General features: G+C 34.3%; 1 protein-coding gene across 1 annotated transcript; it reads left to right on the top strand.

Annotated features, from left to right (window-relative positions):
• The first annotated feature begins 120,757 nt into the window (after positions 1-120,757).
• LOC135156187 (uncharacterized) lies at positions 120,758-122,014 on the top strand. Its single transcript, XM_064107832.1, has one exon. The coding sequence runs from the start codon at positions 120,758-120,760 to the stop codon at positions 122,012-122,014; it is 1,257 nt and encodes a 418-aa protein (XP_063963902.1).
• The last annotated feature ends 22,165 nt before the right edge of the window (positions 122,015-144,179 follow it).

Here is a 144,179-nt window from a genome sequence, read left to right as displayed (position 1 = left end):
ATCACCACCCACCCCTCATTCAAGTCCTGCACACCCCCTTAGTATTACATTATTAATTGTATGGCAAAATAATGACAACATCAACCACCATTACGCATTTCACATACCCACCACAACGCCTACAAAATCAAACAGCCTTGATTTCGAATGGAGCTGACAGTGGTATAATGACCTTTTCTGCTAAGTACCAATTTAAATCACATTCGTGCATAGATCTCTCCTTTGAGAGTGTACTTGTCCACAAACTACATTCACATCTGCATGAGATCATAAAAACATACATGTAAATCTACAGTGGCAGAAAACAAAAATGCTGATGTAAAAAACAAAAAAAAACTATTAATGGTACAAAAATTATGCTGCTATCTCAATGAGCACAATTTTGTGACCAGGAAATGCCAAATTGATTTGAAATAGCTATAAAATGTAGTTTCTTTTAAAATTGTGTTGCGATTTAGTCATTAAAAAAATATATCTTTGAACAGGTCATGAAAATTTGTTATATTTATCTCCCTCTCTAACAATAATCAGGATGTATTTCTTTTGATCAGCATAACAATAGAAAAGGAGCAAATTAGATTATTTCAGAAAGAGGAAAAGCCTAAATAAAAACCAATCATACATGTATGCTGCAAGCAAGTCAATATGCCCCACCACAGGAGATGAACTGATAAGCTGCGGACAGAGCAAACAGTCAATATCTATGACTGCAATGGATCAAGCAATCATGAAAGTCATGTGACATTCATTGAACTTTGACTTCAGAAAATGATCAACATGGTGATTACATTACAATAAGTTTCTTCTTTCCCCTCTCTCTCTCTCTCTCACACACTCATGGTAACACAACCTGATGAAAATTTTGCAATGTACCGCTACAACTTATTAACATTCAGATACACGTTCAGACGAGGCTGAAGAGTGAAAACAGAAATATCAAGCATGCCACTTTAGAGAGATATAGGGGTTACCTTGGCCGAGCGTTGCCAGAAATGCTCCCATGATGCCGTGCTTGCTCACTACATGGAGGAAACTGGCCGTCGGCGGTTCGGTTCCGGCCCCTTGCCCGCTGTCCACAATGACCGTTACAGACAAACAACCCACGAAAAACAAACATACGAGCCCCCTCTGGTATAGGCTGGCTCCTCCGTCCCCTAGTCAACTCTTTGAAGTGAAGACGAAGAAAAGACAAAAAGCTGTGTTCTTTAGATCCTCAGTCAGGTGGTTTCATCAATAAAACTCATATAGGTTAAATCCTCGGCCTTATAGCATCTCGTAGGAGAATCATTCACTATCGCATGATGCATCAAACCAAAGTGACTCGTGTCTTTCTTAATCTTCTTAAATCATACGGTTCTAATATTTTGGCTACAGCGATCAAGCAAAGGCTCATGAGGAAACAAGAAAAAGATGTACTAATATGATTTACAATTGGATGCATACAGCTATTATCCCGATCTCTTCTCCATCACTCAGTAGTGTATCTGTGTGTATTGTCTGTGTATTAGTAGTGTGTACATCCATATATTGCCCATCTTGCTTGGTTCCACTGGCCCTTTCAAAACAGGCACACACCAGTACATACACAATCGCAATCTCACAAATCTGCTCTACCTAAATGCACATAAACACATGTGCGATGGGTGGCAAAACGTAGATGTAATATTCAACTCCTCGACCACCACCAACATTTCTCCTTTTCCCTTCTTTTTCCCCACATTTTCTACATGCAAATATATTCTTTTTCTTTTCAAATGCTCACTGTTTTTGTCACTACAGAAGGGAAAAATCTGCCACTTTGTTTTTCTGCTTCGTTCATGATTTTACCACAGCGTTTTCAACGTATTGCGGTTTTGAATTCCTGTCACATCTTTATCACATTTTGTCTCTCACATATTGAATACTGTTTTTAATCCTTAACATGCTAATAACGCCTGTTTTTACCCCAATACACTTAGCTATCTCATTCTCCCCTTCCTCACTCTTTCTTCTCTCTGCTCTCCTGTCCTGTCTACACTTTCATCTTTTCGATGTACCTCCTAGCTCTGCCATTTTTCTTAATTCTATTTCTTAAACTTCTGCCCTCTACACTTTCTTCTCTCCTATTCTCTTTGCTTACATGATGTATATATTCTAATGTATCTTTGCACTGTATATATGTTTTACAGGTGATCTATGTCTTACAAGCTGTGCTTTTTAATAGATCACCTCAGTTCTGCATTTTAATTATTGTAATTCATTGTATATTTTGTAGATTTGAAATAAACTTGAACTTGGACTAATCCCATATATCTGCACTTTTTCTGTTACCTTTAAAGTTAAGTGGCCTTTTTTTTAATTCAAAAAGACCTTCGCAGGAAGTTAGCAGAAAGGGAGCATCCTGAAACATCAAGCAATTAACCGCACCCCTAGTCCTTAACCTTATAAAAAATATAAATCAGTAAATCTTACATTTAAAATGCAAAACACTGAAAATGATTGAAACATATGTATTGAACTCTGAAGATAATCTTCTCTCCCTCACATTCTCATCGGATAAATGAGTTTCCTGGGATATTGTTTTCTATTAAAGGGATCAAATGATCAAAGTATTGTTGTAATAATGATAATAAAGGCAATAGTGTGTTTCTCAATGGGAAAACAGTCAATTTACAAACCACAATAGTCCCTACAATAAGCATTACTTCCGATAACATTACTATGTTCCCTAACCATTCTGGTCATAGTCTACAAGGAATAACTCTCATTTCATTTACCTAACCACATTTGACGTGAAGAAAAACCTCAATATAAAGACAAACAATGAGAAACCATGGTAACAGAAATTGGTTAGCTTGTATTTAAACCCCATTGGCCATCATTTTGAGTAGCAGGTGTTCATACACCTAATCAAATGTTGAAAATATAACAGAAAATACACGTTTCAATCATTTACTTATTATTCTATTCTAACTTTGTTCAATCAACCACAAAGTAATTTCATTTCCATAGGTCAACACTTTTTTCCAGGAAAAGTATATTTTATATCAAAAGGTAATTTAGATGAAAAATTCTGACAAAAATTGTAATATCCCATCTTACTTTGCCATATCTTGAAATTCTTTAAATCATTATCATCGATTTTGTGAACATATTTTTAAAGAATCTTTAGAATTAATTTTGTTTTACAAATATGAACATGTGTTCATTTTTCCTTAAAAAAAAACACAAAGTGAAAATCAATTTTCATACTTGATTATACTTGATCTATGCCCCATACAAGTATATGCAGTTGATCACTAATTAAATTAAATGAATTATATACCATGCACAATTGCAAATAAAGTTTCAAAATTCCCCCAAAACAACCTACCGTATCAATATCTAACATGGATCACAAAGTCTGATGAAAATCAATAAAAAACAATTAGGTTGCATGTCAGGGCACATGTGCTTTGAATGAATAATGTAGGATTAGCATTCAATGCTACATACACTATTTTTACATACTTCAAATACATTTAAAGAAAATTTTGACCCCTTTCAAGGATAAAAACAATCTCAAGATATGGAACCAGTTATTATAATTCAACGCCATTGACGAGGGCAAGATTAAGTGAGAGCAATCCTATGACCGTATAGTTCTTTAGTGTGTATGTTTATCAGATTAGTACAGTCCCTATAGCAACTGCTTCTCCTCACCATTAAGGAGATGGATTTAAGATGCATTCAAACAATCTTTTGCAGTCATGATCATAAGCATGAATTACAGATTAAAATACGGTATAGAGCATGGTTACCTAGACTAAACCTGCCAGAAAGAGCATGCATGTTTACAGTATTTTTGCAGTATTTTCCAGTTCATTTGTGTTTTCACAACATGTTCACAGTATTTTCACAGTATGTTCAGTGTATTTGCAGTAAGTTCACAGTGTGTCCTACAGCATGTTCACAGTGTTTCCTGTGTTTCACAGAGCATTCACATTGTGATCAGTGTTTTCACAAAACTAGAAAGACAAGGAAATTCAATGACTATATTTTCACACCGTGATCACACCCACACTGTGAGTGTTCACAAGCTGGACACTGTGAATATGAGATACAAATTGAATTAAATTTGATAATTTTAACAGTAAGATCCGCACTGTGGAAAAAAACGTTTATTTCCAGCAAGGAATATTCTAGTAATGTTTTTTTAACACTTGTTCTCTTTTGATATGAAATCCTGTCACTGTGCTTCATACTGTACAGTGTGACCAAAGCATAACAGACTGACTTAAAGAAAATGAATGTCCAAACCATGGCAATATTGATGCTAAGGAACCATGAATGAATCTATAAATGTTTTAAATGACATATCTGTGCTAAACTGCACTCTAGATGCTTTCTGAAAAAACCTTTTAATGACCGAGTGCATGGTTTGCTCAAAACTTAAATATTTTGTTTTAAATCTTGGACACTAGGATGAGAGATATTCGCTTGACACAAACTTAGATGGAAAGTGTAGTTCTAAACCCACTGCCTCCAGAAATCTTATATTATTTCATTGAGCCTACGGAAATGGGAGGGTTTAGGAGCAATCAGGTTAAAACCCGTCTTCTGATTGGTTAGTGGAATATTCACCATAAAAGATAGCATCTTACAGGTGTTTATGCAGGATATAGGATGTCAATTTAGGAGAGCTTTGCTCAAGGCACACACCTGTAATAGCATCTTATATCACATCACTTAGATGTCTCTCTTCGGGGTCATGCATTTCGAGGATATCTTAGATGTGAGAGTGTAACAAAGAAAAATATGGAGGATTTGGAAAGATGGATCCATAAATGTTGATTTAAACAGATTTTCTTATATATCTGTGAATCTATTTATATAAAGAAATGTGATAAATAGTGAACGCCGACAAAGGCACGCTGACGCAAATGTCCTAGAAATTTAAATTTTCCGGAGGAAAGAATACACAGCTTGTTTATTACAAAATTATTTTAAGTCAAATCTTAATCTAAATACAACATTTTTTGTATTTGCAGTAAAGAGAATTATTGTTATTGCTAGAATGATATTAAGTTTCTTTGAGTTATTAGAACAGTCAACAAGTTTCTACTACAAAACTGATTTATTGAATTGTTTTATACAAATGCATAAACTTAAACTAATATTAAAATTAAATGATCAATATTTGAGTTTCACAGCATGGCACCATCATACATAATATTTCCAATTATAAACTATTTAAATTTGTGATTTTATTTAAGTCTCTATTTCAAAATAAAGTGGGAAGACATCAACACTCACCAGTGGAATTAATGAACATTAAAAATCAATGGTCTATGTATCAAAGTGATAAAAATATTCTTTTTAATGACTTTTCTGACAAATACCGTAAACTTAAGTAGTTAATATAAATCCGATAGTTTACCTTCAAGAAAAAAAAGGATGTGTGTTTCCTCATGATTAAAATGTTCTGGTTTTGCCTGAGAACATTTTAATCTTTCTGAAACAAAATATTTTTCTGTTTCTTATCCTATTGGTTCAATACTGGAAGCATCCGTTGGTGTATATACGCAGGCATATCATTTGTCAGGATGTGGCGTCTTATTAAATATGAAAGATGAGTAGTAGTATAGAGAAGCCAATGACCGATGGAAAGAGAGCCTTAAGAGGATTATTGATTGGACTTTAGTGCATCAAGTGCAGTTCACACACATGTGAAAGTAAGCAACAACAAACAAGAAAAAAAAGAAAACAAATATGTTATTTTCATACTAATGTCTCAAAAGATAATTGCATTTGTGTGAAAAGATAGGAAAGAAATTCAATACATTTTATCATAAACTTATTATAAACCCTTTGCATCTTATAACAGTTTAAATTGAAATTGTTTCATATAAAGTATGCAATTTGGAGAGAAGTGAGTAATATATTGAAATTACATTTATAAGTTTAACATGTGCATTGTTAGGTATAAAAATATCATATACAACATAGAATTGGTAGGGGAAACATACAAACATGATGCAAAATTTGTACACTTTTATTTCCTCTTTGGATGCATTTCATAGAATAATCTTGTATGAACAATTCATACTAAACAAAAATTGTGTCAACTGATTCACTCTGTATCCACCAAAGAGTAGATACCAGACAATTAAATGCTCTATGCTCACAGCCAGAAAGTTCTTTTTGAATGAATAATTGTAAATAATGTGATATTTTACTATGTATTGGTAGTTATGCTCATGTAAATTTTTTTATTTCATTTTGAATAACAGCTCTTTGAAACGTTTGTTCAAAGCAGTATATAAATTTCAATTACTACTATGATTCATTTTTGCTCTATTCAAACTTTGAAATTGCTTAAAGCAGAAAACTACAAAGTTCACTTGCAGCTGGTTATAAACTCCTCACTCTTTTTTTGGAGATCTGACTTTGATCGATAATCCCTCCTCGGTTTTAGTGAATATTAATGTGTGATTGATATCAATGAATAGATCATTTACTTCTCTTTAAAATGATACCCTACATGATATGATTATGGTTCACATGGAGGTGCAGTGCGTTGAAATGTGGGGCAAGGTCAAATTTCAAAAGTTGCAAAATGACACAATATTGACAGTCACTGTTCTTTTTTTCGCGGTGATGAGTGAGTTTCTCAGCGGTTTCTTTTGTTTTTATTTACCTTAACATCAACATTAACATGGAATCAAACACACCTCTGCACAAGCAAACACAAACAAACAAAGGAACATGCATGGGTATTTCAAACCATGTTATCTCACAGAACCATCACTACATAAACAACAACAAAACATAAGAAATGAAGCATGGGCTTGATTTGAATGGATTTTCATCTCTATCGACACAGACAAATGAATCATGTTCTTTGTTGACCCTTCATTACTTTTTCTGCTCGTTTTGCAGCTTTTCAATTAAGACCTCATCCAACACTTTTTTTAATCCTGCTCTTTTTGTAATGACATGATCATAACATGCATGGTATCATTTTAAAGAGAATTAAATGATCTTTTGAATGATACAAATATGCATTGTGTAAAATTGGGAGTTGGGAGAAATTAATGGCCAAACTCAGATTTCCAAACTTTTTTGAGGGGTATATTTTGCATGAGGAGGTACAATTACTTCAATCTGGAATACAATAATGAAACTAATAAAATCAAATCCTGCAGGTTAGTAAGTACCCGCTCTTCTAGATGATGAATAATGTGGATTAAATGTTGAATAGTTTTGTCTGAAGATATTTGAATATCACAAATTATTAAGTTGAATGCAAACATTAGAACAATTAAAAATCACATATTCCCACATATTTACAAAAAATAGATCAGAAATCTGATGCTATGCCTACATATTGGAGCATTTTGAACTTTAAAACCAAACTCAATTTAAAATGACCTTTCCTTGGGAGAATAAGAGCTGTTAAAAATGCAGAATTTAATTATAGTATTCCTTACTGCTTATATTAGAGACAGATTTTACTTCACGGAATGCACTCCCAAGACTTGGCAAAGAGATCTGCGTCCAATTAAAATGGAAATGGCAAAGAATTATGACCTGTATAAAACTCAAAATCTAGGAAAAGGAGAAGGATATCATAAATAGAGATAGACAAACAGAGATATGCAAGAAAATATGTAGGAAAGGAGGTAGAAGATTGCAATTTGGTATATGCATGAACCTTACCATATGGTGCAGAGATGATAATGAGTGTTGATATGGTTTACATTCAACAAGTCTTGCCAAGAGAGGGAGGTATTTAAGATAACAGTGGGCCCCACAAAGAGGTCAGCTTTGATCTATTATTGAAAAGAGAGCCTTTATAATGGCTACAAGAATCAAATAACTCTCATGATCATGAATGTCATTATGGCGGAGATGTGAGAACTGTATTTGAAATATAACAAATGTGGTTTCTATTTCTCACTGAAAGAAATTTACACACACACAAAGGGAAGAAATAAATGCGTAGACTTTTGGTTACAGCGACTCTTGATACAATAGAAAGATATGAAATGTAATCTATAAAATATAAGTGGGTGTCAAGAAGTAAGAGAAAATGAGATAGGAAAGAGAAAATATATGAAATTGAAAGACTTATGACATGTCTTGTAGCCTTTAGTTTCTCCATGACAGAGACATGATCAGGTAGACAGATGGAAAGAGAAAAGAAAAGTGCCACAAAGAGACTCGGGAAGCAACAGAGAAAGGGGGTTAAGAACAGGAGAAAGATGAGAAGAGTAAGTGCTCAATTATATATCACAATATCACAATTTTATTTTCTTGTTTAAAGCTCCTGGATGATGTTACCTGTGAATTATCTCCATACGTTTACCCCCCCATCCTCCTCCTGCTCCTCAGAATGAGTCTCCTCCAAATGCAAGGAACCCTAACACATTCAGGTCAGAATGAGAAGGAAAACGTGAGGGTGCATCTAAATTGAATCTTGAAACCAGTCTGCCGATTAGTCTCAAGCAGGTGTCTGAAATACTTAGAAAGCCACCGGCATAATAATATACCACTCAAGCTACTGATGAAGACCCCCCCCCCCTCTGTCACTCTCCTTGCTTACATCTTCATGTCAATAGCAACTAGTGGGATGAATATAAGGAGTCTGCATTGCATCTTATGAGGGTGCTGAAGTAATTACAGTTAATCCAGCTGTCATTATAATATTTTTTTCGGTTTGATTTTGCTTCCATTTTCTTTTTATTATGCAATATCTATAGAGATGAATGATGCATGAAGATAATGGAGATTTAGTGTAAATCTTATCCTTTCTATAAACCCAGCTGTTTTGTTTGTATTCTTTATAAATGTATACCAGAAGGATTCATCAAAAGAGTTGGTTTCAGACAGTGGGGAAGTTCACACTACAAACCAACAAAATGACTCCAAACCAACTGCTGATAAGTCATAGGGAACAACATACTGTATTAGATTTGGTCGGTCTGGAGTCGGTTATGTGACTTTGACAAAAAGCTTTTCTCATCCTAGCTGGTATATCCAAGTATATAACCAAACAGTGTCATGCTTTATCTCTAAAATTCTAAGATAACACCAATCTATCTTTCCTGTCAATGACATATTTATAAATAAACTTGATTCATTGTTTGTCTATCACTTGAGATGATGTTCTTGAAACTATAATATATGTTATCATAACAAATGACACATTGATAATCTTTGCCAACCTTGTCAAAAAATTGGAAATTAATGTCTGACAAGTGATAACTTTTTAAGTCTTTAGAACAAACTTCTCACTCCAATGCAATCACTCACCTTGCTCTGAATAATATTTGAATCATCCCTTGTCTGTCTCAAACCCTATTCCCATCTATTTTCCCATCTATTTTAGTTAAGTGGTAACCAGTTTAGAGGAATCATTGAAGTTTGATTGACTGTTGAACATTGTAACCATGGTATTTATCACTGGAGGGCAACCATTGGCAATCATGTCTCCTTATTTCAAAATAATTCATAAAAAATCATCTTCATGAGAAAATTAGGATCCTGATTACATTAATTGCCTGGACAGAAAATTAGTTCAGTTTTCCACTTAAAAAGGTTTGCTTCAATCTCTTTAGATTATGCCAATAAGACTGCATATATTTTCCCCCTATTTTTTTACAACTGCAAGTAATATTATTTCAGCTCAAGTACAATTAGATAAAAAGAGATCTATCAACCTCTCTCCAATCTATCTTCATTTCCAGTCAGGTGATTTGACAAGTTGAGAAAATTTCCAAGAAATCGAATAATCAGCAACAAACATTACTTGCTAATTCTCCCATCTTTGTTTTTTCAACCCTCTAAAATCAAATCACCTTGATTTTTCTCTTCTTTGCTTATCTCAGGTTCTGTGCTGTTCATCGTTTTATTCTATGTGACTCATTATCCCTCCCTTGCTGGTGTTTCTTTAGAGCCTGTCAAATATGTTTTAGGGCCACCTTCATTGGACTTTGCACTGATGCTTATCCAATATAACACCAGGTGAAGTTGATGGAGTAGCCACTCATGCTTGCGCCCTCGTTTGTTCCGACGGTGTCATCGCATCATTAATGGAGGTAGGGTTGGGATGTGGGCACTTGGGAAATAGTGAGTGAAGCGGGATGACTTAAATTGGAAAACAGGTCGTTACTTGTTGCGTAGCAGTGAAAGGTGGACTCGCTTGAGACATGACATGTGTAAGGTGTCTTTGCACAAAAAGAATACATCAATGGATATAAGCAGGTCAGTGAATTAAGAACTGATTAAAAGATAAGAGAAAATACCTTATCAAAAGTAGAATGTGTTCATATCTAATATACAGAACAATGTAGTGGAACCGAAATATATATATAATAGACAAAAAAATCACAAGAAACATATTTTGAAATGTGTCATTATATTTCAATTTATATTTTTTAAACCCCTAAATTGGCAATGCAATGAAATTTTTTTTAATGCTGTTTTTTTACAAATTTTTTGACTCATTAAAACTTTGTTACCTATCAATCATGAATTCTAATGCACACCATTTAACAAGTGGAATGCCTCTGGCGGTCTCACCAGCATCGCGCGATTCAATATAGCAGCAGTGCTGATTTTGAAAAGTACTATGAAATAATTATTCACAAAAAACACCATTCATATAATGATACAATACTACGTTCATTGACAATAAATGACATTTGACCTTGATCATGCGACCTAAGACTTGTCAGTGATACTTGATTATCCCTATATCCACATTTTATAAACTATATCTATAAACTTTGAAAGTTATGACAGCAATCTAATTATTACCTCCAAAATGGCCACAGTTCAATTACCTTTGACTTTGGTCATGTGATCTGAAACTCTCACAGGATGTTCAATGATACTTGATTACTCTTATGTTCAGGTTTCATGAATCAGATCCATAAACTTTCAAAGTTATGATGGTAATTCAACAGATACCCCCAACTTGGCCAAAGTTCATTGACCCAAAATGACCTTTGACCTTGGTCATGTGACTTGAAACTCAGGCAGGATGTTCAGTAATACTTGATTAACCTTATGTCTAAGTTTCATGAACTAGGTCTATATATTTTTAAGTTATGACATTTTAAAAACTTAACCTTAGGTTAAGATTTTGATGTTGATTCCCCCAACATGGTCTGAGTTCACTGACCCTAAATGACCCCTGATCTTGGTCACGAGACCCAAGACTCAGGCAGGATATTCAGTAATACTTGATTAACCTTATGGCCAAGTTTCATGAACTAGGTCCATATACTTTCTAAGTTATGGTGTCATTTCAAAAACTTAACCTTCGGTTAAGATTTGGTGTTGACGCCGCAGTTGCTGCCGCCGTCGGAAAAGCGGCGCCTATATAGTCTTACTCTGCATCGCAGGTGAGACAAAAATGAAACAAAAACAACATTGATCAAATTATGCTACATGATTCATCATTCTGAATGGGTGCAGAAAAAAATGTGTTCATATCTACTCTTGATTCAGTGTTAAAGGTTCATGAAGCATTTTGTGAGTGATTTTCACCGACAATTCTGCACTGAGCCAATCAGATGCAAGGATTTCAGTAGCTTATAAAAGCTGTAAGATAAAATCACTGACCACAGTTCATGAAATATTCAGAAGGGAGCAAAACGCAAACATAAGAGAGTGGCAAGATAATGGGAGAGATCAGAAGGGCAATAGATTATACAGATGAGAGTAGGTGATGGGCAATATGAAGTCTAAGTGGCTTACAGGTGTAGGATGACCTAGTGAAGTGTACATATTTGCTTGAAAGAGTTGATGCAAAATCAACTTTAAGAGGATGGAAGACAGACAAAAGTTTAAGACTTGAAGACAAAAATACAGAAATAAATAAAGATACAATAGAGGATAAAGGGTTAAGAGAAGTTAAGACTTAAGGGATTGAAAGAGAGAAGGGGGGGGGGGGTGAAATAATGCAGCTGATTTTAAGCAGTTATTAACATATAAAACTGAGCATGACACATGGGTCACAAACCTTAGAGGCAATACATTTCTAAAAAAAAACCTTTTCCGTTCCTCCAAACTCTTTAAAAGATTGAGGAATACTTGATAGAGTATCAGAAGGAGAAGAGAAGAAAGCGTAAACCAAAGCTAAATAGCTGGAATGGGAAGATTCTATCCAATGAAACGGTGACATTTCAACATGGATAGTCTACATGGCCAAGGGGTATGCACGAACCAACTTGTGAAATAAGAATGATGCATTCATTCTATCTCATTCAAACTATGTTACTTTTCATGTTTTCTTACAATTGTGTCCACACAACCTAACTTTATAGGAATTAAGCAATGAAATGAGAACAAGAGATTAATTCTTTATACTACCCATACTCTTACTAGCAATTGCCACACAACTTCATAAAGCAAGGAATTAGATTAGAATGAAAGAACACTTATTGCTATTTTTGCCTCCAACACCTCGGATTCAGAATAGAGTTTTTCTATTAAAAAAAAAAAATATATGAAATAAGGATAATAAAATTTCATGCTGTCCAAAGAACAAAAAAAGGCTTTATTATAGATACTGTATTTTGCTTTGTAAACTCTAAATCGTCTGTTAACCACATTCACTCAATATGTCTCATAGTTTGTAAAAATTATATTGATGGGCCAAAATGTACATACATGGCATTTTACCTATTTTAATCAATATATGCTTTTTGGTAATAAAATGGAAAACACTTATTTCCTGATGCCCTACAGGATAGAATAAAGAAAATTATTGGAAAAGAGAAAAAAGTAATCAATGAAAGTAGTTTATATTTTCTGCTTGCTATTCAATTCCACTGGTTTTATCCCATTAGCTTCTGTTGACATATGATCCAGAATCTAACATATCATATTAAAATTATCTCATATAGGCCTATAGATGAATTAAACATACCAAAATGATTCACACACAAGTATACTTAGTTTGATTAAAAAAATGGTATTTCATAAATATCCCATTTCTGATGGAAGAAAAAGGTTAATGGATATTGCAAGAATATTGGAGGGAAACCTGAAGAGGATGCAAGGGTACAAATGCATTTATTCCATTGAGTAATAGCTTGTTCTCACTGTCATGTGATGCGTTACGATTGGCCTGTCGTAGCTGTTTGCAATAATTTTTGAGCCGTCCAAAATTTATTTTACAATCACAACAATTCCCAAGACCAACCTCAAGATCTGATGAGATCTGACATGATCACTATGGTTACTTTTTGGTTTAGATCATGGTTACCATGGTGGTGCAGGTCATGACAGTGGGAACTGGGTCTAAGAGGTCTCAACAAATGCCTATAACCCTGTGGCATTCAATCATGGCTTTCATTGATGAGGCCACAAGGAGGTAGAGGATGGTGATCTTTAACGAGGTCGAAGCATCCAGGGGAAGCCCATCTAGGTTTGTTTCTTGTGAAAATATAAACATTTACACTATCCTTAGATACTATGAGGAGATAGGAAAAATGGACTTGTTGCTGACTTATATCTGACTTCAGATTTTAGGGTGAAATTAGCAGGTCAAAATAATATGTTGTTGCAGAGAATTTGTTATGGTATCTTGAAAACAGGACAAGTTAATGAGAAAGGATACCTTACAGATAAACACACCTTTTCTTTTATTCTTCAAAGGTCTTTCAAGTGAAAACATAGAAACTGATTTCACCGAACAAAATTAGAAATTGACAATATAATGTAATGTATGGCAACAGTGTAGCATAAGGCTATAGATTCCCTTTATGAGAAAGAATATGGCATTTTTTAGGCCATGCAAAAATGAAAACAATTATTTTTTTTGTTCTATTAAATCAATTCCATTTACAGCTTGAAGAAAAAAAAGTTCACGCCATTGGCATTTACTCACCAAGCATTAAGATTTTTTACCCATTTAAAACATACAAAGAGACTGATATGATATAGGACTTTTCTTCTAAATCTATAAAAGAATTTGTTATTGAATCTGAAAATTTTAAAACATACAAAGAGACTGATATAATATAGGACTTTTCTTCTAAATCTATAAAAGTATTTGTTATTGAATCTGAAATAGCACAAGAATTTGTTTTAAAGCCCCTGCCTGTCATCATATAAAGTAACCATATCTGTAACACCACATTTCATCAATTGCTTTCATCTTTATGTCATCATCAAACGTTCATATTATCTATCCTAGCATTTCACCGCCTGATGCGAATACACCCCATTGCTTCGTTTGGGGTCGATTTCTCACAAACGTGACTGTCTGGCTGGAACAATTCGCATCTCGGGCGTCACTGTTTGCTGCTAATTCCTGCCAAACATTTCAACGTGATATCACAAACGTGGGCCGAGCTGGAACATGAGCTGGAGATGGCTTAAGAGGAATTGTTTCTTGTGATACACAGTGGAATTCCTACAAGTGGATTCCTGTTTGAGAACCTTTCCTCCCTTGACACCATGATAAAGGGTTTCTTTCAATAGCAAGTTGCTGGATCTATGCATTTCTCCTAGCAGGTAATACCCCTTTCATAAACCTATCCTCCAATTAGCCGCCTAATAGTAATGCTGATAATTCAATAAAAATTGCGTTCAGAAACTTCGAAAATTATCCGCATTATTTTTACGAGCGCCCGTCCTGAAAAAGGTGGATAATCGTCATGACAACTAGACACGTCCCCTCCGATGCGGTTGTGTTGGAAAAGGGTGACCTTGTGACCGCACCATGGCAATTATCCGCATTATTTGGAAATACGTTCATAAACTCAAAATCTTGTCCCGATGCTGCTATTATGCGGATAATTGCAGCATCAAAATAATGTGGATAACTCTGGTCCTCCTCCGATTTTACGACCAAATTATGCTGCTATTAGCCGCATAATTGGGTTTATGAAAGGGGTATTAGACAGTATTGACTGCATAATAATAATTTGTGCAACAAAGGACTACTTAGAATGCAGTCACCTTCATGTGTATATAAAGTGCATTAGAATCTGTATATCATTTAAAGCAATTAATAACAAAGATAATATAAATATATACAAATAGACCTTCCATAAGTCAAATATTGGCCCAAGTCAAAGCACCTATATTTTTATATCAGATTATGTAAATTATGTATTATACACCTCTTCTAAGTAAAACAGGTTTCTGGGGACTCAAGAGATTTGATTTAAGCAGAGTTACATGTATAGGGGAAGGCGGGGTAAGTTGTGACACTTTTTGCATTTTGCATGTTAGAATTGATATGACTAATAATATTGTAAAAATAAGTACCTTGCCTTTAAATTTGATTCTTGGGAAATATTTTTCACCTGTATATAACTTTCTACCCCCACACTGAAATTCATTGTGACCTTTGAAAAAATTGATGTCAAATGGCTCAACTTGCCCCATATGTGGGGTAAGTTGTGCCACCTTCTGGGGTAAGTTGAGCCAAAAAAACTATGTACAAAATGTATGCGGGAAGAAACAGCATATCAATTTTTAATTTCAAATCTTTTCACTTGCTAATTCTCTATAAATACTAACATCCTCTAAAAGTAAAAGTAACTGTCATGTGAATTTACACCTTTCTGCCTGCATATCAATGGCTTTTCAAGTTTTTTTTTATTTTTCATTCTTATTACCATCAGAATTACCATGGCTCAACTTGCCCCATGTTGGCTGGCTCAAAGTACCCCAGTCCGAACTTAATGCGATATTTTCACATCCACACATTTCTTATGCATCCATCATTTAATAGACTATGACAAAAATGAAGATCCATACCTGGACTAACAATATTGTTCTTATTTCTTAATTATATTTAAAGACGTGTGTGGGTAAAAAGCACTCTTCTATTTTACACCCCTTTTTACTTTTTTGGCTGAAATGTCTATTTTTCCGTCTAAAAAGTACTTTTTGTTTCAAAGTCGAAAACAATATGGTTGGGTAAAGGGTTATGTAATGGGTCATCAATACATGACACCACCACAATGTCCGACTCATTCATTATTGGCCTGGGGGTGGTGGCTCAACTTGCCCCTATGCTCAACTTACCCCGCCTTCCCCTATGGGTAGATATCCTTGCTCTCAACAGGCATATTAATGCTGCATTGAGTGTTTTAAATTGGAAACTACCTGGACGTTGAGGTGGAAAAGTTAAACTGTTATTGTTTGAACTTGAAGTTTGAAAATTTTCTTTAATTCATCACTGAAAGGCTTAATGCCTGCACTTTTCAGTTACAAAATCAGTACAATCTCTGACTTATAAATCATTTTGTAGTAGAGATGACAACAAATTCCAATAACCCTTTTCTTTGTAAAAGATTTATTAAAATAGCCTGTCATACATTTCTATCCCATCTCAAAGATGGAAAATAGTGCGCATTTGTCAACTTTTCGCTAATACAGACTTGGGATTAAAAAATTGTCACCATAAAAATGCTTATTTTTCCTCAAAGGAGATGTTTCAATGCATATAATTGTTCATCTGAAATATCGGCATCATATAAGTGCTAATTTTGATGTTACTCCCCCACTTTTACATCTGATCCTTCTTATACAAGTTGGCATTGTCTCTTTCCTTTCTCAGGAAATTATTTAGTCTGATACATTAATAAAAAGCTAGTTTTAAGTTTAAAGCAAAATGATATGAATACTATACCATCAATCATTCTGACTTTATGCTCAGTTCCTACAATGTAATCTTATCTGCGAATGAATCACCTTTTTGCTGAATATGAATATTATTTTACATGCTGAAATGAATAAAGAAACGATGCTGATTATACTAAAATTTTCGAAGTGGGCATTTTCATAAGTCTGTGTGTGGATGAATGGGAAAACAATGGCAGGGAAAAAGTAATATAGAAAAATTGTTTGTCTTTGGTTTTCATCATTTCCACCACCAAAAGGCATTGCAGGAGAAATGCTACATTTATTTTCGAATTGGATAAAGTCCATGTTTATTTTGAAAATTCAATGGAAGTTTCACTCCAGCAATGAAGCAAGTACTATAAAAGCAAGAACTTATAATATTACAACTCACTGATTCCATTAATCATGATTTGCTCTGGTGACGTAAATATGCGGAATGAATTAGCAAGCACAATACATCAAATTCTTCAAACATGAAAACTAAAAACAAGCTATTCACCACACTCTACAATATCCAAAATGATACATAATCACAAGAACGAAGCAACGTGATACATCATAATTGTAACATGCATCAAAAGGCATGCCGCTAGATTAATTTGTTTCATTTGTCCTTCATAAGCAACTATAATCTGCTTGAGAAAGGGTAGATATGCATTTTTTAAGGGAAAAAAAGCAGCCAAAATAGAACGCTTTACGACCTCATATTCCCAGTTTCTCAGAAAAATGGAAACTGTATATTTTACTAAAGCTTCCTGTATCCTTGGTGATCATTAGCTACATAATGCTGTGTACATTAACATGAATAGAGCACCCAATGTGATGGTTATTAACACAGATTTTGTGAGTCATAGATTTTAAAATAGTGACAGATTATGTGAGCTTTTTGGAATAACTTATGTGCTACACTCTCATGAAGCATGCAAGATGTAAATATCAATTGAATTCAGAGAGAGAGGGAGGGTGGGTGTAACTTCTATGAATATAAAGTGTTTTTAATGACAGAAAAAGCTGGTTAACTCTTTGCACGCTGAATTCATTTTGGGGAATGATAATGACAATTGTTTCCATGTTATTTTCTTTAATTCAGTGTTTCCATATTGCACCATTGATACGTATTATCATTATATAGATGTTATTCAAATACTATTGCCTTTTATTAGCTTATTTAATTTGAGGCTAGGGGAGAAAATTATTACAATTGTTGGATTTAATTGTACGAATGTGCAAGATTCCAACATCAGCGCGCAAAGGGTTAAATAAAATTTGAGCAAATATAAAGAAATTGAAATATGAGGAAGAAATGGAAGGGAATAGAGGGGGATAATCCACATTTTACAGTTCTCTCAAACATGTTATATCAATCCTATCTCCATAGCTCTCATTAAACATTTATTATATGCATGTTCATATTCATTATAAAGCAATATCCAGCAAGGTGCATTAAGAGGGACACATAAAAGAAACAAAGAAATTAAGAGTCAATGTAATTTTACTGAGTTTAATGGCAGGGAGATTGTTCTATGGAATACATTACTGATTATTACTTCAAAGGTTCACAGCTTTTTAATTTTCAAATAAAATTCAATGCAGCTGAATTTCAGAAAAGATTGTCCCTTTCATGACGCAGAAAATGTTTCAGGATTTATTTTTATTACTTTCTCGAAACAAACATCATGTGAAAGACCTTTACTTCTAACATCCTGAAACTCCTCCAGGTAAGCATATTATGGTATCTTTCATGTTGAAAACAGAAATGGAACCCCTGGACCCCTCCTCCCTGCAATCTACAGATCAAAATCATATAGTGTCTCAATTTATAATAATATGAGGAGGAAAACATACAAAAAAATAAAAATCAAGCATTACAGGCCAAAAAATGACAACACAAGACAATATTGAACAATAACAGATCGTCCTTTAACATATCAGAACAAACGAGTGGAGCGCCTCGCCTGCATTACGCGATTCGATATAGCAGCAGTTCTGACTTTGAAAACTGCTATTAAATAATTATTCACAAAAGAAAACACTAATATGATAATAAAATACTATATCCATTGACCCAACATGATCTTTGACCATGATCATGTGACCCAAGACATGTGTAAAACAATCATTCATACTTGATTACCCTTATGTCTACAACGCTGCCGTCGGAAAAGCGGAGCCTATAGTCTCGCTCTGCTATGCAGGCGAGACAAAAATGTTGAATCCTTTGATAAAATGAAAAAATAATATAAGATATTGATTGACTCACCCGCTATCAGTGAAGAATGTGATATGAGTAAACAACCCCATCATGATGGTAACAGGGAAGAAAGAGAAAAAGAGAAAAAATAACATTGGTCAGCATTAGGCATTCATACAAGTTCAAATCATATTATTTTCTGAAAACCTGATAATGATCAATTTTCATTTTAATTAAAATTATAATTCTTATATACCCCCTGTAGCCACTTCAGCTGTTATGAACTGTTCTCCCAACAGTTCCTGCGTAGCACAATATTATTACTACCCTTCACTAATAATATGTTGAGCACCTGTGAATAAGTCAGAGGGTCCAATTTCTTTAAGGGTTTACTACTACTCAGCCGGGGATTGGACCCATGACCTCCTGTTCACAAAGCAGGCATTCTACCCCTGGGCCATGATGTCCAGTATCATTGGCTTGCATATTTAATTATCACTTCATATCACGAGACAAAATATATCAATCTGAACAAAAACAATTAGAAATTTTGTGGTACAGTAAGATAAAACAAAACATATAACAAGTGATAAAAACTGACAATATTGAGTAATTGACTACTGATTGAAATATGTTAAACATGATCACTTTGTAATATTCAGGATTGACTTTCCAAAATATTACTGTCATCTCTGCACAATCTAACACTAATTACTCTTCGAATCATATTGACATAAACCTCAAACAGGCTACTATCAAAGGGATAAGCTATTTTTTTTTCAAAACAGAATCAATAAGTGTTTGGCATTTAAATACAGAGAAAAAAACAAGTATTAGAATTGAGCCCCTTCAAAATATTGTCTGTCAATAAGACTTCTGACAGTGGTGGCTCCTCTAATTCAGATAGTTCACCAAATTAAGAGTTTATTTGTTTTCTTGTTACTTTACCCATCCTGAAAATGGAACCTGAGGCACAGGCCCCTCACCCCTACAAACAACAATGCATTTTGTTGGATAGTATGCTGGATCAAACCGGTGAGCTATGATGGCATTCTCTGAAAGCAATAACTTGCCTGGCATGTCGCTGCCTATAAAGCTATATGATTAATGGTTAAGGAATGATGTTATCATTTGATAAGATTGCTTGAACATCATATTTTCCTTTTTTCTTTTTATTGAGGGTTATTTTACTTTGCAGATGGAACAGGGGTGATGTATTTATGACTACAGGTAAACCTTTCTCCTCCATTACTTGTGAAGATGAATCATTCAAAAGGCAAAAGTTAAACAAATTCAATTTTAAAGTTGATATTTTCAGAGATAAGAAGAGATCATATAGTTTTAAAGGATGGGGTGACTAAACGATGGAAATATAAATGAAAGAGGATGGAATGAGAGTGAGTGAGATAAGCATCCATAAGGTTCCATTAGTATAAAAGAAAGGGAGATAAAGAGATGTAGAAGAGAGAGAGGGGGGGGGGAGTGGGTAGTTGGAGTCAAGAGAGAGAGAGGGGGCAAGCACTTTGGGTAAGCACTTAGGGCAAAAGAGAGACAAGTTAACTAATTTATTAAAGGATCCAGCTACATGGATACTCTAATGAATGAAGCTTTTTTTATCTCTGCACTAATAAAACCCGAGTCAAATCTAAATCCAAAGGAACTGATGTTTTACAGCTCAAACTTGCCTTTCCATCAGCATTATATTATTAGGTCACACCTCCCAAACATATTGGCTCAATTGAATTCCCTATGCTTGTGGAACCACAGTAATGAAATCTTAAGTGGCAATAAAAACACCCCCTCCTGAAAAACTATTATGAGATTTCAGTTCCCAATAGCCATAAGAAAACATGGACCTGTTCAGTGGCGTACCTGGCATATTTATATTATTATTTTATATTATATACCAGGGGGGGGGGGGCAGGCGACAAGGATGAGCAAGGTGGGGGGTAGTAGGCATGGACGTATAGGCACAATTTTTTCAAGGGGGGTTGATAATCATTGCCCAAATATTAACTTCACAGTTTTAAAATAATATAAAAATAATAATTTCGAGCGCGAAGCGCGAGCTAATTTTTTTTCTAGAAATTTAGACCAAAAACGCTACATTTTGTGCACTTAATTATGAATAGGATGGGTATCTTCCTTGATAAATTATGCGAGCGCGGAGCGCAAGCTATTCTGGACACTAGACATTCTAAGCAGTTTTACAGGATGGGTATCTAAACAGTCGTGCGAGCGTGAAGCGCGAGCTAAAGCTTTTGATATTCCTACTTAAAAACTGGATATTCTAAACACTTTTAGTAACCATGAACAAATTGTTTCTAACTGAATAATTAATTGGTGCGAGCGCAAAGAGCGAGCTGAAAATTTTAGATATTCCCCCCTGAAAAGTGGACATTCTAAGCACCTTTTTTTAAAAAACTATGAACAAGATAGTTGTTAAAGACAATTAATAGGTGTGAGCGCGAAGCACTAGCTGAAAATCTTTGATATTTTCGACCTGAAAACTTTACATTCTAAGCACTTCATTTAATTATGAACCGGATGGAATTTTATGCGAGTGCGAAGCTCGAGCTTATATTTTTAATATTACGACCTAAGAACTTGATATAAAGCAATTTTTGTAACCGTGAACAAATTGGTTTCTAATGGTATATTTTTGATATTTTTTTTAATATTCCGACCTAAGAACCGGACATTCTAAGCACTTCATTTAACTATTAACAGGATGGATATACCTAGACAGTTATATGTGAGCGCAAAGCGCGAGTTGAAATTGTTGATATTCCGGCCTAAGAACTGGATATTATAAGCACGTTTTGTAACCGTGAACAAATTGGTTTCTAATTATTCAATTGATGCGAGCTGAAAATTTTTGATATTTCAACCTGAAAACTAGACATTTATCTTAGGTATCCAACTAAAAAATTGATGCGAGCGCGTAATTATATTACCTAAAAGTTGTTCTCTACCTTTTTCCTGTCCTTGGTCAGCCCAGTTCGTCCTCATTATCGATACAGAGAGCTCTAAAAGTCGCATTGCGTAAGAATCACAATTTACTGATAAAAGTGTACAGTTTAATTGACATTTACCGACAAAGATGGTGGAACTAAAAAACCGAATCAGTTAGAACAGCCCCGTGTGCACGACAGTTTATCATTTTTCCGACAGTCTGCAGTCCAGTTTTTGTTTTCCCCTTTCTCTTAAACTCTTTCTTCTTTTTCCCCTCCCCCCTTTTTTCTCTTTTCTTTTTCTTTCCCTTTTTCGCTTCCTTTTTTTTTGCTTGTGACTCGTCAGGAGGGGCAGTCTGCCCCCCTGCCCCCCCCTTAGGTACGCTAGTGGTCCTGTTAACATGAAGGTTAGCAATTAATCATACGCATGATTTTCATTATTAATTGTACATTGTAGTCAATGCAATCAATTGTAAAAAAAGTTCTGATTGGTAAGTTTTGTATTATGGGCCCCTGATGTGTGTACTTGTACTCAACAGCTTATCAGGAAAAAAAAATGATTTCACATCATATCTTACTTTAATTCTTGGGCTCTATAAGAACAGTGAAAAGTGAGTGGCCAATTGAATTATGGATTTAATTTGAATCTGAAAGATTTATTCTTAAATGTCAAAGGATTCAAATTCAACTCTTAAAGCTTAAAAATCATTGCAATTTAGAGTTTACTACCTCATCTCAGACTGTTAATTATTAGTAAATATGGCTTCTACTGATCTTTCCAATCAATTATGTATTTTCACATGGCAGCAGAAACTTTGAACCTAGAATTTGTGATTAAAAATTCTGGATTGTAGTTGTATAATACAGATGGTTGTTCTAGCATTTGCATACGTACAAAAGCAGTTTAATTTAAATGAAACCTTAAGGAAATATTCCTGGTATATTTTGGAGTAATCTGTGCTTTGGAGTTCATGACTTACAAAATACTGGACCTAGATTATGATCTTAAAGAGCTAATTTTTTCTATACCAGTGACTCAAACCACTTACCCTTGAACTTTCTAACAAGTATTTCAAAATGTCTTGTGTTTCAAGTGGATTAAATCTCAAGCAAGAAATAACAACCATGTGACAGCTTTGCAAAGGACAGCTCAAATTCAAGCGATGATGCATTTCATTTTATTTCTTCCTAGCAAACAACAACTAAGATTGAACAATGTAAGGCCTCATTTCTGTGATATTCAATCCGACTAAGATAAATCTACTTTTGATTCTAGGCAATAGCGGAATACATTTACATTTTCCTGGTTGGTAACACATACTATGATAAAAGATATGCCGAGCTGCCATTCATTTCTGATGCAGTCCTTATATAGTTCAATTCTACAAGATTTGCTGATAATGTAATAAACAATTCAACATAGACAGATTGTACTGGTGAATTGAATGAATACTGATGATATCGTCGCTGAATCCATGAAGTGGCAAAAACAACGTCCCAAAATCAAGTGAAAAGTCAATTTTTAGTTTCTTTCAGTTTTAGTATTCTCTAGTCATGGTCTATTATTTCACTGAAATTTAGAACCCAATTCTCTCTAATTAATGAGATAATTAAAGTGAAAAAGCAACACAAGCCTTAAAATCCTTTGTAAAAAAAATCCACTAAGTGGCACACAGGTGCGCGCCGTTTCTACGCACAAAATGACACTTGTGTTTGAATCACTGCTACGTCAAGATTTGATGTTCATTCGATACATTTTTAACATGGAATGCAGCAGTAGATACCTGGCTCTTGGTATGTGCATTCTTCATTCTGTTAAACTTCATAATCATATAGCAATGGGCAGTTGAAAATGTGAAAATCTTTCTTCACGTTTATCTAGAATAGTGATTACGCGCATCAACTATCGCGTGTGCCACTTCGTGGATTCTGTGACATCGCTGAATCCACGAAGTGGCACAACGTCCAAAAATCATGTGAAAAGTAAATTTTGAGTATCTTTCTGTTTTAGTATTCAATTTCAAGTATCTTTCAGCTTTAGTATGCCTTGGCTATGGTCTATCATTTCACCGAAATTTTAGAACCAGATTCTCTGTAATTAATGAGATAATTAAAGTGAAAAAAAAACAACACTAGCCTAAAAAACCGTTGTAAAATAATCCACGAAATGGCACGCACGTGCGCGCCGTTTCTACGCACGCTGAAGTAATATTTTCCACAAAACGACACTTGTCATGCTTGTGTTTGAATCACTGCTATGTCAAGATTTGATGTTAATTCGATAAAATTTTTACATGGGAAGCAGGAGTAAATACCTGGCTAGTGGTATGTGCATTCTTTATTCTGTTAAACTTCACAATCCTATAGCAACTGGCAATTGAAAATGTAAAAATCTTTAATCGCGTTTATCTCGAAAAGAGATTTCGCGCATCAACGGTCGCGTGTGCCACTTCGTGGATTCGGCGACGATATGGTGAGACAAGTGAACTGGAAAAGTTTCAGGCATTTCAAATCAAGTATTATATACAGATCTGCCAACCTCTGGGAATGAAAAACTGTATTCTGTGATTAAAAAAACTGTATTTTCCCCCCAAAAAAAGTGTATTTCATAACAAAATGTTTGGCGCACTCGCTCATCGCGGCGCTCAAGCTGCATGCAAGCTAAAATGCGCACTGCTCTTGCATATGAAAAAAAACCATTAAAACATGTGTATATCTTCACCCTGGTTTTAACAAAATGATTGAAAAAAAAACAAGTTACCTGAAATTACATTGATCTAATAACCATATTTGTGTATGTTTTATTTATTTATTAATTTTTTTACAAAAAACGTATTTTTCAAAGAAAAAACGTACTGCCGTATTTTGGTTGCAAAAACGTACTAAATACGGCTAAAACGTACTGGTTGGCAGGTCTGTATATAGATGTACAAGACTCTACTTTCTATTCATCATAAGCTTACATTCTGATTAATTGACGAGTTCTATTCATATAATAAATTGAGGGAATTGCAGAGTATTTAAAAACTTGATCCAACACTAACATCACAGGCCTGGGCTATGACAAAGTTGTTGAGTTAGGGCACACAGTAAAATAAGATACTGTTTGGAGAAAAAAACTCATTCTAAATTTAGTAAAGTTATTTAGTTTTATAGACATGGATTTGTGAATGATCTACGGTATGTATTTCACTGATACCAAGAATGATGACATACAGAGATGATGAGCAGAATACAAAAATGACATGGTATCTGGTCATGGAGATTGGGATTTACTTAATTACAATATTCCAAGTCAATAGACTTCCTGCCCAATTAAAATTTCTGAAATGTGTCCCCAATGCACTTGCTCATCTCTTTAATCTACTACATTAATGGCAATTCAGGTAATTATAAACCAGATTATGGGTTCATCATTTCACATCTTAAAAACCCCCAAAGGAGAAAATCCCTGGATAGCAGACTCTTCTTGCATATTCTATAAAGCTACTTAACTCTCATTTTGTGCTATATTGCAAGCCGAAATCTATAAGAAAAGGGCATCTTTTCTGAGAATCTAGACAACTTGTTTATGGTTTAAGAGTGTAGATCATGGCATTTTCTAGAAGATGACACCTCTTCTCAAATTATACCCACGAGCTCGTCCTTATCCAAGAAGGCCTCTGGGCTTGTTGCTCTGTGATGTGACTTCCAACATTTAATAAAATGTCAACAATATTTGATTTGGAGTCTGTCGCTCCAGGAATCACCAAGATATCTTCAAGGAAATTTGTATGTTGTGCATGCAAACTTTTCACCTCGTAAACGAAATTTTCATCCAGTAAAAGACTTAATCGAATGAAATAGAGAACTAAAACTCAGATAAATATAAAAAAGAGTGTTATTTTTGCTACATTGCTTCATAGTGTAATAATCAATTTTAAACATGATTGGTGTTCATGAATTTTGCATACATATTCTACAAAAATATGAATAAAGCTTGGCTTCAGCGGTAAATATTCCCTTACAGTCCTCAACTGGTCAATATATGAAACTATTTCATGACATTGATGGCAATGAGGGAAATTAGCTCACTTCCTCTTGGGGCATTTAATATGAGTTTTACAGGTATGTCTTGTGGTAATTTAATCCAGATTGGCCACATCACTAGAACGTAATATACCACAAGAATTAATTCGTGAGAACGAGTGTCCTCCCCCCTCAGACTGTCTTCCTTCTCTCTGGACATAAAGCAGAAAGACTGAGACAGACTAAATACATAGTTCAAGATGTTATGTAATCAGTCTTGTTCTGATGATGTCAACCTTGGTAGATATTATTGGTTTATTGTAATCAAGACTGAAACAGGCCACTCAGAACATTAGTTAGTGATTAATGACCTTCAATAGCATCATTAGAAAGGAGACATCTTAACTTCATTAAAGACATCCTGCACACATCTGCATATGGGGAGTTCATTTTCAGAAGGGACTAAATCCAATTCAGATGGAAACTGATTTAATGATATAAGAATATGATCTTTTGAATTGCAGTATATCAACCTTCACACTGAGAATAATTATGGAAATTCAATAACGAATTTAAATTTTAATAAATCTTGAAAACGGATACATTTTCATCTGAAGTTGCAAAATGTACACTTAGGTCCTTTTGGAATGGAACCATTCTTATACAGGCTAAATGTTGCTAGAATATCATATTAATGACCACACTTCCCCTAAATAAGACATCTCTACTGACATCTTTTCTTCGAATTTAAGGTATCTTAATATATCACCAATGTACATAAATGACAGAATAAAAAATGTAATCTAATTGAGATGTAAACATATTCTTGATCAAGATACAGGTCATCAAATGTGGTTAGGTTACAATCATTCTAGTCTGGAATTTCTGGTTCAGTTTATAATAGGGTTGAGGATGGGATTTGGATTAGGATTCAAGCTTGGCTTAAGGTTTATACTGAAGCAATGTCGGAGAGTAAATAGTGACAATATCTGCATATGAAAATGCTTGGTTCAAATATTGACTACAAAGCCCTTCTGCACCTGGACAATAAATAGGCCAAGGTGCAAACATAGAAGATTCCAGAATAAGAAAAAAGAGAGATATCATAAAATGATGATTTAGGGTCTGTATCAAAGTTTGATAGAGCCTAGGATTTTTTTTTCTTCATATTCTTCCTTTTAGGGATAATAATCTTGATGAAATTTCCTCAAAAACAGGTGCGCTCATGTCCCAGAATAATAACCTCATGACAGAAAGTTTTGTATTGTATTGATAGCTAAGGGCAATAAAGACATTAACCCTATGGTGAAGAGTGCAACTATAGGAAATTCTTATTCTAAAAGGCTGAAGCTGTGGTAATAAACTCACAATTCATATCTATGCCTTCCAAACAAGGTTTATTGGATCATGTCAAAACTTGCTGTATAACCCAGGTTCTATCAGTAGGCCTAGGGTAATTTAATTTGAATGAGGTCTAAAAGGACATTAATGTGAATATACCCAAAACTTTGAATAAATACAGGGGCTACATCAATTTAAGGATAATGCTGTGTATTTATACAGCAAACTCAGACTATTCTTACTCTCAGTCACTGGATAAAATGAATGAAAATTCATCTTTTTTTACTTATCAAGACATTATAACTGCAGGTCTATGTTCTCAATCAACCAGGTCGATTAAAAAACAACAAAGTGCCTCCTAAGGTCATTAGGCCTAATGAAGAATTCTGGATGGGACTTGAAAAGTGGCAATAAAAATGGAGAACGATCCTTTGCCCATGCTGCCCCTTCATTTTGGAATACCATCCCATCATATGTAAAGAACTCTTCTCCACCCAAGCTTAAATCCACTTTGAAAACACACTTATTAAAAAAGACTTTTAAATGAGTTAGTGCCACGATTGCCAGCAAATTTCTCATTTTTCTTTGCCCTTAAATTTCTGTCTCCTTCTAAAGTGCATAGGGAGGCATTTGGCAGTGATATGTGCTATATAAACATGTTGGTATTATCATTTATTAATAAATAATGCAAGTAAATCAAGTTAAAAAGTTTTTACACTTATATCATAATAATTGTAACAATATATCTTCTATATCTATTCAACACTATACTGTTAGTTAGAACAAATAAATTACGATGCAAATTTTAAATACTGAGTTGTCTGAATTAGACAGATGGAAGTTATTGTAGCTGGTATTTGTGTGTCCTTTCATGTCCTTAAACATGAAATTTTATCCAGTGGACTATGAATAGTAAAATACCAAATTGACTACCAGTAGAAGAAATATATCCTAAAATATAAGCAAGGTAATGAGAGTACCATGCTCTGTAAACAAAAATATATCGTAAGAAGCATACTCATGAAACTGGTCTGAATTTACATAGTTTTAGATCTATTGTCCAAAACTATGATTGATGCAGATTAAATGCTTTAACTGCAATTAATTCATCATTTAAAACTTTGATTGGTTAATTCATTTTATACAGTTTCTATGATATTGGAGGTCACATGTTTCCATTTCATAATATTGTGTACCATTGTTGAACAATTTTTTTATGATGAAAGTTATTAAAAATATGTATTAACTGGTGCCACCTGTCAAGAATTATATTTATAATACACTTTGTTGTTATGTGATGGGTTTGTATGGCTAAAAGTGTTTATAACTTTGGATATAAAGCTATTACATTATCCCCACCATTAATTTGAGGATTACTTGAATTATAATTGAACAATACTATCAATAATTTATTTTTTCCCTACTTTTTACATTTACTTTATATCATCAAGGTGTATCTTACAAACTCAATAAAGTTTTTGCAAGAAACCCCCCTGGTGTTTGTTTCCTTTTGATTGCTATCTTTTGAAAAAAAATGTATTGCCTTCATAAACCTTTGTATATCATTGTTGTATTTGTTATTGGAATTTGATGAATATTGAATTGTAATGAAAAAAAAAACCCTGCAGAAGAAGGGATTTAAAAAGTAAATTAAAAACACTCTTTTTACTGACATTACACAATAGTATAAAGCAGGGCTTTACATCATCAGCACGATTTCCCTTAACTATTAATGACTAGATATTGTCTGCAACAAAGAAGAAATAAAATCACACAACATGTATTAAGATTTATATATGTTTTGAAATCCTATTCAAAGTGAGAAATCCAGATTAGCAATGATTTTCTAATATGTCATTTTCATCTTACTTTTCAAAGAAGGATGACTTTTACTTATATGACTACATTTGTATATGGCCTCAAATAGTATGTCAACAGGTTAATAAGATTTGATATTCATAGGGTGTCTCTTGAAAGACTAACATGTCTCAGATCTATGAATTTATCACAGGGTTTTGATTGTGACAATATGATAATACATTGCAAGCTAGAATGCTCTTAATGCATTGTGCTCTTGAGGTATAACCTATCCAGTTCTATAATTCACATCCATACAATAACCTAATATCATTCTACTGCTCAAGATTTTTTATAATGGTAGTTTCTTTCAAAAAAGGAAAATGATTACAAGGATTCTGCAGCATTCTGTTTTGAAGAATTCTAAGAAGTATAGAATAAAGAAGTTGGAATTACAAAACTTAAACATAGTGCACATTGGTGCGGTAAGGTAGTAAGAGTTTTGTATAAGTATTTGTAGTATTAGTGGTAGTGGTAGTGGTAGTAGTAGTAGAAGTCGTAGTAGAAGTCGTAGTAGTAGTAGTAGTAGTAGAAGTAGTAGAAGTACTAGAAGTAGTAGAAGTAGTAGAAGAAGTAGTAGAAGTAGTAGAAGTAGTAGAAGTAGTAGAAGTAGTAGAAGTAGTAGAAGTAGTAGAAGTAGTAGAAGTAGTAGAAGTAGTAGAAGTAGTAGAAGTAGTAGAAGTAGTAGAAGTAGTAGAAGTAGTAGAAGTAGTAGAAGTCGTAGAATTCGTAGAAGTCGTAGAAGTCGTAGTAGTCGTAGTAGTCGTAGTAGTCGTAGTAGTCGTAGTAGTCGTAGAAGTCGTAGAAGTCGTAGTAGTCGTAGTAGTCGTAGTAGTCGTAGAAGTCGTAGAAGTCGTAGAAGTCGTAGAAGTCGTAGAAGTCGTAGAAGTCGTAGAAGTCGTAGACGTAGTAGACGTAGTAGAAGTAGTAGAAGTAGTAGAAGTAGTAGAAGTAGTAGAAGTAGTAGTAGTAGTAGTAGTAGTAGTAGTAGCAGCAGCAGCTGCAGTAATAGTAGAAAATTAGAGGAAGCAGCAATATATACTGTATTTTCATCAACCATCTTAAAAAGTCTTAAAGAGTTAATACTCATCTAGTGAAATGCAATTTACAAATTACAAATGACTAAGAAAGATAAGAGTAGCATTAGGGGTAGCATATGGTGATCAAAAGCTTCATTACATTAAAAATCAACCATTAAATTTTGTGCACCTGAGGTCCGCGATGTCCATTAAGAAAAGAGACTTGGTAAGTTTTGTAGCAAAAAGGACCATCTGACTACTTGTATTGCTTCTTCTTACCGCTTAGCAAGTGGTGTGAGATACTGATGGTATAGTCACACTGCCAAAAATTGACCCCATATTGACCAAAGCTATTTCATTATTTGTAATGGTCAGTTTGGAATCAGATTTATTGATGTGACTGTACCTGCACTGACCTACATGAACTTTAAACTGAATCTAGATGTTCTCATCTAGACATTGCTTGAGAACAAGCTTCCATTCCCATCATTTACATCACAGTTGTTCAAAATAAGGTGAGTTTCAAAACAAGCCTCTCAAAACAGCAATTCAAGTTACAATCCGATCTCCCATGTTATTGTATAATCACACTAACAAAGGTTATAAATGCTAAAATAAAACATCTGCAGAAACCTTTACTTGATTATTTGTAAAAACATACAAAGAAAACAAATATTTCATTTAAGATTTTATATAGAGAGTACACGAATATGAAAAGATATTATGCATTAAATTTATCCTTTAAATTGGCAAGCTCCCATAATTGTGTATAATAATAATCTATAGAATAATTACAAATAATTAATCATGCTCAAAAGAGTGTTTTGATATCAAAACATTCACAAATATCAATGAATTTATTTTTCTTACTCAATTACGCAAGTTAGTACGAAGATAGAATCACATAGCAAGTTTATATGTAACATAGTTTGCAACTTACTGTGAAACTTGCAACACCATCTGAATAGGAACATTATGACGAGAGGCTGCCCTCCTACCAGCCTGAAATCATGTGCACACATGCAGTATCTGATCACCCCCTCTGGGGAGCTGCGAATAAAGTCTGCGCTAACTTCAGCAAACAAACAGAAAACTGCACTAATGGAAGAATAAACAGCGGTAGATTTAATAGGTGGAAAAGCAGATATCTCCTTCAGCAAGGGTGGATATTCCTGAAATTATCCGTATAAAGAGTAAAAATGGAAGATCCTCTGTAAGCACAATACAAACTGTTAGATGGGAAATATCATTGATTGCAGATCTAGAGGTTTAACTTCTCAATGCATGAACAATATACTCCTTTGTGTTTATCAAGAGGAGAGTATTGTCAAAATGACAAATCAACTCTGAAAGAATAGTTTATATTCTACCATAATCAAGGTTTCACATTATTAAAGAGTCCTCCTTAATCATCCTAAATCTCAAGATCTGTTACTTGTAAACTGCTCCGTGAAATGTGATAATCGGGTAATCATTTATATTCCAAATTAATCCAAGAAATGAGGGCTAACACTAGACATTTCACAAATGTAAAGCTACACGTACAAGGACGAGGTCCATACGTCAGGGCTTTGACGGGGCGACAGCTATTGGACCTGGTGCTCCGTAAAAGACACTACCAGTAAAATCACCGGGCAGGGATAAAGTGTCCTGATTCCCTGGAAGACCTCCATCAACTGTCAATATTAAACAAATTTGTTGGAGCAAAAACAAGACGAGTGTCATACTGCTCACACCTTGCAATGGGAAGAAGATCCGACCTGTGATGGCTGATGATGAATAGTAGTAGTGTTCACCCACACGTTGGTTTTTACTAGACACTAATTTCTGTTACAGTTTTCTTCTCACTCTTGAGACAATCAAATCGGAGGAAGTCCGAACAGTAGGAGAGTATATCTCCATAAAATGGTGACGATAATGGAGCTTTAGGTGGAAGGACATGGGGGAGGGGAGTCTAACTGGAGAAAAGGTTATGCAAGGTAGAAATATAGAGAGAGACGGGGACGGAAGCTCGCTTAGGTTCTAAACAAAACCGTCATTACCGTTTGGTGAGGAGGTATCAGATTTGGCAAGAGTGAAGCGGGGAGAGAGACAGCATGAAGGAAGAAATGGAGATTGCGACTAGTCTGTTACAGCGGTTGAATTAATACAGAGAGAACATGGGGAGTGGTATAATTGTCTGCTGGCGGTTACCCTGGCAGTTTTAACTAGTGAGTAATGATGGGAGGCACACAGATTGTTACAAGGAGGAGTGTCTATGATGATGATGAGGGTGGTTGATATACACAAAGTTCACACATGCAATATGTCAGGTTACCCTGAGGAGGTGTGGCTAATGTAAACACAGTCTTCTTCTGATTATGATTATCATTACCAATCTTCAGCTAGCCTCCTATCTATCATTAATCAGTTTCTACTTCACTCTCTTCCCTTCTTAATCTCGTCTTTCCCATTCTCCCTCAATCGTCTTATACCTCCCTTATTAATCTTAAATTTCCTCTTGTCCTTCATGCTCTTTGCTTTCCAAGGTTTTATGACCAGAATTGCACCCTCTTATATGGTTTGATTATTCCCTTAATGGATAGACTGCTATTATCCAGTTATCATTCTCTTTCTTCTCTCTCTTAAGTCTTTAGCTACTCCTTCTATTATCTCTGTCTCCACGTCTGTCTTTCTGACTCTCAGCCCCTCTGTATATTGTTATATATTTCTCACTCATCTTTCAGTTTTTCATGGTATATGTAATGAAGTATTTAATTGTGCCATTTTCATTCTTATATTGTCAATAATCCAATTGTCATGGTTGCAATGAATAAATAATTAAATAATTGAATAGATAAATAAATTAATTAATACATAATTAAATAAATAAATAAATGAATAGATAAATAAATATTAAATCACTCTCGCTCTTCTCTCTCGGAGATTTTAGCTCTTCCCTCCCCCTCTCTCTCTTTGAGCCCATCTTTCTACTAAAGATACCCCAAATGGATCTACTGCTATTATCCAATAATCCATCTCTTTATTCTCTGAATATGTAGTTCCTCTCTCTGAGCCCTTCTTTCTATTTTTCTAATAAAGATGTCTTGAATGGATCTATTGATATTAGCCAATCATCAATCTTTTTCTTCTCTAAGTCTTCAGTTCCCTCTCTCTCTCTATGAACCACACTTCCCATCTTTCTACTAAAGATGCCTTAATATATATTCTGCTATTCTCTAATCATCATGCATTCCCCCCCCCCCTAAAGTCTTCAGCCCCCCTTGTCTCTCTCTATGAGCCTGTCATTCTATCTGTCTACTGCTATACCCCAATCACACTTCTTTTCTTCTCAGTCTTCAGTTCCTCCCCTTCTCTGAGCCCCTACTATCAAACTACTACTTAAACTTTTATAAGCCAAGTCATTTCCAGTTAAGTGTACTTTCCACTTATTTTCTTCTCTACATCTTTCAAAGAAAACCCTTCCTAACCATTCTTCCAACCTTCTCCCAACTTTTCTATAAATCAAACTTCTATCATATTTTATCTGAAATTTAATTTCTTCATTTACCATATACCATTTAAGGACTTAAGAAGATTATCCTTTGTATGCTTGAGAATTATGGACTTGATGTTCAAAATATTTGTTTTCAATATTGTTATTTGTACTAATTTATTCATATATCAATTAATCAAGCAATTTATCATCTTCTTATCTATTGATTTCTTTATCTTTCTATCGAATAATAAATTAAGGTTTTTATTTGTTATTCCATCCAATAATAATCAATAATCAAATCCATGCAACACTGATCCATCCATTTATTTACTTATTGATTTATTTCACTTATTCACTTATTCACTTATTATTTTTGTAGGAGTATTCATGTAATAATTTTCAGGCTTTGTTCCTTTATTTCCCATGAATATGAAATCTCTTCTATATCAAATCAATTTGCAAATTACTGGCAATTATATATTAAGCAATTTTGTAAAATTTCATTCTCAAGAGGAAGAGTAAGTAATAAATAAGTGTATATTATTCTTAGAATTATGAGACATTTTTGTCAAATTTCTGTATAACATTTCAGGTAACAAATCATCAGTTGGTAGGCTATCAAATTGGCAATGCGAAATCATTCTTCTACGCTCTAATTGCTACACAGCAACAATATGTAAATAACGATGATTAATTGATATCCGCACGGCACTCGCTAATTAGAAAAAAAGAGAGAAATGTTTGCCACATTATAGCAGCAATTATTAAAAACCATCTGTGAATTACTTGGGTAAACAGAGCTTTACATTGTCGGGTCATTACTGTAATAAAAAGCATTCTGGTTTGTAAAAGACCAATTTATTTTCTAGGACATCATTGTGATTGTTTGGTCTTCTCATGCATTAAAAATAGGCATTTTAATTCACACAAGTAAAAATATCTCTGAGAAGGTATCAGGTTGAGCTACTTTCAAATTCTGTTTAGAAATATATATCAAAACAAAAAAAAGAAATGTATTGATTGTAAGCACTGCTTCATAAAGATTTGTTGTGAACATATACCATCCCGTTATAAACTATTTTTGACACTTCACACACTTTTACTTCCTGGTGAACTGATATGTAGGCTACACAACCATTCATATTCTATCCTTCCTCTATTATCAATAAACCAATATCTGCCTTCCCAGAGACACACTAATATCCTGTGTTTGACAGATAGATAGCTTTCAAGTTTATTCAAATGTGATTTTCTTTATGACATGAAATTCTCTTCATACCCCAAGGGGACAATAACAAAATGTTATGCAATGATAGTGAAACCTTCATGAAAGCTCCCTTGAGAAATACCCATACATACAGAATACATGTTGTTGTTGCTTGACAATCTACAATATGAAATAATGCCTGGCATAGCAACATAAACACTGATCCAAATCCTAGGGAGGTACTGAATGCACTTTGCCACCTGCATTTTTTTTGTACAGGAAAATGAACTCCATTAGTGGTATTAACCTCATTTTTCATTGCTTGACATTTTTTGTAGGAAATAGTGAAGCCTCCCCCCTGTAAAATCCCGGATCTGAAAATCCCGGATCTGCGACTGCATATAGAGGACGGATATTGTAATTCATACCTTATGGACTCTGCAGACTGTATGAGGCACAGATGAATGGAATTAAGTCATAAATAATTGAATATCTAAAAATTGATTTAGATAATTCTCTACCACTGACATCTATTTGAATTGACTCATTTTTAGAACATGGTCTTTGATTGGTTGAATATGAGAAATAAAAACAATAAAATTAAAAATCTTCTTACAAAAGTTCTTATTTATCCTAACATCTCAGTAAAAATGATTCATCAAGGAGTAATATTGGTGGTATACTTCACAACAAAAATAGTTGACACTGACAACGAGTGTAAACTTTGACTACATAATTATGTTTTTAGAACTTTAGCTTTACGGGAATTCACCCTCAACCGTGTATAACTCACCCTTATCTTGCCCCATTATATAGAACTGTGTATGCATGAATTTCTTTTCAACGTACTGTTCATGAGGCATGAAAAGGGTACTTTGTATAACACTACAAGTCACTGCACGGTATTAAGGTGTTATCCATGTCCCTGAAATGAATAGTACATCAATTTATGCATTACCTCTTTACATAGTGAGAGTATCATGTCAAAGTACATAAATGTCATGTTTATCAGTAAACACAATGAACACCCTGCTGATGTCATTAAGCCCAACCCAGCATATTAAAGACACATTGGATGCTGTTCAAACAAGGATTGCTGTGCACATGTGTATTTTTTGTGCATGAAGTACTAAGTCGATACCTCATTCCTATTATTGTTAAACTGTTTTTGTTATAGTGATTCAAAGTTTTAAAACAAATCTGTATTATGTGTACCACTAGTATCCCAATCAATTTGATTTGATTTGATTTATATATTTTTTAAAATTTGCCAAACTGTCAAGTGCAGCTTTATACATCAATATGCACTCTATCCCACACTCTACATATTGCAGGCTGGATGACCATATGGAGTCTCAGCCCCCTCCTCTTATAGAGGAGACAGAAAATCAATAATGACCTTTCCTCTGTAACTATTTCTTCCATAAAAGATGTTGAAATGTGAGAGGATGTTTTTTTCTTCTTTCACACACTTTTCACTTTTAGATGGATGGCCTGGGAGACTTGTAATTTCCAGGATTATTCATTAAATTCTTAAAGCTAACGGTCAAAGATAGTGTACATCTTTACCTTTAATGGCAAGGAATTGACTTTTTACATATTAACAATGGAAATATGCACAAATTAAAGGACCAAGTGTTAATATCTGTAATGACTATATTTGAAGGAAAGCATGGATAATATGACATCTTTTTTTTTTTTTAGAAATCAGACACTGGAGCTTGTTTTGGAGCCCAGTATTTATACCCTTATTTTAAAACAAACCATTTACAGCTCCACGAGGCACACTCTCACTTTGTCTACAATCACTTGATCTAACTAGCCAAACTTATACCTTCTGGGGCCTGTTGCAGAAAAAGTTGCAATCAAACGCAACTCAAATAAAAATCTAGCGCAACTTGATTTTCAGTCAATGAAGCACCCGTATTCGGGACTTGCGCTTGATAGTTTGACTTGCGTTTAAAGCTAAATGATAGTAGTTGCAGTAAACACTGATTTCGTGAGAAAGTCTGTAAAACCAAGGTTAAATATTACTATATCATCGTGGATCTAGATCTGGTACAGTTACATAAACTGAACTCTGTGAAATCATAAAATCTAAGCTGAAAAACGATCACACTGAAGATCGCCAACACAGATAGGCACACGTGGGACAGTATATTATTATTGCTGGAATAAAGACCCGACGGAAGTGCCCGAATCCGCGCTTATTTTGCTTATTTCTCAGCAATTACACAATTTCTTCCAGAATCCTTTGGCACATATTTTTTATTCATACAGACACTTGGGTGGTCATTATATTGGATTCTGTAAAAAGTCATTTTGAGATCGTTACCAAAACTGGCATTTACCTTTAAACGCAACTCTTTCTGCAACAAGCCCCTGGTATATACTTAGCCCAGTGCCAGCTAGACAAATACTGTTTTCAGTAGCTCATGATTTTTTTGTCTGCACCAGGCCGCACTAAAAATAGTCCACAGCACACAATGAATATTGCCTTCAGTAACTGTAGCAGAGCCACGCTTCTTCTACAAACACCCATTAAAAATCTCAGGCACACGGGACTGGCGCTGATAAGAACAGCACCAAAATAGCTCGGGCCTGGCGCGGGCTAAACCAGCCTGTATCATTTATAAACAAAAAATTACTGAAAGCGGTAAAAATGAAACAACAAGTGGAATGCCTCTGGCGGTCTCACCTGCATCACGCGATTCAATATAGCAGCAGTGCTGACTTTGAAACCTACTATAACTCGCACAAGATGTTCAGTGATACTTGGTTACTCTTATGTCCGGCACGTTTTATGAACTAGACCAATACACTTACAGAGATATGATGGTAATTCAACAAATACCCCCAATTTGGCCAAAGTTCATTGACCTTATATGACCTTTGACCTTGATCATGTGACCTGAAACTCGCACAGGATGTGCAGTGATACTTGACTACTCTTATGTCCAAGTTTCATGAATCAGATCCATAAACATTCAAAGTTATGATGGTAATTCAACAGATACAACCATTCGGCCAAAGTTCATTGACCTTTGACCTTGGTCATGTGACCTGAAATGCGCACAGGATGTTCAGTGATACTTGATTAACCTTATGTCCAAGTTTCATGAACTAGGTTCATACATTTTCTAAGTTATGATGACATTTCAAAAACTTAACCTTAGGTTAAGATTTTGATGTTGATTCCCCCAACATGGTCTAAGTTCATTGACCCTAAATGACCTTTGACCTTGGTCATTTGACGTGAAACTCATGCAAGATGTTCAGTGATACTTGATTAACCTTATGTCCAAGTTTCATGAACTACGTTCATACATTTTCTAAGTTATGACATTTCAAAAACTTAACCTTAGGTTAAGATTTTGATGTTGATTCCCCCAACATGGTCTAAGTTCATTGACCCTAAATGACCTTTGACCTTGGTCATGTGACATGAATCTCAGGCAGGATGTTCAGTAATACTTGATTAACCTTATGGCCAAGTTTCATGAACTAGGTCCATATACTTTCTAAGTTATGCTGTCATGTCAAAAACTTAACCTTAGGTTAAGATTTGGTGTTGACGCCGCCGCCGCCGTCGGAAAAGCGGCGCCTATAGTCTCACACTGCTATGCAGGTGAGACAAAAACTACAATGGTTTAGCCCTAATGAAGATAACCCCTTTACAAATTAGACTCAAGTGCTTTTAGAATGAGTGGTTCAATGAACCTGTATATAAAGACAATCCAAGGGAAACAAGGTCTTTATAGGCAGGCTCTGGTAAAAGTGACGTATTTCAATAGAGGGATATCTCTTCATGGGAAATATTAATCAAATTGGTGGTCTTAATGAACAGGTGGCCCTTCCATAGAGGTGGTCCCTAATAAGCAAGTTGACTATACTTACTTTCGATTAGTGGAACATTCTTGTAGCAAATAAACATGTAAATTCGATCCAAAGTCTGCCCAAAGGTCTGACCCATGATGGTATTGCTTCAAACTCTCTGAAATAATCCACTTAATTTCCAAATCAGAGCTATATTTAAGAGTTTCTAGTTATACCAAACATTTTCAAGGCTATTACGTAATGTAGTCCAGCTAACAGGCTGGCCAATATCTCTTCATAATAGTAGAATATTTAGCCTTTCTGATAGAATATCCAATATTTCCAAAGATAATCTCTCATGTATCTTTACATGTTCATGCAGAAGACTACATCCAAGAACTTAATTCAAGATCATGTAACAAGCTTTGCAGGTGAAATGAAGTACTCAGTAAAGTTTGCTGTGACGAGACTCAACAGCTTAGACTGGTCCTTCAAATGTGTCCATTCCTCCTGTGGTGACACAAGGGTATCTAACAAGCGATCACCTCCAAACTTTGTTGATACAAATTCTCAAGATTGTTGATAGAAATTCCAACACAAATCAAGTCCATGTACTGAAGGCAATACTTCACAGATCATCACAATATTCCATGGTAGATCAGCATCAAGACAAGTTCATGTATTCAAACCCATGTACACGGTCTTTGATACAATTCAGTTCATGTATTCAAGGAATTTTACCGATTCATAATAGCTTTTGAAGGTAGGTAGACAAGAGTCATTCAACCACATTATAATGAATGAAAATCGCTTGTATTGTATTACTCCTATCTATACACAAATCAAAGCTGGATTTATTCTCCACAAGTTTGCATTATGGGGAGTCTAATACCAACAGTCCAATGAGCACATACAATGGTCAGATCAGAGGAGGAAAAAACATATTTAATACAAAAAACCTGACCTTGTAACTTTGCAAACAAATCTGCAACTCCCCAAACTCACATATTTCTACACAGATACAGTCTATATAATGCACTAAAATCTTCTTTACCGGTCGAAGGAATTCAGACTGAAATAATTAGCATGACAAAGGGATTTGTCCCATGAAAACCTCAGACACAATCCTGACAATTCATATATGCTATAATTACTCTAAGTTTAGTCATCAACTTAGATCCACAGCTCAGCTTTGATATGTGATGACCTAAAAGTGTCAATATCCATAGCAGGGCAAATCTTAGCTAAATAGCTAACAGGCATGTTTACTTAGTGATTCAAATTTATGGAAGTTATTTTTCCCTGAAGTTCAATAAAGTCTTGGATTGAATTACAAAGCAGACAGAGTCTTTTGTAGAAACTCTATGTATGGGCTGCATACAAGGGCATTTTCAGGATCTAACACACAGAGAAAGGGTCTACTAAAAAAAAAAGACAAGCAATATAAAATTATAAAAATAGTAAGGGGGAGGGGAAATGCCCGCTCAGTTCTCCCTAGCTGGATCTGCTCCTGGCTATATACATGTATATCAGCATTGTGGAAGGGGAAGGGGTCCAAACCCTACTTTATCTAACTTGATAAAAGAGAAAATACATAATACAATTTGCCTGTAAACTACCTTACAATATAGGGAGGAAAAAGATATGTCAATCATATGAAATAAAGGAACATGGGTACTAAGCCCCCCCCCCAAAAAAAAAGAACAAGAAATCAAGAGAAAAGGAAAAGGAGATTAAAAAATACTATTATGCTCCTTCTGTTTTTGAAAAATTTTGTGATATTTAGACTGGATAATATGTTAGTCAAACACAATTCTTAAGCACCAAAATTTCCCCCTTTTTACCTTTAAAGAAACAAGTATAAATGTGGGAAAAGAACCCTATTAAAATAGTAATAACTCCTTAGAAGCTCAGTCCATCTATGTCATTATAAGAAGGTGATTTATTGATGCACAAGGGGATTCAAAGCAATTTACAAAATGGCAAGATTCATCAAAGATTTTCTCACCCCAGGTACCAAACCTTAAACAACATGGTAAAAAAAGAAATGGCAGGCAAAATAATTATTTTTTCTCTCTCAAATATCGGTCTGCATTGGTTCATCATTTTATCTGCATATTTATGAAAATTATAAAGATTAAGATCTAGTGCAAATAAATTATGGTTACTGACATGTTTTTTTTCACTTATGAAAATACATTTGTCTACCTTGACTGACATAGCAACAGACATATTTTTTAGCAAGGTCAATCCATCGCAAATTACTAGCTCAATAAAAATACTAGTATTATACGTCATAAATTTTAACTAGAAATAGCACTGATCAATCTTTTTTTTATAATAACATAATATGAATTTACATTATCTCTCTGTATCCTATCCCCAATCCTTTAACAGGAAAGGATGAGAATATAAAATTTGAAGGGCTTAATACATTCTCTGCCTGATGAATAAATCTAATCCGCAAGTGTATCCAGGGTAAAATGGGGAGGCTATTCCAGTTTTTAAAACACTCATAGATTGAATGATTGTGATACTCTTAGACAGCTTACCTCATTAACAATGAACGGGACTACATACTATAAGATTCATTCTGGAGATGCAGCAGGGATAGCTTTTCAAAACATTCTAAACATATTCAGTTCCGTTTGCAAGCCAGCTATCCTTTTTTTTACAAATTGAAATAAACAAAATGAGACAAGAGAGGGTAAGTATTGATAGTGGACTGCTGCATATGATGTTAACTGATCAGTGAATCACACTACAAAGACCATTTTCACAGTAAAATATAAAATCAAATCAAAATAATTGATTCTACCCCAACACCCCCCCCCCTCCCTAAAAAAAAACAAAAAAAAACTTATGTACTCTAGCACTTAAAATGGGTTTTGAAATAAGGTTCTCAGTGGTGGAACAACTTACAAGTATTCTGAAAAGAAAAAGAACAGCTAAAAGAAATAAAAAATAAAATGGTCCTTTGGATTTGATAGGGGTTAGGGCAACATGCCCTCCGTCCCCTCATCTAGTTCTTCCATTGGTCTCCTTGGTGACATTTTAAACCATTTCTTTAAAATATTGCATTTGAAATTCTTCAGTACCTTTAAACTAATGGTATATACCCAACACTTATTGGGAAGTAAGTGTTGATCGAGGGGACAAGCATTCTGAATCAATTGACATTTCAGCAGAGTGCCCCTAGATTGCAGCGATACTTCTAGAAAAAAGAGAATCTAGGGTTGAGGAAAGTAGACAGAATTTTCAGATATGATATTTATTAAAAAGTCCATACAACATACAAAAGCCAATACGACATAAAGGAGGAAAGTACTTTCAAAGAAGTTAAGTAAAAAGATTAAAACTCAGGATCAACTATATAGGGGAAGGCGGGGTAAATTGAGCATAAGGGCAAGTTGAGCCACCACCCCCGGCCAATAATGAATGAGTCAGACATTGTGATGGTGTCATGCATTGATGACCCATTACATAACCCTTGACCTCACCACATTGTTTTCAACTTTGAAACAAAAAGTAATTTTTAGAGGGAAAAATACAAATTTCAGCCAAAAAAGTAAAAAAGGGTGTGAAATAGATCAGTGCTTTTTACTCACACACGTCTTTAAATATAATAAAGAAATAAGTACAATATTGTTAGTAAAGGTATGGATTCTCATTCTTGTCATAGTCTTTTACATGATGGATGCATAAGAAATGTGTGGATGTGAAAATATCGCATTAAGTTCGGACTGGGGTAATTTGTGCCAGCCAAAATGGGCCAAGTTGAGCCATGGTAATTCTTATGGTAATGTATAATAAAAAAAAAAAACTTAAAAAGCCATTGATATGCAGGCAGAACAGAGCAAATTCACATGACAGTTCTTTTACTTTTAGAGGATGTTAGTATTTATAGAGAATTAGCAAGTGAAAAGACTTTAAATAAAAAATTGTCATGCCTGTTCTTCCCGCATACATTTTGTACATAGTTTTTGGGCCTCAACTTACCCCAGAATGTGGCACAACTTACCCCATAGATGGGGCAAGTTGAGCCATTTGACATTCAGTGTGGGGGTAGAAAGTTATATACAGGTGAAAAATATTTCCCAAGAATCAAATTTAAAGGCAAGGTACTTAATACTTCAATATTATCCATTCTAACATGCAAAATGCAAAAAGCATCACAACTTACCCCGCTTTCCCCTACTGATCATACTGATTGTGATGTGAACAAAATCTAGTTTTGGGCGGCTTCATACAGTCTTGACAGTCAAAGTGAAAACAACATTTGTTGAAAGCCACCAAAACATACTTTATGACACAAGATAGAGAAATGATAAGTGAAAGGAGGGTTGGGGAGGGTCAGGAAGGGGTCCCAAAGAACTTTAAGAAATCCTGTGAGTCCACAAGTCTTACATTGAGTCTAGCAAGGTTGGTGCTATAGGGGGCAGAGGGGAAGCTGCTCACAATGAATTTTTTTTCAAGTATAGTAAAAAAAAAAAATAATAATAAAACAGCAGGAAGAGGGAGAGAAAAGAAAAAGCTATAAAAACAGAAAAGCATGGATTGTATAAAATGATATCATGACAGGATATATTTTTATCCCTAATAAAATACCCTAGTGTCTTCTCTGAAGTCTTGTGTGTTGGTTTGTCAGAGCAATGGAAAGTAGATATACTTTAAAACATCTCCTTGAATTAAGCTAACATATAAGATAGAAGTAGCACTAAATCTACTGAGTCTCTATAATGTAGGTCGATGCCCCAAGTTCGTATCTTCATGTGATGAAACATATAATGCACAGATCCCATTTAGCATCTCAAACATGAATTCTAAAACCGAATGAATAATGGTAATTGCAGTTTCTTAAAGTTCAAGCCATTAAGTTGATGGAACGGAAATTGTCATTTTTCTTTAGGATGATGTAATTTGATGGTTGAATAATTCATAATCTGGTTTGAATAATTTAGAAAGAAAAAAATTTAAGTTTTTTAAAGATTGATGGATCTTGATTCGGGAGCAGGATGAGGGGGAGAATGAACCATATTTTTCTTCTTTCCAGCATGAAAATATTGAATTCTTAAAATGATTACTTGAATTATGCAAAGTCTTTAATTTTTGTTAAAGGTAAAGGTTTCAGAATGAGCTTTTAGCTATCAGTCTGCCTGGAGTTTATAAACAGCAAATAAATGCTCACATGATTTCAAAATTTCAAGATTTTTTAAAGGGAAAACATGCTTTTTGCATAGAAATATTGCAATATCTGAATTGATTTCAAAATTTGTGCCTGAAAGAATATCATAGTGAAAGGAAAAACCCTAATAACATGAACAGGGTGACTCAGTAATAAAATAATTGTTGTACGTCTCCTTGCCAAATCATATTTCAAATATTGTATTTAAAATTCACAGAATTTACTGGAAAAGGGTAATAAGGCATTTCTTCCTGTCAAATTAATTGTTCTTATTCTAAAGAAAAGGAAAAGAATAAACAATCGGGAGTTGACCATACAAATATGGGAAGAGCCCAAACAAACACTTGTTATTGTTTAAGTTGTAAGTTTGAGGTCAAATCGAGCTGTTTGTGTCTACTCAAATAGCAGCATTTCAAGTTTTCTACCAAAGGGGCAATTCCATCAAAAGCAACCTAATTATAATACCTCTTCTGGCTATCAATTTTATAATGGAGAAAAAATGCCTTTTCCAAACTTTAAATTGAATCTTGATTTGATATGTGGTAGCTAAAAACATTCCACCGGAAATTTGTCTGTTAGGAAATAAGTAGGTATGCCAGGTCTTTTGATATGTTTATGATGAACTTTTGTTATTATCACCCAGAAAATAAGAAGAGGTCATAGATGCTATTGGGACTAAAATCAATGTTATACCAGTTCTCATACACAGGTGTATCTAATCTTATTTTTGATAATTAAAATATCTGTGTGTCTTATACAGGTTTCACACCAAGGTAGGGTCACAGAGACTGTACCCATGCAGCAACCGATGAAATCATGATGTGAAAGCATTTCAATCGTACTCAGTGACCAATCGTTTTAGGTAAAAAATGATCGGTCGTTGAGTACAGCCTGAGAGGTAATTCAGCGACTGATGCAAGCTTGATGTGAAAGCACATCGTACTCAGAGACCGATCAAAATGCAATGACCCCATACATGCCCACACGCTAACTCTTAATTCCGCTTCCGGAAGGTCAGCTATACACCGACCAATCGCTCTGGGCCTGAACAAATTTTGATGGCGGTGTGAAAGCACGTCTGATCGGTCACTAGGTACGGTCTCTGCGACCGTACCTTGTGATCGTACCTTGGTGTGAAAGCGATATAAGTTTACAGTAGTTATTATTTAAGTAATATTATTAATCTGGTTTTAACTCTATATACCAGTGCTCCAGGTCCTGTTAACATGAAGAGATACAAGCAATTTTACCATAACTAAGAAATACAATCACATCTTCCCTATTCTAAGATCTCTTCGTTGGTTTGTGATACACTCTTGCATAACCTTCAAGTTTCTTCTCATTGTACACAAAATTACTCATAATATGGCACCCAAGTATCTCCAAGACCTAGTCTCCCTTCGTTCCTCCTCTTCAGTCAGATCCCTCCGCTCATCTTTTTCATCTAATTTAAACCAAGGTCCTTGCACGAAGACCCGATACAGTGATTGTTCATTTTCCGTTTGCTGCCCTCTGGAACAAGCTCCCAACCCTTCTATTTGATTCCTCACTTAAAACTCATCTATTTTCAACACTATTGTTTTTTTTTAATTAATAGGTTAATTGTTTACATTAGTCAGCCCACCTGTGCATTTTGAAACAACGGTATAAAGCGCTCTACAAATGTTATTATCTTTCATATAAGGTTTGTTATAGACCAACTGTTACATTGAATTGTACATTGGGATGTACCAGAGAATTCTCACTAACAATTTCATGGATGTACCCTGGATATTATAGGGCATTGATCTCATGTATAATTAGTATAGTGTTGGAAAATAGAGGAAAAAAGGTTTGTTTGCCTTCTTGCACTGTTTAGGCTGGTGCTTGGAATATGGAAGTGAAAGAATGCAAACTGGCTGGGTGTTAGGATTGTCTGGGATTTAGTAGACATATTAGTATTTTTTGGGCTCAACGGATTTGGAAGAGTGGAATTGAATACTGAATTATGGACAGTCCAGCTGAACTTAAATATTTTTCTATTCTGCTTCTGATTTCCTGTTCTCCGGCTCGCTTGCATTCTTCAGCGACTAGAGAGAGAGAGAGAGAGAGATAGAGTGAAGAGGTGGGAGAGATAACTGAGCTGTAAGACAGAGAGTCATAGAACGAGACACAATTGAGTAAGAGACTTGATGAGAGAGCTGTAGTGGGAGTGGTCAAATTGTGAGAGCCGCAGAGAGAGGAAAAGTTGATAGAGAGAGCAATTGGGGGAGTGGTGAAGAGAGTTACGTAAGAGGGAAGAATAATGGAAAGCCGAAGAACTTGAATTTGGAATCAGATTATGCACATTAATTAGATCCGTTTTATACACTAATATTACAGGCTGATTAATTTGGCGCAGTGCACCAAAAGTGATAGGACCGATTTGGGGAAGGGTTTTCTCGTCACGTGGTGTTTCAGCCAAGGATAAAAAGGGCGTGTGCCAAGTCGGGCTGGGTAGTTCTTTTCGTTCCCATTTTGTTTGCTGCCGTAAGCCATGTCAGTTTAGTTATACCCCATTGTCGGTCGTCCAGTCTTGAGATGCAAGTTTATACCAGCTTATTGATTTGACACTGATTTGAAATAAACATTATGTACAACTTTACTTCATCTCTTCGTTCAAACTTGTTATATCTTGACTTTGTCTTTCTTTGTATGTGGGCAGTGCAAGGTGGCGGGCGGCCACTGGTTGTCTTGCAAAGCTGTGCCACTACAGCAATCATGGTAATATTATACCCTGCTATAATCATACCATTTGCCAACTACATAGTTATTAGCAAGTTTCGCAACCACTATACAGACACTTTCTGGAATGTTGAGATCTATTAAAAATGATTGTCAAATCACAACGAACAGCTTAGAGGACATTGTCTAAAATTGGTGAACCAGGACAACAGATTTGGAGCTGACGAAAACTTGCAAATAAGTCGTTCGTCCAGAGTCCAGGATGAAACTGCTGTTTCAATTCATAGATTTTTCATCAAAGGCTGCTTTGTCATGAAGGATCTCTGACAATAGATTCTCAATGTTCCAGAAAGCGTCTGTATAGTGTTTTGAAAACTCTATTAACATTCTACACCTGACAAAGCAATGTACACTCTACTGCTCTTCACATCCTCACTATATGTCATTGTATGTTTTTAAGTTAAGAAGAACCATTGTATTATCAGTGATGTTTAAGAATGCCTGACATAGCAGCCCATACGCTGCCACTATACTGGACTCTTCAAACAAGATGTAAGCTCTGGAGAGTCTACTCCCTCTTATCAACTTATTCAAATTTTGTTTTAAAGAAAATAATCAACAAATAGTATGGTGCCTTCCAATGTGAGTTCACAGTTTGGTATAACATAAACTTACATATCAATCAAATTCTCTGGGTTTAATTTTAATTGCCCTGAAAAGTGCAGAACTGAAAATGCCCAGAAATCTATGAAATTATTATTGCCCAAATTCACACAATCACCCTCCAGCATATTTATTCTAATTTCCATGGCCAACAGTGATTGAAACGAGAGAGAGAGGTCTTGTGTACTTTCACCTCCATTTATAATCAACCCCTTTTAATCACTTATTTAGATAATCATCCCATCGCATTGCCAATTTGAGGATATGTGCTATTGGAGGTGATAATGCTGGGTCAAAATAGTTCATACAAAATAATGAACAGTCGGCAATTCAAGGGTGTGCTTAAAAGAGAATATGCTATCTTCTTGATCCCAAGTTGAAGAGAGAGATAAATAGATAGATCGATTGATCAATAGAAAGAGAAATAGATAGTTAAGTATATAGATAGATATATAGATTTATAGATCAAGAAAGGATAGACATAAATAGACAGATATATAGGTAGGTAGAGAGAGATAGAGAGAGAGGGGGGGGGAGCTGGAGAAAAATTGGTATGATAGAAAGAGAAAGGAAAGAGAGAGCGAAAATGAGAGTGAAAGAGAGATGGAAAAACATATTGAGATGAGAGACAGAGAAGGGTGCAAATCAACTCCAAAATACATAAATGGAAGACATATATCTAACAAGGGGGTATTTATTGTTCTTGTATTCTGAGACATTTATTTGTGAGTGTGTGTATGACAAAGTCAATTGAAGAAGAATGGTATCAACACATCCAGGACAATAGAGGGCACTCGGCATATATTCCTGCAAGATAAATTGAGCTCATACAACAATATATCTTATCAAACTCAAACAGCTGTGACAGAACATCAATTTTCTCAATAATTGTTTTGCTCCATCCAGTCAGCCTCATTATCAAAATGGCTCAAGTTTTGTTCTTTTCTCAATTCAAAGAAATATTTTCATTAAGTTAATAAATAAGTAGAAAAAAAAGGTAGGTATTTCCAGATTTGATTATTTGAGCCTTTCCTCTATTACTTGTTGACCACTTTCCGGGATCTGCATTCTTTTCATTTTATTAATGAATCTCTTACATCTATTCAGTCAGCTCTATATCTAATTGATGTTTATCAAATATATATTCAAATAATACCAGCTACACACAATTTTCCTCCATACTCAATGAATTCAATTTAGTAATGTATGTCTGCTGCCATCTAGTGTTCGGTATGAGCCAATGTAAGTTGTTTGTCATCAGGAGTAGATAGTAATCTTACAGCACACAGTCACACATGTGATGAATCTACTGACCCAAATAGTTTGGTCTAGACTAAAATTATATTACTACTGTGGCCTGACCCTAGACTCTTCTTTAGACCAAATATGGAAGAAGATATAGCATACCTATCACCTTACATTTTTAAGCAAATTTATCACTGCTTGCTTTAAAAAAATTGCCAGGAACTTCATTATATTTTGTAAAAACTGTCAGTGCTATTTCAGTACAACTCTCTTTTAGACCAAATATATATGATGGTATGACATACCAATTACCATTAAGTTTTAAGCAAGTCATCATCAGTTTTCCATGTTACATAGTCTTGTAGGTTTAATTTCTCTTTCTAAGCTTGTCTTGATATAACATCCACATGTTTTAGATACAAACTTGTGAGTAATTGATGCATAATGGACTGTATTAAATACACTCAATTTAAATACATACTATTGTTAAAAAAACATTGTGCAACTGTCAGCCTGTTAAACATTAATAGAATCTACATTCATTATAAAACCACAATATATAATACATGGTAAATTTTTGTCAATGATACTTCAAAATAGAAAGGTTTTTAAAAGTTATCTTTCTCTTTGACAGTTTAATTATTACCATTTCTTGCATGATAAAAATGCAGAAGAGGAAAAAAATGCAAATGACTCAAACAAGAAGTGTTTGAAATAAATTTCAGAACAAATAGGATAAAGTCGGACAGACTTTGAAGCAACTTTCATGATATAAAATGAATAGTAAGACAGCATTCTGAGTGAAAGAAGAATTCAAAAGATGAACACTATGGGGGGAAAAAATCAGAAGAAAAAAAAAGACAGCTGGGATAATACATACAAAATCCTGGGAGATTACACATCAACAGCTACCATCTCAGAATAAAGCTTGGTGGCAGATATTTCTTTTCATATTCTCACATCAAGAGTCTTGTCAAGAGAGCTCGGACTACCCACAATCCCTCAGGGAGGAAATATGACAGGAGCAATATTTCTGGTTGACAGTGATGAATTGCTCAAGACATAGGCTAATTTTGAGGAGTGTAATACAAGATGATGATGCATCAAACCACATTATAAACTGATATATCTCCGAGGAGAAGCAGTTTGAAGAAATGTTCCAACATTCAACCAGAAAAGACAAGAGTAGTTGTCTCTAAGGAGCAGGATTTTGAATAATGTTCAACATTCTAAAAAGAGAATATAAAAGGAGTTAATGCCTCTAGGGAGCATCAATTTGAAGAAATGTGCAACATTCAACCAGAAGACAAAAGTACTTGCCTCTTAGGAGGATAAGTTTGAAAGAATGTTCAACATTAAAAAAAAGACAGACATAGCTGACATCTGTAAGAGGCAGCATTTCAATACAATGTTCAATTTATATCAACTAGAAAAGACAAAAGTAGATACTGAGTTCTAGCAAAGAGCTTACCATTCTACATTTTGTCATATAGTTTCCATCACTTGAATGCAGTTGTTTTTTCACCCCCTGTAAAGTTTATTTTAAAAATGTATTTCATAATACTCTCCTTTTTATGGTTCCTTTAGTCTAGAAAGATCTTGGTTTCAAAAATTAAGAAGAAACATATTTCTTTCTAAATCCATAACCATATGCAACATTTTCAAAAGGGAATCCATGCGTGACCATGTCAATGTTTCACTATGCCATTCTATACAGTGCGTCCCACAAAAACGAAACCGAGATTTATCAATGATTTATCATAACTTAATCACAAATACAATAGACAAATGACCTACCATTGTAAAGCTTAGAATCTCCTCTTTCATCTGAAATTATTTGGATTATTTCTTGTTCACGCATGAGTGAGCAAAAACAACTTGAAGAGGGGATACCAAAAAGTCATTTGGCGGGCTGTATCTGGGTTCCAAAACGAAAACCACATTTATAAAAAGTTCAATATCTGCTCTTTAAGTTGATACCTCAATTACAGAAAATGGTCAAGAAATAGCAAAGTTCTGGTTATTTGAAATAAGGCTTAAATTTCAATAACTTCATAAAATGAAGAGGTTTTACAGGCAAGCGTTCAAACTCACTCGACACTCCGTTTTGTTGACGATCAGCCATGCATTATGTCTTTTGTTAACCGTGCGATAGCTTCTGTGGGAAACCGGTAAAAACACGTTTATTTAATGAAATTATGGAAATACAAGCATCGTTTCGAGAGAACATAATTTTTTACTTCTCGACCATTTTTTGTGATTAAGGTATCAAATAAAAGAGCAGATATTGAACTTTTTAGGCATGTGATTTTCTTTTTGAAATTCAGATACCCCCCACCAAATGAGTTTTTGGTATCCTTTCTTCAAATTGTTTTTGCACACTCATGGGTGAATGAGGATTAATCTAAGTAATATCAGATGAAAGAGGAGATTCTAAGCTTTACATTGATAGGTCATTTGTCTTTTGTATTTATGAATAAGTTATGATAAATCATCGCTAAATCTTGGTTTCGTTTTTTGTGGGACGCACTGTATACATGGTGGTGCAGGAATGTACAAAATATCGAGAGCTCAATGTATATAGTTTGCAGCTTGTGATGTTCCCCTAGTGAATGAAAACGTGACCAATTATCACTACTTTGTTATGGTTTGGGAGTAGATATGGTGTTCCACACAACAGATGACCATGATGAATATTTGGTTTCTTCTTAGTCAGGGGTATTCCATCAATGTTGTTTTAAAGAGAGAGAAACAATCAGGTCTTGCCTCACAAAGGTAAATTTATTGATCAAAATATGATTCTAAGTGGCTTCAAGGTTGAACATCTTTTGAGACTGTGAAAATAGCATGCATGAACTCGTTTGAGAAAGGCCTGCTGCAATCTCTACATAGTTCTACATTTAAATTTGAGAATGGAAGTGGCAATAATGGAAAAAAAATTACTGTATGTTTAATAAAAATTACTTTAATGAAATTGCCAATTAGCTTATTAAAACAATTAGAAAAAAAATGTAAAACTCTTTGCTGGAAAATGTTGTGTTTTTTAAGGGGGATTGTATATTTTTCAATAACGTTTTTTTTTTTTTTTTTTTTTTGGGGGGGGGGGTTCTGACATAACAAGCACCAGAGCTAAAAGCCTGATTTCAATATTGAATATCCTACTGCCAAAAATGATGTCAATATTTTCCTGGCAGTCAAACAAAATGTGACACTGACTTTAGTCAGCTCCATCTCATTATGTGCACATTATATCATGCTCATCAATAATTTATAGAACAAAACCAATCACAGAACACATACACCCATAGGGATAGAATACTCACTAAACAATCAGACAAATGGATGCAAAATTTATACTTCAACTAAATACCCACTGCCTCTCTAATTAGTAATATACACATTGCACCAAAGGCAATATTCATCGTTCAGAGAATAAAGCCATATTTCATCTTTAAGGGACATGTCATATGAGCATCTAAGCTTTAGTTGTCATGGTGATTTGAGAGAGCATCCGAGGGCTTGCAAGTCATATAGCATTTGTATAATTGACTAGGTACAGTAGATTGACAGTGAAATATTGTCATGTAGATACTAACAATCTAATCTGGGTCAAATACATAGAGTCAAATGTATGTCATTTCTGGGCAACATCTTACAAACAATATCAATATATTCATTATGATAATTTCACATAATTTCATTTTTACTCCAAAACGAATATTCTTATGAGGAGAAATGATAACTTCATTCATATCTTATTTTATAAAATAACTTATCTCCATCTCTGCATGGGCATTTGTTTTAATGAAATATACTCTTTAAATTTGAAGAATTTGAAATAGATCCAGATCAGTTGTAAATAGTGAAAAAGATTTGAAATTTTTTTTTTAAATTTTATACTTAAATCTACAAGGTTTGAATATAAATAAGATATTTGGCTGGGCGCTATTCACAGCCAGGATACCACAATAAACAAAGTATTTAAAAATAAATAATACCACAAAAGAAATCAAACGTGGAAAATTGATTTGATCATAAAATTAGATATTACAGAATCCAATTTTTGTGAAAATATAATAAATAAAGTTCTGATTGGTTCCTGGTCAGGGTTTTAAACAAAATGTACTTGTAAGAATGATCTTAATTGGATATTATCATTTAGTAATTGATTCCAACCTTTGTGTCATGGGGCCCTGACCAGAATGATAGCTCAAAATGCTCTTTTGGTTTTTTTTAAATAAGGGTGATTCAAAGTAAAGATTTATGCAAGGGACAAATACTATATCTTTCGCAAAATGTCTTCAATTTATATTAATAAATGACAAATCTGACCCATTTCAGAGTAAAGAAAGTGATGTCAACTTAAGTCCAATCACGTTTTGGAGGGAGAAGAGAAAATGACAAAGGATCAGAGGCTATAAAACAAAACGGGATTGAGAAAAAGAAAAATGCAATGCAACCAAGTTTTAAAAAAGGTGAATATTTCTAACCAAAAAGATAAAAGAAGCATGGGTGGATTTATAAATAAAGAGTGAGCATATATCCTAAAAAAATTCAACAACAAAAAAATGAAAACTGGGTTCAAAACTTTTTGGTTTGAAAGACTTTCAAAAAAATAAATCATAGGGTGTAATGTTATCTTTCAGAAATCTTTGATCAAACCCTAAATACAGGCTTTCAAAAGAAACTCTTGACAGTAGCACATGAATGATTGCAAAGCCTCATGGGAAGTAAGTCGTCCGTCTCCTGATAACTGCACCTGTTGTCGCTTTGAAGAGGAAGGATACAATTCTCAAGGCATTATCCTCGTTAAACATCACCTAAGTATCTTCTACTTTCATTTCCAAAGGGGAACATCTGCCCATTTGCTAAGGCTTATTGATAGTTATTCAATCCATCTTGACAAAGTAAGAAATATAACTCAAGGCACAACATAAGTGCAAGATTTGGCCACTCCTCCATTTCATAAACTTCTGTTGTTTCTTCTCAGTTGCCATGGCAATGAGTTTAATATCAAGCAAAGACGGCTCATCCGATTTGTGTGAATGACGTCAATTTGACAATGGAGTTGTCTTTGCCATAGGCGATGTGGCACATTAAAGGTTGGATATGGGTTTTAAAATGATGAAGGCCTTGGAGTAAAGATCAATGTCAAAAAAAGAGAAGTGGACTGATGAATGAGCATAAAGCCCCAGTCACAACTTGCATGCTATGCTCCTCCCGATGTGAGCATGACTTAAAGGAACAACTAATGAATCTTTGTTTAAACAAAGTGTTAATTATTGCCTATGAGCAAATTTGAAGTTGCTAATAGCTGTAGGACAATTTGCAAAATATTAATTATACAATAACGATGCTAAGTCACTAAGCAGCAATAAATGAATAGACATTGGGTGTCGTATTATAGGTAGTCATTGGAAACAATATTGAAATCTACAGAGCTACATGCAATTCACAATTAATGAACCCAAAGGCAGTTACTTTTCAAATGTTTTTTAAGCCATGCAACAATTATGCACTTAAGTTATACAATTGTTGAAAGTCATGGGAAGACACTGTGGCAGATCTATTGAAAACAATTATTGCGTACTATATGATTTAAGAATATATATTTTTTTTCATTTTTAGGATGTTTAATTAATGGACTGTCTTTGTGAGATATAGTGCTGCATGGTGTTCAGTGAAGCATACCAAGTTCATTGTGCTTTTTATCATGTTTTTATGATTTACAAATAAGGAATTTTCTTCCATATTACTCATTCTGTAGAATACAAAATTCAAGATTCAAGATAATTTATTGTCATGCATAATACACAAAATTGAAACATTCTGAACTTAAAAACATACTTTCAAACGTCATCAATCCAAGTACATTAAGAATGTACTTCCACTGAAATTCAAATATGGCAGTATCATATCCTTACTCTACAACTGTCCTAATGTCTTGATTTGAATATTTCTGCTAAAATGTTTGACCATGTGTTGGAAGTCTCCACTACAATGTCAAAAGTGACCTTTTCATTAGCATTGCATGGAATCCAAATCCTGATGATTAGTTATGCTTGACCATGCTTGACCACACTTTTCTCTACCCACTGCCAGTCAAACACCTAACCTTCTCATTGAAACAAGATAGATCAGAGTCATCATTTATGCTTGACCACTAATTCAGCAGCTAGATATTGCCCAAGGAACTACTCAACGCTCAAAAATCTTTAGGCCATCAGTCAAGCATCCCTCCCAACCCTGTGACATGGTCACTCTTCAAATTGACAACGTAAGGAGTGATAAAAAAGAGGGCCTAAAGTCTTGATTAACAAGTCTTGCGTTTGATGCACAGGCACGCGCTCTACAGGCGACTGTCAAGGGGGATGGAGGGCTTATTCCATCAGTGGCGTCGGATGTGATAAAAGTGGCGGTGATCTATTGGTCCGCTCCGTCTCAGGACACGGCAAACATCAACTGATGAATATTAGTATCAAGAGATGGACGAGACAAATTCTAAGAAACATGATAGTAATACTAATAGATGAATTAGAGGGAAGAGCAATTTCCAGTCACTTAAGACACTCACCCATAACACTATTTGGGGGATTTATTCGCTATTTAAAAATGGACTGAAACTGAAGAGACGTTATATAAACCTCAATAAAATGAAAATACTGGAGAAATGGTTTAGTTCCTCAGTAGTTTAAGTAAAATATATCTACGATGATTCAGTACCATAAATACTATATATGCATGGATTTTTGTTTTCAACACTTATATCAGCTTCATTTTTTTATATAGATATAATAGTTTTATTCCACATAAAGGTTTGTATTAACATCAGGATAGGTTTGTTTAGGTACCTTAATGCAAAGAGCTTCAATGCCTTTCCTGTATATGGGACTTCATATCAGGGAATACTTTGTCATGTATGATTGGAGGATTGAAAAGAAAAATTCACTGAGATGGTTTGCTATTGATAGTCACGGCTAGAAATAGTCTCTGAATTTTATCAAGTTACCTTGATTGGATGTTTTTAATGCATTATATTTTATTCAAATCTTGAGAGAATAGCTACATGCCAATTGGAGATATTGTTTCTATTGTGAAAATTTTCGACAAAACCATCATTGTCATTACCAACAAGTAATGGTAATACCTTCATCGTTCCGCAACACAGAAGGCATCTCTATCATGCCAGCAAGCGTGATTTATGTACATATTTTATGATGAAATTGAAAACGATGGCAGGACGCCCTTCTTTATGATGCATGGGGATATGAATATATAATGGTATAATCACTCGGAGTGTTATCAGATACAAATTAGAAATGTTGAGATAGTAAAGCTATAATTCAAAACAACAGATTCGGTATCCTTCACATTACCATGTATTAAATATCTTTTTCTCTTACTCTAAAAGGTATAGATATAATAAAGTTCAAGGTCAAGTTCAAGTTCATACTCCAGTGACTACTCTTAATTTTACAGAATTTTTCATTTTTATATGGGTTTGATAAAAAGGACCCCTGCATATCCCCAAGCTCTGTGATCCAAGATACAGTAAAGTGGGTATTACTGTGTGTGTGGCAGGGAAAATTAGCCTCCAAATACCCCTAAAAACCCAGGAAAACTGAAATAAGAGCTCCTGAAATTTCTATCATAGGATCCAGAGTACATTGCATTACAGTGTAGCAAATCGAGACCAATGAGCTTAAAAAGTAGCGCCCCACAACTTTTTTATGGAAAAAAAAAATCCCCCCGGAGTATTTTTAGCATCTCGGTCAGAATTCTTGATCTTAACCTGGAAGATAACTTCTACGGGAGGTGTTGCCATTTACACCCTTCACTCTAGTAAATATGGTTCTTGTTCTTGCAAGTGGAAAATGATATTTCCTGATAAATCATGTCATGCCATGATTTAAAAGAAGACGAGCCTGCTCGATATTGATGTTCAGAAAACGCAATTACAAGAGGTGCAAATCTGTAACGCTTCTCACTTTAGCACTGTCAGTACATGTCTTATTGCTCAGTGAATCAAATGATATAGGCCATCAAGTGACCTTCTACTAAATGACCTTGCAATTACTTCCTGTTTCTTTCATTACATTTTGAACACCTTGACATAATAGTGGTTTACCCATGTACAGTGAGTTCTTGATATTGTTTTCATCACAGCTAGGTTGGACGAGACAACCTTCTCAACTGCAGTACAAAATTCGTTTTTTTTTGGGGGGGGCCTGGGGATACACATGGCACACAATATTGAAATGCTCCAAAGTTTCAAAATTTCTTTGTGGAAACTGACAAGTTTTTGGTCAAGTCACACAAAGTCATTTACTTTAACCTAACTGTGTATATACATTTTATCAGTGCATAGCAATGAGAGCTGGAAGTAATGTATGCATCCCTCTGGAGATGAATCACTCCTGAAAATTAAATTTACATGAAAAGAAACTTAAAAATACTTACCTATTTGTTGATAAAGATGCAACAACCAAATTATTTAGGCAAGCCACAGATGGATGCAAGTGAATGAAGAGTGACATGAAACAAGAAAAGAAAAAAAAAAGCTGTTAGTTAATGAATATTCATTTGGCAAGAAGACCAGCGGGGACTTCCAAAGCAAGGTGAATTTCATGCATGGCTTCATTTTTCTCTTACATGTAACTTGCACTTATGCTTTTTTAATATTCATGGGTTGGAAAATGAAAGTGGCACGTGCTCTGAGAGCGCCATTGTAAGGGAAAGATGGTGACTGGCACTGCATCTCAATGATGACAGGTCAACGTCAATATTGATGATTCCTACAAGCCTTTTATGTTAGTGTAAATATCTTAAAGCTTCACCTTGTCAGAGGGAAGAAGGTGATTTTAATAAAGCACTCCATTTTGATTCAAATTGATATAATTATTAAGTAGAATGATAAAAAAAATCAGTAGATCCCTATGAGATGAGAATGAAACTAACAATTGTGAATAATTCAACAGGTTAAAAAAAATGAACATCTAGAAGCATGATTGTGAAGTCGGAGGATAAGCAGAAAGATAACAGAATGGCCATTGAAAATGTGATAGCCTGTATTATTAAACACAGAGAAGTCTGGCATTGGTAAAAAAAATATATAACTATCTGATGGTAGGATATTTCAATCTTTGATTCTCGTTTCATGCATCAGAGGCCTTAAAAACCTTGAGGCAGAACAGAAATCAATAGACCTGTTCATATGGAATCAAAACATCAAATTTATCCTATCAATCAAAATGTGAATCCATTCTCAAGAATAGTGGTGGGTTTTATAGATGTTTTCATTATATATTTTTTGCTGATTTTATCATTTCATTTCAATCAATGTGAAGTAAATTCCTAATATCCAAAAATTATAATTTGACATCATTTAACAGCATAAAAAGTTTCAATCTCCTTGATATGTATAAAGAGTTAATACTTATGGGCGGTAAGAGTTGCAGGTAACCAAGAGACTATGTCAAAAATAGTTATAAATCTTTCACATATATTTTTTACAGGAAAAAAAATCAATTATATATCATTTATTAATACATCACATTTACTGAATCACACATAAAAGTTAAGGTTTTCAAATTGTTTCCTCCCAAGCAAGTTAACCTGTTGACTACTAGTTTTTGTCAATACAATAGACATTGTACAGGTATCACCAAGTTCTAGTAGTGAACAACTTAACTTCAAGCTGAGTTACTGTATGTGAACTCCACCAAAGAGATTATGTCAAATGTCTCCTGACTTTGTTCATATCATACAGGAGTATTAATTAAAAGTAAAATCTAATTAAACATGTATAGGAACTATTCCATCGAATTCATCAAGCAGACATTTCAATCAATTCTTTTTCTCTCTCTGGGACTCTTGCATTCACTAAGCTTAATTATATATTTGAAAAAAAGAATTGGACTCCTGGATAGAAATGATATTCTTTCTTTCTATTAATCACATATTGGTTTCGAGGAGAGATTAGAAAGGTTCCAATAATGAATGTGAATATGGAAGTTAATGAAATTAGAGATGTAACTTGTGGTATATCATGAAATACACTTTGTTTCACTGTAACTATAGCATTCATGAGAGGTATATGCAAGCTAGCTCATTAGATTGAGTATTTTTGCCCTGTATTTTAGTATACAGGGAAACCAAGTTCCAAAAGCCAAAGGGTTCATAAAAATACCAAGTTCAATTGCTTATTTTTAAAGAAAGGCCCATAAAAACAACATTGCATTTTGACAAGCTTACCTAGATAAAATTGAAATTTTAAACTTTACAAAACTTTAGCCTAGTTCTGTTAAGAAAAAAAAAAAGGTTTCTTGGGTTCGAAATACTTATAAGCATTGATTCATAATGGGCTGGCAATGCTGAGACTCAAAGGAAAATAAAATATTCATAAAATCAATCAACTATAATAGTAAACTGGTCTATTTCACTTCACTACATTTCCTGGTATATCAATGCTCTAAGAATGAATGTTTTTGTAGATCTACTAATGTTTCTTAAATTGGATAATAATCACAAAGAAGAGTCATTAATCACATAGTGACAGTATTTTCTTGTACTGACTCCTATATCCAGGCATATTTCCCTTTAATTGTACACCAGTGAGGGTAGTAAAGCCATTTAAATATAGATAATGGCCATGCAGCTTTCAACTGATGAATAATCTTTCAAGAAATCATAACCGAATCACAAACAGTGCATCAGTAATTATCTGATACATGCAGAGGGGATTGGGCTACATCTAATTACTCAAGCTAATTAATTAATAACTATGATCAAGGAATTGTTTCAATGGCACAGATAGCCAATCATCTGAAAAGAGTTGCTATCCATAAACAAATTGCGATAAGAGTGCGAGCTGTTTATGTTTTGGCATTGGTCTTCAATAAACTGCTATAGGTAATGAAGATATATTTTATGAGCAAGAGTGTAATTCTTACTTGAGATGGCGGATTGAACCATACACATTGAGGGGGGTAAGGGTGATGCAGTTCAAAGGGAACAAAACAGATATCAAACTTTAGGACTTCTTCCTTTTTCTCATTCCCTGCATTGTCAATTTGAAGAGTGACTGTGTGGCAGCTCCAATACTTCAGCTTTTTAAGCCTACTATCCATGATCATCCTAGAATCAATAGATGTTGGTTTTCTTGAAACATTCTGGAGTCTATATGGGAGTGGCGAAATATATTTTATTGGAAGATAATTTTTCTTCCATTTTCAATTATTCCTTAGCTTTAAGGAGCTTTAATGTCGAGAGATATAAGGTTTTGCAGTTCAACTAGCACCGCATAGCATCAGCGGGCTCAAAACGTTGTATCCTCTGAAAAAAATTGAGGTTAGCTGAGAAAAGGCTCAGTTTCAGAGTTATGACAGAATTCAAAATCATTTTGCCTAGAAGAGTAATTCTCTACAGGAAAAAGGGGACTATTTCGAGACATTAAGTTGCTAGCATTGCTACATTACTAAAATACAGCTTTTCCAAAGCTACCCTCATTTAAAAAAAGGTTGTTGAGATACATGGGTTGAGCAGCCCAGGGACAACAGACACCATCAAAGGACAACTTGTCAAGTATCTAGGTCATCTTGATGTACCAAGGCTTTGTCCTGCAGAGTATGACCAGTAATTATATCATTGTTTATATTGTTTCTATATAATTCATCATCTGAAGTACACTTGTCAGTTTGAATTTGATATCCTCTTCAAGGCAGCTATCACAGAAACTTGACTTCTCTTTATATTTACTCTAATGCAGGTCTCTGAATAATTTGATAACGAATGATCAAACCACTATCTGAATTGTTAAATATCTCTTTGAAACACAAATTGTAGTATATGATCATGTTTTGTGACTGTTAAGAAATGACACTTTCTTCAAATATATAAAAAGATATTAAGTATACGGCACAAAATCTCATCCCAAAATATTTGAACCCTCTGGGAGCCATTAAAAAAAAACCCACAAGCTCCATGCTGATAGAGTGACACACAAATTTAAAAGAAACACAGTTAACCCAATCCCATTAACATTTTCATTTTGTGATTCCTATATTGTCTATAGTTATATGGAAAACAGATTGATATTACAAACATTACTTAGGAATACACAACTATGAAAAGACAACACTAACAAGACTTTGTTTTTGCACTGACCCAATTGGTTTAGAGTATTTTTTCTTTGGGAACCCCTGGTATATTAAAATCAGCAAAGTTCAAGCATGAATTGTTTTTGTTAAACTCGGGCAAAGGCAAAATATTGTCTGTGTTTGTATGAGCAGTGTTGGAGTTGACAACTTCTCTGTTGAGTTTGAACCAAATGTTGTCATAGGAGCCATTTCATTAAGAAGCCAGAGATTGACATGGGGGGGGGGGGTATCAGAGAGAGAGAGAGAGAGAGAGAGAAAACATATTGATGTACAGTTTTGTTCAAAAGTTAGCGAACCCCACCACAAAATAAACTCCTTAATAATGAGTGTTGAATGTAGACATCATCACTACAATGTTTGGTGAACCCAGAGAAACAAACTTTATTGAATGTAGTATTTTATAATTTGACTTTACAATTTAATATCTAAAACATGACAGACACTGTGTTACAACATGTATCAAAGACATCTAAAATGTAAAAAATAAGAAATGTTTTATAAGTGTATGATCTTTTATCAATATTAATTCACAGGAACTTGTCCAGAAGGGAATATAATAATTTGTGTGTGTGTGTGTGTCCAGGCAGGAGGAACTTTACAAAACAATTATGAGCCAAGTGTAAACCCAGCTATACTGTATCTTTATGAATCTTGAATATACCAATACATCATGCTTCTACCAGCACACTTATTTTATAAAGTTATGCAAAATCAAATTGAAAATGAAACCATTGCCATTATGGGTTAACCTCAATATATTCTGTTGCCAAGGAAAATATCTAGAAGCGGGTTGATGAACTAACTACAGTACAATCATCTCTCCTTTTGGTTATTCCCCTTTTGGTCATTACAAGGATAAAACATGTTATCATAAAATCAGGTTAATTATAAAAGCATGCTCCTAATAACAATTTAAACAAAATAGAATGGAAAGCTTCAGTTTCAACCAGAATCAATCTTTTCTATTGCATTATAAACTGGAGTAAATATACAGCAAGCATGTTTCTAATACAGTTTACGCATTGATTCCATATGTCAATACTCATAGCAAGAAAAACATGCATATTTCAAATTTAGTGAAGCCACTTCCCCAAGAAAACAGAATTATGATAAAATTCTTGAAGCAATTCTTCATAGTGAGTATTATTCTCGCATGAGTATATATTAATATTACGTTGGTTTGAAACCTTCTTTAAGTTTTTGCAATGATTTACTGAAGTTAATTCAATTGAACTATCATTTTCACATTTGCATAAACATTACGTCACTGTTTATTGATTGAATTACTGAAAATTTTAATTTGATTTTAAATCAAAGTTAGCACTGTATCTTAATGATGGTACTATTTGTCTTTATAAAGACCATTACAACACTCAGCTTTGAAGACAGTCTAAATTAATGATGAAAATTTAAACTAGATTCAACATGACTCTACTAAAGTTTTATTTATTTTGTTCTATAATCTATGTAGCATTACAAATTATGTGAGAAGAAATCATTTTATTCCTTAAAGTGTTATAATCTAATGTGTTTTAGGTGCTTTAAAAGGAATAACAACAACACATTATCAAGGACAAACCCTACTTATTTCATCTCCAATTGATTAGGAAAAAGCAAAGTCTTCCACGGAGTGGATAAACACAAATATCCAGGAGATAGCTACAGTAATCAAATTAATCTTGTGGTTATTCTATATACTTGGGGATACTTTAACTTATTGCTGGTTTTATATAATACTGTTTAGACTTGAAAAATTAAAAATTTATTCTATATACGAAGCTATGGTGACCTTAATACACTTAAACCATAGGCTTAGTTAAACATGGGAAATATTTACGTGTTTTCTCTCAAGAAATTAAAAGCAAAAACAATTATCCAACATAATTCAAGTGTCTATCAGCACTTTATTACACAGAATAAAACAATATTTTATTCTAACTCTGTTAAGAAATAAGTTCATATAAAAGTTACTCTGTTTGAACTACAATTTGGAATCAAAGTAGATCAGAATGTAATTAATTCAACTAATAAGTTTAAAGACTTCACACAGTTTCAGACAAATAATGAACACAGACAAAATTGAAGTCTAGAAATAGGGCCTCATTAAAGGTGTATTAGCATTAGAGGCGTGAATATAATCTCCAAATACCTCATTAAATCTCAGATCTGTGATTGCATTACACCCAAAAAAGCTTGCAGAGAAAGTCTTGTAAGCGGATATGAAAACACGAACACTGACATCGTAATCAGTATGGATGGAGTCAACAGCATTTAGCGAAAGTTCAGATCATCAGGGATTTAAATGCCAAAACAAGTCTAATTTAAAAGCATCGACATGCAAAGCGGTGTAGAATAATGAGATACTAGATTTTAAACACAGATAGAGTAGTACTTTGAAAATAATGTATACAGATTCTGAATAGTTCTTAGGAACGCAGGGAAGATTCAGAAAATAAAATGCAAGAATGAGCGGTAAAGAAAGAGCGCAATGTCCTTCATCGTGAGGCTACACGACTCAAGTCTGAATGATAACATTGTATGCATTTTTATTGTTTTTGATGTCCAGTTCTGAAAAGATAAGCATAAAAAATACCATACACATGATATTGTATGCCTGTAACAATTAACCTAATTGTAATTTGGCACATACATTTACACTTTTAAAAAGCTAGATTATGTTAATCATTATCGTGTTTGTCAGTGCTAGTGCTAGAAACTAACACCTTTATTTCTTTTTCCACTCAAATTCAATGAATTCTTACTCCCCATTTTAGTTTCCTTATACATAACAATGCATACATTAATTCATTTGGGCCATTGGTTGCCTCTGCTGTGGTCATATGGTATATGACTGCAGCAGAGGTGATTAATTGGTTTGCATAAATTATTGAATTTATTAAACAAATTCGTTATTTTTCAAATGCAATACTTTTAGTCTACTACCAGTGTTCCTTGAATAAGTTTTCTAGATATAGAGAATGGCCAATTATATACTATCAAATGTTCCTAAACGTTATTGTATGTCGTTTTGTAATATTTTATTAATTATTATTGTAAACTGTTCAAAACTCAGCCATAAGACTGCTATGCGCAATGTTCTTTTGTTCTGAAATACATAAATAAATACCAAATTAAAATAATTTGGTTAAACAAAGTAATACAAATTTGTGGATAATTAACAAGTCAAGCTTTTATTTGAAGCCTAAACCAATATTCAAATTTAATACCAGTATACTTTCAAAGGGCATAGTATAAAGATAAAACTCTGATTTAATAATAAAAAAAAATTGTGGCTATATATTTGACCCAGTGAGAGTTTTAACTAAAGTGACTTTTTATCAGAAAGGGTGCTACGAGAATCAAGATTATTATCATTATTCCATTAGAAGTATTTCATTCCCTATGTGCCATCATCCATTATTCATTCACTCTGATGCAAAAAATATCAATACTCTTATATTCATACAGTGGTATGAAAAAAGACACACAAAAATATTTCATTCATCAGAATTGTTACAGGTAGGGAATAGTGTTTGAAAATATACAAATTCGTAGAAACAGCCAAATTTAACAGATTTTCTTGAAAAAAAAAAATTCCTTAAAAAATACCATACAAATCAAACATTCAGCTTTTATCAATATCAATAAAAATGCAACAGAATAATGGCCAAAATTATTTCAATTTACAAAGGACATGGAAGAATGATATTATTATATTGATTATATTCAAGAATGGTTATTTGAGTCTGGTAGCGATTGCTGCCTTCATCATTCATACATGTACTAACTATAGTATGCCATCACAGTGCAGATCTGTCCCTTTAGTTAAATTTCATTCTGTATGCATCCACCATGCCTACTTGACACCAGCCAAACCCTTCAATAAATACACACTCTCATACTTTGCATTTATGATTAGAACCTTGCTGTCAAATTTTGATAACTGACAGGGTAAATTTTATTCCGCATACCGCTTCCTCATGGGGTCTCCATCGGGTTCTGTGAAACGACGGAGGAATCTGCATCCTCGTGATCGACTCTCATTTTTAAGAGATGTTGATAAAGTATAAGATTGCCACGATAAAGATGAGTGTAGTATCGTGTAATGACGACATTCGCGAGTCAATGGATTAGATCCGTGTTTTCCTAGCACTGCAACTGAATGTTTTCATATGCCGGAAGCTCGTAGAATTGTGAACATGGCACAGCTATCTCATCCCTATGATATTACTTTATAAGCTGTTATTTTCAGTTCAGAACTTTTCACGAATCGTGGGGGTCCCGACATTTTTGCGGGTTGTTGAATTCACGACCAGAAGATGTACCAAACACTTTCACAGCATTTCAGAAGCAAAAATAGTGCAAAACATGTGCAAAAATATGCTCCTCAAAACCCCCATGCTGACATATCTTTTGTGCATAAATATGTCCCTGTAAAAAAAGTTACAGAGTGTGAAAAAAGTGGCTTGAATTTATTTGTACCTTTAGATCTGAAAATTCATCATGTCACAGTTTGATCTGTAAGAGTAATCTTTGGAAGTTGTGTTTTGTTAGATTCATTTTTTTAAAAGTTCATTTCAGTGCAAAAAAATAAAAACCTTACACCTTCAAAACCTCTGGTCATGTGACTTATAAATGTTAATGAGTATATAAATAGCTGTCAATATATGTGTCCTTAGAATCAATCAGATGACAATAAATAAAATTATTTTATAAAAAATACATTGTAATATTGCAGTGATTGAATAAATATTGATAAACATACGTCAGGAAATACTTTAAGCTCTGATTTTGTTTGACAAATAAAAAGTGAAATGCTAGCTAACTTTTGAATTACTAACCTTACTTTTTCAACCTTATTTTTTGACATTGGCATCAATTTCTAAATGTGTCAATATTTTCGCGCGAAATCCGCGGAAATAAAACCCACAAAAATGAAAGCTATTACAGTATCTACCTGATCCCCCTAGAATGATTTCTGCAATGACATTTCAGAGGAAATTATATGACTTGTTTACTATCCATATTCAAAGCTGCTTGGTGCCAATAAAACCCATTACATAAAGATAAATTCCTCTCTTCGGTGCATAATGCTAAAAACACTATAGGCCTACACATATTTCTCTACGGAATATAATTGCAATTCAGTCTATATGACAATCCTCAAATCTCGGCTTAGTAAGAAGATATTTCTAATACTCAACACAATCTGCTTGACATTTGGGAAGAATAATCCCATAACATATTTGTTCCAGAAAACTCTCCTCCGTCAAATTAGTTGTAGAGATTTCCTCCAGGATATTTCTTCATGTTCTGTCAAAACTTAGATTTCTTTAGGCAACTAAATAACCTATGACATTCAAGTATGATAATGCAACCATACTTCCCAAACTAACTTGAATAGACTAGAATTTTGTCTGGTTATCTTTCTTGTATACAATAATATGCCAACAGAGAGCATACAGTATACAAATGTGTTATCTCTTTCACTCATTATTTTTTGGGTTTCTAAATTCATGGTCCTCATTGTAACATAAATTTAAAAAATCCATATTTTATTGTTCGAAATAGACATCAGGAATGAAATACTCCAAATAATTGTCTTGCCTAATTGATCGTGGGCCTGGCAGCCGCTGTGCAGCGCCAGATCAACGAAGCTCTATCCCTTCGATTTTTTTAACGCCAAACAGAGTCGCAGCAACTCCCATCTTTTAACGTCTTTTGGTCTGACGCGGCAGGGGTTTGAACTCCCGACTTCCTGGTTGTGAGACGGACGCTCTACCAACTGTGCCAACACACCGGAACATGTAATATTCTAACAGAGTACTTAGCATCCAACATCCATACCACCAGTAATACCACTATTCCTGATCATGGCTCTTCATCCATCACAACCTCCATCTAATCACCCATCAACCTCCACACCATTACCTTATTAAATACCAGTGAAGTCTAAATTCTACTGGTTCTCATAAATACAAACTAGAAACAACCAAGTATATTACATATATTCAAGGCTATGTATCCACCATTCCTCATCCTAAAATTCCTTCCAATCATCATTCCGTAGTTCAAACCATCTTCTTTCCTCCCCGTCTTTTTAAATAGGCCCTATAACATTATCAGCTGAAAGGGCTCTTCTCCTCCCTTTTGCACCATCATGTCTCCATCTCCCTCTATCATTCACAACCTCAACTTCCAGCCAACTTTCATTTTCCTATATCTAAGGAGGTTCCTGTAAGCTCTCACAATGTTGCCTTGATCCTCACCTGCAAGCTCTTGGTTCTTTCAGGTATCATCCAACATACCTTAATATCTCATTCTTCCAACCTGGTGCCTATGGTACATAAAAACCCTTGCTGCCACCACCAGACATTTTTAAAAATCTTTATCATTTTAGGGCAAGGCCATTTTTCTACAGGGCTCCATTGTATATAACAGCAAAAGCAGGAAAAATGAAAAAAATCCTGAGGAGCATCAAGGCCATTCAATAAAGCATTAAAGTCATGGTCTTGGTAAGCCCTGCATCATACTTCAACCTTAATCAGAAGTTTAGCTCTTTACCTTGGCCCTTTTTCCAAACCTGTGCATGTTTCAAGAATGGTTTCTATCCATCCTTTAAGAAGTCACTCCCACCTCGGATTCTATCTATCCTTTAAGTCACTCCCACCTCGTTTTCTACCCATCCTTTAAGTCACTCCCACCTCGGTTTCTATCCATCCTTTAAGTCACTCCCACCTTGGTTTCTATCCACCCTTTAAGAAGTCACTCCCACCACGGTTTCTATCACCCTTTAAGAAGTCACTCCCACCACGGTTTCTATCTACCCTTTAAGTCACTCCCACCACGGTTTCTACCCATCCTTTAAGTCACTCCCACCTCGGTTTCTATCCATCCTTTAAGTCACTCCCACCTCGGTTTCTATCCACCCTTTAAGAAGTCACTCCCACCACGGTTTCTATCACCCTTTAAGAAGTCACTCCCACCATGGTTTCTATCACCCTTTAAGTCACTCCCACCACGGTTTCTATCTACCCTTTAAGTCACTCCCACCACGGTTTCTATCTACCCTTTAAGAAGTCACTCCCACCACGGTTTCTATCTACCCTTTAAGTCACTCCCACCACGGTTTCTATCCATCCTTTAATAAGTCACTCCCACCACGGTTTCTATCCATCCTTTAATAAGTCACTCCCACCACGGTTTCTATCCATCCTTTAATAAGTCACTCCCACCACGGTTTCTATCCATCCTATAAGAAGTCACTCCCACCACGGTTTCTATCCATCCTTTAAGAAGTCACTCCCACCACGGTTTCTATCTACCCTTTAAGAAGTCACTCCCACCACGGTTTCTATCCATCCTTTAATAAGTCACTCCCACCACGGTTTCTATCCATCCTTTAATAAGTCACTCCCACCACGGTTTCTATCCATCCTTTAAGAAGTCACTCCCACCACGGTTTCTATCCATCCTTTAAGAAGTCACTCCCACCACGGTTTCTATCACCCTTTAAGAAGTCACTCCCACCTCATTGTCAACCTTTGATACCGGTCCAGTGCCGACTTTAAGAAGTCACTCCCACCATGGTTTCTATCACCCTTTAAGTCACTCCCACCACGGTTTCTACCCATCCTTTAAGTCACTCCCACCTCGGTTTCTATCCATCCTTTAAGTCACTCCCACCTCGGTTTCTATCCACCCTTTAAGAAGTCACTCCCACCACGGTTTCTATCACCCTTTAAGAAGTCACTCCCACCATGGTTTCTATCACCCTTTAAGTCACTCCCACCACGGTTTCTATCTACCCTTTAAGTCACTCCCACCACGGTTTCTATCTACCCTTTAAGTCACTCCCACCACGGTTTCTATCCACCCTTTAAGAAGTCACTCCCACCACGGTTTCTATCTACCCTTTAAGTCACTCCCACCACGGTTTCTATCCATCCTTTAATAAGTCACTCCCACCACGGTTTCTATCCATCCTTTAATAAGTCACTCCCACCACGGTTTCTATCCATCCTTTAATAAGTCACTCCCACCACGGTTTCTATCCATCCTATAAGAAGTCACTCCCACCACGGTTTCTATCCATCCTTTAAGAAGTCACTCCCACCACGGTTTCTATCTACCCTTTAAGAAGTCACTCCCACCACGGTTTCTATCCATCCTTTAATAAGTCACTCCCACCACGGTTTCTATCCATCCTTTAATAAGTCACTCCCACCACGGTTTCTATCCATCCTTTAAGAAGTCACTCCCACCACGGTTTCTATCCATCCTTTAAGAAGTCACTCCCACCACGGTTTCTATCACCCTTTAAGAAGTCACTCCCACCTCATTGTCAACCTTTGATACCGGTCCAGTGCCGACTTTAAGAAGTCACTCCCACCTCGGTTTCTATCCATCCTCTAAGTCACTCCCACCACGGTTTCTATCACCCTTTAAGAAGTCACTCCCACCACGGTTTCTATCACCCTTTAAGAAGTCACTCCCACCACGGTTTCTATCACCCTATAAGAAGTCACTCCCACCACGGTTTCTATCCACCCTTTAAGAAGTCACTCCCACCACGGTTTCTATCCATCCTTTAAGAAGTCACTCCCACCACGGTTTCTATCACCCTATAAGAAGTCACTCCCACCACGGTTTCTATCACCCTTTAAGAAGTCACTCCCACCTCATTGTCAACCTTTGATACCGGTCCAGTGCCCACGCATCACATACCCTTGTTGTCATCAACGCACCCCACCCTGACTAGGGGAGATGCCCAGTATAGAGAGCCCACATCACATAATCAACGCACCCCACCCTGACTGGGGGAGATGCCCAGTAGAGAGAGCCCACACATCACATAATCAATGCACCCCACCCTGACTGGGGGAGATGCCCAGTAGAGAGAGCCCACACATCACATAATCAATGCACCCCACCCTGACTGGGGGAGATGCCCAGTAGAGAGAGCCCACACATCACATAATCAATGCACCCCACCCTGACTGGGGGAGATGCCCAGTAGAGAGAGCCCACACATCACATAATCAATGCACCCCACCCTGACTGGGGGAGATGCCCAGTAGAGAGAGCCCACACATCACATAATCAATGCACCCCACTCTGACTAGGGGAGATGCCCCCCCGGAGGCGACAAAGCCCTGGGAGACTAGGAAAACAGCTGATGGAGATTGCTTCCAGAGGTCAATGGAGGTTGCTATGATGTCCTCCATCATGAGATGTTTTCTCCAGCCAATGGACCGCATCCATCATTCTGCACATGTTCAGAGTCTCTAACTGGATAACATCATTAAGTGATATGATTTCTTAGCGCTTAAAACCAATTTCATTAGAAATGGGTTTTACGATGATACCACTTATAATTTATTCTTATTGCACTCCTACACAGTAAAAACGCTGTTTAAACTTAAAACAATAATTGCGGTTGCTACTGTTATGGAACTTTACAGTAGTTTTTTAACTGCTAAATCGAAAAAAAGTTTAATTATAATGTAATCTTCAATATACTAAGAATGGTTGTTCAAAATATTTAAACGCTTGTTTCGACCGTTAAACATCTCATGTAAAATTCATAAAATAAACAGTATTGTATAAAAATTAATTTAAAAAAGCAGCACATTAGCAGAATTTCCATCAAGTAACAGTGGCCAACTAAAAATCTGTACAATAAGATTTTGATGTGAAGGCAAAACATTCGCAAGTATAAAGTTTGACACAACCCCTTTAAAAAGCAATATAGACCTCTACTTCTCTAGCCCTACCAAAAAAGGTAAATAAAGTTATGGGAAATTGAGAGCAGATTTTATGTTACAGCATTGTTACTGAGTCCATTTTTATAGATGTGATGATGGATGAATCAATTCTCCATATGTCATACATTTTCATTACACAGGTCACAGAAACTAAAAGGTAATTTTTTGCAGAAGACTTAATAGGTAGAGAAATAATGTAAATCACAAAATTATTTCACATCTATCCCAGTGTGAAATTATCACAAGAATACTCTCACCCCTGCCTATATTTCATGTTTATACAGTATATACATTATGAATAGTGCACACCTAGTAATGCACTTCCTATAGTCTCCTCCTCTCACACTAGTTGTATTGGCATGGGACGTGTTGAACTTGATGAAATGAATTTATTCATGCTCATAGCCATAATGCCAAAACCCAATATGAATCAATGCTATAAAATGAATCAATCATGAGGGAGCTGGCCAGGCAGAAAGGACGGTCTAAGCCTGTGTAAATAAAGCTCCACTGAGCCGGCTCCATGCCCTTTTCATATGAGTTTGATGTATAAGAAATCGTTAACTTAAGTTCATATCATGTATAAAATGTTATTTATTATTCATTCATTATACAGTATATTTAATTTTTCAGTCATTATACAGTATATTTATTATTCAGAAAAGATACCAACATTATATTTATAATAAGAAAGCTGTATAGTTTCCAACACAAAGGTCATACACCTGGCTGCAATAAAAATGAATATCACATGTAATATTCATCTAACGATAAATCCAATAGTACATAGAACAGCATCAATAGAAAGTTGTAGAAGAGTTTCCCACTTACACAATTTTATCATTCGTAATGCAATGTTTATTCTAGATGTATGTATATGAAAGGATTTCATGTAGTGTGAATTGGGGTGAAAGTGTTAGGTATGTCTGGAAGTTCAATTTAACATTATATAGGGGAGGGTACACAGGAGGAATAGAGATTGGAGAGGAGGATAATGAATGAGACTTTCATATTGAAGACAGATGATTAGAGAGAGAGGGAACAGAAATATGGGGGGGGGGGTGAGGACTGAGGAGATGCAAGACATTCACAAACAAGAATAATATAATAATGCATAGTGGTTATGAATTATCGGAAAGTAAGAGAGAAATAAGGAGAAAGGTATATGATAAAACATATAAGGATTGGAGAAATAGCATGCATTATTTGTATTATGCATATTACATAAAGAAGAAAGACTTCAAGAAAAAGAAAGCAGCGAGATGGGTTAGTACATAGATCAGGGGTGTGAGTGGTCACAAATAAAAAGATCTGAAAAAAGCTGAAACTTGTAGAAAAAGTCTGAAATAGAAAGAGCTCCCATACTTTTTGTACAGAGGAAAGCTGAAATTAAGCTGAAAATCAAAACGAAAAAAATCTGAACTCTCACGCCCATGATAGATACAATATGGAATAATAAAGTAATATATATATATATATATATATATAAGATATTGATTAAGTAAGTGTGTGAATGAGAGAGAAAGAAAGCAGAGACGATAGAGAGAGAAAGAAAGAGTGAGTGAGAGAGAGAGATGCATCTATTAAAATGAGTTTGATACATTGGTGCATGGGGCACCATACATCTCTCTGATCATTAAACAACTTTAAATGTCAAGCGTGATCCCTTATCCTAGGTAAGACACTTAAACGTCACTCGTTATCACAGAGGTTGCGAATCTACCGTGTAAAAACCTTGCTCATAGCTGTAGAATCATGCCTAAATGGGTTTATAGCTCACGTCATATATTCCAAATACGTGGTAAGTCAAGATGTTGTCACACTTGATATTTCAGGAGAGTTCCACTTTTACGTTTTACCCCATTTAATCCTCTACTGTCAATCCTCTATCGTCACTCATATATCCTGTTATAATTTACAGTCTCTTTGTGTTACAACTATATCATTCAAGTTGTCCAAGGACATTCAAATATTAACATGAAGAGCATGGCAAACATGAGAAAGGAAGAGAGCTATGTATTCACTGACGTAAACATATTAAGGAAATCATTTTTTACCAGTGATACACTTGTTCCATATTATAATGAAAACTCAACAAAAAATTACATAAAACTTAACAATTGATCATAGGGATGATTTATACAATTGATTGCATTGATTATTGTGTATGATTAATTGCAAAAATCAGCCAAATGATTAATTGTTAGGTTTTATAGTACTGGTACAGAACAGAAAACAAATTTGGCAATATCTCAAGAAGATGTGAAGTTATTAGTCCAGGGGAGCGTTACATGAAAGGACTTTTCAGTGGTTTTATCCAAGTGTTACCATAGTAACAGTGCTTCTCAACCAATAAAAATCAGGGAAAGTTGTCAGACAAAAATGCTGATGAAATGCTTCCCATGGGCATTGGGTTATATGATTCTACTGTACATATAGTTACTCTTTTAGTTGTTTTTGTTTATGTTTTTCAAACATATCGATATACTGTTTTGATTCATGTATGTTGATTAATATAACAAAATGAAATGAAAGTTCAACACCATCTGTGGCCCACACAGCCAGGTTACAGTTATACAATGCCTAATTTATTTCCATCATTGCCTGAGCATGTGGAAAACAAATAGGCCTACACATCAAATTAAATAAACATTATACCAATTGACCCCTGTAACTTAAATGGCATCACTCCTGTACACAGGAGGACTATTTAATGTTTAATTGATGTGTCAGGTTTAATCCACTGACATTAGACCAGATGGACCATGGCCAGGCAGACTGACCGTCTCATCAAGATGACCGCTGAGTGAAATTAGTTCACCAATAGTGCATCAGACTAAATCCATCATTGTTTGGACAATGCAGCCATTGACCTTTGTATTGGACATGGTATGAGAGTGTTGGTATACATGTACATATACATGTATATCTGAAGTAGTCAACTTCTAAAATTAAAACAATCCCCTTTTCTAGAATAACCCGCACATATTTTTTTTGACCCAATTAAACATTTTTGTTACTAACTCTTTAGTGCCTCAATAAATATATTGGTACTTAATATATACTTTGTTTCAACTAGTAATTTATTTACAGTAATGTATTTTTTTCTCTTAATTTTCTATCATGAATTCCCTATTATCATTTTGTTATTTAAGATTGTTATTGGAATCTATTTGCTATTTTCAATATAAAATTGATGATATCATTTTTTATATTCATTTTTATAAACCTGTAAAAATCAGGACCATGATGTAAAACAGCTGTGTTGATATGTTTTATCCTGTTTGAATATATTTAAATAAATGTATATAAATAAATCCTTTGTTAACTCCATTATAACACTATTGGTTTATATGAGAGTATTCTTCATCCTCAGTGACTTATCTCTCACTGCTTAAAAAATATTCATGAAAACAAAAATATTAATGTATCTCCCAATGCCATGCATATTGAGCATGAAAAATGAGTAAAAATCCCAAGTCTAGAAAGCTTGGATATATTTTCATATCATTGAGAATAAATGTTGTTACATTCTATTAATAGTCAGGGAGGGGGTATCATAATAGCACTATGACTTATTACAAATAGCTCAAGGGATATTAATAAAAGTTTGAAACCCACTCTGCAAAATTAGATTCTATTTCTATGGGATTTTCCATCCGTCTGGCTGGATAGAAACAAGATTTCTGAAATCATACAGGGTTACAAGATTATTATAGCAAGGAAGTTCATCTACCCTTTTTTTCAATTACATATATGTAGCTTTTTTCCTATTCTGGTTTCATTCTTATAAGTATAAAGGATTATTACGATGTGTAATATTGAATTATTGACTACTGAATGTGGCTGATTCCATTAGTCTTACACATTATCAAATTTTGCTGGAAGATATGTCACTAAAAGTATCCATTATTTAACCATAAAATTTGATAAAAATGAAATTTTGAAGTGTGTAATGTAAGTATGTAAACTATCTGAGTGAAACTTGCAGTAATACAAAAATTGCAAAAAAGTCTTCTAGTCAAAAGCAAGTCCACATTGCAAATCCTACGGTCTGGTCTACAATAAGCACATAAAAGTTATCAAAAAAACTACTCAAGTTATTAATACTAGCTCAGTAACCGATTAATCAATTTAATACAATTTTATCACATAAGCTAGGCAATGGTTTAATTACAATTTTTTTAAACAATATTACTTCAGAGCATGGACCCTACTTCAGAGGAAGAAGAAAAATTCTTTGTTCCCCACTGGAATTTGAAGGCAGTTCACCTCTAGTTCACACATTGACTGAAAAAAAAATGAATTTCCATCTAACCCAAATTATTACCTCCCCTATCATGCATTGACTAACAGATTGGAAACTAATTCAGTTACCATCCTCAGTAATGGGACAGTCTATTTACCCCTGCCAATAATACCCTTCATCATTCCCATGAGAGTTAGGAAAAAATGATCCTGGCTTTCGCATGCCTCGAATATTTTCCCACCAAAATTGGCTCGTCCGATAAAAACATTGTCTACCGCTAACTGAATTGGCAATTTGGGAGCCAGGAATTATCAAATTTTGCAGGAAAAGTCAACACCTCACTTGAGCTTTATATGGAAAAAGCTTGGAGAATAATACATTTTGCGTCTACAGGGGAATTTGATTGGCTCTGGTTGTGCTTTTACCCACAAACTCATGTCACGGAGAAGAATTATTGATCATGTTGAATATTAAAATAGAAATATTGATTTTTTTGTGAGTGGCACACTGAGATCTCATAAATGCCATAATTTTCTCCCAGACTGGTTTTTATGATGTATTTCTGTATGCAACGAGCGATTTGTCGTAATTTGGGGTTTCTCGTTTAACTTTTATTTTACCAATATGCCATTAAAGTGATTGCTATTCATAGTTGGGTTTATCCCATGACAATGTACCACTATATTAACACATCATTTTTATTGGATCATTTTAATCCCAAGGCACTATTATCAAAATTGGATCATTATTGGAAGTAGCATGAAATAAATGTGATTAAGGGATAACATTTATGTGTTTACTCACATTTTCATTACCTATTTTTGTGATGTTTCTCACTCTATATCTTTATCCTCTTGTCAACAAACATGAGTCCTCATTTTTCATATTTCTATTCTTCTCCTTATTCATATGTTAGTTTGTTTTTCATTGTACCTTTGCAGCTTTTCATTTACACACTTCTTTCTTGATAATATTCATTCTTCATTCTTACCTTTCCTTTTCCTCATCTTCCAATTTCATTCCATCTTTCTTTTCTTCCATATAAACTCCATACGAACTTACTGTGAGTTTTTTTTACCTACCAGCTTTTATGTTCAGCATATATACTTCCCTCTCTCAAAATTTCCATTAAAAATGAGTTCTTGCCTCTTCCATTCAGACACAATTTTCCATTCCATAATAAAATAATAATAAACAACATTTATAAAGTGCTTAATACGCATTGTTTCTAAGTGCTGGATACATAGACAAAAAAAATGCTAAATAATATAACTTAAGACTACCGAAAATTAAAGGAAAATGCAGGGAGGATAAATTAACAAATTACAAGGAATATGTCACAAATAACAAAAATTGATATGATTGCTACTAATTAAAAAGGTAGGTTTTCATTGTAGTCTTAAAAATGGAGAATGTTGGAGAGTCACGAATGTAAACTGGGAGAGCGTTCCAAAACTTAGGAGCACATACGGCAAAAGCATGATCACAATATCACTTCATTCTTCAACTCTCCTTCTGTATCTCTTCTTCTATTCATCTCCACATCTCCTTTGGTTCCACTCATTCTCTCCATCTCATCCTACCCCTATGCATCATCACACAAGTCTGGAAGTCATTTGACAATTCAGGTCATGTACGGGTCAGTATATTAAAGACAAGATCAGACATCTCCCTAGCATCCAACCTTTGGTTTACATGTTATTGCCATAGTTAATAACCTACATAGAATAGGGTTTAAAAGGAAAGTCTCATAATATTAGATCACACATTCATTTGATAACACTAGTTCTAAAACATCACAATCATCATCAGCAATAATGTTAAAGGAGGGAGAAGGATATGCAAAGTCTGTTGCTATGTCAGCAGTAAACATCCTTGGGTAACAACTCCTGTTTGAAATCTATTAAAGTTATCTCCAGTTACACATTTAAGAAAATAGCAACAAAAGTCAGTCATCTCATACTTGTAAAAATACAGTAAGAGCTAAATTACAACAAGTTCAACCTAATACATCACAAATTGGCCATGAAATCCCTCATTTTGTTTTAGATTCTTCAATCTTTATACTCCTTACATATCTACAAGCTCTCTGTTTTCAGTGGTTTCAATCATTCCAATACAGAAAATGGAAGGATTTCATTAGCTCTTGAAACCGTTGCAGTGAAAGTCAAATTACTGTTACGGCCAGGCATAACCCAGTTTTCATTCACGTTCACTACACGGACTGATAACTCAATTATCAGCCCTGAATCTGATGCTGGAATCGACTGTTATGCGACCTTTCGGATACATTACTCCTTGCATGTAACAGTTTGAGATGGTCCATATCCGCTCAGAATACTTCTTTTATCAATGGATACCTATGTCATGTATAACATTTCATGTTTAATACAACCTTCTGCATCCATCGGTTAACAAAAACAGACATCACATGTTTGCATGAGTAAGGGGTTGGCTATCAAAAAGTATTCCTCAAGCATGACTTGTCAATATCATTTGCATCACTCAAACAATATTTCATATTTTTATCCTTCGACGTCATGCTGATATTAAGTCATCTCTAAGAATAATACAAATTTTAATGAATATTCTTTGGATCTATTACAATGACAATTGAATTTCCCCATTCATAGATATTAACTTGATGCCTACCGGCACAAAGTAGTCCCTGTACAAACCCTATGGGAACTACAAAATTCCATAATCAGCAAGTTAATGTAAAATTTGATTGAATTATGTATTAGCTTAATAAATACCACTGAACATTAGCACAAACAAAAGGGCAAAATTTGAGTAGAATGTGATTGAATTTGAATTTTATGAAAAGTTGTAATGAATAAAAGACATAGGAAATCAATTTTAAAAATGTAAAATAATGAGAATTGCATATCAGGTAGAAAAACTAAATAAAAGGACTACGTATATTTGTATTCAAAGCATGATTTCATACTTAATTGGAAATATTAAAAAATGATAATAATTATGTATGGTGGAATTCCCTATTTACAAATTCCATTATTTGCTATTGGTTTCTTTTCCTGAGATTGAATTATACAATCTTTATCATTCTATCTTTGCTTATAATGAGAAGATTATCCTCCATAATACAATTTAGGTTATCTGGGACAGAGACATTTGGGAGCAATAGAGCAGAGACCAAAAATACCTGCTTCCTTAAATTCAAGGTCCAACCAACCCAAAGCCTCCAGATTCCAGAGCCAAGACTCTGGTAGATTCCCCTCCTAATGCCTTCCAATAATTGCAGTATAACTGCAGACTGGGCTCACTTCTCTCATTTAAGATTGTATATAACCTTATTAGGTCTGTCACGTTGAAATGAGAGCAGCGTATTAGCTACTTAAGTAATTTAAGTTCAGTTGAACATGTCTTATTTATATGCTATTAGGTAACTTTCAGGCAATAATTAAACATCTTAGAATGTTTTAGAACTATTTTTATAGTTTATCCAGCAATTATGATTTTGTTGTTAGTGAGATTGTGAGGCAGTTACAGGTATGTGAAATGATAATCGGATGATAATATTGATTACCAGTACAAAGGTGGTTAGTGGGATCATAATCTTAGTCATAATCTAAGTCACTTGTACATTGAAGTACAATAGGTAGGCAAATCTAAAGGCATGAATATTAGATGGAATTCTACAAAAACTACTCATTTAAAAATAAAATAATGGAAAAAAAGACTTGGAATAGCATTGCATTCTAAAAGCAATTCCATGATTTTCTTTCTTAGTATGTACAAAGGAAAACACAATCTCTCTTTCTCTCTCTCTCCTACAAATTTTTGGTCTAAAAGATGTCTTCTTTTTTTCACCTAGTATTGATTGCATTATTTTTGTCAGTCCTAACCTTTGCTTCTTTGCTAGAAGCTAGACCCTAAACCTGAATACGGTATCCACACTTCAAGGTTCATGCTTTATAATAAATGATGACCTCAATCTAAACATGAATAATTGAAAAGATATCAGGATGAATCTCATCTATATGGAAGAGAATACTGGCTTACATATAACAAGAACCTGCAACTATATTCTATCTCCTTGCATTCATACATAATTTCATTGCCTGCCAAAGTGCATTACCTTTTTCACAGGCTTAAGCCAACACACCTAAGAATAATTCACTCCACAAAGAGAGATGATTCCATTGAATCTGTAAATATGCATTTGCTTTTCTATTCATCTTAACCTGTACGAATATGGTACCTATATAAAATGTCATTTTAAAAGCTTCTATGATTCTTATCAATAACAAATCCAACTCTAAATCATATCATTAGTAGGCCCAAACTCAGGGAGTTCACAAAGATTAAAAAAGAATACTATTTATTATGAAAAAGACTATAATTTACATACTGAGTATCATTCATTCATTTAGTCTGTACTTTTTTTAAAGAAAAAGTTTTTTAAGATGTTAAGTTTAAGTAAAAGTGGTGCAACAAAAGAAAAAAAATCAACAATTAAAATAAAGTACTCATTTGTTGGTGTAGTGAACTTTCAGCAAAAGGAGTCTGGCTATATAAGACTAGGTTCAAATGGGAGTCAGAATGTTCTTCCAACTGAAAATCCTCTTTGAAAATACTTCAAGGTCCCCATAGGCTCAAATGTCAACGTATATTACCGCTATTAAGACTAGTCATACCGACGCTGTAATTAAAAATTGCATTCTGCATTGGTATACATTACTATTGAGCAAGAAGAATGAAAAAACATGGACAAATAAAAGAGACTGTAATGGGAAAATAATTTAGGAGACTTAATACACAAATGGGTAGAATTACAAGAGTGTAAGGCAGTTAAAAAGGGATCAAAGAGTATTGGAAATTGTAATAAAAATGTTGAAGAGGAGACATGAAGAGGGGCACAGACAAAGTGGAAGAGGTGTAAATAGGGTGGAGAGGGAGGGAGAGTAAAAAAAATGATTTGAAAGAAGGGGGGTTGCAAAAAGAAATGGGCAATGATTTTTAATTACTTATGTCCAATCATTTTAATTACTTATGTTCGATTATTTCAAGAAATATAGGTGTAATGAATAAATTAAATTTCCTTCCCAAAAACATAATAATCAACCTTTATTATACAATGGTTTATCCATATTTAACTTATTGCAATGTTGCATGGGCCACAGCAGCCAGCAATAACCTAAATATGTTAAGATTATTTAAATTACAGAAAAGAGCAGTAGAAATAATATGTAAAACTTCATTTAATGCCCACACTAGTGTCCTTTTTAAAAGATTAAAAGTCCTGAGTGTATTTGAGCTTTATAAACTATCCCTTGGATCATTTATGTATTCTTGTCACAAAAAGATAATTCCTGAATCACTAAGCAGATATTTTTGTCTCAATACTACTACCCATTTTCACCAAACTCGTAGACATTTTGATTTTCACATGCCCTCCGTCCATACTTCTTTTACTCAAAAAACTATAATGAATTCAGGTCCCAAATTATGGAACTCTCTTCCCCCTAAACTTAAAAATAGTTTATCCCTTAATAGTTTTCAACGTCAGTACAAAGAAATTCTGTTAACAACGTTCACATCCAATAACAACTAAGTAATTGCGTAACATGACTATAATTTCTGTGTTTGCCCTTCTCCTACACTTATTCTCACTAATTTCACCTGTTGAATTTCTGTGACCCTCCACATACGCTAGTCCTTTACCTTTTTTCTATCATTTTCCTACAAAGGCAAACACTTCATTTTAACTTTATCAATGCTTGTTTTTCCCTTGTATTCTTTTGTCTTACTGTATGTTCTATTTTGTATCCTTTCTTTATCTTTCTTTACTGGGCTGGAACTTCTAAGATCCAACAGATCTTTATTGCCAGTCCACACTCGAAGCCTGTTTTGTACACTATTTACTGTATTATCATTTTTGTTACTTTGTTTTGTTCTTTTCATTATGTATTTGTTATTTACCTGTATATATGTTATTTCTATCGAGTGAAATAAATGAATTGAATTGAATTGAAGAGAGTTATGGAATCTTTTTCTTTAGAAAATTATTATGGGTTATAGAGAGGAGGTATTCTTTTGACTATTTACTACAATCAAATCACTTAGAAAAACATTATGGTCTTTTGTTTGTTTTGGTCTTCAGAATTTCAATTGTAAAGAGGAAAATAGATTAAGGGACCCATACTACCATTAGGGTAATTCAATGGTAACAGGGTTCAGCAGCCAATCACAATGAAGGTTTCCATTGTAGTTACCATCATTGTAAAGTTACAATGGGTCCTTGATCCTGAAAAGGGCTTTACACCTTAAAGAGTTAGATAAAGATGGATGAAAGAAAGAGAAGATGGGGGACAGAGAGAGAGAGAGAGAGGGGGAATAGAGAGTGAAGTCCTACTAAAATTAAAGGGTGAGGGATGAATTTTCAGAAAACAGGATTTGACAAGGCAAGGAAGAAGATGTCGGCCAAGGGAATAATATGGATTGGTGTTATACCAACCCTGACAGGTCTGCATGCTTCAATACATTTAATCTATAGTAGATATCAAACTACTACAGTCCCATATACTTGGCATGATGATGGTGTCAGGCAAGACAAACACTTTTACAGTCCCATGTACTTGAAATGGTGTCAGAACTAGACCAAAAACATAATAAAGCTTTACATACTGGACTCAGGATCAGAATGCTGTAAAAATTAAGCCCCATTTGTATGATTTGGTGAAAATTCAGGACAAAATTCACAAAAACTACCACTGCTCAACATAATTTATCTAACTTGGTGTCATGATAAACCATCTATTACTGTATAGTGGAAACTGAAATTATATTTCAAAGAAAGTTAAAAAAATCAACACAACAAGAGTAAAGAACCAAAAGGATGTATAGTCACAAGTAATTAAATTAGACAAGGGGGTCATTCAATAAAAAGTAGAGAGAATTTGAGGCTGCATACATGACTAGTCAAGAAAATCAATGGTGACCTCTGAATTTTTGCCATATCAATCAAGATTAAACAAAACAAAATTTAAACATGGGCAGTCAAATCTACACTCTAAGAATCAAGGATTAAAAATGAATCCAGATTGGCTATGGATAGTGACCAGTTGAATGTTGGATTTATTTTAAATCTTTAGGATTAACTTTCAAATCTCAAAAGATTTAAATTCAATATTTTCGATTTATATTTAAATCTACAAGGTTTAAAACTAAATCTAATATTCAGCTGGTCACTATTCACAGCCGATCTGGATTTATTTTAAATCCTTGATTTTTAGAGTGTAAAAATGTGTCTTATTGTCTGCGATAATAATGGGCATTTCATTTGCTCTTTGAATGTTGGAACATGAAATGAAAACTGCCTTGTTTACTTATTTTAGATTAACTGCAGACACCAAAGAAAGAGATTGATAAGAGATTTCTGTAGTGGTCTTGTGTTCAAGGTAAAATTTATTACAAATAATTTCAGACTGAGAAGAAAGTGTATATTTGTTTTTATTTGAACAGAGTCAGCAACCTATCTGAATAACAATAATTTATCAAAATCAAATCCAGTCCACATTTTCATTACTATCAAAGAAATATTCCCCAATGAAAGTTTTTTTTTTCCTAACAAATAACTCAACAAACCTCAGAAAACAATCATGGTTTCCCTGACAAGCTGGCAAATAAAGCAAACTGTTACCAGCCAACCCAGATGCTTGAAGCTGCCACAGTGTTCAAACAGTAGAACAGCCTATATAATCAACTTGACATGTTTGCATACTAGGTAAAGAGACAACCCTTCACAGCTAAGAAATGAATATTACCCTTTCAAATTTTTGCAGAGAAGATACCATCGATCTATCAAAATGATTTTCTACTTGAAGTACATTATATCAAATATCGTCTTTTAATGTTCTTGGATCTCACTTGCTATTAAAGTTGCCAATATGTCTAAAGATATTTCTATAGAAAGATGTGTTGTTCAGTTTTGAGCATTATTCATTGAATTTTGATACTTCAAAAATATATTTCTTGACACATACTGAATCCAGAACTGTTTTTTTTTATATTTGATTAAGTCATGTTATAACATGCTGAAGAAAATCTATGTGTAGATCTTTAAAAATCCATAGATATTTATGTTCTACTTTAAACTGTGTGTAAAAAGTTTTAAAACAAAGATCAATATCATTTAACAGGATATTATTTCCACTTTAGAGTCAAGATTCTAATGCTCCATCTGCAGAAGAAAAACACTCATACAGTCTGTAGTAAAATCATTCAGTCATAAATTGTTACCGTATAACAAAGCCATATCTGAACTTGGAAAAATCATTAGTTGCACTTCCAAGCAGTAGCTGCATGAAAATGATATTGTCAGCCCTACATCTGCCATAAGACTGTTTAATAAGAAGGTAAAAACATGGACTCTGGAGGGATTTTCCCGAAATATACCCAAGTTACACTAAGAGGAGCCAAAATATTAAAATCCTTTAGTTATACTTGTATTTTAAAGTGCATTCCAAATACCATGAATGCACTCTGTATAACATCTTTTAATTTTTTTATTAAATTTGCTAGGAAGCATCAGGGTGTAGAGGTTTTAACTCTGGTCTCTTAATTCCAAGGTTTCAGATTCAAATTCTACTTCCGGTATGAAATTGCTTCAGCAAGAAATTCATCCATTGTGCTGCACTCAACCCAGGTGAGGTTAATGGGGTCCTGGTAATCCCTTAAAATACAGAGTGCCTAACAGTTTCTCCGCTAAAGCTAGGGTATGCTACATTATTTTGCAGTGCTTAGGGGCTACTGATAAAGAAAGTTTCAAGCATTCTGCAAGCAAATATAACACCAATACTTTGAAGGAGAATCTGGGTTGTACAGGAGAAGCAAACTTCAAAATGCAGCCAGAAGCTACTGGAAAATTTGTAAGTATCATGGTGTCAGCAGGTCAATGACAAAGACATTCTTGCTTGCTAAAACCTTTTCTAGAATTTTGCTGGCATTCCTGCCAATTCTAAATTTGTGTGACAAGCCCCTTAACAAGGTCTTTTCCTACAATTATATCCTCCACAATTTGATTATTCTTTAATTTTTTCAAGAACGACATTGTAGATGCTACAGCACGCATGATACTGAGGCTTTCTGAGGCACCATTTTTGAACTTGCAGTGAATATTTCCTCCCTGCACTTAAAATATCACTTAATAAATCAAGAGCTGGTGTATATAGCAGGAAAAAACTATGGGTTAAGTATCTCAAGTATTATATCTATCTCAAGAGCTTTAAGTGCAATCTTATCTTTCAAGAAAGATTTCAAACTGTCAATGATATCACAATATACTGATTCTTTTCTCCTATCCTGGTACTAAATGGAAAAAAAATGAGAAGCCAAAGACATTCCGAAACTGAGTTAGCAGGAATAAACTACAGTTAAGTATGTCATGCATCATATCTATCTCAAGCACTTTAAGAGCAATATTATCTATACAGCAGGATTTCAAACAGCAAAAGGACATCAGGGCAATTCCACAGGTTGGTGGACATGAGCTTAAAAATTCAAATTCAATATTTTCTTGAATTTTTTAATATTTTAAGTCCTTCATACATGATAGTTTCAGGAACAAAAAATAAAAAGTTTATTTTCATATCTATACTTTGGAAAAAAATGGTCAAAAGTTGTGTCTTCCATTCTGTACCAAAATACAAGAAAAATAGTGAAAAATGAAATATGCCTTATTACCATTTTGTTATTGCAACAACATACCACTTTATATATTTTTGAAGTTTAGAAGAGTCAAATTACCTAAAATACACAACAGCTTTTCAAGTAAATTTGTAGTACTCATTCAAAAATGAATATTGCAACCTGGTCAGGTGATGTAACGTGAGTAACCAAAAAAACTGACTTTGTTTTCTGAGAGAAAAATTCTTCACAGTTAATTGGTGGGATTTTAAATTCTCTTCCTTCAAACAATCTTTGACACAGTGATGACTATCAAAATCATTTAAAAGTACAATTTTTTATAAAAATGATGAAGAAAAACTGTAACGTGAGTAACTTTGTAACGTGAGTAACCATCATGTAATGTGAGTAACCAGTAAAAATGATGCAGTTAGGTAACATTTTCTGTGAGATGTCAAGTTTTAAGTCTCATGGTGAGTTGTGAAGTTATTTTTTATTAATTAAAAGCAAAATGAGGGTACACCTCTTTGATGTGACTCTTTGTTCATCAAAATATCAGTGGTCTTACAATCACACAAAAAATTGAATATTAGTAGAAGTATTCACAATGCGAGAGTGCATTAGTAAGACTTGGTTTCGATTAACCAAACTTTAAAGAGTGTTCGAACAACACATTGAATGTCCTTACCTGTAACCCTATCTAGGCTGGGGTATTTTGGGAGTTAATATGGCCCGGGGGGGGGGGGGGTGGGTGGGGCCTCCCAGGCCCCCTTGAGATCTTGGCCATTGGCTGCACGATCACGCCGAAAATTTGCACGCAGGTTGTCTTGGACATAATCTACAATACTATACAGTAATTTATTTCATTCAAATAGGTATTAAGCAATTATGCTAATTTATGCATAATTAGTAAGCAAGATCATACTTTTCCCTCTTACTTCCTAATAAAGCTCCAATTGTTCCAATTTTTTGTATAAAATCTCTCTTTTTGATGTTCCTAGCAATGAATTTTACACACATTGAATTTTTAATGACATTTGTGTTGTTAACTATACATGGACAAAATGTAACGTGAGTAACCGTAACGTGAGTAACCATATTATCTGCACCCCAAGTAAAAACCATGTGTTCTTTATTTTTTTAATTATGTACAAAGTTTGTCTCCCTAATATACTTCTTTGAAATGGATATAATCAACTTTCATAAAAGCCTTGTATGAGGAGACTTTTCACTTATGTCGACTTCTCATTTTATGCATGTCCAAATCATGTAACGTGAGTAACCGACACATTCCAAAGATTTGCAAGGAGCATAATAAAATTTCCCAAGTTTTGTTTTTATACAAAGGATAGTGAGACTGTGTACTTTGTTGTGATAAGGAGATGTTTAGTTCCTATCAATAATAATGGAGTTACAGCTCCAAGTATGAGTCAAGGTGTCTCCAAATGTAACGTGAGTAACCGTGGAATAGCCCATCAGAATATATATTTATGAATCATTCTTTCTATCTCTTGTATCAAATGAGAAAAAGAGAGAAAGAAAAGGCATCGTGAAGTTGATTTCTTAATATCTTACCCCCTCACCATCCCCCTACATTAAAAAAAATATATAATCAACATTTGGCAGGTTTTACACATCCTACAAATTTATAGTAAAAATTTATTAAATCATTTTGAAAAAGAAAAACAACTATAGACCAGTGGTCCAATGTTAGCAAATTGAAGTAATGTCTTTCTAGCTCTAACCAGACAATATACCTCTTGAGTCAAGAGGCTAACTATTCTCCTGAATCTAAGAGCAAACTTGGGGTTGTTTGACTGTCCTTCTTCATTCATCTTCTATTTTTCTAATAACACCCCAATGCCTCCTATTCAAAGGATTTATAAAAGAGCAGTCAGGTAAGGCAATTAAACTTGGTATGGTAGGCCATAGTAAAGGTCCTTCAGATCATATCCACCTCACAGCATACAATTAAGGTTATAAATCTCTAGGTTATGTATGGGTATTGATAAACAAGAATATCACATTAATTGTCTCTTTTTTTTTCTTGAATGACTTCTTGTCATTTCAGAACAGAGCATTAAGATACGGTAATAACAGTTAAAGTTTTTAGACAATATCATGTATTCCTGGGCGACGTATGGGAAATGAAGAGCAAAAATAATTGTTGCATTTAACTTGAATGACTTCATGCCATTTTAAACCAAAATACTAATATGAAAATTTAGCTTCACCATTTTTAAAACCAGCAAACACATTTAAGTCCAATTAGTAATAATGGAAGATGGAATACATCATATATCATGAAATACTGTATATCTTAATCATATTTATTTCTGTCCACTTCTCCCAGGACAGCAAGCATCTAAATCACAAGGCCATCATTTTCAAAAGGATATATTACACTTTCCATCCATTTCTTCTCCAATGAAATAAAAGAAGGTTCATTCTTATATTAGGCAAGAGTTATATTTAGACACGCTCACTCGTAAGTACTCTTGGAGTACTTAATTCTGTTTTGCAAGGTCTTGGACGACAAAGAAATACACTTGCAAGCAATAATTTCAGGTATGAAATTGGCAAAGTGACCTCTTTTCTTAATTTCTTGGGAGTGCGATTATTGATAAATTTATTTGATGATGCCTCTGACTGTGCTCTCACACACGGCATCATCAGAAGTTACACACGTCACCGGTGAAATCTCTTTTATTTTCATACTTTCTGATAACCTTCAACTTGCTCACTGGTGTACAAAATAATTCAAGAACACACATTAAAGAGAGGAAGACCATAGTTTTCTGTGTTTATCAAAAGAGCACGCAGGTAAAGCTTTCGATTCGATGCTTTCATAAGTGACCTTCAAAAATTAAAATGAAATTCATTGAAATCATTTCAATAGAAAATGGCTCTTTTCTATAACCAGAGATTAGAGTTTTGCAAGGACAATACAGCCTTGAGGTAATGTATCAGAAGGAAAAAAGAATCATAGAAATGAATTACACTTGTTTTTCTAATGTGGCTAAACACTAACTTTAGAAGAAGTCCTTCATGAACTACAATGTTTCTACATCTAACTTGGTATTACATGAGATTTTTACTTTAAAAAAATATAAATGATCAATGGAATTCTAAAACCATGGATTTAATTCTTTATCTGAATTATACTGCATGACAATATATAATTTACAGGGATGATGAGCTTTAGAAACTTTGTCATGGTGTTCATGTAAACAAGTCAAGTATATAACATACACTCTAAATTCCAAGAATTCAAAATAAATCTAGATCCGCTGTGAATAGTGACCAGCCGATTATTAGATTTAAACCTTGCTGATTTAAATATAAATCTAAAAGATTTAAATTTAAATCTTTTGAGATTTGAAAGTTAATCCTTTAGATTTAAAATAAATTCAAAATTCCGCTGGTCACTATTCACAGCCAATCTGAATTTATTTTAAATCCTTGGAATTTGGAGTATACAGAATGAATAACTGTTTAACTTTACGATCCCCTCTACATATACTACCAATGATTAATGGAGGGACAGTATGACATCTTCACCCATACAGTATAAACAGCTACTGACATAGCGTGCCTTGGGCGCTGCCGTGGGTCTGACATAACTTCTCTCCAAACACTAATCAGCTGGAAAGGCCATCTTGCCTTTGGACGTTAGGTCTGTATGAAGAGGGACAGCAGTTTTCTCGCGTCACAATGACGATGGTGAGTGTAACGCCTAGAGTCATAGCATCGCCTGTATCGATAAGGCAAGGGGGCTAAACGTACCACCCCCTCCCCATATTATCATGCATTAGGTATAAGTAGGGTTAACCTTTATGATTGGTTGTATCAGAGAGGGAAGGTAGTGTATTCTACTGTCTAATTTAATATTACAATGTGGTCTAGTGGTTAGAGCATTGAACTAATAATCGTAAGGTTGTCAGTTCAAATCCCCACTCTGTCATTCTTTCCACTTTGATAAAAAGACCCAAGAGTAATTTCTGTTGTCTATACTATGCCTGATTATTCAATATATTATAACTGTGTAAAGTCATAATGACAGAACATGCATCATTACTGAAAATAAGCCTTTACCGGTAATTTGGCATAAATTTACAAAAGCTAATTATTTTGACGTTAATATGAAAAGTATGTCTATAAAACTTAGATTAACAGTTGCACACTTCAAAATGATGATACATGAACAAGTTTTATATCTACATATTCATGGTGGGTGTTTTATAAAGGAAAAAAGTCCTAATTGATTTCATTCTTTTCCTCTTCATCAATGATACTGTGACAAACAGATTACAAAACACCACAGGCTTTATGATAAATCACTCCTATGTTTTTTTGTTGGTAATTGATGCTTTTTTGGGGTCAGTGATCATAAAACAAGAGACTGCATCTAATCAAAATCTTGTGTTTTTCAATCAAAATTCATCCAAAATAATTTACTATCAATAGATATATTGCATTGAATTACGGTGCCATCAAATGCAAATCTGCCAATTCATCATTCCCCTCTGTTGAACAGTCTCCACTCACAAAGTGCTGCGGAATGTGATCATTGGTGATAATCGTATTATAAATTTCCATTAACGGAAGAAAGCATTTGCACTATCATGAATTCTCATTGCATGTAAACCCCCTGTTGCAGCGTAGAAGCTGTTAATTTAATCAATGAACAACCCATGAAGAAGGTTGTATTGTCACAGTAGAACACACCAGGAATACACCGTCTCTTAATAAGATCCCAACCTCACTACAAGATATCCATCTCCTCTCCCGCTGCCCATGGGAATCGGTTAACCCACTGCCTAGTGGAACTGGATAGTACCTCTACAAAGACTATGCAAATTAAGAAATTGGCAGTCAATGGGTTAATGTCCGTATTGGAAGAGATGACTTAACATTTCTTACCCATCTCTGTTATTATGACATGCCATATGATGCAATTTATTAGTTTGCTGGTTAAGTATTCACACCAACAGAGTTTGTAAAAGTCTAAAATAAAACTACAGATTTTGAATCTATTTTCATATAAAAAAGTTTTGACTGATATAAAACGACTGACCTTTCTTTCTAGTAAACAGTATATTTATATATGTTATGTATTTGAGAAGTAGAGATGTAAATTGAGAAGCAAAGAAATTACAGATAATGGGATCTTTTATTAAAATATTTTATTTAAATAACTTCATAGGAACCAAAATAATTATTTATATCATATGAATCCATTATTTGTTAAATGAATGTAAATACTGAGAAGTTCTGATTAATTTCCACTTCTGTTAGTTGTATTCCACCCCTCAATGCCATGAAAACATATTAGTTATACAATTTTCTTTTCAGTGATAAAGTAAAGCATTGATATATAGATATTAATACCTTGGTCACATTTGCTCTACGACGGCCGTACGGCGAGTCGAAAACAGCCGTTTTAACATTTTTTTGTACCAGCTACCTATAGGTGGTTTGAATAAAAATGAATAAAACGGCTGTGTTCGACTCGCCATACGGCCGCCGTAGAGCAAATGTGACCGAGGTATAAATGAATATATTTTTCAAAATTGATTCACTGCCCTTATCTGAGATTAACCAATCTCACACTATACATTTAAAATCTCCAGAAGTAACTATTTCATTAAACCTCCCTCATGACCTATGATTGAACAAAAAATGTTCTCATGACAAGATCTCTTTTGAGACAAAGTATTTCATCATGTAGAGGTATAACAGCAACTGATATAGGATCAGAGGATAAGGTGCAACATTTCTTAACATTGCAGATATTAATGTTTAAAATATTTTAGTAAACATTTCACACAAAAAGTTTGTATTCTGAGGAATATGGACAAAGCAATCATCACTATCAATTTACCAAATCTCTCCTCGCCCCTTAGATTACTGCTCGCACAAGCCTTTCTCTTTGCGTGACTCTTGAGTGACCCATCTTTACAACACATGGGACATCAGACAGATAGCCGCATGGTTGACCTTAATGTCATTCTTAAAGGGATGTATAGCTCCCGTTCCATATCATCATATATTGTACACACAGCATATCATTTACTTCATACAATTTAGAAATACAGTTATAAAGAATATTTGTGACCAGCCAACCCAACAATAAGTCGCCAGGGAAGGTTCTTGGTAAATTACCAGAATAGTAATTTGGTATTCAAGAAGTTTCTTTTTAATCTGAAACAGTAATTATTCTTCTTCATAATGTCAAAATTTCAAATCGTAAAGTCAAACATAAATATGCTTAACGTTTAATACCTGTTGCTACTTTCCAATTAGTAGAGGATCTCGAAAATTGATTGATACAAAATCACCCCAATACACAGTTATGCACTTGTACCATCCATAACGGATATCTCACTAGATTATTGACAATGTAATTGATAATATTAGATGAGGCATAACTAAATGAAAGTTAATCAAGGACCGTTTTCAATTCCCAGATCTCTGATTGCAATAACCAATGGTGCTTATCGAGGCAAGTATAGAAACTCCTGCTCAGTGTCAAATAATCTTCCAGTGGTGCTAAATCTCTATTTCCAGATTGGCACCGATTCCACGGGCGATGGACCCATATTAAGACACGCCAATGTTCCAGCACGTATGAGTGTCAAACTTAATTAGACCGGTACTGTCAAATGACCAGCATTCATGTTAGTAAGTTGAAGATAAAAAATAAGAATTTAAAATTTCTATGATAAATTTGCATTCAGCCAATAATATTGCATCTTCACAGTAGCTTATCACAATACTTATTAATGTATTATAATAAACTTGCAAAAGGCCAATCAAATTGAATATTTTCAGTTATTATAAGAAGTTCATCCAACAGAATCCTGATTTTTTTTGGAAAGATCTTGGAGATCTCCCCACACTTACATGTATTTCTTTACCATAATGATAGCGCTACTCCCATCAAATGTGATAAATGATGCAATCTCTAGTTTCAAAATGAAGCAATCAATCATAGAAAAATTGCATGTTACTAGAAGAGATTTTAATGTTTAATTTTGTCAAGACATTTTTTTATTGGATCTTGTTATCGAGACATACAGGTGTCACCTGTCCATGATTTATTCATACGGTTGAAAGGTTAGACACCAAGTGATTTGGAACAGAAATGTAGATGAAGACGTTTCTGTCAAAATATTTGAGGATATGTGCTCTAGTAAACTATCCTGTAATGCTAACATTAGTAATGGTCACAGTGGTGGTGGTGGTGGAAGAGGTGGTACTGACGTAGATGATGAAAATGTTGCTAGTGATGATGATAATGAGGATGGTGGTGGTGATGATGATGCTGATGCTGCTGGTGATGATGATAATGATGATGGTGATTGTAATGATGACAATGATGGTAATGATGATGGTGATGATGATGATGATAATGATGATGGTGATTGTAATGATGATGATGGTGATGATGATAATGATGATGATGGTGATAATTATGATGATTATGATGATGATGGGGTGAGGATGGTGGTGGTTTTGGTTGTAATAATGGTAATGACAATAATAACAACGGTGGTGGTAATGATGATAGTGGCAGTAGTGGTTGAAATGGTGGTGGGTGGTGGTGGTAATAATAAGCATGATGGTGATAATACCAATGACAGTAGACGACCTTGACCACAATTATGCCCGAGTTGTTCCTCGGAAAAAATATAACTTTTTATTAAATGCAGTAAACCTTATCTATAAATGAACAATTAAATATAGATTGTGCTATTTTGTTTCATAAAATATAAAATTTTCAAGTTGTCAAGAATGACTATAAAAGTATGGATGAAATTTATTAATTCAGTACATTTGTCCATAGAAAATCCTCACTTAACTAAGAATTACTCAGGGAAAGTGGTGCATATGCCCAACCAAATGTGCCACTTATTTACTAAGCTTTCACTTGTATGGCTCCATCATTGTATATTATTGAATGGTGGTCTTACAAAAATGACATGTAAATATCCTTCAAACTGATTCTTAATCCACTTATAAGGTCAAGTATTGGGAATTCTATAGATTAGCTTGAATCTTGACAAATAAGAGGGTTCTTTAAGGTTAGTTATGTTTGATTAGCCTGGGGGGGGGGTGTAAATTAAAGGGTAGTTTTAAAAGTAATGAAACATCTAAATTGGTCAGTTTTATGAGAAAGGGAAACTTATAAAACATGGTTAACAGGCTCATGAAAGAGGGAAGAGAATCTGATTTTGTTTGATCATTGCATATATTTATTTCAACATAGAAACTACTAACCATTGCCGAGAGAGTGACAGGGTGTATCACTACTTTCAGAAAATATTTTTCAATGTTTTCTTTTCCTAGAAACTTTTACAAAAAAATTTAATTTGATTTTTAATAACAAAATTTTTTTTTGCAGATGGACTGGACTTAACATTCAAATTACTTTTACGCTAAAATCTCTTCAGTGCTTGATCAAAGATATCGGTAGAAAACTGACAATCATAAAATCCAATTATCTCTATTTTGATTCACAAATGTTTTGAAAGAAAGAAAACATCGTAACCTCATTAGGATGCTTTATAAGACAGAAGACGTGAGCTTGGGAGCCATTATTGAAAGTCAACGACAGGATCGACCTGCCACTGAGATGCTAAATACTGGAACGTGTACGTCAGCGTGATGCTCAGACAAATAGCCATGGGTTATGTCAAATTAGCACAAACAAATTGCTGTATATCTCTCTATGTCTCAAAGCCCCTTCCCCCATGGACGAAACTAATTAAGCCATTGGTATTACTGAAGAGCTTGTGGCATGCTTGAGGACCAGACCCATTCCTAGCGTGGCAGCAAGTCCTCCTGGTGAGATGAGGGGAGTCAGGGTGACTTACTACCAGGTCCCTGGGCAGTAAGGAAAGCTTTCAAGGGGTAGATGATCTCTATGTATGAGAGTGAACACTGGATAGAGTCCGGTTATTTTATGAAACTAAACAGTTTGAGAATTAACTTATAGTTAAAAGCAACTTCATTATTTTTGAAGAAATATTGATACTTGCAAATGCACCATATCTACAATTAAAGACACAGTTTAAATGCCTTAATCCTTATGTAAAAGCAAAATATTACTAGATCATTAATGTTACAAAGGAGGTTAACATATGATATTATGTAGAAATAAAGAATATTTAAATTAAAATTTTCATAAAATATATATAGGAAATTGTGAGGCATGTAAATGTAAAAAAGAATTTTGAAATAAAAATTTTCATGATGAAAGATTGAAGAATTTGCAGGGGGAATAAATTAATCATCATATCACAATTTAATATGTTGCTTACTGGAAATGGGTGGTCCCCATACAAAGCTTACATGAATAACAGAAATCAGTTGTCAACTGATTAATAAAATAATGCTCTTTTTTAATAATCCAGGTTGGAAAGACCGAACATACGAAGTGCGAGAAGTCGTAAGCTAATTGGGGCTGCCAATTTTACCAATATCAAGATCTACACGCTGCATTGTCCATCGGGGCTGTCAAAATGGACATCATTAAGCAGGGAAAGATTGTTTTGGTGTGTGCCTACTCACGCTGTTAATATCCTATTTCCGTTCTCTTTTGACAACGGAGCATCGGATGGAAGTAGCGAAGGCATCGTGTTCGGTCTTAGTAATTTAGGTTGACCTCTATGGACACAGTACATAGAATTCATTAACCCGTAGAGTGCCATAGGGTTCATCTGACATTTCAGCATTTCACCACACATTACGCCTTTTTAATGTTTCTTTTGGACATGCATACTAATGTAGGATTGTAAGTACTTACAAAGAGCAGAAGAAACTGAATACTATGAATATTGTGAATACTATCACCTCCCCTAACAAAAACTGTATATTACTATGATGGTATAAGGATTTTCAATGCATATTCCACACTCTCCACCCGTTTTCATCTACAAGTGTGTATAAAGAGGGAAGTAGAAGGGGAATGGGTTCTTAAGAACTGTCTGTAAAGTATTACATGCCTTAACGAGCTGAAGCTACATGATTGTCTGTCTTTTCTGATTTTCAGTATTTAATGATAAAATCTACATTTAGATTACTTTCAATTACTATTCTGAACATATTCCACATTACCCATCAATCTATCCAGTTTTATTTCATTTTTTAAATCTGAGGGAATTCATAGTTAGTCCTCCATTGATTGTCGTGTGGTAGATATATACTACAGCCTTTAAATGTTCAATACAGATTTAAATGGAGCTAATGTAGTATAACAGTGACTGGGGTTATAATCAATATTTACATTGAAAGTGCACACAGACAGAGCTTGCATAAATACACTGTTAGTGGTGTTGGGGTTTCTTACATTGTCAAGCACTAACTATAAAGAGAACAAAAGACTGGTAGTGAAACATAGTGAAAGTAAGAAAGAGAGAGAGAGAGAGGGGGGGGGGGTAAGAAAGACACATGGAGATATAGATAGAAAGAGACAGACATATAAATACAGACAGACAGACCTAAAGAAAGAAAGAAAAGATGGAGAGAGAAAGAGGGGGCTTTTAAACATTGAAATTAAAATCTTAAGTCAAAAATTCAAATCTAAACATAACACTTAAGTGAAAGCTAAGGAGTAAGACAGACAGAGGGATGTCATGTGGGGAGTATTAACAATAACACAAAATATATTGAGAGAAAATATTATGTTTCAACTCTGCATGAAAAATTATGTTTGATGAGTTACAGTATTGAATAATTATGTAAGGGTTATATTCCAATTACTTTTCTTTACTCTTAAAGGTGAATGCCCTTCAAGAGCCATGGATGAAGCAGAGTGATAAATTGGTGGATTAGAGAAATAGGTTTTGCATCCCTGTTTTAATCAGTTAATTGATTTCCTTGAATTGCTGACAGGCAAGAGAACTCAGAAAGGAATGTTATCATCAGCATGACTAACCTCTCAGGTCATCAACATCAATTAGGAAGAAAACATTGGTTTGGAAGTAAAGGGGGTCACTTCATATGTTATATTATCCATTCTTGGCCAAGATTCACAAATAATTGCAATTGAATGCAAATTCTAACCAATAACTGTAAAAGGTTAAAAATGTTTATATTGAATGAACCAGACATACGCAAAATCTTTTTTCCAATGATCACTTCTTTTATGATAAAGAGTGATGGGTTTTAACAAATGAAATATGGTAACAATGGAGGGGCATTTTCTAATAAAAACAAGTAGATCTACATATAATAAAAGGATGTATATACAATTGGAAGTTCACTGTAGGCGTAATTGTGATTGAGAAACGTGTTGGGAAAGGATTTCTATCGATTTGACAGCCCTAATGTGTTTTCTGAATGCGTTCAGGTGTTAAGTGTTTACATGAGGAAATGCAAAGAAACTGGATGGAATCCATATTACAGTCAGAGCCTTACACCACAAATAAAATAAATGTTCAATCATGAATATAGCTCTGTTTTATTTGACAAGTTTTAGGAAAACTTTGCCTTCACTGTGATTTTGAAGACTTTAACATGATTTCTCTTGATTAGAATTCTCTTGATTAGAATTCTCTGATTTTATTTAAATGATCAGTTTGCTAATTTTACTGACTGTTCATCACTCGTTTTTTTTTTGTGAGAATTAATTTAGCAACATTTTTACTGCCTGTAACGCAAGGTCACACAGAGTCCAGTCTTCTTTCTCCATTCTCTTTCTTCTTCCTCTACTCCTCTTCCTCCTCTCTCTCCTTGTCATACCTTTACCCATATTACTTTCTACTGATTTTCCCTTTCCCCAAAAAAATTCTGATAAGAAAATGAAATAAAAAGTATCTCTAGTATCGTATATAAACCATTTGAATTTTCAATCTCATAACTCTTGGCATCCCCTATCGCATCAGCAAATTTGATATTTTTCAGTATTGACAATTATCATAATACTACAAGAGAATGAATGATCTATAGTTCCATTTAACTTATCATTCTCTTTAAAACCATCAGTGTTTATAACAATCCCTTTGTTAAAGTACTTCAGTTTCATTTTACAAATTACCATCAACTCAGGTCGATGATAAACCATGGTAAAATGGTACAGTACCATACCAAAATGTTTATACTGATGATGAATGTTGCACAAAGAGCAGAGAGGGGTTGACTTCTGAAGCCGAATGTTTGCCAGTGCATCGTACAAAGAGCAAAGTGGAGTTGACTTCTGAAGAGAAACCAAGATTAAAGTTTAGAAGAACATACCTTTGTTTTTACAGAAACAGAGGAGGAACCACTGAACCAAGCAGCAGGTCTGGATAGTCTTGACAACTCGAGGATGCCGAAGCATAATCCGATGTACGGTATCCATAATTTCCTCTCTGATCAGATCACGTTATATCCCACACAAGAGTAACAACTATAAGCAATATCCTCTGGGATGCGATAATGAGCTGAATGTGTGATGTGGTATAAAATTCCAAACTGGATGTCGGTGGGAGGATGAAGGTTGGGGAAGGGGGTGAGGTGAATGTTTGGTCCTTTTTTTTGGTGAGGGAAAAGGGATGGGGTTAGGTTGCTTTAACAGAACGACTCCCAATATCTGAAGGTCTAGTTCTCCACAGCGCTCACAAAATGTCTCAGGCTCAAGAGAATGGCAACGGGCCTAAGATTATTGTACCAGATAATGATCTCACCATTCCTTTGATAAAAAAAATTAAGTCATGTTAGTCCAGCCATGGTTTTATGTAAACCTTAAGACATACTTGTGAAATGTTCCAATGCTTTTTTAAGATTCCTGTAAGAGTTCCTTGTTTTGTAAAGAAGGATACTGAATCAAATCTCCAGAAGTTTGGCTCATGAATAATGCAGAATATTTAGAATCAAGGAGTGGCTTCACGATGTATTCAAGTTTATCTTGATTGAAGATAAATAAATTTAAAGCTCTCTGGTATTCTGTCTAGTCATCTAGGCCTTGAAAGCTTACGTTACGAGTTCCGCCTCTTTCAGTATTGTTTCAACAATATAGATCTATGATATCCCCAAGTATCGATATATGATTAGTCACACGGCTGAGCAAAGTCATGAATAAACAAACTTTGATGTCTACAATTTTTGTTTCTCTACCAATTTTGATTCACAAAACTAATACTTGCCGTCGGTGAAGCCTTTAGTGTATATACCGCATTAAAATCCATTAACAGACGGGATTGTCTGGCATTTAGACGGCACTACGCTCCAGGTCTGCGATCAATATTATATGTTCCGCTGATGATGACACCTTCTTCGCATGAAATAATCATAATCAGAGCTGTGCAAATCACAAATGCTTTCTCCTGGCGGGATAAATCAACCGGCCCAGTGAACTAGCAAACTATTTGCTATGTAACGGCAAAGCTTCTTTGATCTAGTACAATCAATCCAAGCCTGGATATTGGCAATGCTAATTACATAAAGCAGTATCTCTGGGCAATCAATTGGTATCAAGTTTCTATGAAGCTTCCTCCCACTACCACCACCACCACCATCACCACCAAAGTAGCTTCCACTGACATGAGGTGGTGTCTACTGCTAAGCACTGCACCAAAATGCTTCCTTAGCAACTGTTAAAGTTCACCTTAGGAGAGACTTGATAAGTCAACACAATTAAAATATCAATTTCCTTCCTCTTTAGTTATTTCAGGTCCAATATTCAATTTTTCAATCTCAACAAAGAAGAGTCTGGTTACACATTGCATGGACCAGTGGGTATTCAAGCCGAGAACTACTTCTCACGATATTTTTTGTTGTTGTTGTATACTAACGGCTCTCTCTTTCTTTCTCCTCCCTCTTCTAACGCCTCTATTTGCATCCATAAACTCAGAGACACGCTCAACGCCATACACACACTCCCAAACACAGCAGTTTTACAGAGCCTTGATACACAAGAGCGTTCACACTCAAAACATGTGTAGAGAATTCACCCACACACTCCACACACATATGTTGAATATCATCACCTTTTCTCTATCTCCATCTCTCTCACACTCTCCCTTACATTCAATTGGTATCTAATTATCATTAGCTCATCGGTGGACTCTTTCATTATTCCACACAGGGGTGCATTTGCTCCTAATAAGCAGTTGGGGCTAAAAACAATCTTCATTGAATCTATATTGATTAACTCTCTCCCCTTTATTCCTGGAATTAATTTTCACACCTGCCTCTACTCAAATCACACACAGCCAAACTTCATTATATGGCGGCTTGAGTTGATAAAAATCACATTTTACTAACACTAAAAAACAAGGTAATTATTGGATGCTTCTCTTGAACTCATCCAAAACAAACTCCTAATAGGAAAGTAGAACATTCTACAGATACAACATGGGGGGTATATAAATCATATGATTTTCCTTGAAAAGCTTTCCAATAACCATTACATTTATTAATCTCCATTATATTAACAAGCAATTACTACCTGATATTGAATTTCTTGATAATTTTACCAGACCTTACATAATATCAAAAAGAAAAAGGTATAATTTTAACACTCAGTTTATATATTTTGGCAAATCTTAACGTCAAATTATATATTAAATATATGTTTTTAATTGTGAGATAAGAAAGACATGATATAGAAACTTAACGTGAATATATTTTGAGATTGATATAGAAAGAGAAAGGAAAGAAAGAGAGAAAGAGAGAGAGAAAATAGTTTATACAGAGGTACTGTCTCTTTAGATAGAGCTGAACAAAAAACACAATAGTTTGACCCTCTCTAAAAAAAGAAAAGATCTCTAAAATCAATACACAGGATCACGTCTTTGAATGAACCATGGAGGTAGAAAGAAATGAATGAATTGAGTGCAAACGTGAATTAATAATACATGACATGGGCAGCAACCAAGAAGTATTATAATAAAGATTAGTTGAAAGACATACTGAACAGAGTGAAAAGCTGATTGAATTCATTTTGTTGAATTGTAGTAGAAATATCGTCAGCAAAAAAAAATACAAACGGTAAATTCCATTAATTCAACAATACAAATATATCAAATTCTCAATAAGATATCATTTTTAATAAGATGTAAGTTTCAAATTAGATATCATTTTTGAATAAGATATCATGATCAAAATAATATGAATGTTCATTCCTATTTTCTTCTGTAAGATGTTATGATGTCATTCATTCAATTTCCAGGGGAAAAAATTGTTGCTTTCATTCAAACTGAATTTGGTTATAAAAAGAAAAGAAGAAAATTGGGAATGGAACAAAAAGATTTTAATAGAGTTTGAAAACAAGAAATAACAGGAATATGTTCTCATTTCCCTAGAAAAATCAGACGCCTTTGAAGTATCAAAAGGTACTTAAACATATTTATTTTTTTGGTGACTGATACTGATACATTTGCATCACTGTAAAACACCTTTACAAGATAATCGCCAATCATCCTATCATATGAGGTATAAATGAAAAGAAAAGACTGCAAAAAGCATCAATATTTTGCTCCATTTACGAAACTTAATATCAGATGATAAAAGGTCATAAAATCAGGGTTTAAGCAATTTAGACGATTCCTCTTCAACCTCATTGCAAAATTTTCTAGGTCTTTCGGGGTTAAAGTAAAAAAGTGAATTTACAATTCTCTTTATCTCTATAAAGCTGACTTTTGAATAATATATCAAACAACATATCCAAAGCTGCAAAGATAGAGTGATATGTTTATTTCGATAAAAGCTTGACCCTCGGAGCTATCAGATGACATCAGAAAGTCCAGGCAAACCAATAATTATTTATCAAGAATTTCAATATCATCTTACAAGTAAAATGATACCCTTTTAGGTTACAATGATATTGGACTGACTATAGAGTATCATAAATCATATCAAATATCATTACTTATCCAAGTAAACAGTTTATTGTAAGCCGGTGTATCACCTTGGGTTGGGAATCGATATTGTAAATAGAGATTGCTTCGGCCAAATTAAATTTCATACCGCTGCTTTTTTTATAAAGCTAGAATTGAACATAAAAGAAAATCTTTCGCATATGTCGGACCCAAATTATTTAATGCACTTCCTTCAAATTTACAAGTTTGTACCTCCTTGTTAGTTTTTAAAAAATTATGCAAAGCCTTTCATACGAATTGATAAAGAGCGAAATGATATTCCATTGATTTACAATGCTATGTATATTTAAATTGTCACTTCCCACTCTATATTTTGGTGTTAATTGTTTCCGATGTTAGATATTTTGTATTTTGTATTTTTGATGTTGTTTGTTGTTGTTGTTCATAGTTATCTTGACATGTATTTTAAACTGCAGGGCGCCTTTGTAAAGCAGTTTTAAGAACTGAACAGGCCTACCCTGCAGTATAAAATAAATAAAACAAAATAAATAAATAAATAAATAAATAAATAAAGCCCTTTTCCCAATCTGAAAACCTGTGCTATAGATAAAATTGATAAGGTTTGCAATGGTCATTACAATCTAAAGAGTGGTTTTTGAACTTGAGGCATCTTTATTTGTACTTGGTATTCATGATTCCCAATTATTTAAGCCCTAAAAATAAGATGTTTCAAAAGAGTGACTCATATTCAATGAAGAAACAACCACACATCAACATGCTGCAATAGTATTTCAGACCTGAAAAAACATTTAAAAATCTAAGATACAAACTTATCTATAGAATTTATGACAAAAGGGAATAAGGCTAAGGATCAAATGGTTGTCTATAAATGATATATTGGATTGAACATTTCAGGACTTCTTTGTATTTCTATATAGACAATTACTTGTAAAATTAGTCTTCTAAGGGAACTTTAAAAGAAAATAAAAACATTGCTGAGCAAGGGTGCTAAATATCCTTAAATGTAGATTTACAAATTCCAGAAAGAATCAACACATGAAAAAAAAAGATGAGTTTTCTAAAGATTAGAAAATTAGAAAATATACCATTATAAATTACATTACTCAGCCTTTACCAAATCCACATGAATAACCAGCTCAAAATAAATGGAGGGAAAATTGCTGATTGAGATTATTGTGAAAGTGTATTGTAATGAAAAGCTAATTACAGTATGCATTAATATAATGAACATTTGTACAAAAGATCTTGAAGGCAATGCTGTAAATTAACAAATTCAGGCAACCAATAAAAATATACTGGAAATGACAGAAGTATTTCCCTTTTTAATGTAAGCAGGGTAATCAGAGAAAACAATCCTAAGGCTGCACGGGCCTAATCACTAGTGGCAGGCCATAGATATTCATTCGAGCCAACCCATTGCTATTTTTTTTATTTTGATATGGCTGATTGACAAAGTGTAAGCATATGATTGTCCATCTAACACTGATTCTATTTTTGGTAATTACTGAACTTCCTTTTCCCAAATTGGGAAGAAATATCACCAATTTTGGACTATATTTTGACTGGCAGAAGGATTAGGGCTATTTTGGTGTTTGAGGTGATGAATCTGCTCCCCCCGACGATGTCTTCAAACACGCCAATTTGTTTTTAAAATGAGCCAGTCGAGGGACCCTTTTCTGGTCAGATATGGATTGCCAGATGTATATCCTATCCACTGGTAGTAAACATTCGACCCCCGAATTTCATCCTTATTTTTTATGAATTTTTTAAAGTGCCAATTTAACACACGAGTCTATGGGGAATGAATTAGGCCTGTGATACCCTAATCACAACACCACAAAAAATACTAGCAGGTACTTTGTCAAGAGAGGGAGACATATCATTGGGTTTCAAGTACTTCCTTGATTGACTGAATAGATGAATGCCTGCTGTAAACTTGACCCTTGATGGAATTCTATATTTATTGTATAACACAGTAAATCTAATCAATGTTTTCAACTGCATTCGGGTGTGTTCTGACGATGAATTTATCATTTGAAAAAAAGTGATTAATTTTAATATGTTCATATAAAGTCTAGTTTGCGAGAGGAGATGAACTTTGAGTGCTATTACAAGCCGCTTCATATCATGGGGGTGTGATCTGGATATCAAAGAGAAGACAGGATATTCACTAAAAAAAATAGTGTTTTCAATTTCTGAAAGTAATAATGAAATAAAAAGAAAGTATACCAAAAAACAAACCCAGAAGAATATTGAAGAAAAAAGAATATTAACATACAACAGAAGTATTGCCAAGAAAATAGTATGCATTCATTCAGCTCCCCCACAAAGGCTCCAACAGCTGTACTGCTAATGGCAATGATACCTGGTTGCGGTAACAGGTGAATTTGAGGTGTATGTTTATACCCTTCAAAGTTACACCCCTTATAGAATAGACTCTCTTAATCAATATATCCATTCGCAACGTCTCCCCCGATCATCAGCTGTTCATTGACCAATGACAGATTAACAACAACTGGTCAAGACTTAATTCAAAAGGAATATTGATTATCAACGACTACAAAAAGACTTTTAAATGCAACCGTTAAATAATATGTGTCTTCCAGTTTATTTTTAGGAGAGTGCTTTACTCAAGTGAGAGCTAAATGGTGATTGATTAATGCAAATATCTGAAAATGTGCAAGAGAATCATTTAATGAAACTGACTGACTATGTGTTATCCGTGACTGAAATCCTTGAATCTGGTTGACCCAGAACAAATTTATCAGTGAAAATCACTCACACGATGTTTCATTGAAACACTCCAATGTACATGGAGTCTGAAAACTCTCTCACCCCTTGTTTTCCTTTTTAAAGTGTTTTTTCTTTTGCAGGAGTTTCTGTATTTATTGTAAAGTCAAAATAAATTTACAATACATAAACATAATTGTAGTATGACATTAAAGTACAACGTGACAAATTCATAACAGTGTCATATTAAAATTTAGACATGAATAAAATTTAAGGATAAGAAAAAGTAGTGAAAACAAATGCAGTGGCAAACTATATAAGCAAAATAAATGCTTGAGTAATAGCAGCCATAGGGGAAAAGGGCTAAATGGAAACCAGTTATATTCCAATGACTTTTATTCACCACCAAAATACTTTATTGTTTTAATAATTTTACTTCACAATGTGAAACACGCTCGGCTATCATGCCTACAAGAAACTCTCAAAGCAAACATTTTAACGCTTAAAAAATCAAATTCTGCAGAAAAAACAACAAAAAGGACACTTAAGATTAAAAAGATGGCCATAAAAATGAATTCCTTCTTCACTGTTTCTCAGTTTTGAAATATTACATAATATACTAAATTTAAGATTAACTTTGCAACATTTCACATTCAACAAGGCAATGTCCTCAAATGTTAGGCGAATTTTAAATTCCAAAATTTGTTATCGTGGTCACGATTTCAAAGAGAAATTTGTGTTCAATCATACCAAGATGTTTAAGAAAGAATAGAGATAATGATGCATTTTCTAATTTCTTTTATTTTCTTTATATAGTTAGGACTCGATCAAACAAATTTCCATGGATACATGTGCAAGCAGAAAATAATGCAGGGTTTATCAGTCTTAAGTACAAGTCATTCCTAAATGCTTTCAGTATCATCTGATACTATGTATCTGCAGCTGATAGAAGTGTGTCATCTATCCCCTCAAAATATAAAACTGCATTAAAATTAACACAAAGCTACAGGGAAATTAACATCTCCCAAAACGTGTTTTTGGCCACAATTCTGCACTCATTTTACCTCTGCACTTAGGAGAACAGAACAAAATAAAATAATTTGCAAGAAAAGGTTAACGATGAATTACCGGGGAAGTAAAGTGCAGTGGTATCGTTGGTCTAATGGGAGAGATAATAAGAGACTAGGAAATGGAGGGAATCCGATATAGAGAGGTTTAGAGAGTATATTGGACCAAAACCTAGATAGTGTTTGAACAATATGGCGTTTTGAGAATTCCTCTTTTCAACTGGATACAAACTAATTGATTAGTAGCAGGAACATTCTCCTATAATAGAAAACGGTCAATATCGAGAGTAAATCTGAACTGGGGATAAAGCTTACAAACTCACAGAACATTTCATCATTTTATTTTCAAGTTGTATCACATTGTTTGATCATTTGGATGGTAAAACATTCTATTTACAAGGAAAATATAGTCTATGCTCTTAATGTACCAAACGTGACATTCACTACACTTTTCCACATGCATGCATGCTCCATAGTTTAAACAAAAAGGAACTTTTCAAGGACCACTTTTTTCTTTCGTATTTGTATTAAACATGATTTTCATGCTGTTTCCATGGGTTCCTCTCTTAACCAGGTAAATATGAATGGTTGGTAGGGAAGCTTTGATAGGAAGATTTGGGCATGCATTCACACGTATTCAGCTTTATGTCCATGAGATTGGTAGAGTGTACTGAATGCTACTCATTAATCATCAACATTGAAATGCATCTTAACTCATTGCCTACACTGAACATGAGTGCTTCCTGTACAAAATTTATGAGAATCACAAATCCAGCAATCTAGGGGTTAATCTACCATAAATTAAAGTTTATAACTTGAAAATTCCAAATAAAGGAGCTCAAACATGCAAAAAATTATAATTCTGCTCGGTTATTCATTCATCAGTGTTATTCCTGCACTGTCTAAATATTAAAATGCATTAGTATAATTACAATTACTTAGACTAATCTAAAAGGTTAGAAGAGTGCTTTACATGTTCATATCTTAGGTGCAATTTGGATATTATTTCTGAGCATGCATCAATCGATGTAGTTGAATAAAAGTGGTGAGGCATGATTACAAATCAAGAAATTGTCTATCTCCAGGCATGCATGACATCAGTAATAACTCAAATTGTCTTCATATAGTAGATAGAACAACATCTATATGATATCATCCTTCATCCATTGAAACATTAACCTATCAACTACTGAATTGCATTATTTGAATGGGTTTGATAATGATGATGATAACAATGATAATAATGATAATCATCTTTACCATCATTTCCATCTTCACCAATCATCATCATCCTCATCATCATCATCATCCTCATCATCATCATCATCATCATCCTCATCATCATCATCATCATCCTCATCATCATCATCATCATCATCACCATCATCATCAACACTATCATTAATTGTAATCATTTTTAATGTTACTAGTCATATTTATTATTATTTTAAATGCTTTGTTTTAAGAAAAGGTAGAAAATGGTTGAGTAATTGCATTTCAGTTGTCCAGACTGCTGAAATAAAGATTAAACGAGGAACTAGCAAGTCCAACTAATCAGTTTGGTCATCAAGTAAGCTTGTAAATTTAGGATAAAAATACTCCTGGAATGACCAAAACTTAACTCTCACAATCCTTATTTTTCCCTTATCATTTAGATCTCTTTTAAGTAACTATAAAAAATGGCCATGCCTTGAAGTTTTAAGTAATCATTTCAAATATTTATATTGTCTTTATTAGCAGTGTCTTGAAAATGAGTAAAATGACTTACCTGTATGGATGGTAACATGATGACAACATCAAGGAAGGATTGAAAGATGAGAGGAAATAAGAAAATTAGGAGGAGACAGAATGAAAAGAAAGTCAAGAAAAATGGAGAGAAAGGATAAAACAAAAATTAAGTTCATGATATTGCATATTATCGTTATCATCATTACAATTCATGTCATATTTCAAAACAGATCTTGCAACTAGTGGCTGGATACTTTTGTTGACATTTGTTAAAGACACAATATGGCACATAATTTACATATCGGTAGTCAACAAAATTATGATTAACACATCATATCAAAACCCATAAATGAAACATTTCATGAATAACCAATCACATGAGAAAGGTGGAAAATATGCCTAAAATAATGTATAGCAACATGATCAATAAATACTGCTTTAACTAAACCTTTAATAAATAGAAAAGCATAACGCTTTATACTTCATTTTTTTAATGATGCAATAAACAACTTAAAATTAGAAGTATGTCACCGTAAGAGAGGACATTACATTTACTCTTTTAAACATCAAAGTTTCATACTGCAAATGATTTTTTGTTACTATCAAATCCTAATAGTAACAATGATTTAAAAGTAATCCATTTGGTATTAAAGTTAGAAAACAACAAAGGTAATGAAAAAATGGAATGTTCAACTTTATTGAAAAGGGGGAAAAGTAAGTCCATGGTGTATTTAATGACAGTAAGCATAAAATGTGAAGACTGCCCTCTTGTGTATTAAGAATTATAGTTGGCAATTATTCCATCCCCTCTTATGGCACGCCCATAGGGAAACAATTATATATATATTTCACTTGAAAAAAATATGTTTCTCTTCTACTAAACCATTTCACTCAAAGAAATTTATATTTCACTTTTCAAAAAAATATATTTCACTTTTATAAAAAAAATATATTTCACTTTTCAAAAAAATATATTTCACTTTCCAAAAAAATATATTTCACTTTTCAAAAAAAATATATTTCACTTAAAAAAAAAATATATTTCACTTTTCAAAAAAATATTTTTCACTTTTCAAAAAAAATATATTTCACTTTTCAAAAAAATATATATTTCACTTTTCAAAAAAAATATATTTCACTTTTCAAAAAAAATATATTTCACTTTTCAAAAAAATATATTTCACTTAAAAAAAAACATATTTCACTTTTCAAAAAAATATATATTTCACTTTTCAAAAAAATATATTTCACTTTTCAAAAAAATATATTTCACTTTTCAAAAAAATATATTTCACTTTTCAAAAAAAATATATTTCACTTTTCAAAAAATAACATATTTCACTTTCCAAAAAAATATGTTTCACTTTTGAAAAGAATCAATTCACTTGTTACATTTTAATTTTGAGAGAAAACAAATCCTTTCACTTTTGTTGGATAACACATGCGGCTGCCGTATTAGACCGTACGTAAAATTCATCTATCTATCTATCTACCTACATGATATATCTATCTATCTCTCTGTCTAATATATATCTATCTGTTTAAATCTATCTATCTATCCATCTATCTGTCAGTCTATTTATCTATCTATCTCTCGAACTATTTATTTTTATATCTATCTGTCTAACAATTATCTGTTTAAATATGTCTGTCTATCTATCTATCTGTCTGTCTCTTTATCTATCTATCTATCTAATATCTATTTATTTATCTTAATATATCTATATCTGTATATTTATCATTCAATCTATCTATCTATCTAATGATTTATCCGGCTGTTTAAATGTCTGTATATCTGACTTAATTTCCATCTATCTGCCTATTTATCTTTATATATATATCTATCTATCTATCTTAAGTCTATCTGTTCAAAATATGTATGTCTACCTTTTATCTTTCAATCTAATATCTATTGATCTGTGCAAATAATCATGTCTGTTTATTTGTCTGTTTATCTATTTAATATCTATCTATTAAATCTGTTAAATATGTTATTCTATCTGTCTATCTATCAATAAATATATAAATCTATTTTCTCTCAATCTATATATCTATCCATCTGTTTATCTATCTGCGTATGTATCTATCTGTCTCTGAATCTATGTGTATATCAAATATAATATCATAATCACCGTTATCATCATCATATTTGCCATCAATCATCAGCATCATCCTCATCGTATTTTTTATCGTCAATCAATATCTATCTAATGTCTATCTGTTTATCTATCTAATACCTATTTATCTGTTTATATCTATCTATATATTAATCCCTTTTATTAATATATATCTATCTTCTATTGATCTATCCACCTATCATTTATCTCTCCATCCATCCATCGATCTATCTATCTATTTATCTATCTTTCTTATATGTATCTGTTTAAATATGTATGTCTATCTGTCTGTCTATTTATCTTTCATACTTATATCCACTCATTTGTATAAATAATTATGTCTGTTTATGTACGACTGACCACCTAATTCGTCCGCACGACGAATTAAAATCTAGTTTCTTTTTCACTTGTTACATTTTAAATCTGAGAGAAAACAAATCCTTTCACTTTTGTTGGATAACTCATACGACGGCGGCTGCCGTATTAGACTGTACGTAAAATTCATTCCTCACGTGAATATCCATTCCTCTCGCTGCGAAAAACATTTCACTCATGTTGCAAATTCATTTCACTCAATTGCAAAAAATACGTTCCTCTTTTTTCTCGGCCTGTAGGCGGCGCACACCATTGTTGGTGGGACGAGGAAAAGGGATGGTTGCAAAATTTTCGCTGTGCTGAGGGGAGAAATCATGAATGCGGTTGCAACACACAAAATAACGAGGATATGGGAATACCAGCGAACCCAATTACATCACTTTCCCACGTGCACGAGAATGCACCACGAGGTGGACCCACTGAACTAAAAAAACAAACACAAGAACCGGTGCAATCAACTGTTGCATTCGGCCCTATTAATCGCTAACCTTAGCACGGCCGGTCTGGCTACAACGTTTTGTAGGCATGAGGCATGATACATACACTATCTACGGAGCTGAATGGTCAAGGTATAAGTGTTGAAATTTCCCTTTTCTCCATTCTGTCTGTCTTTTACTTCATTGACATACGATGGTCGTAATGATTGATGAAATGAAGCTTACAAAAAGCTACATTTCACTGGTCAACTCACTTGTACCTGCACTGCAAAACCAAATTCTCTCCATTTTGTCCGAGACATGAAGGGGGGGGGGGGTCACCATCTTTAGAACAGACATAAAAAGTGAGTATACGGGACTTAAGTTGGGTGATGACGTCATCGCTCAACCCGAACAGGTTGGTGTTAGCCATAGAGATATATACTAATAACGCGTAATTAGTATACATCTCTGAGGTGTTAGCCGAGAATGTCCACCGAAAGCGACGATGTCATCACCCAACTTCAGTCCCGTAACTCACTTTTTATGTCTGTTCTAAGGATGGGGACCCCCCATTCATGTCTCATACAAAATGGAGAGAATTTGGTTTTGCAGTGCAGGTACAAGCGAGTTGACCAGTGAAATGTAGCTTTTTGTAAGCTTCATTTCATCAATCATTATACGATCATCGTATGTCAATGAAGTAAAAAAAAAAAACAGACGGAAGGGAGAAAAGGGAAATTTCAACACTTATACCTTGACCATTCAGCTCCGTATGTATAAAGTATTCATGTCTCATGCATGCCTACAAAACGTATAGCCAGACCGTGCTAAGGTTAAGTGATTGATCATAGGGCCGAATGCAACAGCTGATTGCACTGGCTATTGTGCATAATCAGCGATAAATTCAAACTTTACGATTTGTGTTTATGGGCCCACCTCGTGGTGCATTGTCCTCGTCCCACCAACAATGGCGTGCGCCGCCTACAGGCCGAGAAAAAAGAGGAACGTATTTTTTGCAATTGAGTGAAATGAATTTGCAACATGATGAAATGTTTTTCGCAGCGAGAGGAATGGATATTTACGTGAGGAACGAATTTTACGTAGGTCCAATACGGCAGCCGTATGTGTTATCCAACAAAAGTGAAAGGATTTGTTTTCTCTCAGATTTAAAATGAAACAAGTGAAACTAGATTTTAATTCGTCGTGGCGGACGAATTAGGGGTTGGTCTGTCGTAGATACAGAGACAAACACACATAATTATTTAAACAAATGAGTGGATATAAGTATGAAAGATAAATAGACAGACAGACAGACATATTCAAACAGATACATATAAGAAAGATAGATAAATAGATAGATGGATGGATAGATTAATAGAAGATAGATATATATTAACAGGGGGTGCGGAAGCTGGGGGGGGGGGCTTCAGCCCTCACCCAACACTTTTTCCCCAAACCGTGTACAAAAACGTAAAAGTGACCCGTATGATTGTGATTTTTTGCATGCCCCCCCCCCCCACTTTGAAAACCGTTCCGTGGCCCCTGATAAATAGATAGATAGATAGATATATAGATAGATAGATAGATGGACAGATAGATAGATAGAGATAGATAGATAGATAAAGAGACAGATAGATTTGTAGATAGATAGACCTATTTAAACAGATAATTATTAGACAGATAGATAAAAAATAAATAGTCCGAGAGATAGATAGATAAATAGACAGACAGATAGATGGATGGATATATAGAAAGATAAACATATTTAAACAGATAGATATATACTAGGCAGAGAGATAGATATATCATGTAGGTAGATATATATATATATATATAAATTGAATGATAAATAAATAGATATACAGACATATTAAACGAAATAAATATATATTAGATAGATAGATAGATAGATAGATAGATAGATAGATAGAAAGACAACCAGACAGATAGATAGATTTGTAGATAGATAGACACATTTAAACAGATAATTATGAGACAGATATATAGAAAAATAAATAGACAGATCCAGAGATAGATAAAAGACAGATAGATGGATGGATAGATAGAAGGATAGACATATTTGAACAAATATATATTAATTAGGCAGATAGATAGATAGATATATCATGTAGGTAGAAAGATGGATTTTACGTATACGGAGATAATACGGCAGACGGCAGCCGCATGTGTTATCCAACAAACGTGAAAGGATTTGTTTTCTCTTAAAATTAAAATGTAACAAGTGAAATGAATCTTCGTCTAAATTTTTTTTTCAAAAGTGAAATATATTTTTTTCAAAAGTGAAACATATTTTTTTGGAAAAGTGAAATATATTTTTTTGAAAAGTGAAATATATTTTTTTGGAAAAGTGAAATATATTTTTTTGAAAAGTGAAATTTTTTTTTGAAAAGTGAAATATATTTTTTTGAAAAAGTGAAATATATTTTTTTTTAAAGTGAAATATATTTTTTTGTGAAAAGTGAAATATATATATTTTAAAAGTGAAACATATTTTTATGAAAAGTGAAATATATTTTTTTTGAAAAGTGAAATATATTTTCTTGAAAAGTGAAATATATTTTGTTTGGGGAAAGGGAAATATATATATTTTTTTAAAGTAAAACATTATTTTTTAAAGTGAAACATATTTTTTTAAAGTGAAATATATTTTTTTGATAAAGTGGAATATATTTTTAAAAGTGAAATGTAAATTTCTTTGAGTGAAATGGTTAAGTGGAAGAGAAACAAATATTTTATAAGTGAAATATATATTTAATTGATTCCCTATGAGCGTGCCATACCCTCTAGTTTATCCATGCAGTGATATGAACTGGAGGCATAGCACAGATAGCAGTTGACTTTGAAGGGAAGTCATAGTAATTGATAGATTATAGATAAATAAAAAAACATGTTTTTATGGGTAATCCAAGAAATGTTCAGAAGTGATGTGGAAGACGTTTATCGTGGTGAAGGATTGAGTAGAAGAAATAACCAGTTGTCTCATGATTTGATACATCGTGAGACAACTGGTTATTTCTTCTACTCAAATGTTCAGAAATTTAATAATTATAATTAGTCTGGTAGGGAGGTAGGGTTCCCATGCACCCGAATGATATATTTTTTTTAATCTACATTTTTGTAATCCTTAAGATGTCTAGTGAATGAATTTTGATGTTCCCAAAACGAAATATTGTCCCATGGGGTTCAAATTCAAGATGGCGTCCAAAATGGCTGCCATATTCATGGGATTTGGATTTTCGTACATAGATTCCGACACAAACATTCATTTGCCACAAAATTAGTGTCATATGAAAGATAAATAAATTTTCTACAAGTTGATACTATTCATGGGTGATGAAATGGTAATTCAGCTGAGATTTTAATGAGAAAAGTACAATTTTGAGAATTTTTTCCAAAAAATTGAAAATTTGTGAAATACATAATTTACCATAAATCTAAGGAAAATAAAGGAATCGCCTCAAAAACTTTTAGAAAACTTTCCTAATATACAATTATTAAGTGGACGAAATTCCAAATTGATATCATTATTAGTCACAAACTTATTATGTCTCAAACTTGAAAATTCAATTTTCAGAAATTTAGCTTTTTTACCGCATATCGGAGACTTGGATATATTAATGTATATTGTCACATTTTCAACCCAGAAAATGGAAAAAGGCCTTCATAAAATGCAAAATTATCTATTATTTTGTTGGTAGAATTTACTACAATCCCTTTATTCTTCGATTTCAAGTCGGTTGATATAGTTTTTAAAAGAATTAAGACTTTTGGCCAAAATTTGTATGTTTTTGGTAAAAAAAATTGCACATGCACTGTTATTGATCAGATTTATTATGAATATCAGTAATAAATGCACAATCTCAACATTCGATATGAAAGATGATGTATCAACGAGAATATTTGCAGGCTTCATGCCACCATAAGTATCTTCATTTGCTTCAAATAGAAGGAAAATATGCTGAATGTATTGAGCGATTTTGCGCTAAAGTGAGGCCAAAAAGCAACCTCGGTGTGGCAGTCACACCTCTGAAAACGATTGCAAAGTGATGAATGGTATGTCATTCAAATAATACAATAGCTCTGATCAGCCTTTCGCATCGATTGTGTTGGTATGACTAACACACCGTAATGTACAGTATAGAATGTGCATGGTAATAGAAATGTATCTGATTCAGAAGGATGTAAAGGGAAAAAAGGTGTTTCTGTTACATCATAAAGAAATCTATTTATTGAAGTCTTTTGGAAACATTTATAAGATACACTAGCACTGCAGGTAATAGAGATGCAGTTCTGACATATCAATACATAACTGAAAGGAACATGTCAAAGCTACCCCCACCTTATCTGTATTTTGAATCTATGGCCTGTATTCCAAAATCAGGTTTATTTTCCAACACGTTCTAACTCTTCTCTAAGTTTATGAAGAGCCAATATTCTGTTTATTGTATATCTCTTATGTTTACAACTCTGTTCCGTTTGCTTTCATAATGAAGGAAAAAACCTCAATTATCATTCTCAGATAACTATGAACCATTTGGGGGTCAATATTAATGGAATTTGCTCTCCACAGTAAAAATCATTAGGGGTAATTCTGTCGTCAGTCAAAAAGTGATCATAGTTGAAAACCATAACGTAGTTCAGATGACCGAAGATCTGACATGGTATGTGATGGTCGTTTACCAAAACAAAAGAAATCACGATCAAAATCAAAACGTCGAAAGAACTAACCAATCAGCGAAATGGACACATCACACGATACTATCACAGATCCTGATCATTATCAGTCTAAAGGCAGTCTATCCAACTTAATTTGACATAATACATACCAATGGACCACACATAGTTGTAAATTCAGAAGGCACAGTAGCATTTGCTAACATTTACATATGCCCACAGAGCCGGGTAACATAAGCTCTACCTAAGAATTGACTCAAGTGCAAGTAATAACACTATCATAGTCCGTACGCCAAGGAAATATAAGTTCAAAGTGGGAATCATTAGTGAAACAGTAAAACTTGAAGCTTATGGTGAGATTCCAATTAAATGTAAAGGTACACTAATTCGACATAAAATGTTACAGTCAAAAATGGTCAACATAGACATTCTATGTACCAGATGTCAAGGTTTCAGCTATCCTTGGGTTGTTAGGTTGCACTGACCTTGGAATTATCACAATTTACTCAATGTACAATTATGACACACCAACACCTAACCCTAAACCTGAACAAATACTTATCACAAGTGATGAGGATCTCAAACAAGCATTTCCAGAGCAGTTCGACGCTATTGGTAGTTTCAAAGGAAAAAACAATGCTTCATGTCAAGGACATCGCTAAACCTACCATAGACGCACCACGCAAGTGCAGCACTCCTTGGGTTGTTAGGTTGCACTGACCTTGGAATTATCACAATTTACTCAATGTACAATTATGACACACCAACACCTAACCCTAAACCTGAACAAATACTTATCACAAGTGATGAGGATCTCGAACAAGCATTTCCAGAGCAGTTCGATGCTATTGGTAGTTTCAAAGGAAAAAACGATGCTTCATGTCAAGGACATCGCTAAACCTACCATAGACGCACCACGCAAGTGCAGCACATTAATTATTGAAGGACAAGATCAACATGACAAGAATCGGTACTTGTTCATGGAGACGGCAAAGCAAGAAGGCTCAGTGTTCAGCAGCTCCAAGTGCACAATCAAGAGACCTATCAACTTCTTTGGCTCCATGTGCACTAGATCAGATATCTACTCAGATCCTAGCCAGGTATTAGCCAACACATTACCCAAGTACTATTACCCAAGGACGAAGAGGGTGATGTTCAGAAATGCCTAATATTGTTCAAATACCTAGCAGCATATATTCCTAATTTGTGGGAAAAGTCAGCACCACTTCGATAACTTCTCCACAAGGAAGTACCGTTCATCTGGGACGATGATCATGAACATTCCTTGAACAGCCTGAAATGTGCAGTATCATCAGGTGCATGCCTACAGTTCTATGACCCAGAGAGAGAGGCCTGTCAAGATGGATACATCAATGAAAGATCTAGGAGCATGCCTTGTTTCAGGATGGTAACCTGCTGCGGTTGCATCCAAAGTCTTTCCACTGCACAGTCCAACTACTCAACCATAGAGGGAAATCTTAGTCCCAATGTTTGGTATCAAACGCTTCCATACATATCTGTTCGGGAAGGAATTCACAGTGAAACAATCACAGACCACTGGAAATTATATGGAAAAAACTCTTACAAGTGCACTGCTGCATCTACAGCGATCGCTTATAATCAAAGTCCAAGGAAACAGGTTTCAAGTCAATTACCGACCTGGAAACAACATGATTCTTTCCAATTCATTGAGTTGACTTTGTAATCCCAAGAAAGCATATACCGTTAGGTGTCAGAGTTAAATCCATCTGCTCTTAGGAAAAAGATTCGCATATGCGATCGACCTATTACCCTTCGGAAAACACAAGACGACAGAACTTCAGAGAGAAACAGCTAATGATCCAATACCTAGATCATTATGGCAGATAGTTACTAAGAGTTGGCCTGAAACAATCCAAGAGTTATTGAAATCCCTTATGCAGTATTGGTCGTATAGAGATAACATCGGATTATCACATGGAATACTCTTCACGGGAAGTCAAGTCATCGTACCGAAGTCACTGAGGAATGATATCCTTGGACAGCTTCACCTAGGACACATGGGAATCGAATGTACCAACTGACTTGCTCGTGAGACAGTGTTCTTGTCAAACAACGAGTACATCGACCAGTTGATAAAGCAGAGTGAAACATGCCAGAAACATCAAGCAAGTCAGCATAAAAAAAGAAGTGGAATATCAAGCACATTACTTCTTCTCCACACTATCCAAGATCAAACGGATTAGCTCAGAGGATGGTTCGTACAGTCAAGAATCTGTTGACAAAATGTTCTCAGACTGGCCAAGACAGTCAACTAGCAATGATGAACCTGAGAGCAACACCAGTCGAAAGTTACTTTAGATCACCAGCAGAAATGTTATTTGGTAGACCCATCAGAACCACATTATCAACTCACTATTTCTCGAGAGATTCTACTGCCACTGATTTTCTCTTGAATAGGCAAGGCAAGGTGAAGGAAGTGCATTATCGACATGCAAGTTCTGATCTACCACCTCTGCATGTAGGACAGCCAGTGAGAGTTATACATCCAAGATAACACACTTGGATACCAGCTAAAGCATCCAAAGTCTCTGAGGAACCCAGGTCTTACGAAGTATCAAAGCCAAACGGAGGAATCTTGAGAAGGATCGGATCACACGTGAGGGAAATTCCATCCACCATCCCCACTCCAAAGCAGGAATCGAAATTAGCGGTCGCCCGGGTGACGTTGGCAACCAAAACTGCCATCATGGTTGCCCGGATGGCAACCAAGAAAATATCATGTTTTTTTTCTCAAAGAGAATAACATTCTCTTGAATTTTGCAGCAAGCAAAATTGCTTTTCCAGTCCAAAGTTTACAACTTCTGGATCAGGAATATATCTTTCAAGATCACGTACATTGGCACAAAGTTTTAGCTCAAAAAGATCGCCCAAATGTGGCACATGAGCCTGCCAATGACTTCTAAGATTGACTGCCTGTTTGTCAAAGTCCTCCCTAAGAACCATAAAGCTTGCATTTTGACATGATATAAGTTAATTGTTGGAAGTTGTAAAATGCAATTTACAGGAGGCCTTTTCCGTGGTACTGATTCGTCACCACATTTTCTACTTTTGAAAATATTAAATAGATTAATAACACAGCCATACACATCTCAATATTCCAAAAATGCCTTCCCCTTCTTTACATTGGTCAACAGAAAGAGGTTTTTGTCATTTTTGGCACTTTAATGTATCAGAATTGTTTGATTTAAATTGTAAAGAATAAAGATAACCCACTCAATTAATTTCTCATACTCAGAACACCCTCAAAATATTTGTAAGAGTTCTTTTGTCAGAATCCAAGATGGCCGTCAAAGTGGCGGCCAAGGGACAATATTCAAGTTTTCAGAACATCAAAATGAATTCATTCAGTATACGACTCCAGGATTGAAAAGGCGAAGGTTAGAAAAACTTATCAATGTGGTGAAAAGGGGTGGTAAAGATAATGACAATATAGTAATTTAAGTCTGTAAAATGCAGTAAAAAAATCAATTTCTTAATAATTGTATATTAGGAAAGTTTTCTAGAAAGTTTCAAGGTAATTCCTTTATTTTTCTTAGATACATGGTAAATCAAGTATTTTGCAAATTTTCATTTTTGGGGAAAACAATTTCAAAATGCACTTTTCTTATTAAGATCAGCCGAATTACCTTTTCATCACCTATGAATAATACCAACTTGTAGAAAATTTATTCATATTTCATATGACACTAATTTTGTGTTCGAAGATAAACCTGATTTAGGAATACAGGTCATAGATTCAAAATACAGATAAAGTGGGGGTAGCTTCGACATATTCCTTTGAGCTGTGTATTGATGTGTAAGAACTTCATCTTTATTACCTGCAGTGCTAGTGTATCTTATAACTGTTTCCAAGAGACAATATTTAATAAATTTCTTTATAATGTAACAGAAACACCTTTTTTGTCTTTGCATCCTTCTGAATCAGATACATTTCTATTACCATGCACATTACATACTGGACATTACGGTGTGTTAGTCATACCAACACAATCGATGCGAGAGGCTGATCCAAGCTATTGTATTATTTGAATGACATACCATTCATCACTTTGCAATCGTTTTCATGGATGTGACTGCCACACTAAGGTTGCTTTTTGGCCTCACTTTAGCGCAAAATCGCTCAATACATTCAGCATATTTTCCTTCTATTTGAAGCAAATGAAGATACTTATGGTGGCATGAAGCCTGCAAATATTCTCGTTGATACATCCTCTTTCATATCGAATGTTGAGATTGTGCATTTATTACTGATATTCATAATAAATCTGATCAATAACAGTGCATGTGCAATTTTTTTTACCAAAAACATACAAATTTTGGCCAAAAGTCTTAATTCTTTTAAAAACTATATCAACCGACTTGAAATCGAAGAATAAAGGGATTGTAGTAAATTCTACCAACAAAATAATAGATAATTTTGCATTTTATGAAGGCCTTTTTCCATTTTCTGGGTTGAAAATGTGACAATATACATTAATATATCCAAGTCTCCGATATGCAGTAAAAAAGCTAAATTTCTGAAAATTGAATTTTCAAGTTTGAGACATAATAAGTTTGTGACTAATAATGATATCAATTTGGAATTTCGTCCACTTAATAATTGTATATTAGGAAAGTTTTCTAAAAGTTTTCGAGGCGATTCCTTTATTTTCCTTAGATTTATGGTAAATCATGTATTTCACAAATTTTCAATTTTTTAGAAAAAATTCTCAAAATTGTACTTTTCTCATTAAAATCTCAGCCGAATTACCATTTTATCACCCATGAATAGTATCAACTTGTAGAAAATTTATTTATCTTTCATATGACACTAATTTTGTGGCAAATGAATGTTTGTGTCGGAATCTATGTACGAAAATCCAGATCCCATGAATATGGCGGCCCTCCCTTGTATATCCTGTATACTGGTCCTTTAGGAAGGATTATCAACTCTCATACAGGTATCCAGTATACTACCTATGCTGATGATACTCAGATATATCTCACCATGAAGCCAGCGGATCGAGGAGTTGCTGTTCAAAGACTGTCTGCCTGCATTGCTGATATTAAGCGTTGGTCATTCGACAACAAGGTTCAGCTCAATGAACTAAAAACTGAGATGCTGCATGTTTTCTCTAGGTTTAGGAGTTCAGGTCATTTACCTTGTTTAGATTTTCTCGCTGGAAATATCAGTGGTTCAGATACTGTAAGGGATCTTGGAGTTATTATTGATAACAACTTGACCCTTAACCAGCATATCAGAAATGTTTGTCGTTGTGCATCATGGGGTATTTGTAAGATAGGGAAGTTAAGAAAGTATCTTGATAAATCATCTACTGAACGTATAGTACATGCCTTTGTATCATCCCATTTAGATTATTGTAATGCTTTACTTGCTGGTTTACCTCAATCTAGTATAGCCCCCCTTCAAAGAATTCAAAATACTGCAGCTAGATTGGTAACCCTCACTAAGAAATTTGAACATATCACCCCTATTCTCTACTCCCTCCATTGGCTTCAGGTTCATAATAGAATTATTTTCAAGCTCCTTCTCCTTGTCTATAAAATCATCCATGGTCTCGCCCCATCCTACCTTCAAACTCTTATCTCTCTCTGTCACTCATCCTCTGCAACTCAACGTCTCCAATCTTCTTCTACTGCTCACCTTCGACTATCTCTAGGACCCCGCACTTTTACCCGTTATGGCGATCGTGCTTTTTCTGCTCTTGCCCCTAAACTCTGGAACAATCTCCCCATCTCCATCCGTAATGCATCCACTGTCGAATCTTTCAAAACACTCCTCAAATCTTACCTCATTAAGCAGTCCTCTTAATTCCATATCCTGTTCTCTTTCACTGTATTTTGCTACTTCTTTTTTCTCCTTCCAATGCGCTTAGAAACTGTTGTATTAAGCGCTATATAAATGTTAATTATTATTATTATTATTATTTTGGACGCCATCTTGAATTTGAACCCCATGGGACAATATTTCGTTTTGGGAACATCAAAATTCATTCACTAGACATCTTAAGGATTACAAAAATGTAGGTTAAAAAAATATATCATTCGGGTGCATGGGAACCCTATCTCTCTCCCCTACTAAATGTTGTGCATCATATTCTGGTGAATAATGTAGAGTCAATGAAATGTAATTGTAAGGGATTGTAGATTTCATCTATATAACTTTTTTTTCCTTTACTAACTCGATCCCTACTGGAAAGAACACAGTGTGTGTGCCACAGTGTGTTCACAGTGTGGAATACAATATGATGATGATGATGATGGGTTCTTGTTTAGCGCCGGTATCCGCCTCAGCTGGGCGCTCATGGCGCTTGCTCAAAAATAGGAAATATCTCACAAATTTCAATGTCTTCAAACAGTGCTTAGGATCATCATTCAGTTCAAGTACTGTCCTAGTAATACTACAATTGAGTTATTCTTGCAATAATGTTGTAGTGGGGAACAGAAAGGTCTTCAGGTAAGACTCAAAAGTTGATTAGGTCTCTGCTCTCCTGATAAATTGGGGAAGGCTATTCCATAGCTTTGGTCCAGAGATGTAGAAGGCTCTGTCATCCCAAGTTGTGTGGCTGATCACCTTCACACTGTTCAGTTTGAGCATTTCAGCAGTGTAAATCACATATTCAAATAGTCGACCATGTGAACACACTGTGAACAGTCGCACTGTCTTGGTGTCCACAGTGTGAAAATATCTTCACACTGTTCAGTTTGAGCATTTCAGCAGTGTAAATCACATATTCAAATAGTCGACCATATGAATACGCTGTGAACAGTCGCACTGTCTTGGTGTCCACAGTGTGAAAATATCTTCACACTGTTGAATTTGAGCATTTTTAACAGTGTGAATAATAATTTCACATAGTTTGCTATGTGAACACACTGTGAAACTGTGTCCTTTCCAGTGAGGCTTGATGGTTTGAATTTAATTAATTAGTGAAGGGGAAGATTCGCCTGAACAACTATGGACCTTCTCTTTTATAAATATATTTTATCATTGCTAATAAAACACATAAAAGTTATCAGAACTTAATCATTATTGTTTGTGCTATTTATGTATCACATATAAGTCCAAGCTTAATTTAAAACTTGTTGTACATGTCAAAGATAGAAAGGTAGACAGCGCTAGCTTCATTATCAAAGAAACTGTTATTAAGTCAGAAGTAAGCAAGAATGTATTTGTCTTCTAGGTCTGCTGTGCCAGGCAAAGTTACCAAATCTAAAAGGCTTGTTAGGATACTGACAAAACTTAATTACATTCTGTGTTTGCTTGCGTGGGGATCAACACGCCATGACTAATTAGCAATTTATTACGGAAGCAAATCACAGCGAAGATGTCACCAACAGATTATCAACATAAGCCAGAGATAGAGAAGTCTCAGGAGGTGATGGGGGTGGGGTGGAATAAAAGGGGGGATGTAAGGGAGGGAGGGATAGAATGGCTGGAAGTTGAGTAGGGGCAGGGGGAACTGCCAGTAAAACTGAAAAGAGAATACATATTAACTACAGTATTTTCTTTACCTTATTATATTTTTCTTTACCAAGTTTATGCCATTATGACTATTGGCTTTCAGATTTGTTGGTAAGGAGGTAATAAATCTTAAAGCAGGTGAAGTATATCAAGAAACTATAGTTCCATAGGGTAAGTGAAATCATGGCAAAGTATGGTTGCCCCAGAAAGTTCATCGCCATCGTACGACAGCTCCATGATGGCATGCTGGCAAGAGTTCAGGACAACGGTGAGACCTCTGACTCATTTCATGTCTCAAACGGAGTGAAACAAGGCTGTGTCCTTGCTCCCACTTTGTTCAGTCTCATGTTCTCAGCCATGCTGACTGATGCCTTCAGCAATACAAACATGGGCATTGGCATCAGGTACAGGACTGATGGCTCTGTCTTCAACCTTAGGAGGCTTAAAGCAAAAACCAAAGTCTCAACTGACACTATCAATGACTTCCTGTTTGCTGATGATTGTGCCCTCAATGCTTCCACAGAGGCTGACATGCAGCATAGTGTTGACAAGTTCTCTGAGGCCTGCAACAACTTCGGCCTTACAATCAGCACAAAGAAGACTGAAGTATTACATCAACCAGCTCCAGGAAAGCCTTACGTTGAACCCAACATCACAATAAGCGGACAACGTCTAAATGTGGTGGACAAGTTCACATACCTCGGCAGTACACTCTCAAGAAACGTTGTCATTGACGATGAAGTTAATGCCAGACTTGCTAAGGCAAGTGCTGCCTTTGGCAGACTATACAAGAACGTTTGGAACAGGAGAGGAATCTCAACGACAACCAAGATCAAGGTGTACAGGGCCATGGTTCTTACCACATTGCTGTACGGCTGTGAAACATGGACAGTATATCGGCGCCATGCCAGGAAGTTGAACCATTTCCACACCACCTGTCTGAGAGAGCTTCTTGGCATCAAGTGGCAAGACAGGATACCAGACACTGAGGTCCTCACTCGTGCGAACCTGCCCAGCATTTACACCGTCCTGATGCAGTCTCAGCTCCGGTGGGCAGGACATGTAGTTCGCATGCCGGACGAACGTCTTCCAAAGAAACTTCTGTTTGGCGAGCTCCAGGAAGGAAGACGCTCTCATGGAGGCCCAAAGAAGCGCTTCAAAGACACACTAAAAGAATCACTTAAGTCTTTTAACATCAACCATGACACATGGGAACAGAAAGCCCAAGACAGAGGAGCATGGCAAACAGCTGTACATAAGGGTGCTGAAGCATATGAGGCCAATAGGACCGTAGTGGCCGTAGCCCGCAGGCAGGCCAGGAAGGCAAGGACCGCCAACCCTGTAGCAGCAGCCAATATTCCCTGTCCACACTGCCAGAGACTATTTAGGGCACAGATTGGCCTGACTAGCCATCTGCGGACCCATCAAGCTAATGATTAAACCCCAGGATGATTAGATGGTCCTCGTCGCATCGACGGACAAACAAGAGTTCCATAGGGTAAGTGAAATTATTTTTTTTACATTGTGAATAAATGATCAACTCCAAACTGTATTCTCAAGTAAAGTAAAGTTGATTATTTTTTAAGGTTTGGAGCTCTGGCTAAGATAGTGATTTTGTGGTTGCCTTTGTAAATAATACTGAACTCTTTGAATGGTTCACAAAACTGTATATCATATGGATGTTTCAGATTGAACCTTTTTTTTTTCTTGAGAGTGAAGTATTGACTAGGATCCTTCAGGAAATTAGAAACATTCATCTGATCTGGCCCTGAGTTGCTTTCTTGGACATGGATGTCAAAAAGAAGATATGTTCCACTCTAAAACAGGATTCAAGTTCAAGAGGAATCCTACGCAATAAAGGTTCTTGAGGAAATGAATTCTTTCTGCAACAAGTCCAGTGGTTGAATATCAGGTCTATGACATCATTGTTCTATTTTGATGTCAAATTGTCCTGATTCTCCTTTTAAAGGGCCAATTCTAGTTAACCTCTTGGTTACCTCTTAAAAAACGTGAATTAAGGAGTCAGTTTCATAGATACCTATCAAAAGTTTGTTATAAAGCAGAATACTTGTTATAAAACAACACACTTGCAACAATTTAAGAATCTATACCAACTCAAAATGTTTTTATTGAGAATGTAAATAAATTGAATTGAATTGAAAATCAATATGCACCAACAAGAAAAAAATATACACCAACTAATGTTAATATTCACAAACTTCAATTTGATATACATAAACTTAAAAATAAAGTATATATCAACTTGACATTTCAACTGTCATTGGTATATCCCCTTTAATAAAAGCCTCCATAAAGTTGTATTTTACAAGAATGTTTTATAAATGATGATATATTAATGCATCCATGCTCAATCATCTTTCAGAAAGCGTATTCTCTCTCCTTTCCTCTACTTCCCTTTCAGGTGACATTCAAAATCAAGAAATATGAACCATTCAGATCAGAATGGAAGAAAAAGGCTATCTACTCTACAATTGTCCACCTGAGCCAGCAAACATGAAATGGTATTTATCCTTGGAGTCATATATCAGTGCATCCTTTAAGGTGAATGCTGGTCGATAATTCTAAATGGTTTCAGGGATGATAGAGTTCTGTTCTATGGTATAGTTTTCTGGGAGGTGTATGAAAAGTGAAAGGTCATTTGTGGGATGCTTTCAGTGATAGTGCAATGTCACTGAGGTGGCGGTGTGAAAGTACATTGCATGCCTTGGTCATGATAAATGGAAGAGGATCTAGTGTAGGGGGATATCAGAATGAATGAGAGGAAGAAGAGAGAATGAGAGACGAATGACAGAGAGGGGACATAAGAATGGAGAATTAGAATAAGCCAGTTCTTAGTTCCACTCTGCGCATGATCAGAAGATTCTGTGCATGATCAGAGGAAGGTCATTTCCCGGGGGGGCCACTTCCATTGACGAGTGGATACCATGCGCGACCATGGGGTATCGAAAAGCACCCTAAACACGTATTTTCCATATTCTGAAAATGCACCCCTTAACAAGTATTGGCGAGTGAAACCCTACCCTTAACAAGTATTGGAAACAAAACGATACTCTTGGCAAGTATTCCCTGAAATGAACCCCTAAACAAGTACAGCGATATTTTATTATGTCACGGGTCCGTCAGTCATCGGGTTTTACCTTTACACACCATTTTGGTTTAGTACGGCCCCACCTTCTACACCACGCGCAAATCGCCAGGGGGGGGGGCCACTTACATTGACGAGTGGATACCATGCGCGACCAAAAAACACGTAAAAAGGATGTCTTTTTCAAGATAGGGCACGTTACGTACGTAACGTGATAAGGGTGTCAAAAACACTAAAATAATGAAAAAAGGGTATCTATTTTCGCTAGGAAAGCTACATGTTTAGGGTCAAATTTGCAAGGGTGTAAAAAATTAAGACTAAAATGTTTTACAAAGGATGTACTTTTGCCCCAAGAGTCAACACTACATGTTTAGAGTTCGATTTGGGCGAGATGTGGGAGGTGGGGCTGTACTAAACCCAATGATGTGGGTGAAGGTAGGCCGACGACCGACGTCCGTGACATAACAATAAAAATATTGCTGTACTTGTTTAGGGGGTCAATTCAGGGAACTTGCCAAGAGTATCGTTTTGTTTCCAATACTCGTTAAGGGTATGGTTTCACACGCCTATACTTGTTAAGGGGTGCATTTTCAGAAAATGGAAAATACGTGTTTAGGGTGCTTTTCGAGACCCCATGGTCGCGCATGGTATCCACTCGTCAATGGAAGTGGCCCCCCGGGGCAAATCGGACTCTAAACACGTAGTGTTGGGGCAAAAAGGACATCTTTTATAAAACATTTTAATTTTGTTTTATCATCCCCACAAATTTGACCCTAAACATGTAGCTTTCCTAGCGAAATAGATACCCTTTTTTCATTATTTTGGGTTTTTTTACACCCTTATCACGTTACGTACGTATGCATTCAAAGTAGAAATGCAACAAATACCTTCATAAAGTGTTCAATGGTGTGCTATTCTAGTCACCTGGTCTATTCAATTTCTTCATCCTGCTATGTAAGGCATCCTTACATAATATATTGCTTTGAAATCTGCCTATCTCAATGAAAGAAATGAAAGGTCATTTGACCAAAATTGTCCATGAAGTAACTACGAACTGGTCTATATCAGGAAATAAATCCATTAAATTTACATTGGAAGAAAAAGAGATTTAGAGGTGAGAAAAATAGAGTAAAAAAATAAATAAATGGGGTAGAAGAAAGGAAAAAGGTCTAGAAAAAAAAATGAAAATAAAAGAGATTATATAAATTATGCAAGAAGATGAGAAGAAGGGATTAGGTACAGAGGGGGGTGCATCTCCCCTGAGCCCCTTTGTCACATTGTTGTTGCCAGAGTGCCCCCCCCCTTCCCCTGAATACATCCCTAGGAGACTATAATGGAACTGATAGAAATGAGTACAGAACAACGCACAGAATTCAATCATTTTTTTTCATCTTCAAAGATATAATTCATCTGATTTGAAGTTATTACATTACAAATGCAGAATTCTGTGCATGACAAGACATACAATTTGATGCTCTTTTGTTAGCTTACAATCAGTACCAATTCAGCAACCAACTCAGCAGCACTTAAGCCCACCCCCCCCCCAAAAAAAAATGTTCATAGCCTCATTGATTTTAAGATTTATACATAGAAAGACAAAGTTACTCCTCTATTTAAATATCAGTTTAGCCAACCATGAGTAAGATAGGATTGAGACATTCAAAGGGTTAAAATCAAATCCTTTGAGAGTTAATAGACAGGTGTCAGCATGCTATGGAATCTCATCTACAAGACATACAGGGGGGGCTCAGAATGTCTCTTATGACATGAAGATTTCACGCTTAAACGACCGATAAAACAAGGTTTCTTTAATACTGGATAAACATTGTACTACAGTCACACAAACTCCAACCAATGGTACATCAGTGGAAATATTAAAATAATAATAGCTTTAGTTGGTATGGAGTCAGTTTCATTCCATGTCACTGTGGCAAAAGTTTGTTACATATTGTACACTATTTCTAAATAAATAAATTGTATTCTTGTTCTTTTGAGAAAAGGTTCAAACATTGTAGCAAAAGAAAGAAGTGGCAAGGTATTGATTTAATAGTTTTATATTATAAAACTTCCATTAAAAGATCGATGGATGGCATGACCAGATTTTCCATTCATGTCTTTTAGTAAATATTACATATATTACAAAATATTATAGAATTATATAGTTTAATAATCATATACCATCTCATTTTACGCAATGCTATCAACACTCACGCCTACCATTCCTTGGAGATGTACACTTTGTTGCCTTAACTGAAATGTCATTGGTTTTACATGTAAGTTATTTTTCAAATACAACTCATTAATGAACCTTGTGACTTTGATACTGATGCCACTTTGAAACATTTTTTTGAAATAAATGTCACTCTCTAAATTTACAATCAAATATCAATATTCCAATATAAAAAGATCATACTAGTAAGTTGTACATGTATACTGACCTTTTTTTTCATTCTCTAATTCACCAAAGGATTACATTTTTTACTTCAGTCTTTTAATAGACATCCTGACTTATAACACAGCTATCTCAGAACGATGTATTAAACATAACTGATCATTAAGCACATGAATTGAAGATGCCAATAAATAGCCCCCTGGACACTCTAAAGGCTCTATGATGTAGGACAAATTAGTATTCATGGTGGGATGTTGGGGGATGTTGAGTCTATCCACAATGTGACAAATGAAACACTTTGCCGTGTGTACACCATTATAGGCTGGCAGTTCTATCTAAATTAAAAGGGGCTCCATGAGGGGGATGATACCAAATATGGTAATTTGATTTTGATTGGCTATTCTTAGAGAATGAGAATGGGTATGATCATGAATGTAATAATATATTTCACAAATCATCTCTTTTATCCAAGTGTCCTTGGGCTTAGAAAGATGTAGCATGCGCTTCACAACAGAAAACACTTATGACTTGATTGTGTAGTACATCTGAAGACAAGCGATGATAAATGTATGCAGTCATACATTGGTTGAAGAAACTGTTACTAATCACAGTAATAAAAATTATATTAAAAAGGTTCATAAGATTACCAATACTTTCATCAAATCAATTTATATTTATTTAAAATTCTGAATGGCCATCCATTGAAGTCAAAATTACAAAGGACTATCTGCGTAATTTGCAGGGATTGTATTTCATGAGTTACGCACAATTTTATTGAGTACCGGTATTTATACTTACTCTTGGATGCTAAATCAAATCCTTATTCTTTTTTATTCATATCAACTTAAGATGAAATCTGATCTTTTGCAAATGCAAAGTTTTATTGTTTGTTAAAATTTCATAAGGGTTCAGAAAATTAAGTCCCACTATGTTGAAACAGGAAAATATTGTGGAATCTTGTGAAGTACAAGAGCAGGTCACCAGTATAGCGTAAAGTGGAAGCGCCGTGGTGTAGCGGTTCTGACTCTTGCCTTCTAATCAGAGGGTCGTGTGTTTGAATCCCACCGTGGCCTGGCGTCCTTTGGCAAGGCATCAATCCACAATTTACCACTCTCCACCCAGGTGTTAAAAAGGTGCCCGGTAGGATGGAAAGCCTATGTAGTATGCCTAGCAATGAGTCTTGGAACTCTTGTTGGAATGCTCCCCAGGGAGTGGAGAAGGTGCATACATTGTATGCGGGCATGCAAGGATCAGATGACTGGGGTAATAACATATCTGTAAAGTGCTTAGAGACGTTGTTCCAATGTGTTAAGCGCTATATAAATGCAGAATATTATTATTAAAGTGAATAGCTTTATAAAACTGGACGTTGTGGCGTGCGCCTGTAATCCAAGCTATGCGGGGAAGTTACAAATTGATGCAGAGGTTCGAGGTTCGAGCCCTGGTCACGTCTTTCGGATGGTGACGTTAAAGGTCGGTCCCAGACGTAAATAATCATATCTGATTGATACACGTCTGACAAAACTCAAATACACACACAACACCTCCTGGTGTCCAATACTGTTTACACAAACAGGTTGCTCCAATAATTCAATCTGAACTAAACTACTATGGAGCAAACTACAATGAAAATGAAGCAAGTAAAATCAACATCAAATTAAGTTTGTGATGTTGACAAAAATATGTTCAATATATTAATATAGGATTTATATAGCGCACATATCCACCTTGTTAGGTGCTCAAGGCACTCCTATATTACCCTGGCTAAGCTAGTCTATCGATTCCGGTGCTCACAGCTTTTTGAGGAATTACTTCCTGCCAGTACCCATTTACCTCACCTGGGTTGAGTGTGGCACAATGGGGGTAAATTTCTTGCTAAATGAAAACACGCCATGGCTGGGAATCAAACCCACGTCCCTCAGATTGAAAGACAAGAGTCTTAACCTCCAGACGCCCCCACTGCTATCATGTACTCTCTCTATAATATGCAAAATTTCATTGAATATATTCATATTCTGCTAAGAGATATGGCTGTTTAGTCATTACGCTTACTATATCAATATTAATGACAGATATATGTTATGCTCTTTCACAGGAAATGATGCTTTTGTTACTTGCATACTTCTGTCAATGTAAAGCAGTTATGGAGTGATGCATCTGTGCCCTTTTGCTATTGCAATGAAGCAGGCCATGAGTGGGAGTATAGTGAGGGCTACAGAGAGAAGCATAGGGTGACAAGAATATCACCTGTCAAGTGAGAAGAAGATGGATATGGTGTTCCGTTAAAGTCAAGAGGGAGATCTTCACGAGAGAGGAAAACTGGAAAGAAAGAAACAGTTCTAGATCATGTCCTACACCTTGGATGCTTGCGAAGATGAAACATGATTACAGTGTGTGCAGAAAGTGGGAGTGATGTACAAATATTGGCTGTTATGTTAAGAAAGTGATGTTTGTAGAAAAAAAAACATGAAAAGAAATATGTGAGGGTGTGGATGTGAGAGAGAGAGACAGAGACAGAGAAGGAGGAAGAGGGTGCAAGAAAAGTGGGACAAAAATACTTTCTAAAAATATAATTTTAAAAGATTCAACAAGGTGGGAGACAATAAATCCATATACCAATAAAATATCAAATATATATATTTATTAGAATAAAAAAGAATGGTACTATCTTTATCCTAAAAAAATAAAAGGTGTCATATAATATAAAGAATGCAGAGTTGTTGATGTCAGAACTTCTCACAATTATCAATTTTTAAGTAGTAGATTTAGTTTTAATTACCAGAGCAAGAAATGAAGTTGCTTTTTTTAACCATAAAGATTATTTCAATAATGTAAGTGGTTCTTTATCCAATGCCCTGCAACATAGAGCTTAGCTGATATTTTTGATTGATCAAATTTGATAATCAGTTCAACATATCAGCCCCATGAACAATTCAATTAACATCGCCAAAGTTTACTTCAAAGATCATTTGCTATTATATACATATATTCATATAGTGCTTAATACAATTGAATATTAAATCATGCAGCATATTATTACTCAGGCTTTAGCATGGCTACCTTGAGCGCTTCAGCATTTAAGGAATTCCTTCAAACTGGGTGCCATTTACTACACCTGAGTGGAGAGTGGCAAATGTAGATAAATGTCTTGCCAAAGGAAGCAATTGCTGCAGTGGGATTTGAACCATTGACCTTTTGATTAAAGTCCAGCTCTGACTTATCCACTCAGCATTCGCGAACAGGTACACAAACTCCAAAGGAAATCTCACCTATGAATTACTTCTTAACTTTGTAAACCAATTTGCACGAGATAAACCCGACACCGTTTCCCCAACTTGTGCAACCATCCCCGAGAAGAAATTGATCAGTTAAAGTCTGGTGTCACTTTACATTGCATTAAATGTTTAATGATATATACAATGACCTTCAAGCCCAAGTTGAGATGACTTAGAGAGAGCAAGGATTATGAGGATGACGTTTGCCAGGCGACGTTACTCAGACGATCGCAAGGGATCTTAAATGATTGAGGGGTTCAAGGTGTGATGTTTGCTACCAAGTGATATGTTGAGGGTAAAAGAACATTGTAAGGTCAATGGTTCTAGATGAACTCTCATGATAAATTTTATGGGTGATCCAAATGTAATTTAAGTCGATACGATGTGGAATAGTTCATTTAAATTGTCAGTTGTTTAAGGTAGTGACATTTGTTTAAAGCAAGAAATAAATTTAAAAATATCTATCTCACATAAGTAATCCAAGACCAAGATGTTGTTCAAGATGATAAACATATTATTGTGGATGCGATTGTTTGATGATTTCTTATGAATATGAGACTTGCTTTTACAACATTTAACAATGCATCTAAATGTGAAATAATTATATATCCATAACTGATTGAAGAACAAAATTTATAATAATAAATTGGTTGTGTTACTATGTCAGTATAAATGATCTTTTTCTTAAACCTACTTAAAATAGTAAATAAGTAGTCTAACGTAGTCTAAATTAAATTTACTCCTCTGATAATCAAAAAAGCCCATTCAGCTTTCAAAAATTGATCTTTGTTGTATTTTCACTTTTTTAATTGTGTCATAGTACATTTCACTATTGTGAGTACAAATAATTCTACAAATAATATTAGACAAACGTATACAGAGACGTTATACATGTACCTGATACTTCAGAACTGAATATAAAAACACCAGGTAATGATTTTCACATCAGATAATATTCACAAGAAAATGGATGAAAACTGCAAAGCTGGTGTAAGCACTCCCCATATCAGACCTAAAATTGTGTTATACTGCCCTCTGTTGGCTAATTTCAATTACATCAAGCATGACGTCCTACATTGCTCAAGATAACACGAACGGATGCATTCACTTTACCAAAGTAATGGGATGAAAAATCCATATACACAGAGACATGCACCTAGGTTTAATGCATGTGTGCTGATATGGTTGTCTATGTCCATTACTGGTGTATTGTATTTAAAGGGAGCCAACTTTTATTGATTGCGGAAATGTTAATGAGTGGGACTATATAGGAGTAATGAAGAGAACGACTAAATGTCCAGTTCTGCCCTTGTTTTTAGATAAGTGGAGATGAGTGTGAGATTAGTACTAGGAGCTAAAAGTGTAGTATTGAGCTACTGAGAGTATAATGTGCTCAATCAGGGGCATACTAGAATATCAGAAATGGGAGGGGGAACTTGTTTCAACTCTAAACCTGGTAAATCTTTCTCTTCAAGTAAACTGAACAAGTAAATAAGGCTTCACTGAATACAAAACCTATTTTCAGAAATAAGAAATGTACAATACAATATTCATACTGTAGGATTTTAATCAGAAATCAATTGCACTACTTGTTCACTCACTAATTATATCTCATGTTGATAATTGTAATTCTCTAAATTTATCTGGCCTACCCCAAACCCAGTTAAACCGTCTACAAAGAATCCAGAATACAGCGGCAAGGCTCATAACAGGCGCTCGCGCATGTGATTCAATTTCTCCTGTACTAGTTAAGCTTCATTGGTTGCCCGTTGAAAAACATATTATCTTTAAGATACTCATCCTCTGTTATAAAGCCCAGAATTGCCTCTCCCCACAGTACATATCAGAACTCATAGAACCATATAAACCAAGACGTAACCTTCGATCATCCTCACAACATCTTCTCACTGTTTCCTCCACAAATACAAATACATATGGTCAAAGAGCCCTGTCTTTATCTGCCCCTGTACTCTGGAAGTCTCTACCATTAAATATAAGAACTGCACCATCCTTCCCCATCTTTAAATCAATGCTCAAAACTCACTTATTTTCAAAATAGTCTTTTTATAATGTTAAATATATTATGTTGTTAAATATTGTAAATTTTCATTTTATTAGTGATGTAACTTTATGTATTGATTTAATTTGTTCTAATTTGTATTAAGTATTTTAGGATTAAGGTTTAGGTTATTGTATAATTCAGATAAGATTTAATGTATTAGTTATTAAATATATTTTGTAAAGCGCATAGAGAGTTTTTTTTACTATTATGCGCTATATAAATTTCAAATATCATTATTATTATTAAAGAGATATGAACTATTTTCCATCATTTTGGCTTACAGAAACATGCAAACATATAATTTTAGACTTATACAAGAAATATAATGAAGGCTCATATAATGTAAAAAGTTTGTTCCATAAGAGTGAAAATTGTAAGTTATAATGTAAATATAGCTGAGCCCCAAAGGAAGCTTTAGTTGTTTTATTTTGTATAGAACTATTCCAAAAGCAGAGAGTAGGATGTAAGATAACTTCCCAAAATATTATTATAAATGGAAATTGTGTTAAAAAAAATAAATAAATAAAGTCATTGCAATTGTAGGAAAAATTCAAAGCATCAAAAATTGTTTTGCGGTAATTATGTTGAACAATTTATAATCACATAAGAAAGCAAATTACATAAAATGAATCCAAGTGTTTTTATTTCTTGTGCTAAGTAATGGTAGGCCTAATATCAATATCTTTATTATCAGAATATTGGTATTAACTTTTACAGGATTAACATAGCACAGGCACTCTTCTGGTTCACAACATGCTATCAAGTTTCATCCTTTTAAAACCTCGATGCCTTTTTCACTTCTATGCAACATCCACTACAAACAAGATAACATGAATGAGAAGTGGGGTTGCTTGTCCCGAGGGGATCAGCTGCTTGTCACAAGAGGGCGCCGACACATCCTCAGTAACGAATGTCTGCATATAATCAGGTCATGTATTATGATCTGTCAGTACAGAGCAAGGATGGAGAATGGTGATTGGACACGCATCATAGGGAGTTGAAAAGGCGGGTGGATTATTGTATTCAGTGTGTCATGATTGGCATCGTATTCATCTTTAAATCCTCCATATTTCATACAGTTCATCTTGGATGATTTTCTAACATGCAATAATGTACATTATTTAGGTTGTCAAGCAAATCATTTATATAATATTAAGTTTTCAACATGGTTTTCCCTAGTACATTGATGAATGACCAAAATAGACTGTATATGCCACAGCTAATAAGTGTGAATGTTAAAGATAAAATAGGAGTATCAGAAAATAAAGTTGGCATAAACCAGTACACTACATAGCATGAGGATATTACTGGTATATCCTTTATACAAATTGCAATAAACTGGCAAAAAGCAAAAACATCCATCAGAAATTCAATCAGTGAAGCAAATTAGTAGTTTACATGATTGTGACTCCTCTATTAATAGTACATCAATTAGTAAAACAGTTTTTATTCAATCATCTTCACTTTAAAAGAAAAATTGTTAGTATCAACATACATGTAGATTCTTTCTGATTTTTCAGAGTAAATTATGTAAACATCTATACATTGTAAGTCTTACAAAAACAAGGCTTTACTCAAATGAAGACAGTAAAGGATGGGCCAAAAATAGACAAAACTGACAATTTAAAAAACAACAAAAACAGGAATTCAGAATTGAGATATTACTACAATGGAATTGGCTACATGACCTCAGAGACAGAATTTACAGGTAACTAAGTATTCTATGTCAAATTCAATTAATCAATAAAATTAACAATCTGGGGTAATAAGCCATGTTCCATAATTCCATTATCTCGGTAGCTTAGCCTCCAAAATTTATTAGAGAAGGGCAAGTACATGCTGTAATGCAGGAAGCATACCCACTTTAAAGGTACAATGTAATTAATAACTGGTTTTTAAAAGTTCACTCAATTTTGCAAAGTTCAGGGTTAAATTGATAGGGGTTCAAGCCCTATCACAGTATGCAGTTAAGGTTTAGGATTTGTCATTTTTTCTGAATTTTTATCAAATCAACAATTTTTAAATATAATTCATTTCACATTTCCCTTGTGATGACCATTCAGTTCATACTAGACTTGATAATTGTGTTTCAATAGACAAAATGATACATGTGCTTACAAATATTTAGTTAGGAAAATATTTGTTCTAACACTCCACAAACCACACATTTAGATTGGGATTTGATATTTAAGCTTTATGTTAAAGCAACCATAATTTATACAATCATGCAAATTCTCAAGTGAGTCAAGAGTGTTTCCATGTGTAAATTTATATCTTTAATAACTTTTTTTACTTACCTGCTGATGTAAATGAATACATCCAAGGAACAGAGAGAAGTGATAAGTTGCCATGACGATGTCATCAAGTAATGGAAGAAGAGGTAATGAAAATAGGGGAGAGAAGAAATGAAATAAGGTTAAATTTGTCTTTTAGGTAACATTATGCTAGGCACCCCATAGGAGTATTATAATTTTATATTAGGAAAACATGAAGTGTGTGTTGTGATATATATAACACTAACAGTTTTAAATATATTGATCATCAAATATATTCTTTCTTTCTATGTTGTTTATAATGTTTTATCATTATCTTATTTTCAAAAGCCGATTTTAATGAGATAGCAATGTAATATGTTTTCCAAGTATGAGTTTGTATATCATAAGTCATATTAAAAATACAAATTGGTTGAGATTGAAAAATACAAATTTGGTTAAGTTAGGAGTAAGTGAGAAAAATATGAGATTCACAAAAGGAATATTCTGGTCAATATAATTTTTATCTATATAAATTACTGTAAATGCTAAAATGTAAAAAGAAAATTATTTTAAATCACCAATTCAAACTTTGTTATTTAGTAACAAGAGCAAAGAAACACATTGGAGATACTACTTATTTAAATATAAAGCTTTAAGTCTTGAAATACAAACACATGATTCTAACTTCAAATAATACACATATATACTGCAACAATGTACAGTTAGGAACAAATGAACAATGAAATATACACAATGATCATCATTAAAATGTCGAATTAAGACTGCACATAGTTTATGAAACTTTTACAGATTCAAAGATAAGTCTGGATGAAAATAGCAATAAACAAACATCTATTCCCTATCCAAAACAATTTATATCTTCTAAATGAGCAATATTTAGTTTTTGAGGACAAAATAACAGACTACCTAAACATCCATGAAAACTTTTGAATTGAGGTTGAATACAAATCATATGATTGAATAAATACTAGAATGACCCCTTTCTGTCTTTGTATTTTTTCTACCACATGCAAAAAGGTGTCTATCACTATAATTTGTTGGCTTCCTGCAAAAAGGGACTTAGGGTAATTTTAAACAATTATCTTTTTATATGAAATAGTGACAGAATACAACGTAGGCTATTCAATGATGCAAAAATTATTTTGAAATTTTCAAGTAAATCTCAAAATATCAGCAAATTAAATGGTTCATGATAAAAAGATTATTGGAAAAATACCCTTACCACCACCATCATCATCACCACCACCATCATCATCGTCATCATTATCATCATCGCCATCATCATCATCGTCATCATTATCATCATCATCGTCATCATTATCATCACCACCACCATCATCATCGTCATCATTATCATCATCGCCATCATCATCATCGCCATCATCACCATCATCATCTTCATCACCACCATCATCATCACTACCACTATCATCATCATCATGATGACCATCATCACCACCACCACCATCATCTTCATCATCATCATTATCATTATCATCATCATAAATAGCATCATTATCATCATTATCATCATTATCATCATTATCATCATCATAAACATCCTCATCATCATCATAAATGTATTTTGCAATTTTCTCTAGCTTCACTTCTGAAAGTGACCAACATCTTTTCTCCTTCAAAAAGATTTGTGGATCCTATGACATTAGTAATTATTGCTATACTATCTTACTAAGATGTGAACTCCTTGTCCTTATGTCAATAAGGACCGGGGGTAAAACCAATGTTTAAATACACAACGTGGACTATCCTTAGAAAAATAAGGCGGGAAATTATGCAGCATTGATGCTAAATTTACCATCAGCTAAAAATACCAATATTTATTTGAAATTAATATTTTCAGTAGTATTCTTGTCAATTAACCCTTTGGGGACTGGATGATTATGCTATAGAAGTTAGAACACATTGTCCATAATATATTCTTGTCTTCATATATTGTCGGCGGTCATCCTGACAGTCAATTTGTTTTTTGTTTTTAAATCGATTTTGAGATTTTTGCAGAAAATGAAAGTACAAGTCCTACTCTATTAATCACTAAATATCTAGGCAGCAATTTATTTTATTTTCTGAGATATGAGAGGATTTTCACAGCGATGTCATACAAATTTGTAATAAAATGCGCAAATCCCATTGGAAACATGCACTGTAACAAAGCGATGCGACATTTTGACCGACCACGATTTCAATGTGCGCAGTCAGCCAAACCGTCGTATTGGCGCTGGCCACTGCATGGACTTTGCACGTGAAAAGCAATACAACATTTTTACTGATCGCGCGCATTGAAATCGCGGTCATTCAAAACGTCGTATCACTTTTTCCCTATGGCGTTTTGTACAGGGAAAATCTAAGCCGCTCAAACCGAAATTACAAGCATGTAGCTCTTTTGCCATATTTTCTCGGATCTGGAACTAAGTGTGAAAGTAATAGTAAACTTTGAATTTGATTTTCTCTGAAATGGGTTTGCACCATCGTATGTGTGATACGAAGGTTTGGATGACCGCAGACGATATGTAGGTTTAGTGTCAAAATTGGTTAAAGGAAACAAATAGAAGTCCTTCAGATATTATGCCAGCATCTTTGAAAAGGTTAGTCACATTTATCCACAGTGAAAGCAGAGTGGAATTACAGTCGGGTCCCATCTAACAAAGCTTTTTTGCAAAACATCTAAGACAAATATGCCATCAGCCAAAACACCAATTTCAGTAGATTTTAAGCTTTGTTACCAAAGTAAGCTTTAAGAAACATGAAGACCCTACAAAATTATTTTTAAAATGCACTATATAGAAACTGCATATTATGATTTTTTTTAATTCTATTATGACTTCAAAAATGTTATGAATATAAACCAACAATACTTTCTTTGATTTGAAACTCTATCTTTCATAATTAATAGTAATGTCATAATAGAGCAAGGTCACTGCTGTAATTAGACATGGAAAAAAATCAATAATAAGACCCAGTGACACAAATGTTTGAGATTAATCTCAAGTTGGTCAGGGCCAATCAACATCAGCATTTCATGCACATTTTGTTCATCAGTTGTACCAGCAACCAATCAGAATTGCTGTTTAAAATTTCAATTGATAGCGGACCCTTGTATTACTGTCAGTAACAGATAGTATGCTGATCTTTTCATGCTATACAATAATGTTATCTTTGCTATTGCTAGACTTTTTTAAAAGCCACTACAATTAAAACATATTTCTTTCAAATCCTACATTGACAATAAGATGAATGGTACAAAGGACTTAGGTGTGAAAAGACAGCATCCCTATGTATAGTTTGAAATGTTTCACTTTTTTTAAACATACAGTAGATAATTACTATTTTAAAACTTACAATATAGTGAATATGGTAAAGTCTATCATGTGCACATCAACATTGGCAATCGATTCCAAATCCCCTTTTTTTTCAATATTCCCCAGTTAATTAGATTAACAATCTAGGCAATCTCGGGAGACAACATTCAATACTAGCCAAGAACATAGATTATATTGTCTGTTACATCAAAAACCCATTACTGATGCCAACTCCTACCAGACAAGACCATTAAATCTCAATTAGAACTAAGACGAAAACACATTTAAAATCAATTTTGTATGTGAAGTACACTTTTCCTAATGCACAGGTGCTTTCCTTGAATGCATCCATTAAGATATATTGATTTTCTTTTTTTCTCAAATGCACGCTATTTATAAAATTTAAAAGCATAATCATTATTTGAGATCTACAGCCATAGTTTTACCAAATCATGTCTGGAATTTACAGTTTTATCTATAGATATAATTATCCTCATTAATTATGTGAATAATTTTTTTTTACTGAAAATAAATATGAAATCTAATTTGATTAATTTTGTTAGAGTGCATATCTAAGTCATTTCTTAGACAGAATAAATCTAAATATATTGCTTGTTATTTCTGTAAACAAATGTGTGTTGTTTTGACTTACTAGACAATATACGCGCTAAATTTCAAGGATCCAGAGCACTTATGATATTGCCAAGACAAATGATGAATTTATTTTGAATCCCAGGGATTTTAGATAATTAAATTTTAAAGAATTTGAATTCACACTTCTTTGTGTTGGTGCAGGAACGCCCTTAGCACCACACTTCCGCGCACCTCATCGGTGCAGAAACGCCCTTACGCAATGCCCTGTTGCTACTAAGGGTGTTTCTGAATGCATGCAATGATCGTAAGTGTGGTGCTAAGGGTGTTCCTGCATGGACACAACAATTGTATAGCTTTAAAATGGTTTGTCGCTATTCACAGCCACTTTGCAATTTAGAGAGTGTAGGTGGATATGCCCTAAATACTTGTTGTTGTAGGTGATCGTACAGTTAATATTTTGTTTCTTGAAAAAAAACAGACAAAGAATCATCAACTGCTCTCAATTTCCCTCTTAGAGCAATATTTGATTCAGAAAATGATTGCATGTTTGATAACACAATTAAAGAGGATATTCATGGCAATTGATCTAGTTTTGTCTATTACTAGCCCCACATGCACACATCTCTGTTAGCAAGGCCAGGGGCTGTAATATCTTTTATTGCATTCATGAAAGTCAGATAAAAGGTCGCTCTCCGTGTATTGCGGCCATAATCTTAATTAATGGTCGTCCATGGGATCTGCAAATTGATTGAGTCCGTCCTGTCAGTTCGAATTAAATTTAACCAGAGCAAACAAAACATTAGGCAAAACAGGATTGATGTTGACAAATATAGACGGACTAAAAAATATAATTACACCTAGGGGAAAAGAAAATTTGCATTTGCATTTGATAAATCAAGAATCCAATTCAAGTGTAAAGGCTTCTTATAATTGAATCATGCAATATCATTCAAAAACCTTAAAATTTTATCAAGATCTGAGATTTAAAAAAAATATCATAAATATATAAAATGCAAAAATACAGAAAATAAATTAATTTAAATCAGACAATTTTGTCATCTTTCAAACTGACATATCTTATTTGAAGATGCATCAAGTTTAATCGAGCATGAGACAAAAATGTGATACACCTCAATATGTGAAAGAGCTCTTGGCCCTTTTAAGAGTTTTTAACCAATCAATAGAATTATGGATTAAATAGCAATCAAAAGATATAGGTGAGATACTTCAAGCATCTGAGATCACAGAAGCTGTGCCTTTAAAATATAATGTGAGTAATAGAGCAGTTGATGTTTGATTGATTACCATGGAAACCATGTTAGCTTAGTAAACATTCATGAAGTGTTTCTAGCATGCTAAGGTTAGCTTCTCTATGCTTCCTTGTGTCTATAACTGAGTTTCATTTTGGTGAAAATATACATGTATTATTCTAAGAGATTTTTCAGCAAATGTGAGTATTTCTCCTGATTATGAAGTGAGAAAGGGTACTGTACATACTCATAAATATCCACATTTATTCCATTGCAGATGAAATTGCCTATGATCATGGACCTGTTAAACAGGGTTACTGCTTGTGTTATACACCATAGGCAGCACCCCCTGGAAATCAGGTATGTATTATACTAAAAAATATAATTTTAACCAAAATGACCTCCATTTTGTAGTGAGAACCCTTTTTTTTCTGTCATTTTTTTAGGACACATTTCACCTTCATTTTGTATCAGCATCCCCTATTAAAAATTGTTCCCAGGATCCTGCCTATGATAGGAATTTTAATACCTTCTTTTATTTATTTGATAGCTCTCTAGAAATCATACATAGATGATAACAAGGTCAGGCTAGTCATGAATTTAAATGCATTAATCATGTAATGTCTAATGTCTTTTACTATCTTACACAGGCCTTTCTAAGAAGCTGGATCCAAATACCCCCCCTGAGGACACTTGACATTGTCATTATATCTCTGCTTCTGAGGTGGATTTCCATAAATTCATGATGATATTTTGCATGAATAACCACTTCCCTCTATAAACGGTAGCATATAAAGCTCATATCGAGATAATGACCACACTTAAACCCAGGGGCGAATTCAGTATTCAATAAATGGGGGGGGGGGGGCAAAAATATCTGACAAGCAATAAAGTCACCACCACATTAAGAAGTACTTTCTTATCGAGTTTTGTTTTCTGAAGTCCTAAAAAAGAAGGAGTGGGCTTTGCTCTCCCAAAATCATACATGCTTGGAGCCACTGCCACTTACTATTCTACTCGCTATCATGAGCATTTCAAAGAGATTGAATTATTCAGAACTTTACTGAATATTTCATGAATAGGATTTAAAAAGAACTGAAATGTATATATTCAGCATTTTCTTGTCTTTCATGGGAGCCAGCTATCTAATGAATTGAAAACAAGCACCATTTTGCATTCAAGTTGGATTTGAGGAGAGACAATCTGTTAATTTAATTACACAGTAAAAAAAAAATGCTGCGAGAAATTTTATACAACGCTGATTATGAACATTAGTCGTTACCATTTTAAACAACCATGCTTAATTTATCGAAGACTAAACATAAAAAATAAAATGTTGTTGTCTGAAGTTTACACAACTACTGTAAGGTCATGTAGTAAACAGTATTGTATATAATGTATTGTTTTTTTGTAATTTTCTTTGCCGAATAAACAAAATTAATAAATAATTTTAAATACCGTTTTTACTTTGTATAGTTAGAAGTTGGTGCATGCATATAAAATCATTGAAAACATTAGTGAAGAATGTAGTGGTTTCACGTTACACCATGTATTCTGTGAAAGCACTACACTCTTCTTCTTTGCCAAAAAAATTAGTTAAACTTCCATTTAGTATGCAGGTTGTAGTCCTGGGCCCCGTCTTACAAAGAGTTACAATTGATCCAATCAATCGTAACTCTATGGAAATCCATCAGTGTCATAATTGTTTCTATGTGCAGGAAATGTGCAAAATGTCCTTTGTAAACAAAGCACACACCAAATTGTCAAGAAATCAATGAATTCATGGATATGCATTCATATCTAGATTTTTTTTGGAACAAACGTGCATTTTATATGCTGGCTTTCCAGAGTTGCGATTGATTGGATCTATCGTAACTCTTTGTAAGACAGGGCCCAGGAATGATAATATTCTTCACAGCTCTAGGCACAATGTTAATCTAGAAACTGAAAGTGTGAAATCTAATAATTCTGAACTTCAATTTGACAGAGAACATATTTGTGTTTGAATTACATCTCAGGGGGGAGGGGAAATGATGGTTTCTCTCTTTGAGATTATATCTGAAAATCTCATCTTTGCATGAAAGCAATAGATTTTGAACTTGAATCATATTGCCATGAAACATGACCTTTTAAAATGCAACATGTCATAAGTTCCAGAAAGAAACTGAAAACTTATCTAATAAAAACAGTCAATATTTCATAACATTTTGCTAACAACTGAATATTAAAGGAATTACTGTTATCTAAATTACCAAACTGGATACCGTGAACATCATCCAAGTTAATAAGCCAATAATAAATAATACCTAGAAACACTTTTTATAACATTATCCACACATAATTAATTTGAATTTCCTCAATCAAATATTGAATAGCAGCAGGAAATTTTAATGCATGTATAACTACTATACTCACATAATGTCTGTGTAGCAGGCTTATTACATAAAACAGTGCAGAACTTTTTAAAACGGTGCAGATTTTTTACATATATATATATTTTGCCAAATGACTAAAACTGATACATGAAATCAAATTTTAAAAAGTAAAACTATTCCTTGAGCAGAGAATAAATAAAAACATACATTCTATTTGTTAACAGGCAAGTCATACATTTCAAAATTTAAAGCCATAAACACATTCTTACATAAACATCTTAATATGGGAGGCTTCCCTTTCATAGCTGACTAGAATTCTCCCAAGAATATAATTTGATTGAAATCTAAACATCTATAGAGGGCTAAGATTCAAGAAGCCTAACTCTGTTGACGTCGTCGCCATCACAAAGCTATGGAACAAACAAGAGCAATGATTTTCTGGTCTGAGGCTACGTATAAACAAGACAAATAACCAATTATTCCTAATAATGAAATCAAAAGATCGTTCGATCAAGACAGTGTCTCCGGCACCTAATCAGCTGCCCTAGTTTTGGCTAAGCTTTCCTATCATTTTCTCCATGCAACTTTATAGAATAAAGGTTAAACAGACTTTTGCTATTCATTCAAAGGTTAGTTAAAATATTCCATGCATACATTGATACCGAAACAACAAATATATATCAAGAGTTTTTAAAGGAAGAAAATGTCATGTCTCTCAATCCTTATTGATGGGATAGGCACAAAACTAAAATTGGCAATTTATAACACCAATCTCATTATTTCAAGAACAAATATAAAAAAATGCTCAATATGACTTTTCAAGAAAAGTTATTCTCAGATTTTTATATATTGTCACAATTTTTAATTGTTTCTATACAATATAGACAGTATAGATTTTTGTGGTCGTTTTTGCTTAAATCCAGCATTAATTTTGGAGGCAAATATCCAACACCAGGAATGGCTTTATTATTATTCTAACATTCAGCACCTACAAGTTTTTGTTCCTGTAAAGCCATTTTACATTGATCACTCCTATATAAAATATATGAATATGATGATTTAAAATCAGGCTTTAAAAAACTTAAACCATATTATATATCAGTTACCAGATTCATTTTTGCACATACATATCCTCATTTTTTATAAACAATCTTAGATTTCATCTGACGTTGAGTAACTTGATCCATAAACAGGAGTTGAGAATAAGATGATGGTTTTTTTTATGAGAAGGTGATGAAAAGTCTTGTCCTATTGAGGTAATTGACTTCTACCATTATAATCACCTTGTATTGAGTGTTTGACCGAGCATGACAGTTATAATTCATACTGGCCTATTTTATGAGTCAAAGATATGCAATCATTTCAAATCATTCTAAAACTTCAAATCAATTCATAATCAATACTTTCTTTGATAGATGTTTAAACAATTAGAATGCTCTGTATAATTTTGATTAATTTATTATGATTACAGATTATAGACTATTGATGTTTAAAATAAATGAATCTGAATCTTATATAATAATTTTTTTTTTATTACTTTGCAGCTCACTGAGATGAAAAAGAACATCACAATTTTTAAATTTAAGAAAAGTCATCATTTATAAAATTATGTTGTAGCTATAGAAAAGTCAGTAAATGACATTTTATCTTGTCCAAACCATAAGACCAACCCACGTCCAAACTGACATGGTAGTATATGAAACTTGTATGCTGGTTACTAATGATACCTATCTAGGAGCAGTTTTTCCTTCTACACCTGCTCATAGCATTATTTGCATACTGATGTTCATAACACATGATCGAAATGAGAAGCATCATGGCATTTGGCAGGATCTATACCATGAAATTTACCTAATGGCCTTCTTCACGTTTTATTGATATAGTTGACACCAATATAAGTCCATTATCATCATTTAATCAAGCAAATTGAAATACACTCTTAGAGATAAACATTATTTATGTGGATGATTATTCTCTCCGGCTTTTACAGTACAGGTGAAATGGTGCTAAATATTGATTCCTCAAACACAGAACAGTTCCTACAAGAATTGTAAAGCAATTTCTTTGTTGTGAAGCTAATACTGGAGAATGAAGGTGTTAGACTTGGCATTCAGTGTGGTTTCAATTCACTCTACCACATAATACAACCAGGAGGGATGTAAAATATGAAATCTTTCTCCTTGAAGGATGCAATCTGGAATTTAAAGGTAAGAAATGCGTAATGCCAAACGGTAGGGAAGATTAAATATTGTCTTGACTTTGTTTAATTGGGTTTGAGTTGGTGCATACAGTATACATTCAATCGTTTTAATAGATTTAATAGTAACACTGATGACACAAATCAAAACATTGACAAATCTGATTTTCATAAGATTTCTTATGTTCCCTGAAGAGAAGTTAAGTGCCGAGCCTCCTCTCCCACCTCCCTGAATGAAAAAGTCATTGCTATGGCAACATATGAGATGAAATATTAACATTAAATGCCACAAAAAATATGACATAAATGAGAATCATTGAAATTGACGAAGGAATCACATTCCCAATCTAATGCTCCTAGATGACTCACAGATCTAGGTCAACAAAACCATTAGTCATGACAATGGATCAAAATTACTGACTGGATGCTTACCATGAAATCTTAGTTTTAAAGTGTTTCATTCCACTTCATATGATACAGAATGATACAGATTAGGATTTACAAGAAAATAAAAGTTAATGATTGTTCTTTCTGCATGAGAACAATCTTAAGTAATTATTGAATAAAACATACACAGAATGAAAACTACATTCATCAATTGTTGGCAAGCCCTGCAGGCCTATTGTAGATGTTCTTCATTATTTCTTTGTCATTTTTTATTAATTGGCATTTTACTATTTCATTAAAGCAGTAAATCTTTTAAATCCAATTCAAATCAATTATATAATATATAAAAAAAAACTTTTGTGAAGCTTTAATAT

The sequence above is a fragment of the Lytechinus pictus genome, chromosome 12, assembly GCF_037042905.1.
Source record: "Lytechinus pictus isolate F3 Inbred chromosome 12, Lp3.0, whole genome shotgun sequence".
Taxonomy (NCBI): Eukaryota; Metazoa; Echinodermata; class Echinoidea; order Temnopleuroida; family Toxopneustidae; genus Lytechinus; species Lytechinus pictus.
The sequence above is the reverse complement of the archived record's forward strand: the minus strand, read 5'-3'. Positions and strand labels throughout refer to the sequence as shown.

What these genes read in the sequence shown, in the direction of transcription:
- LOC135156187 (XM_064107832.1), top strand. Translation starts at nt 120,758, where the DNA reads ATGGCAAAGTATGGTTGCCCCAGAAAGTTCATCGCCATCGTACGACAG.